This window comes from Peromyscus maniculatus, chromosome 4, assembly GCF_049852395.1.
Source record: "Peromyscus maniculatus bairdii isolate BWxNUB_F1_BW_parent chromosome 4, HU_Pman_BW_mat_3.1, whole genome shotgun sequence".
Taxonomy (NCBI): Eukaryota; Metazoa; Chordata; class Mammalia; order Rodentia; family Cricetidae; genus Peromyscus; species Peromyscus maniculatus.
Window position 1 is genome coordinate 14,521,188 of NC_134855.1, and position 140,106 is coordinate 14,661,293.

The following is a 140,106-nucleotide window of genomic DNA, read 5'->3' on the forward strand; positions in this document are numbered from 1 at the left end:
ATTATTATTCTATGCCCAGTCAGGTGAGCACCTTGTAACCTGTGCACTTCTGGCCTCACAGGAGCCCTCTAAGGCTCAGCTTACTCTACTAAGGAGCACACTTGGGCCCAGAGCTCTGAATAACTTGTCTGAGGTCACTGGTGGGAGTGCCCCTTCTGCTGGACTGAAGGCATGTGACTATTCTGCTGGATGTTCCTATCCCTTCCCTGACAAGCTGCCGCCCCTTAGGTGAAGTTCTACATGGTCTGGAGGACCCACAGGTGGCTGCTGCTGCTGGCCTCAGGGGTGTGGTGGATTGCAGAGAGGATTTGGTATCCTATGACCCTGCCAGGACCTCAGACATGTGACCTGGTCCCTCTGGCACAGTGGACTTCGCAGGACTGTCAAAGCATAATGCAAGGTCAAAGCCACCAGTGGCTAGCACAGTGGCCAAGCCTTGCAGGGTGCTCTGTGGATGCCATAAAAGGGACCAGTGCTAGCTGCTAACAAGGCTGTGCTCATCCCTGAGGGGCCCTGCCCTTTGGGGGAGGCAGAAGGGGATCTGGCCAGAACCTCTAATGTGCGATCAATGTGGGGACCCCAGTCCCTTGGTAGGAAGGCAGGGGAACACTTTCACGAGGGAGGTGAGCGAGGATGCAGGAAGGATGGGGGCCTGGGTGGCCTCTGAAGCTGTGCTAGAGCTTCACATGGATGGAGGCAAAGGGAATGGTAAGTTGGTAAGGGCCAGGAGCCCAAGGGCAGGGTCATGAGGGGCTCAGACCTCCCGCCTTGCAGTGTGTTTCCAGCTCGGCTGGAATGCTGCTGGCAATAGGAGCAGGCTTGGCCTGGGGGGACATGTGCATCCTGGGCCTTGCTCCCAGTTACCCTATGGCAGACACAGTACAGTTCTGTCCTGCCAGGTGCTGTCGCAGGCCTGGGGCAGGGTGGGCAGTCTATAGATTTTTATCCTGCCGTGGTCCAGTTTGGAGCTGCAGTTGAGGCCTCAGGAGTGAACCTGGTCTTCAAGAAAGCACATGGCGACAGCCTCCACTGAGCAGCTGTATGCCAAGGCTGAGGGAGACGAGGAAGGGTCGAGTGCCAAACCTACGGGGTGGCATGGGAGCCACAGAGGCCTTGGAGCTCCTGGCCTGCAGCGGGGTGGCACTGCTCCCACATGGTGGGTGGGAGTCAGCCTGCAGGATGCTGTTGCTGTGCTTGCACATTGGGTTTTATTTTTCTGCTCACCAGGCATTTGTTGTAATAACTTAGTTAGAAGCAACACTCATGTACTTGCTCTGGCTAATCTGTTGTGTTTATGGTGTGGTTTCTTCCAGACAAGTCAAACCCCGGTTGGTGGAGACAGCTCAGCTCCTAGTCAGTTTCCTGTGGGTGGGAAGCAGGGCTGCTGGCCCAGGGAGGAAGCACTGTCTCCCGGGCTCAGAACCACCTACAGGAGAACATAACAGGACTTCGTGGGCTGCCTGGTGCCAAAGGTAACCATTATTCAAGGGGGTTATGTGATAAAACTTTTCCTGGAGAGACACAACACATAATGTCTACTCACCCCAGATAGAGAGCCCACGACAGATCAAAGTAGGGATACCACCGAAGTCCAGCTTGAAGAACCCATGAGTTTTATTGAGGTGACTACAGGAGCAGAAATGACTCAAAGACAGCCCCGTCACCAAAGCCCACCCCAGCATGGGTGACAGCTCACAAAGCTGGGAACCTGGAGCACCCTGCACAGCCTGCCGGCAGCTCAACAGGTTGGAGAGTGTCCTTTCTAAGTGACTCTGATCTAAAACTCTCCCAGGCAGCTCAGCTGGTCTCTGCTTCTCCCAGGCAGATGTTCTGGTCTTAGAATTTTCTTTGCAGCCTGGCTTCTCTCCGGGTGACTCTTCAGCAGTCTTTTACTGTTTACTCTGGCAGGGAGGGGCCTAGTGAATCTGGTCAGTTTCAGGGACTTCCTGAAGTTATTTTGAGTTGTTTACCTCCCTGCTTAAAGAGCTTCCCTTCAGTTTGTAAGGTTTCAATCTTGGCAGAAACTGGTACATAACAAAGGTCAAGTCCCTAGAGATAGGTCAAGTCCCTAGAGATTGGACAGCCCTTGTGCTTGGGTGTTGACTCCCATCCCCCATCTTACAGGACCTTCTGGGGAGGCTCTTCTGAGCAGAGACGTCTATAGCAGAGCTGGCTCATCCCCCAGGGTAGTGTGGTCATTCCCTGTTAGGATCCCGCTTCCTCATGTCCTGGCTTGGGCTAGCATGCCCCAGTCTGGTATAATCCTAGCTGGCTCTCTCTTCAGAGGTATGTGTCACCTCTTGTAGCCTGTTTGAAAAATCTAGAAGGTCTACATGTCTTCCAGACATCTAAAAATACTTGATGCTGTCCTGCAGTCCGTTCATAGAGGCCATTGATCTCTTGCAAATGTCATCAAGGAACATAGGAATGGGGTCTGCTCCAGGTCTACCTATGGGAGCAGAGGAGTCCAGGCAGGGCTGACTCTAGGCCAGGGCAGTTAAGGTAGTTGCTACAGCCAAGAGGAACACACACATGACTGTAACAGTAGACCCGGGACCCCAGGTGGCAGGGCTCACCCTCCACATCCTCCTGCCTTGTCCCCACAGCAATTTCGCACCCCGTCATGGGTACACTGCCTACTTCACTAAAGGTTTCATCCCTGCAGACCTGCCCTAGGGACAGCCAGTTAGAAGGCCTCTTCTCCCTCAGCCTTGAGAAAGTGGTAGATGGAGAAGCTGGCACCAGGTCTGTCCAGGGCTCTGGGACTCAACTTTGGGTCTGTGCCAAAATGTCCTGGCTATGAGGGAGTGCCTAGGAGCTGGTGTGGTACAGGTAGCCTCCCTTCACAATCAGGCAGTCTGTCCTTGGAGTGCTGTCTTCAGGAATTTGTATCCCCTTCCCTACATCAGGCCCTTTAGTAACAGTCTCAGGGATGACATATAGCTCAGAGGTGGAGGCTCACCCAACATACACAAGCCCTGTGAACCATCTCCGGCATCGTTAAGGAAAAGAAGAGTCAAGTCTTGGATATTTTTCATGCTGCTGTAGTCTTCTGTTCTCTGGGGACTCTTGGGAAGAAAAGCCCCAAGTCTCCAGGGTTCCTAATCTTGTCCACACCTTCCCTTCCCAGCCAACAGGAAAGAGATGAGACAGCAGAGGGCCTCTGAGGCGCTCACAGTCCTCCGGGTGGGGCATGGTCCCTGGTATCCAAGGTTATCCTGCTTAGAGCTGGGATCTGAGTCCTTTGTCTTTTGAACTGTGCTGAGCACAGGACTTACCAACCACAGAACCCCTATCCTTCCCGCCATTTTGACTTCCAGAAGTCTCTGTTGAATGTGTGCTCCCTAGAATGTCAGGGACAGCTGGATGCTGCCTAGAGCAACATGTAGGGGCTGCCACCTCAGGCTGCCACTCAGTGACACGGGGTTATTATGCTGTCATGGGCCACCTGGAATTCTCTCCCACCCCATGAGAAGCAGCCCATCAGGAAGTCCCACAGCCATTGTCTACCCAGGGCTAATACTCGTGGTCCCGACCCATCTTCAATGACTGTCCTGAGGGGCAGAGGACCCATAGAGTACTCAGAGCAAGGCAGTAGCTAGTTCATGATGGGTGCTGGGTGGTAGACCTACAGGCTGCCATGTGACTGTAGTGTTAGACCCGGGCCCCCAGGTGGTGTGGCTCGCCATCCATACCCTCCTGCCTCGGCTGCAGTGCCAACCCCGGCCATGGGTGTGCTGCCCACCTCCCGAAGGGTAACCCTGCAGACCTGCCCCAGGGACAACCAGCAAGAAGGTCTCTACTCCCTCAAGTCCTCGGGGAGAATGGCCAATCAGAAGGCCAGCGCCGACCCCAGGTAGAGCGTGTGTGGGCGTGGACAAGACTGTCAGCACTGCTACTAGTCATGTGGTCACCTTCCCCCAGGGGTGTCTTCTTTGTGGGAGGAGGGAAGATGTAAAGGTCCAGTGTGTGGGTCTCTGGCCCAAACCTGCTTGTGCCTTTGGGTTTGGCCTGGATACTCCCAACTTCAGTTTTCTCATCCATAAATTGAACTTATCATGGGACCAACTTTAAAAGGCTGTGGTTAGTGTCTGAGGGAGAATGTCAGGGTGTGTCCACATGGTAGGGGCATTTTCTGGTCCCTCCTGTCTTTCTCAAACTGTGAGGTAGAAATAGAAAGGGGTGCTGGGGTTACAGGACTCCATCTGAGGTATTCCACTCTGACTGGCTGTTCTGTCGTCCTCTCCAAGGGAAGAAGTGTTCCATCCACATGAAGCCAAGGACAGCCTTCTGGCCACATTGAGGTGGCCTATGCTTTCTCAGCAGCTGGGTACTCTCTGGACAGTTCCCCATGTGACCTGGCCTGACTATTTCAAGGAGCCAGGCCCCTCCATGAAGGGCTGCAGCCTGCCCATGTGGTCTCCATGCTGGGACACCAGGGATGTGAACAGCTCAGTGTCATCCGGCCGACTGTCTGGTTCCTCAGGGGGGCATGAATCATGCGCACTTTTCCATGGGCCCTGGAAAGAAAGGCCACCCCTGGTGTTGGGGCCCCAGCGTCAGCCCAGGAAGAGTAACCCTCGTCTGGAGCAGTTGAGGGACAAGATCCGAGCCCAGGCACAGAGGCAGGCCAGCTGTGCCTCCCTGGGCACCTCAGTCCCATCTAGCGCCTCATGCATCTCCAAGACCTCCTCAACTATGCTACAGCGGAAGAACTCCAGGGGTACAGACGCTCCTCCGGTGCCTACTTGCCCAGGTCAGTGGCTGCTTAGCCCAGCTGGTGCGGACCCCAGGCTGTGGGGGAGAATGGAGGGCCGGTAGGAAGGTAATATTTCAGGCCAGGCTATGGTGGTGACTCCGGCACACGGGATAGACAACCGGGAGTTACATGTCATGTGTTCCTAAGGCCCCCAAAGAGATTTGAGGTCTGGGATGCCAGTGCAGCTTGGGGCGGGGCTTCTGAGCTCAAGTTAGCATGAGGAAAATTCTTCGTGGTGCCAGTAAGATGAGAGGAATGGAGCCTTGGAAGACAGAGACCCAGAGGGCCTGTGGGAGGTGTAGTGTCCGGGAATGGGGTCTTTGTTGTGTCCCTGAAGCTTTAGAGGGCTGTTTAAACAGGCCTGGGCAGCATCAGGTGCAAGCGGCAAAGCCAGTGTGAGGTTTCCAAGGCCCGCCTGCTACCTACAAGCAAGACAGGGTGTGTTTTCTGAAGCAGGAAAGGCAAGTGGCAGTTAAACACATACCTGAAGAGCTTCCTGTCGGAGATCCTGGGGGCTAGGCAGCTGCTTAGGTGTTTCTCTAAGGAGGGGAAGGGTCTGTTTTCTAAGGCAGTAGCTTGTTTTTAAAAACCATGGTAAAGCACAGAACATAAGCCAGCTTACTGTTTAAAAACTTCGTTGCATTTATTTATTTGTGTGTGTGTGTATGTGGGAGTGTTGCCACACTCCAGGTGTGGAGGTCAGAGGACAGCTTGCAGAGTCTCTCCTTCCACCATCCTTCCTGGGGATCGAACTTAAGACGTGAGCCTTGGCACCTTTACCTGCCGGGCCATCTCACCCATCCCATCTTTACCATTTAGAAAAACGTTCTGTTCATTTAGATGTTAGAAAAAAATCTGCTCCGTGTTATGCATCCTCGCTGTGCAGCTACCACCACCATCCTTCTCTAAAATGATCCATCCTTCATATTCGACCCCAGTGGCCCCATCCTCTCCCCAGACCCTGGCACCTGCCTTCTGCTTCCTGTCCCTGTGGGTTTGATGACTCTGGACACCTTGTAGAAATGGGATCCCACGGAACTTGTCCTTCTGTGACTTTCTTTCAAGGAGTACATTTTTTGGAAAGTACAGTTAAACACAGAGGAAGAAACAAAACTCGTCACCAGTTCCCCATGTGCCTTTGCCCCAAGCCTGCCCCGGCCGGCTCTCTGAGGTGTGTCCCTGTGGTAGATAGCACTGTGACAAGATATCTGAGAAAAAGAACCTACAAGAGGAGAGTTTTTCTTGGCCTGCGTTTCAGAGGGCTCTGTCCACGGCGTCCATTGTTTCTGGGCCTGCTGAGAGGCAGAGCATCGTGGTGCAAGGGCGTGGGGGGGCACAACCTGGACACAGGTGCAAGGGCGTGGGGGGGGCACAACCTGCACACAGGCGCAAGGGCGTGGTGGAGTGCAACCTGCACACAGGTGCAAGGGCGTGGTGGAGTGCAATCTGCACACAGGTGCAAGGGCGTGGGGGGGGGCACAACCTGCACACAGGTGCAAGGGCGTGGTGGAGTGCAATCTGCACACAGGTGCAAGGGCGTGGGGGGGGCACAACCTGCACACAGGTGCAAGGGCGTGGGGGGGGCACAACCTGCACACAGGTGCAAGGGGGGCACAACCTGCACACAGGTGCAAGGGCGTGGGGGGGCACAACCTGCACACAGGTGCAAGGGCGTGGGGGGGCACAACCTGCACACAGGTGCAAGGGCGTGGTGGAGTGCAATCTGCACACAGGTGCAAGGGCGTGGGGGGGGGCACAACCTGCACACAGGTGCAAGGGCGTGGTGGAGTGCAATCTGCACACAGGTGCAAGGGCGTGGGGGGGGGCACAACCTGCACACAGGTGCAAGGGCGTGGGGGGGGCACAACCTGCACACAGGTGCAAGGGGGGCACAACCTGCACACAGGTGCAAGGGCGTGGGGGGGCACAACCTGCACACAGGTGCAAGGGCGTGGGGGGGCACAACCTGCACACTGCACAGTGAACAAGAAGCAGAGAAAGGGATAAGGATCCAGGGATAAGATGTGCCCTGCAAAGACACACTTTGCCTTCCTACCAGGCTCCCCTAGCCTGTTTGGCTAGAAACCCATCAATGGATTAACTCATCCCTAGAATTAGCATCTGGTCACCTCAGGTAGTGTCACCATTTGGGACAAAGCCTTCAACACAGGAGCTTTTGAGATCTTTTAATATCAAAACCATACCATTCTGCCCTGGACTCTGAAGGCTTCTCTCAGAGCAAAAATACACTTAGCCCACCTCCAAGAAGCTCAAAAGTTCTAGAATTGCTAAAATATCCCATCAGACTTCCATAGCTTAATTTTTTTTTTTTTCAGAGCTGAGGACCGAACCCAGGGCCTTGCGCTTGCTAGGCAAGTGCTCTACCACTGAGCTAAATCCCCCACCCCCATAGCTTAAATTTTTAAGGTTTTTTTAAATGCATGTAGTGTTTTGCCTGTGTGTCTGACTGTGCACTACATGTGTGCCTGGTGTCCGTGGAGGCCAGGAGAGGGGTTTGGAGTGCATAAACAGTATGAGCTCATATAAACACACCAGTATGCGCTGCCTGGTGTGGGTGCTGGGCACCAAACCATGATCTTCTGCAAGAAGAGAGAGTGTGCTCAATTGCCGAGCCATCCGTCCAGCCCCTGGAGTGTGAGGTTTGTGTCCAGCATTTAGGGTGCATGGGAGCATGATGGGAGCTCCAGAGGGCTTGGGTAGCCCCACCTCTTAAGCCCCACTTGCTGCGGCCCCCACGTTCTCTCTCCTGGGCTGGCTGTGTTTGCTGCCCGCAGCCGCCTTCAGCGAGTCTCCTGCCCTGGAATCTCTGGCTTCCTGGGATCTTCTTTGCAGCTCAGACTTCACCTTCAGAGCTTCAGGCTCCATCCTTCCAAGGGCAGTAAATTTGCAGGGATCTTGACCTCGCCTCCCAAGACTTTGCTTTGAAATTTCAGCAGAAGCCTCCGTGAGCTCATTACCTCTGTGTTCTGCCTGCCTCAAAACCAGCATCACGTGGACAATGCTAAGGTCTGCCACCAGCTTGGCAGTAGTGGGCCCACTTAGACGTTGGCTTCCGTGGCCTTTGAGTGTCTAGGGGTTCCTCTGCAAGCGGGATGCCCCAGCAGCTCACTCCTGAAATTAATCTTCATCCAGATCATCCTCAGCTCCAACTTTACAGAAAGCTTTTCTTTTTAGGGCCAAACCTAAGGCTCTTCAAATCCTCTGCTTCTTGCTTCTGACCTTCACTGTAAACCTGGCTAAAAGCCACTAATACCTATGCTACAGCCTGAACACTGGGTTGCCTTGGAATTTCTTCTGTGAAATGAAATAGTGCACCATCTTTAAACTCGGCCTCATACACAGTCTCAGAGTGAAGACGAAACGCAGAGAAGTTCCCTGCTACTGCGCAATACATGAGGTCTCAAGTCTAACTCCTTGCAGAACCCAGACCCTCAAGAGGGCAGGCTCCACTGTCTGTATTGCTATCAGGACTCTGGTCTGAGCTTATGCCAAAGTCCCCCATTAACCTCGTGTGATGACTGATCTCACTTGTCAACTTGATGAGATGTAGAATCACCTGGGCAATAGGCTTATGGGAGATGAACTCAAATAATCCTGTGTGTGTGCATGATGTATGTGTGTGGTGGGCATGTGTGTCATGGCAAGTATGTGAAGGCCAGAGGGCAGCTTTGTGACATTGGCTCTCTCCTTCCATCTTTATGAGGGTTACATGATTAAACTCAGGTTACCAAACTTATATGGCCATGTGGTTTTACCCCCTAAATCATCTTGTTGGCCCCAGGATTATATTAATTGAGGTGCCCACTATGGGTGGGACTATTACCTGGGCTTGGATCCTAGACTGTATAAAAATGAAGAAATTTGCTGGGCCGTGGTGGTACATGCCTTTAGTCTCAGCACTTGGGAAGCAGAGCCAGGCAGATCTCTGTGAGCTCAAGGCCAGCCTGGTCTACAGAGCGAGATCCAGGACAGGCACCAAAACTACATGGAGAAATCCTGTCTCGAAAAACAAACAAACAAACAAAAAGAAGAGGAAGTTTGCCCGTGGGATGCCCGAGAAAGCTTCCAGGGCAAGATGTTTGTGCTGGCTTTGATGAGAATGATGTGTGACTTCTTAGCTAGTCACAATGGTAATGTGTCCAGATGACCTTGTGGGATGTGTTTTCTGGCCTGAGGTATGGAGCAAGAGGAACAGTTTGAAGGCTTTCAGGGGCTCTAAACTGGAACTCCCTTCTGGAAATGATTTCGCTCTGTTCTCTTCTTTCCATTCGTCTCCAGAGTCAGGCATTCTTCGTGCCACTGGACACAGAAGCAAAGACAGGGTACCTCTCAGCCTGAGACGGGAGCTCTCAAGGACTCCCCAGCACCATACTTCAGGTGAGTGGCTCTAGGTTGGACCCCGAGACTAATAAGGACACTTATGGTCAGAAAGGATCCTGGCTGGAAAGGGGTCATGCAGGGATTTGGAGACATCCTGCCATTCTCAGGAGCCTGGGTTCTCATTCTCTGCCTCTCAAGTGAAGGAGTCAAGGTAGGGATGTAAAGCGGGGACCTGTCCCCAGACCCATCCCACAGCCTTACAGGACAGCCCCATTCTTAACTACACCTCTAGATCCCTGCCAGCCCTGAGGCTTGTTATCCCATTTTGAGGATGGAAGGCAGTGTCAAGATGACCTTGCCTGGGGTGCTGAAAGATGGGGGGGCGGGGATCAGAAGACTTTGAGATCATGGCAGCTATGGTTGGTTTTGCTCACACTTATGATCAACAGTAAAGGAGCCTGGATGGAGAGGTGGGAGGAGCCTCAACCCTGTCTGAGGGTTGTTGGGCTCAGGGGCTGCTAGTTAGGCTGCATGTTAGACTCATGCTGTGTAGACACTTAGGAGGTTTCGCAGATGCAAGGGAGGGGTGGAGGGGAAGGGGCATAGGTGGTAGCCAGCTAGGGTAAAGGCTGGTCAGTACTCCAGATGGCACCCGTTGGACAGCAGACACAGCCACAGGCATAGTAGGGCTTGCCCCTCCTCATGGTTGTGAGTCAATGGCAGATGTAGGTGGGGGTCCCAAGCTGGTTGATGGACAGCTCAGACAGGACCTTCTTAAGCCTTGTGTTCTCCTCTGCCCTCCATGAAACCCTGTTCCATCAGCTTCCAGATCAGCCATCTTTTCTTTCTTTCTTTTTTGTTTGTTTTGTTTTGTTTTTTCGAGACAGGGTTTCTCTGTGTAGTTTTGGTGCCTGTCCTGGATCTCGCTCTGTAGACCAGGCTGGCCTTGAACTCACAGAGATCCACCTGCCTCTGCCTCCTGAGTGCTGGGATTAAAGGTGTGCGCCACCACCGCCTGGCGATAAGCCATCTATCTTTTCTTCCATACTACGAATGTGGCTACTGGGCTACTGGGCTACTGGGCTACAGGTCAAGTTCAGAATGCAGAAGTCACAGCCCTCCCAGGCCCCCTGGTCCCCAGTTGTTGACCGTCACATTTCCTTCCCTCTTCCTCTGGAAGCAGGATATGCAGGAAAGCCTTGTACCTGTTCTGCTTCCTGTCTCTGTAGAGCTGATGACGCTGGGCATGTCACATGACGGATCCCACAGGACAGGTCCGCACACACACACACACACACACACACACACACACACTCTACTTCCTTCTCCTGCTTCTCTTCTTCCTCTTTCTTCTCCTCTTAGTCCTCTTCCTCTTTCCTGTTTAGACAGGACCTCACTACATAGCTTGGGTTGGCCTTGAACTCATCCTCCTGCTTCAGCCTCCCAAATGAACGAGTTTACCCTAGTTGGCAACTGAACTTGCTGTGGGGCTTTGAAGGGTCTCTCTTCCATCAGAGTGATGCTACCACGTCTGTCAGTCAGTTCCAGCCTCGTCTTCCTTCCCTCGTAGGAGTCATGTCCAGGGCAAAGATGCTATACCTGGATTCCCTTGGGGCTTGGCTCATTCACTCATTTGTTCACTCAGCAAACCTGAACCCAGGCGTCAAGGCGAACATGTTGCCTACTTGCAGGTTGTCTGATTAAGGTTCCCCCTCCCTCTTTCCCCCTCTCCTCTCTCAGTTCCAAGGACAAACATCAAAAGGATCAGAAGTGGTTCTTACAAAAGAGAGATTCCAAAGTCATCTGTCCCCCGCAGACCTGCCAAAGGCAGAGGTGAGGCTTGCTCCTGGGGACCACCGAGTCTGTGATTCTAGCTGGTGAGGGTGACACAAGGCTCTTGATGCTGTGCTGGGGACATTGGCTGCCAGCTCGGCCACACGCAAGGAGGCGTGGGGGCCCTGGGATCCGAGGATTCCTTGCTGTGAAGAGGGAGTCCGCAACTCCCCAAGTGATGGGAGCTGTCCCTTAAGCTCCTGCAGACTGGGATGACAAGAAGCAGTTTGGCCACACTCCAAATGTTATCAGCCCGCTGTTCTTCAGAGCAGTAACATGTTGGAAAGACAGGGGAAGGTGGAAGCCCAGCCTCTCCTCTTGTCTGAGGTGTGTTGACGCTTTGCTGCCCTTCCAGGAAGAGGGCGTGCCTTCCCTGATTTGGGATCAAATCAGGGGAGCTAGTTAGTGACCCCGTGGGCAGCAGCTGGGACTGGTGGGTTTCTAACTAGGACCCCTCCTTTCCTGAGCTTGGGTCCTTATAGACACCCAGCCTCCCAGCCAGCTTGCTGCCTCTACGGCTTGTGGGGGTGAACAGAAGAGCCCCCTCCATCTAGCTGGATCCATGAACTCCAAAGAAAGGCCAGATGTGTTTTGAGATTGTTGGGAGTCAAGAAGGGTCTAGGAGGTGGGCTGAGAGCGAGGTAGGTTGGTTCCCATTTTGTAGATGTGGAAACTGAAGCCCAGGGAGGTTTGGCAGCCTGCTCAGGGCCACATAGGCCCTGACCCATCTAGTCCCAGGCCTCTGCTTCCTGCTGGAGAGCCAGGTGTATTTTGAGACCATGCCTGAGCCCTTGTTGAGGCCTTCTGCTACAGCAATACCATTAAGACTTCCCAAGTGGGGGGATCACTACCACTGAGGTTGAGGTCAGTTTGGCAGGACTAAGTATAAAGGCCACATAGGAGGGCCTGGGAGTACTTTTTGAGTTGCCTCTGCCCTGTCTCAGTTCCCCCATCCCCATGAGGTCGCCATTCTGGACCCACCAGCATGGGTAGTGTGTACTCTGTGTATACTCTCCATTTCTACTCAGTAACCCTGCTTCCTCTGCTCCCAAGCAAAGCTGTGTCTTCTAGAATGAGGAGTCTCTGCCTAGCCCACTGGGTGCTTAGCAGGGGGTGCACACAAGCCCTCCAGCCGGCCAGAGGTGACACAGGGTGAGAAGGGCGCCTTTGGAACCCAAGAGTAAGAGACACTGAAACTCCAAGAAGGTTCTGGAAGGTCCCCTGAAAATGCGCAACTGCAACCATCTTCTGCAGGATCATCTCCCTCGTCCCCGGCTTTTTGTTGTTTCGTTGTAATGGCTTGCTTGAAAAATGACCTGCCGTCTGGCTGACACAGGGTCAGAGGGCATGCCACTGGCTGCATTCATCATCGAAGTCGCCGTGTCACCCTGACGGTAGTGACCATTAGTTTCTGTCAGTGACGAAGCCACAGCTGGGCTAAGGAGAGATGAGTTTGGGTTCAGGGGTCAGAGCCACAGGACTTGGGAATTGGATGAATTAGAAATTTGCTGTAGTTAACAAAAAATTAAATCACAATAGTTATAAAATATTCATCCATCCGGGCCAAAGGAAAATGAAGCCCGATATTTAATTTCAGATTATATCACCTCGCTTTGCATTTTTTATCATAGATTAGGTCGGTCTAGAGCTTTGACAGGGCACTTGGGGACTCCATCCATTTCCACAGATTAAAAATCCTCCCGTAAAAAAATTAATTGTCATTAAACTGCTCAGCAGAAGAAAAAAATGTGCCCATCAGGACCCATTTATCGACCAGGGCTCCTCTGGTGGGCTAATGGGGAGGCCGGATGGCTGCAAGAGAAGCCAGAGGGGGCTGTCCTCCCTACGTGGGGCCTCTGGCCCAGTGCCTGGCGGAGGGAGAGAGAGAGCATATGACCAGGTGAGTGCAGCACGTAAGAGCAGGACTGAGATGCCTTCTTGGGGAGCTCAACCATCCCCCTCCCTACTGAAACCTGGATGTGGCCAGCCCCACCAGCAACCTCACCCTAAGACTGCAGAATTCTGCTCATGTCCCCGCCTGCCTGTGAAGGCAGTAGCCATCCTTGGCCCTGTTGTGAAGCACTGTTAGACACATTCACCTCTTACAGATGGAGAAGTGTAGGCACTAGCCCTCTAGCCATAGCTGATGAACAGCAGCTGGGATTAGCCCCAGATCTGGGCCTATGAGGCCCCACGGTTAACCCTCCTTGGCCTGGTGACCTGATCTGCAGCAGGAATGTCTTGAACTGTCTCTGTTCAGTTATGCAACCATCTATTAAAACAAAAGCACATTTGCATACTAATGGGATGCCTGTGATTATTTATTTGCCTATTTTGCATAAAGGATTAAATCTTTCCTGAATATTTGATACTGCAGGATGCAAAAGCATCCTCAAGGTTTTTCAGAGTTGATTGATTTTCTACATAAATATGTGCCAGGAGTGTATCTAGGGCTATTTTAGAAACTGCTGGAAATTCTGTCCTAATCCCTAGTCAAAGTCTGCTTAGCAGGTTTTTTGTTTAAGTTTATTTTACAATGAGTGTTTTACTTGCAAGAACGTATATACACCATGTACAAGCCAGAAGAGGGTGGCTGATCCCCTGGAACTGGAGTCCCAGGCAGCCGTGAGCCACTGTCTGTCCTTGACTCTAAAGCCAGAATCCTGGAGCTCTGCTGCTCGCTTAGACTGGAGCATGGTCCTCTTGTTCCACTACTTCTTCACCAGCTGTCTGTTTTCCATGGTTTCCTTCACTGTCTAAGCTTGACTGTCCTTGAACTTGATCTATTGACCAGCCTGGCCTCAAACAAAGAGATCCACCAGCTTTCTCTGCCTTCTGAGTGCTGGGATTAAAGGTGTGCACCACCACACCTGGCTCTAAGCTTTTCTTTAATTCCTTTTCACAAATTGGAATCTTGCCCTGAGGTCACCACTCCCTTTATTCCACATCTTAATCTGTTTGTCTCCTAGAAAACAGGATTTAGCTCTGTTCCACTTCCTGGTGCCCCTTTTCTCAATCTGTAGATTTTGTATTTTTCCTTGCCCAGCTTGCTCCTTTTCATTATAAATCTTTATTAGAGTTAACACTAATAACCATACAACAGAGTCTGTACTAGGCTGTTTTGAGATTCCCTTAGCCAATGCCATTAATCCAAAACTCTTCACTTTAGCCTCAGGCAGACTTTTCAGGCAAGGGCAAAAGTAATTATGTGCTCCGAGTGTGCTATATGGATGTGCTCTGCCATCCAGGCCCAGGCTAGCCTCGAACTCACAGAGATCCGCCTGCCTCTGCCTCCTCTGCCTCCCGTGTGCTGGGATTAAAAGTGTGCGCCACCACAGCTTACAGCAACTCTTATAAAGGAAAATATTTAATTGAGATGGCTTACAGTTTCAAAGGTTTAGTCCATTGTCATCATGGTGGGACGCGGTGGCATACAGCACATATGGAGCTGGGGAAGGAGCTCAGATTTCTATATCTTGATCTGCAGGCAACAGGAAGTGAACTGTCACACTGTGCATGGCTTGAGCATAGGAGACCTCAAAGCCCACCTGTTGTTGGTTGTTTTTACTCTTTGAGGGGCCTGCCACCCAGCTCCCAAATAAGTACACACGGAGCCTTATTCTTTCTTATGAGTGCCTGGCCTTAGCTTGGCTTGTTTCTAGCCAGCTTTTCTTAAATTATCCTGTCTTCTTTTGCTTCTAGGCTTTTCTCTATTTTTTTTTCCAGAGCTGAGGACCGAACCCAGGGCCTTGTGCTTGCTAGGCCAGCGCTCTACCACTGAGCTAAATCCCCAACCCTGCTTTTCTCTATTTCTGTTTATCTTTTCTTCCCTTCTTATTCCGTGTCTGGCTGTGTGGTTGGGTGGCTGACCTCATCTCTTCTCGCTCCTTCTCTTGCTCCTAGATTTCCCCTCCCATTTATTCTCTCTGCCTGCCAGCCCCACCTAGCCGTTCCTGCCAAGCTATTGGCCATTCATCTCTTTATTAGACCAATCAGGTGTTTTAGACAGGCAAAGTAACACAGCTTCACAGAGTGAAAAAATGCAACAGAAAAGAATGCAGCTCATCTTTGCAGCATAAACAAATGTAACACATCTTTATATTATTCCACAACACCCCCCCCCACAGTGACGCACTTCCTCCAACAAAGCCACACCTCTGCATAGTGCCCCTCCCTATGATCTTATAGGGGCCAGTTGCATCAAAACTGCCACAGATGCTGTGTGTTTAGAAACCTTTTACTCTTGCCATTTTTTCCTACCCCCACATTTTCAGTTTTGCAGAGCTGGCTGGGCCCACAGTGCTATGTCTGTGTCTGGGAGTATGCGGCCCCATATCGGATCAAGACCTATAGTTTAAGAAGCTGGGGCCTAGAGAAAGCATGGCCTGGAAGCCTTGTCCCCATGGAGGGTGTGGCTAGGTGCAGCCCATCCTCTGCCCAGGAAAGGTGGTTTCAGGCCTGGAGAATTGAGTGGCTCAAAACAGTTCATCTCAGCAGAGTGCTTTCGGTCTGAAGAGATCACTCAGTCTGTGTAATATAGGGCTTTGTTTTTCTTTGGACTGGATAGGTGAATATTTTACAACTATCATGATTTAACTACTTTTCTAGATGTTTTTAAATTTTAGAAATACTATTTTTAAATTTTATGTGTATGGGTATTCTGCTTACGTGTACGTCTGTGCACCACCTGCATGCCTGGTGCCTGAGAAGGCCAGAAGAGAGTGTCAGCTTCTTGAGAACTGCAGTTAGTGAGCTGCCATGTGAGTGCTGGGATCAAAGCCAGGACTCTGGAAGAGCGGCCAGAGCTCTTTCCTGCGGAGCCATCTCCCAGTCCCCAGTGACATAGTTTCTAAACTATGGACGACTGCTAATTTGAATCACAACTGTCAGGTCAGTGGAGGGAGGAGTGTGGAGAAGGCCTTAACTCAGGTAGACTGCCCTCAGGGGTCAGTGCTCTGGACAGTGCCCACAGTCCGAGCTGTGATGTGCTACCCTTAGGAAACAGGGCAAGTCCTGGCTGAGTCCACATGGAGATGTGATCCCAAGCCTCAGATAGTGTCACCTTGAGCAGGAACGTGAGCGCAGTAATTGGGAATACACCAGGTGTGGTCTGAATTTTTCAGAGCTGGCTGGACCCACAGTAGTATGTCTGTGTCTGTGAGCATGTGTGTGTGAGAGCCTGTGTGTAGATGTGTATTGCACATATGTGAGTGTACAAAGCATGCGTATGTGGTTGCTTGTATATTTGAGTGTGTGATCATGTATGTGAATGAGTGAGTGCACATTTGTGAGCCTATGAGCATGTGTGAATATGTAAGCAAGTATGCTAACGTGAATGAGCATATATGAATGCATGTGAGCCTGTGTATGAGCATGTGGGTACGTGAGTATGTGGATATATGTGAGCTGTGAACCTGTGTGAGTGTGTGTAAGCATGTGAACATGTAGATTGTGACTCTGTGTGTGAGCATTGTGGCAGCCTGTATAATAAAACTGTGACCTTACTGTGATGGGGCAGAGTGTGGATTGTTTGTCCCATAAGGTGGCCTTCTAGAAAGAATTGTGTAAACTATGATAAGTGAATGCTTCCTGTTTCTGTGGGGCCCTGTGACTGGGGTTGTGGTGATGGCCAGTCAGTGTTGGCATTGGCGGATACGATCTGAGATTATGAAGTAAAACCTTGAATAATCCTGTTTATCATAGGACAGTGTCTGGTAAGGGAAGCTCAGCTGTGCTGGTCATTTATTCCTGTACCATTAAGGAGGCCTAAAGCCATCTCTGATCCTGGTCCCACTGCTGTGACTCTGACCAGCTTCAGAGCGTATCAGTCTCTCAGCTAAGGTATGTGGTCACGGCATTGCTGCTGTTGTGGCCCTGGCATGAGCCGCTGGCTGAGTGGCCAGCTGCAGATGTCACCTGAGGCTGTGGCCTTGCATTTGTTCCTGGTTGACGAGGCTGTGTGCCTGGGCTGGTGTCGAGCAGCTCTCGGGTAGAGCTGTTAGCGGAGAGTTTTTATTACCTCCTCTATTGAGCAGGATCCTGGGGGTTCACCATCAGTCACTCTGAGAAGCACCGCACCCAGGCTGGCTCGTGACTAAACATCTGGCTTTGTTCCCACAGGGGTTTGGATGTGAGGGGTTTCCCTGTGAGCCCTTGCCGGGTATGCCAAATTGTGTGCAGAAGTGGTATGAATCCTTGCCAGGGGTCTGAGGGCCGCGGTCCGGCTGTGTGTTTTCTGTTTAAGATTCTGAGTTGACTGGTGTGTACGCCTGGAGGAAAGGACAAGCCCTGGTGAGGCGGCTGCTTGGCCCCCCTCCTGCCCTCTCCCGGCTCCAGAGCAAGGCCCCTGCCCCGGAATTAGGTACCTCATGCCTCAGCCTTAGCTTGGTGTGTTTTGCTGTGGCATTGTTGGGTGGGCACAGAGGAGATTCCTGTGCTGCCCGGGAGGGCGGTAGCCTTTTGACATTTCCCTCAAAGATGGAAATTTGGGGATAGTTACTTTTACAAGCCTGAAGGGAAAGGCTCTTCTCAGCTTTGGGAGCAGAGATACTCCTTGGGCTTTTGTGAAGAGAGCAGGTGAAGGGAATGGCCACTCCCGTGGCGGACCCCCGCCACCTCTCCATGTGTACCCCATCAACACACGTGGAGCAGGTTGTTCACTCAAAAGCAGCCCCTGCCCTTCTTTGTGTGCTGATCATGAGGGCTGAGGCTTGTGGGGCCAAGCCCGGGCCTCCTTGGTCACCCCGTGATGCCCCCTGAATGGAGGAGCAGGTCTGTTCTTTGCTCCAGCCCACAGACCCCAACACTCCTTCACTGCCCATCTTTGCAGGCTCTGGCAAGAAAGCAGGAGCTGTTGGGGACTCACCTGCCCACACCTGGTTGCCTAAGCCTACCCATGCCCACCGTGACCAGCAGGTTTCTGAGCACACGCCCAGCCTGGCTATCCATGATCAGTCCGCAACTATCCAAGGCGCCATGGAGATCCTCCAAGACCTGCGCCGGCAAATCCAGGCTGGTCTGGAGCTTGCCAGGCGGCCCAGGAAGCTCTTGTCATCAAAGCCACAGAACCCGGCAGGGAAGAGGCAGCAGGGGCCCCAGAGCGCCTGGGACATGCAGGGCTCCTTCTCAAAGAGTGCTTGGGCTGCGACAGAAGGGACATGCCCTTCCTTGGATAGGGCTAGAGACTTGTACAGCCAGCAACACAAGGAAGCAGTGGCTGAGCAGGAGTCTTGTCCACAGAGGGCCTGGACAGCACAGGGGCAAGACACCTCCTTCCAGGGGCCTGGAAGCACCCCAGAAAAGCCAAGTCCCTTCTCACAGCGGCCCTGGAGTGCCCTGGCTTGGCAGACCTGCCCACAGAGGGCCTGGGAAGCTCAGGGACAGGATACCTCCTTCCAGAGGTCCGGGAGCCCTATTAAAAAGCCAAGTCCCTTCTCCCAGCGGCCCTGGAGTGCTCTGGCTGGCCAGGCTTGTTCACAGAGGACTCACACAGCTTGCAAAGGCTGGGAGGTGCCTGGGTCCAGTCCGTGGAGCTCTGTGGCTAGGCCACACCCCGCGCTCCAGCAGCCCTGGAGTAGTTCTCCTGTGCAGAGATCCAGTCTCCACAGCGAGGACGAATGTGTTGTCCCTCCCCTCTCAGAAGTCAAGCTAGCTTGGCCAGAGACTGCCCAGGGCTTCCCTCAGAGCAAACCAGCAAAGGAGCAGGACATGCAGGAGAGCCCACCCTGCCCGAGGCCACAGCGGTCTCTGGGCCAGCCACACAGCTCTGAGTCCTTGCGGGACTTCATGCGTCAGAAGGCCCGGGCCCGTCGGCAGCAGGCCATGGAGCAGAAGGCCCTGGCTGCACAGGCGCTGGAGCTGCGGAACCAGAGGCTGCAGGAGGTGTATCGGAAGCAGAGAGAGGCCATCCTGGGCAAGGCCATCCCTGTGGTCTCCCGGAGGAGCCCCGGCATCGTCACCTTTGTTCCCAGCACCGTCCAGGCTGGGGTATGTGCTGGGTGGGTGACAAGGGGGTTAGCCAAGCCTTTGAGACTGGGGTTCTTTGCTACCCCTGCCTGCCTACTGCCCGTCAACAGGTGGGTGGGTGGGTGCCCCTGGGCCCAGGGGGGTGAGATGGCATTGGCTCTGGGCAGCTTGCCGGCATTTACCTGGGACAGAGACCATGCCAGGGAGAAGAGGTTAGGTATGGGACACCTTTGCTCCTGGCTGGGGTGCTGGCAATGTTGGGGAATATTTCTAGCTGACCTTGGTTCCTGTTTGGTTGTTTGGGGGAGTTCCTGCACACTGTCTCCATGGGTAGATGAGGCTGGAGGGACCTATTTGCCTCTTCACCCCTAATTCCTTGAAATGCTCCGAGAGCCTGGGCTGAAGTCCTGGGTAGGGGCTGGAGCCCAACTCTGAACTGAAATGAGGCTCTGGGTCTTAATGTGTGCTCTCTGCTTTAGGGCCTGGAAGCCCCCGGGAGTCTGGGGTCACCACTGAGGAAGTGGAGCAAGGTGACATCTGGCATGGTGCTTGGGGACCGAGAGGCTCCAGACAGGTGGGTGGGGAGGGCAGGGATGCTCTTCCCGGGCAAAAATACAGGGATCTCAGAGTGGAGCGGTGGGGGGTGGGCGGTGGGGGTGGAGAATGAACTCTGGGGGTGCTCTGGACATCGCTCATGACAGTGTGCCTCCTTGGGGACTTTCCTTCTGCTGGCCATGGCAGCCCCAGTGCTTTATGGAGCAGAGACACTAGTGTGTTTTGCTGAGGTGAGAAAGTCACTGTGAATATAAACGATGCATTTGTGTATATGTGTGTGCAGGCATGTAAATATGCACTTTGTGTGTATACAGTTTCACATGTTTATGTGTGTATGTGTGTGTGTGTAGGCCAGAGGTTGACCTCAGATATTGGTTCTCAGGAGATATCCACCTTGGGTATTTGAGACAGGGTCTCTCCCTGGTACCTGCGTCTTGCTGATTAGGGTAGGCTGGTTGGCCAGTGAGCTCCAGGAATTCTCCTGCCTCTGCCTTTCTAGCATTAGGATAATAATCAATGTACCACCACATCTGGATTAAAAAAAAATGTGGATTCTGAGAGATTAAATCCGTGCTTTTATATGGCAGACATATTACTGACTAAGCTCTCTCTCCAGAACCTTTTTTTTTTCCTTTTATTTTATTTTACAATACCATTCAGTTCTACATATCAGCCATAGGTTCCCCTGTTCTCCCCCCTCCCACTTCCTCCCCTTCCCTCCAGCCCACCCCCCAATCCCACTTCCTCTAGTGCAAAGCCTCCCCCCCCTCCCAGGACTGCGATCAACCTGGTAGACTCAGTCCAGGCAGGTCCAGTCCCCTCCTCCCAGACTGAGCCAAGCGTCCCTGCATAAGCCCCAGGTTTCAAACAGCCAACTCATGCAATGAGCACAGGACTTGGTCACACTGCCTAGCTGCCTCCCAAACAGATCAAGCCAATCAACTGTCTCACCTATTCAGAGGGCCTGATCCAGCTGGGGGCCCCTCAGCCTTTGGTTCATAGTTCATGTGTTTCCATTCGTTTGGCTATTTTTTTTTTCAATAATTGAGTAAATCCGAAATTTATTATAAGCCACAGTCGTCCTAGGGACCTCCATGCTATATATATAGCCTCCATGGTTCTATGGGTTGTGGTCTGATTGTTCTTTATTTTATATCTAGAATCCACTTATGAGTGAGTACATACCATGACTGTCTTTCTGGGTTTGGCAGAACAACCTTTTGTTTGTTTGTTTTCCTTTTGTTTTTCTTTTTCTTTCTTTCCTTCTTTTTTTTCCCCCCAAGACAGGGTTTCTCTGTGTAGTTTTGTGCCTTTCCTGGAACTCACTTTGTAGACCAGTTTGGCCTTGAACTCACAGAGACCCACCTGCCTCTGCCTCCCAGTGCTGGGATTAAAGGTGTGCACTACCACCACCGCCCGGCTTGTTTGTTTTTTCAAGACAGGGTTTCTCTGTATAACAGCTTTGATTGTCCTGACCAGACTGGCATTGAACTTACAGAGATCTGCCTCACTCTGCCTCCCAAGTGCTGGAACCTTTTTTTTTTTTTTTTTTCAATTTTTTTCATTTTATTTATTCAATTTTTTTTTTATGTGCATTGGTGTTTTGCCCACATGTATACATGTGTAAGGATGTCGGATCCTATAACTGGAGTTACAGACAGTTGTGAGCTGCCATGTGGGTGCTGGGAATTGAACCCAGGTCCTTTGGAAGAGTAGCCAGAGCTCTTAACCACTGAGCCATCTCTCCAGCCCACCTTTTTTTTTTTTTTTTTTTTGGTTTTTCGAGACAGGGTTTCTCTGTGTAGCTTTGCGCCTTTCCTGGAGCTCACTTGGTAGCCCAGGCTGGCCTCGAACTCACAGAGATCCGCCTGTCTCTGCCTCCCGAGTGCTGGGATTAAAGGCGTGCGCCACCACCGCCCGGCCCACCTTTTTTTAATGCTTATTTCTTCTTTCTTTCTTTCTTTCTTTCTTTCTTTCTTTCTTTCTTTCTTTCTTTCTTTCTTTCTTTCTTTCTTTCTTTCTTTCTTTCTTTCTCTCTCTCTTCCTTCCTTTCTTCCCCTCCCCCCAAGATATGGTTTCCCTGGCTGTCCTAAAACTCCCTCTGTAGACCAGGCTAGCCTCTAACTCACAGAGAACCATCTGCTTCTACCTCTGAGTGCTGGCCAGAAGAACCTATTTTTAACATATAAATGTATTTAGTTAACACTGTGTGTATGGAGGTGGGGAGCATGCCGTATAGCATGCCTGTGGAGGTCAGAGGTTAACTTGGTGGAGGTGGCTTTCTCCTGCCACCTTCACATGGGTTCTGAGGATTGAACTCAGGCTGCCAGGCTTATGTGGCAAGAGCCTTTACCCACTGAGGTACACTGCCTGCCCCCTCCCATCCTGTTTTAAATGCACAGGATGGGAGCATGGTGGTGTGCATGCCCCTCTGCCCCTGGCATCCCTATAGGGGATCCACGCTAAGCTGCCACAGCAGCCCCATTCCCCCATCCCACCCATTCTCTCCCCCCCACCCCCAACCCCCAACCCCCCACTCCCCCACCCCATCACCTCTCACCACACCCCTATTCTCCTCCCCTCACCCCATCCCTACTCCCCTTACCCTACCCATACTCTACTCTCCCCACCCCACCCTTGCTCCCCTCGCCCCGCCCATGCTCCCCTCCCCTCCCCCTCCTCCTCTCCCCTCCCCCTTCCCCCCACTCCCCTCACCCCAGCTCCCAGAAGGCAGCTTCTGACACTTCCTGTCAGTGGTGTCCTGAGATGGGGTCTCTCACTGAGTGTCCTTCCGTCCGCTCTCTGTTGGAAAGCTGGAGACAAGGCTTCTCCTTCTGTGACCTGCCAGTACACCAGGTCTCTCCACATTTCCTTTATCCATTGCCTGTGGACTCAGGTGGTTCTCACTTGCAACTACTCCAAACGACGACGCTACTGGGGTCATGGGTGTGCACGCACTCGTTTGAACGTCTGCCTTTATTTCTCCTGAGGATAGGCCTGGGCTTTGTGCCGTACAACAGTCCAGAACAGCACAACCCTAAATGCTGAAATCCCCAAAGGAAAACAAATGTCTAACATTGAAAAGTACAGCCATGAAAGATTTAAATTCTGGAGACACACAAAAAATTAAATTCTTTAAGAGACCTGTTGACATTTCAAAGGGAGATTCACTTGAGAGACAGAAGCATATAGCAGAACACTTCAGAGGCCACTATATACATAAAATAGAGAAGCAGAACATAGGTACCCATGTCAGCGTTACTGGGGGGCCCCCTGGTGACTGCATGGCAGTTCTGAGCAGACAGACCACGCTCACTCAGTGGGAGACGGCACCATCTCTGCAGCTGGGCACCCAGCTTTCTCACCTTAGTCGTGTGGGTAAGGGATAAGCTGTCCCCCAAGGAGAGACGCCACCCAAAGAGTGGGTTCCAACAACTTAATCTTTGACCAAAGTGGGCATCTAGAAAGGGCATGTCACAGGCCAAGGGGGCGTCACAGGCCAAGGGGGCGTCAGTGTTTCCTGGGTGCACATTTCGTGCACCCAAAGTCAGTGTGTGAGAGTGCTCTTTCCCAAGCCACGCTGGCCAAAGTGCCAAGAAATGATTAATTAGAACTCTCTAGAAGTCTTTATGGGATTTACACTTCCAGGACTGTGAGGATGTGAGTGAAAACAAAGAGCAAATGAAAGACACCACTGATAAGTGAAATGTTGGAAAAGAACCAAAAAAAAATAGACTAAAATAAAGTAAAATCCAAAGAGGTTGTGACTGAGGACTGAGGCATGGGTGGACTGTGGACCGTGTATACGGGCCATCTCCGGGAGGTGATCCCATCCTATCCTTGGACTGTGTTTGGAAGTCTTGAGTCATGGTGGGAAGCTGCTGTTTTTCAGTTAGGGCCTCATTTCTTGGAGACCATGTTCCCTTTCATTTCCTCTGAGGGTCTCCCCAGTACTGGTCTTTGGAGAACCCCTTACAGGCACAAACATGTCCCCAGGATTCTAGGCATTCTTCGGGGTGCAGGAACCAAGGCCATACAGAGAGATGGATCCTAGCCACAATGCCCAGCTTGTCACCCTCTCGTGCAGGCTTTCCCCCGGGAACTGAGGATTTCAGGACATGAGCTTTTGGGGTTTGGGTTTCGACATTCGGAATTTTAATATTTCAGGATCAGGACTTTAGACTTGGAGGAATTCACGCTTTCAAGATTTCAGCATTTGGGGTTGTGATTGACACCGAGTTCCTGGGAGAGGATTTCACTGAGTGTCTAGCTCCTAATCCATTACCTCCTGTCCCAAGTGCCCCACATGCACCCATCACAGCAGGCTGGGAACACAGGCCCGGAAACGGGAACCCAGGGGCCCACTCCAGGGCATCTGTGGGGTTTGTGCCCACTGTGTTTCTCGGTGGAGTTCTTTGAGGAACTTGTAAGCTGTTTGCCACAGAGGCTTCAGCACCTTCCACTCCACCAGCGATGTGTGGGAACTGATTCCTCCCTTCCTGCCTTCCTCCTTCCCTACCCCCTTCCCCCTCCCCCCCCTTCCACCCCCCACCAAAACAGGACAGCTCTTCCCCTCCTCCTCCTCTGGATCTTGCCAGCCACTGCCTGGCCTGGCTTCATTCTGGCCACCTACTAGGGTACTCACGGCCAGCACAGGAAGGTGAGGAGGAGGAGGAGGAGGAGGAGGAGGAGGAGGAGGAGGAGGAGGAGGAGGAGGAGGAGGAGACAAAAGTGATTGGCAGTTCCTTGTGCCAATGAGGAGGTTTCTTCTGGAAACGTCCTGCCCTAGGCCTCTAGGGACATTCGCGGGTATGTTTTTGGCGTTAGTGTTGGGAGGAACTTGGAGCCGACCTCCTTGGTGCCTGCCCCTACCCCTCTGTACTCACCTTTAGTCAGGTGGGATGGACACTCCTCGTCTTCTTTCTCCTCCTCTTGACTCCTCTCCGCCACACCCGCCTTTCTTCTGACTCTTTCCCTGGCTATATCCTGAGACAGCATGTCTGAAGGGCAGCCTAGATGCCTGTGTCTGTGAACTTCTAAAGTAGTCTCTAGCTCCAAACAGAGGACGACTCGGGTCCAACCAGGTACCACACCCATGGATAGTTCAGCAGCCTGCATGGCTCCTCCAGCTCCCCGCAGCGTTAGAGAGGATTCCCCCATCACTGCCTCCCTTTACTGCATCCTGGCCCTTTTTCATCCCCACTTTTAAAAACTATGCTAAAATATACATAGCATAACATTTACAACGATAACCATTTTTTAAATCCTCAATCCATCTGGATTTTGTTTTAAGTTTATGCTTAACTGATACATAAAAACATAAAAATTGTACATATGGATGAATGGGGTACATGTGGTATTTTGATACATGCACACATTGCGTGATATTTAAATTAGGTTAAATGCGTCCATCTCCAAACATTTATCATTTCTGTATGATGAAACATATTCAGCATCCTTTCTCATAAACGTTTGGTGTTTTACAGTGTGTTATTATTAAGGGCGGTTAGAATAACTTCAGCTGTAGCCCAGTTGATCGGCTTCTTTCCGCTGGTATCTCACAACCCTCCCCTCGTCTTCCGTGTTGGGAATTGAACCCAGAGCTTTACACCCGCTAGGCTAGCCGTCTGCACTGAGCCACACCCCTAGCTTTTGTTTATGTATTTATGCTTATGGCAGGATCTTACTATGCCCTGGCTGGCCTCAAACTCACAAAGATCCACCTGCCTCGGTCTCCTGTGTGCTAGAATTAAAGGTATTTACCCCCTCCCAGTCTTTAAAACAACAACAAACAAACCAAGTCTTTTATTTTGAGACAGGGTCTTAAGTTGCCTGGCAGGAATTGAACTTAGGATTTTCCTGCGTCAGCCTCCTAAGAAACTGTTGTTTGTTTGTTTGTTTTTCAGGCCTGTCCCTCCACCTAACTTCTTTTTTGTTTGTTTTGATTAACTTTTTTTCTTTTATTATTGTTATTTGTTTTTGGAGACAGGGTCTCATTGTGTAGATCTGGCTGGCCTAGAGCTCATACAGATACTCCTGCCTCTGCTTCCCAAATGCTGGGAGGGGCTAAGGGCATGTAACATCACACCAGCATTTGTTCTGCTTTTTAGGTGAGGGTCTCACTGTGCAGTTTTAAATTCACAGTCCTCCTACTTCAGCCCCTCGGAGTGCTGAGGTTGCAGACATACACCACCATGCCTGGCTTAATGTTTTTAGGTGCACAGCCAAAAAAATAAAATGCACATCAATTTGTATTCCTATGCAGTCATCACCACCATCCATCCTCAGAACATTCTCCTCTTCCCAAATGGATCCTCTGTCCCCATTAACACCAACCCTGAAGCCCCTGACAGTCCCTGGCATCCTCTGTCTCTCTGGAGCTGATGGCCTAGGTGAACTCAGAGATGTGGAATCCTGACAGACTTGTCCTTTTGTGACCAATGTTGCTCAGCTTGATGTCTCTGAGGCTCATCCCTGGTGTATCAGGGACCATTCTCTCTTCTTGCTTAAAGCGAAGAGCATCCCGTTGTGTGGATGGGCATCGTGTTGCCGATCCGTCATCTGTCATTGGACCTCGTTTGTTTGTTTGTTGGTTTGCCTTGTCTGTTGGGAGCATTGCCACTGTGAGCATGGTGTGCAGACATCTGTTCACACCCCTGCCTCTGATGCTTTTACCCAGAAGTAGACTCGATGGCGATTGTGTTAATTTGGTGTTTGCTATGTGAAGACTCACCAGACTATTTCCCAGGGACTCCGGCATCTGACATTCCTGCCAGCATGTGTCTCTATACCTCACCCACACTTGGTCCTCGTCCTGTTGAGCCATATGTGGTCTGATATGTGATGTCCTAGCCTTGACCTCTGGTCTGTGGTGAACCCTGACTCTGTCCCAGATGCCCTCATCGTTTCTCCTTGCTTCACACACACACACACACACACACACACACACACACACACACACTTTGCACACACTGTTCAACACCATGTTGCCCAGGCTGAGTGTCCAACCACTCTTCTCTCCCTGCAGCTTCTGTCTGTGTTTGAACAAACCATGGAACCGTGCTGACACCCAGGACATTGGACACCCCCCAGAAGGCGTGAGTGATGTCCCTCTGCTACCCTCAACTTCTTCCTCCCCTGACCCCATGAAGCTCCAGGACCCACCCAGGGGGTTCTGCATCTACCTGGATCCCCAGGACACTGAGCACCTGGGCCCATCGGGCCTCCTGCTCTTCCAGTACAAGCAGGCCCGGCTGCAGGCACTGGAGACCATGGCCGATGTCCTCAAGCAGCGTATTGACATCCTAACCACCAAGCTGCACAAGTCGACTTTCCCGGACACAGCTGGCGACCTGGCTCCGGACATGCTGCCCTTGGGCCCCAGCACAGCACCTGCCACCCCCACTCTGACCCCTCCCTCTTACCTCCGAAGCTTAGTGTCTGACGGGAGCAGAGGAACCCCCCAGGACTGGGTGGACATGCAGGCCAAGCCCCTTCTCCCCAGCACCTACTTCCAGGAGGGTGAGATGCTGCCATGGAGTCCCAGCTGGGAGCCGCAGAGCTTGAACCTGGGGGCCCATGTTGAGAACCAGCTCCAAGGTGGGACTGGGCAGTGGGTGTCATGCCTGCTGGGTGATCCTTGGTCTGGGAGCAGCAGGGCCCCACATTTCCTGTCTGGGGAGCAGGATGGGAGTTGCCCAGACAACGAGAATAGTAACAACACCTGAGGCTCCCTGAGTGATAGATAGCCATAGTTGTCTCGTCCCATGTTGGGGGAAGGGCGAGGTTCTTCCCAAAGCCTGCTGCCTATCTGCCCTACCTTCCCAAGGGGCAGGAAGGCCAGCAAGGCTTCCATGCTCTGCAGGTCCTGTGTGCAGCACCCCTGCCTCAGTGTCCCAGGTCATCCCTCACACTCAGCCTTGCCTGGCTAGCTCATCAAGTCACGGGGCCCTTTCCAAAGGTGTTATAGAGGAGAGACACCGGGAGCTGGAGAAGAGGCTGCAGAGGGAGATGGCTACCCTCCAGACCCTCGGCGCCTGCATGAGGAGGTGAGTCCAGTGGGCTGTGCTGTGTGGCTCTGCCTCTCACATCCCCTGCCGGGGTCCTCGTGTTAGCCCAGGGCCCACAGCCGGGAGTCTGGGTGCATCAGGCCGGGCGGAAAGTGACACAGGTTGTGTATCTGGGGACTTTGGCACAGGGTTCGTTGGCCTATCTGGGTTCACTGTCCCGGGAGTTCTCGGCACTTACCCTGTCCCTTCTTCTGGCCTTTGTCCCCAGCCCTCCCTGGCCCCCGTCTTTTCTCAGTGCAGTCCACACAGGAGCTTATGATGTCCCTTCTGTAGTGTTCATGACCCTCACACCCATCTCATCCTGTTTCCTCCGAGCTGTGTGTAGAAGGGCCCATTCTGCCCCCACCACGCTCCGCCCTTAGTAGCTTCCACTGAATCCAAGGCTGGGCATGGCCCAGGAGGCTTTTGTCCTGGGAACTCTGCAGCTGACCCTCAGCAGTTGCCCATCAGAAAGCTAATGGCTTCCTCTGTCTGCAGCTGGGGTTTCTGTCCTTTCCAGGACTTGGAAGCATGTTTAGCAACTCTCCTGAAAACTTCCTCTGCCTCCCAAAACGTCCCCCACCCCCACCCCCGGTCACCTGCCTACTGTTCTCTGGCCTGGGCCTTATCCAAGGCCTCCTCCAGTATTAGAAGCTCTGTGGTCCCCGGCAACCCCCATGCCTCCTCCTTCTCTGTGCCCTGTGCCACCCTCCAGACGGACCAACACACATCCTTCTCTGTCCTCACACTGCAGCACCCAGGCGGGGAACTCCAGCCTGTACAGCCTCTCTGTGGAGTTCTGGTCAGAAAAGAGGGTGGCACAGTCTGGAGGAGGCCGGGAGGCCCCTGCCACAGGGGCTCAGCTGGCCCCGTGTCTGTGCTTGACAGAGTTCACCAGAATGACCTCTGACCCCTGCTTGGTCCCCAGGCACAGAGGCGGTGTTATACTGCTAACCAGAGCCTGAGCTGCCTTCCACTTGGCAGCTGGTTAGTTATCTTAGAGGATAGCCCCCCTCACACACACAAGAAGAGGCGGTGCAGGGCCAGGGGTGAGGGCACGTGCCATACTCAGAGCAGGGAGAAGAGACTGTGAAGGAGGCCGTGGTAAAGATAGGTGTGGCGTGGAAGCCAAAGTGTGGCTGCGTCTCCACTTTCGCCCAGCCCTGGGGGAGGGTGTTTTTGACAAAGCTCATACTTCCTCTCCTCCCCAGGAGAGGTGGTCAAGTGCACTCGCTACAGCAAAAGGCCATGTGATCTCCCCAACCTCTACCCCTGCTCCTCCTGGAGCTGGGACACTTCCTCCAGATGCCTCACCTGACTCCTCACTAGGAAATGCACCTCTCCTCTAAGGCACCTCTAGATGGAGTTGGTGTTTCCCGGATGATAAGGCCTGTGTTGTCATTGGCCAGTAGGGGGCAGCATTGTGCTGAGATTTTCCTCAATGAGACCATTCCATGGACTGTTCCAGAATTTTTGGAGGTTTAATTTCAGTATCCCAGGTTCTTATAGGCAAGGGGACCCCCAGCGCCCCAGACCTAGGCGCATAAAGTCCTGGTGCTGACATTCCTGGCACAAAGCTACAGGGGTTGTGGCTTCTCCAGGGGTATCCAACTTGTTAGTCCCTGGGGTACTTTATCATCTATGTGGCTCACCCTAAGAACCCCCATTAGAGTTTTAAATGCTGGAATACATTGTTTTTGTGTTGGATGCGTTCATAGCTCTCCTGGGGCTCGTGTCATCTGTGGGCTGGAGGCTGGATACACCTAAGCCATCTTTTCACTGTGTTCCTGCCCCGGATGAGCACCCCCGTGTGGGTCACAGAGTTCTGCAGGACCAGTACAAACAAACCCAATAGCCAGGAAGACCGGAAGAGGCCGAAATCGTTCTCAGCTTCTGTTTCCCGGAAAGATGGGGGTTCTGGGGGAGCAGGGGGAGGCTTGCTGTTCTCACTAGGTAGCAGGCCCCAGCCAGGTGGCCCTGCCGTTTTACTTTTGAGGATCAAAGTCAGCTTTCTTGTTCCAGGCTTGTGGTTTTCCTTCTGTTCTGCTCAGGTGCACCATCTAGGGCCTGGGCCTCCTGTTGTGTGGGAGTCAACACTCAGGCTGAGTCTGGGCAGGACCCTCTCCTCAGCCCCACTGCACGTGGTGATGGGGTGCCCGACCCCTCACCATCTTCTCACAGTTAAGGGCACCAGGGGCTCTAACCAGCTGTCCATGGGACTTAGTCCCGCCCATCTCCACAGTTAACTCCACCCCATTGATCCTGCTTTCTGGAAACTTTCTGTGTCTGTGTTCCCACAGTGCCTTGCAGCCTTCACGTATGTCCATGTGTTCAGAAAGACCTTTACTCCAGGCAGGGGTTGGGTGTGGTCATACCATATCCTAGCCCTGCACAGCACCTGACCTGAAGGAGGCTGGGCCCCGGGGGCTGCTGGATGCAGGCATGGGTGACCTATTTGGTGGTTCAGGTGGAGTCCAGGTCACTCTGTGCCAGGGACAGATGGTGCCTTGGGGAGAAGGTAGAGTGAGCGGAGGCTGTGTTCGCCGCCCACACCAGCTAATTTCCATACTCATCCTCTGTGCTTCAGAGCCTTCTAATCCCTGCAGCTGCTGCATGTCCACCTGGACCAGGCAGCTTGCTGCCCACTCTGGCCGCTTTGACCTGGGTAAAGGCCATAGCCTTACCTGTCTGAGGGACGGCAGCTGCCTGGAGAGCATGCAGAGTAGAGGGTCTTTAGTCATGGCTATACCCCTCCCCTGAGGGCCCAGCTCTACCTCCCAGGCACAGCTAGAGTGTAGAGCCACAGTGCTAGCCATGAGGTGGGATTGTGAGGTGTCCCCTCATTCCACATAGCCTTGTGGGAAGTGTCCTTATCGGCCAACAGGGATGAACAGGGTGGCTACATTAGCACACTGGGCTGTGATCCCACCTGCAGAGCTGCTGGTGATGGAGCTAACATTGCACACTGGCTAGGCTGCTACACGCACACGCACGCACGTACGCACAAGCATACGCACATGCACACACACACACACACACACACACACACACACACACACACACTGTGACTATTCTTGGCTGATGGAGCCAGACCTTAAGCCCTCAGGTCTGTCTCTAGACACATTGGGTCTTAGGGCTGCTGGAGGCCACAGGAGCAGAGATTCCTGCCGAGTTAGGGTCCTTGTACTCCTCCTTTCGCCTCCCTGGTCCGGACTTCACTCATCACATGCTCATTGTCTTCTAGCTCACTTGGGCTGCCAGCTGCACCAGACCCCGCCTGTGGCTCCCTTTGGCAGGAGGAGATACCGGAAGCCAAAAAGGCAGGCTTGGTGACGCCCTGGACCAGCCAGAGCTGCGGTAAGGGCGAGCCTGCAGATAGGCCCTGGGCTGGCTGGTCGGGTGGCCAGGGGGGCCTCCTGTGGGCCTCTTCCACTGCCTAGCTTACAGGGTAGAGACCTTTTTCTATGTGACGGCTGCCACATGTCAGTATTAAAGTGTTTTGAGGTTCTCCAGCCCCCACCGCCTACTCTGCTCCTGTTGCGCCTGTCAGGATGTGTGCCATCACTGGTCTCTGGAATAGCCACACCCCTGCAACCCAGGAGTGTCACCCTTCTTTCCTTCCTTCTGTCTGCCAGCCCAGGTTCTACCTTGTCTTTGGTACTGAAGTGTCCTTGTTCCTAGGTTTCAGCTAAGGGAACTTAGGGCTGAAGAGCTGGCACCTGGAAGGGGTGTGAGGCATTCTCTTGCTGACCACAGAAGCCACAGACTCCCTGGGGGAGCCTGCCTGCCCTCAGGGTGCATCTTTCTGGTGGTCTGTAGGCTGCAGTGGGAGTGTTCCTGCCCAGCATGGCAAGGACATGGGTGCCAGGTTTGAACAAACCTGGAACTCTGTTCACTGTTTCATTACTATTTGCTTATTTCCCTCGGAAAACAGGTTTTGAGTAAGGTCGTAAGATACCCTGTAAGCCCAGCACTTAGGAGGCCAAGGGAAGAGGGTCACAAATTTAAGGCTAGCCTGGGTAATACAGAGTTCCAGGCCAGCCTGGGATACATAGTGAGACCCAACAAACAACAACAAAGCACACACACACACACACACACACACACACACACACACACACACACACACACGGGAAACAGTGCTGGGGATATAGATCAAGCATAAAGTGCTTGCCTAGCATGTATGAGGCCGTGGGTTCAATCCCCAATACTGTGCAATGAAACCAAACCAAACAGCAGCAACAAAAATGCTCATGCCTAGCTTTTAGAAACATTAAGAGTAAATGTGACCCTTAGCTCTGCCCAGATCCCTCAACCAGACAGAGTAGCCCTAGGGGATTGCAGGATAGGCATTATGGCCTGAGAAAGGTCCAGTTTTCCCTCCAGGGTAGATCCAGCAGAGTGGGTAGGGAATGTCCCAGATTGGGCTCCGAGCCATGGACATACCTGATAGATGTGAGTCAGCACTGAGAACTCTGTGTGTGTGTGTGTGTGTGTGTGTGTGTGTGTGTGTGTGTGTGTGTGTTGAGGGGCAGCTATCGGCTCTACACCATGAGAGAACCAGCAGGTGGAGGCTCCTGGTCTCTGGCTCTAGGAGATTTTCTCCCCTAGAATAGGATATCTGGGGGCTTCAGTCAAGAACTGCCAACTCTCCTAGGCTCCCGGACTACCAAAAAAACCTCAGTGGTCCATGGGCTTATTACTAGTGTCACACTGACTGAGTGTGACATCATGCCTGACACTGATCAAAGCTCAAGCCTCTGTCCCAGGAAAATCTGCATTTTGGGGGCACCAGGAGATGGCAGGTGAGAATTCTGGGCCAAGAGGGGCAGGAAGTACATTTGTGGAGATCCTCGGCCCACAAAGGCCCTGGTTGATATTTTTAGTTACTTGCCTTGTTGCTGTGACAAAAATCCCTGACTAGAATTAAGCCCAAAGAAGGAGAGGTTATCAAAGGTAGAGACTGTCATAGTGGAAAGCCAGGCGGCAGGAGCTGGAGGCAGCTGGTCACACAGCATCCGCAGTCTGGAAGCAGAGATAATGGATGCTGGTGCTCAGTCCAGAACCTGAGCCCGTGGGATGTTATGACTCACAGTCAAGGTGGGTCTTCTCACCTCAGTTTACCTGCTCTGGACCAACCCCACAGAGTTGCTGAGAGGCTTGTCCCTGCCAAGTTGACAATATTAACATCACATGGGTCTCCAGCCTGTTTCTGAGGGCTACTCTAACAGCCTGAGCTTATGATGAGCAGGGATGTGTGGGCTCACAGTTCAGAAAGTGGGAAGTCAAGAGCACTGACTGGGGCTCCTGCTACCCCACCACACAGCAGAAGGCCACAGAGCTAGACCCTCCCTTTTGTGCTCATTTCTTTCTTTTGAAACAGGGTAGCCTTATTTAACCCACTGTGTATCCAAGGATGGCCTTTATTTAACCCACTATGTAGCCAAGGATGGCCTTTATTTAACCCACTATGTAGCCAGGGATGACCTTGAACTTCTGATTCACCTGCCTCTATTTCCCAAGAGATGGGACTACAGGTATGTGCCACCAGACCCTGTTTATGGGGTACTGGAGATGGAATTGAAGGCAAACACCTAATGCACTACACTCACAAACCAGCCCTCTCCTTTATAATAAGTCCATTCCTGGCTTTAGTGGTAAGGCTCTCCCACTTTAGCGATAAGGCTTCACTGTTTAGAAGCCTTACCTCCTAACCCTGTTACCATGGCTACTAAATGTCTACATAAATTCGAGAAGGAGCATTTAACTAGAGGAAAGCCCTATCTCTCCACAGAAAGTGTACTCCAGACAGTCAGCGAGATTCCCAGAATGCCCTGGGCTCTGCCCACCTGCTGGGTTTATATGCTCTCCTCCTCCAGACTGACTAGGCAGGGTCTGCTGTTGTGTGGGAGTCGAGAGCAATTCCTGGTCACGACAAGATGGCCATCTCCTCCAAGGGTCTGGCCCTCTCCTTACAAGGGGGGTACCCTGTCTGATCCCTCAGCCTCATTTGCCATTCCCTGAGCAGAATGTTGGTAGGTCTCAGGAACAGCAACAAGAGGAAGGCCCTCAATCCCAGCCATTAGTATATACAAGCAGCGCTGTCCAGTGGAACTTTCTGGACCTCAGCACCTAGACACCCCTGCTTGGTGGAATGTTTGCTGATGAGGGATATTGTGGTAGCTGTCAAGACCTGGAACTGTGATGTAACATTGTTGAGAGAGAGAGAGAGAGAGAGAGAGAGAGAGAGAGAGAGAGAGAGAGAGAGAAGAGGAGAGAACAAATCAGAAGACAACCTCGGATAATATTCCTCAGACAGCCACACCTTGTTTTTTGAGACAGAGTCTCTCACTGGTTGGAACTTGCCACACAGGCTAGACTGGCTGTCTGGTGAGCCCAGGTTTTGCTATTCTTCATCTCTGAAACATTGGGATTACATGTGTGTGCCACCATGCCCAGGCTTTTTTTTTTTTTCTTCCTTTTTCTAATACAAGGTTTTGAGGTCAGACTTGGGCCCCAACACTTCTCCTCTAAATGTACAAAGATAAACACCAGCTGTGCCCTTTGCTGCTTTTCTGGAAGCAGAGCTCTCCTCTCAGGCTCACAGGTCTCCCCCGGGGCAGAGGAGCCACAGTCTAGGCACTCTTGTGGTTCTCATCCTTGCTACCATCAGCCGCTGTGGCTGCCAGGCCCTCATGAGGCAATCTCACTGGGTCCCACAGTCCTGGCTTTAGGTGGTGCTGAATTCTGGGGGCTCCTAATTGTCTTTTGAGGGGAGTTAGGGATTAAGGCAGGGTCATTCTCTGCATGTGGTGATCTCAGCTGGGGGCCGACCTAGTGTTTTTCTGGATCACAGTTCAGTGCTCAGGGACATGTATCCTGTGACCTGTTGGGGTACTGACATGGCTGAGGAGACCAGGAGCTTCCCAGTCAGATGCATGCATGAGAGGGTGACAGAGTCCAGGCACCTTAGTCTCCTCAAGGGCCTGGACATAGTAGTGGAGCCTCTTCTGCAAATGAACGGGAGCTCTGTCAACCCAAGAGTTGTGCCCAATTATATGGGGGTCCCACAAGAGTACTCGAGTGCTCAGTGTATGCCCTGTGGATGCACCCTGCTACTCCCTGGTCTTTTTCTGTCAATGCCCAGGGACTGTGTGGCTATTGTTCACAGATTTTCACCTGCTCCTACTCCAAGAGGCTGAGCTTCTCTGCCCGTGATGACATGCAGTCCGCCAAGGAGGATGGTTCTCCTTGGGCAGAGGACTGGGATTCTGTCCATAGCCCTCCCTGTATCATGACCGGCCAGTGACTGAGCGCTGTCAAGGGCTAGAAGGAAGGTCCTCTCATCCAGGCCAGAGGGTTCAAGCCAACCACTCTCTGAGTCCTCCCTTAAAGCAAACTCTTAGCAGAAATGAGGCCGATGATAAGGCAGAGGATGGGTCAGGAGAGAGACACAGCTAATCCCTAAACTCACCTCTTCCCCAGAGCTCCCCCTGGTGGAAGCTCCACAGGGCAGGGAACGCCAACAGTGTGCAGAGCCTTGGCCCTGGAGGGGCCATCAGAAAGAAAAGAAGGCCCTTCTGCTACTCTCAGGGACTTTGTAACTTAAGGGGGAGCACTCCAGAGTTCAAAAGAGCACCCTAGACTCACCTGTCTGTAGCCCATACCCACCTCAGCAACCATAGCTTTCAGGCCCTGTAAAGCTATTGTGGGAGCCTCGCAGGGAATCTGTTTCCCCCAGAGGCTCTGGTTGGCCAGTGGGGGATCATTTAGAAAGTGCAGGACGGAGCTGAGACTGGAACCTGGGTCTCTCGGGTGGCTCCTGTCACCCATGCTAACTCGATTCTTGCTTCTGGAACGAATGGTGACCAGAGTGAGGAGGCACACAGAGTTTGAGGGAGGGAATACAGCCACATGGCAGCCATGCTCTCACGAAGGGCTGCAGGGAAGGAGCCTGCTTGAAGTGCTGGACACTAGCATGGTCCTTGCGTCGTGGGCCTTCCCTCTCGGCCTCTGGCCTCAGTTTCCTTGCAGGCCAAGAAGCTGTGAGTGCTGAGGCTCAACCAGGAGAGAGGCTCAGAGCATACCTGCCACTCAGGTGCCCTCCTCCGTGGTCTGCAGGTCAGCAGGAGCCCAAGGGGCCACATTCTGAAGGCCTGCATGGAGGGCACCTGACCAATTTCCAGCTGAAATCTTTGAGCTTTCTGGAGTCACTGAAGGTATGTCCTGCTCCATGATGCTAGGCCGGTGACAGCTGTACCCCCTTTAGGCTTCTTCTGTTTGGAGGTTAGCTGTGAGCAGCCTCTGCCCCAAGGCTGAGTAGAAGGTTCCAAAACACCCCTCTCCCTCAACCTGGATAGGGAAGCCCCAGATAGAAAGAGTAGTCGGTTGCTAAGAGGGTCAGGCCCTGCCCAGGCATGGGATTTACCAGGGTGATCCTTATAGTCTGTTGTTAGCTAGACACAGGTGACCCCTGGGGTGTGGCTTCTCATGACAGCTGGACCAGCAGAAGCAGGACCAGGCACTGGCCCTTCTGCGGCAGCGGGCAGAGCAGGAGGTATGGGAGACGCAGATGGCACTGGATGAACTTCTCTTCAAACACCAGCTGAAGGTCAGTGGGCTGCCCTTTCTGGGCTGCCCTTTAACTGGTGTGCTACCCCTGCCCAGTGTCCCTTCCATCCCACCCAGCCTGAGGTCCTTCTAAAGTGAGCGCTGCCCCGTGGATCCAGAGAGGCATCACCAGTCTAGAAGGGAGCACAGAGCTACATGAGCTGGGGGCCATGGACTTACTTGAAGAGAGATTGGATGCTTTGGCCACTTATGTGCTGGGTACATCCACACTGGGGTGCCCATGGCTGGTTCCAGAGCTGGGTCATGGAGAGGGGTCTTTTCCTTCCACTCACCCCAGTCTGTTAGGCACTGAGCAGTGTGGTCTCTGTTGGAGCCCAGAGCTTATGACCTGTGGTGTGTGTGATATACCAACCCCAGCATTATGTCTCTCTTGCCTGATTCTGGGATCCAGCCTGGCCTGGCTGGCTGTGAAACCTCCTCTCTCTCTGCAACATCAACTCTTGCCTCACAGCAGCGGATGGAGAAACCCTCAGCCCAGGAAAGGCCAGCAAAGGCCACAAAGCTGGAACAGCAGCAGATGTGTGGTGGCCTAGAGCCAAGCACACTCTCTCTCAACACAGTGACAACCAGATCCAGGTGAGGCCAAGGCGGGGACCAGATGCCACCTCACAGGGTAGAATTCAGGTTTCAGGCAATGACAGTAGCCTCTGGTGATTTTGTGACCCTTCAGATCACCACCCTCCCCACACGGAGACGACACCGGGTCCTCGAAGCATCCTGAGGAAGCAAGGGCAGTTTCTGCAGGTGAGCGTCCTGTGTGACGTGCTGGCAGCTAACGGGCAGAACAGTGGTAAGGACGGCATTGTAAAACCTCCCAGGTAATTTTAGCCTCAAGGAGCTAGTCACACCAGCCTACAGCTTCACCCCCAGCCTGACACAGCCACTTCCCTGGAAAGCTTGGCCCCTCTGTCCATTTCTGGTGGCCACAAAGCACATCTGTAGGCTTTTGTTGATCTCATGCTCAGGCTTTTGCTGGGATACGCCACATGTTCTGTTGGGTGAAACATCCTGCGATGCCAGTTAGAGCAGTTGGTGACAGATCGCTCACATCTACTGCATGCTTGTGGGCTGTTCCCTCATATCTACTGTTGGTGGGGTGGGGTGGGGGGCACACTACTTAAGTGTCAGATTGTGGCCTTGTCTAGTTCTCTGGGCAGTTCTATTAGTGCCATAGCACATGATCAACCTTCAGGATTCTGATGAGCTCTTGATGAACAGGGCACTTCAGTGTGCTTTGTCCTAAACTCCACTTCGTATGCAAGTTTTGGTTTTGGGGGGTTTTGAGGTGAGGGTTCTATGCTAGCATCTCACCTGGGGTCTCCTTGGCTGGCCTGGAACTCATCGGTAGATGAAGACTACCTTAACTTTCTGACCCTCCCCGCCTCTGCCTCCCAGGTGCTGGGGTTATAAATGTGCATCATTATGCCTGGTTATGCTGTGGCTTCATTCACACTAGGCATGCACATTACCACCTGAACCACAGCGCCTGCCCTCCAAAACATGCACTGACATCTGTAGACCATACCAGCTTTCCTGTGACTAGGGAAAAGGGCATCTCCCTCCCATACTCTTACTTTCTATTTGTGTCTTTGTATTTGAAGTGTGTTTCTTTTTTAATCCAGCCTCTGCCTTCTAATAGAGATGCTTATCCTATTTGCAGGGAGTGGGATTATCCTCAGAATTAGGTTTAAGTTGTTCACTTTGATATCCATTTTTCTTGTTCCTTCTATCTTTTATTTTCTTTTCCCTCCCACTTTATCCGTCTCCTTTTGTGTTAAATTTTGGTTTGATTTGTTGATACAGGGTTTCACTTGGTAACCAAGACTGGCCTGGAGCTATGTAGCCCAAGATGACCTCTAACTCATAACAGCCATTCTAATTCAGGCTCCCAGATGCTGAGGTTATATGTGTACACCCGTTTTATTTTATTTTATTTTTGTTTTGTTTTTTAAGGTTAGTGTGTGTGTGTGTGTGTGTGTGTGTGTGTGTGTGTGTGTGTGTGTGTGTGTGTGTTGCAGAGCCAGGGTCAAACCCCAGGCTTCCTGCATCCTTGACTGGCACTGAGCTATAGCCCCATTCTTAGGAAGCACAGTCCCACACCCCTAGTGTCGTCTTGCTTACTTTGCTCCGTGTGCACAGAACCCACCCCCAGGTCCCTTTGTTGCTTTGTGAGTTCTGTGTGTTCGCTCTGTCTGCTTTTCTGTTTTTCATGCAATTTTGTAATGAGAGTCTCTGGTTTCCTTCATGTTCATGTGCTGGGGGTTTGTTAAGATTTGGTGATCTGTGGGTTTATCACTTCAGATTTGGAAAACTTTCAGGTCTTCTTTTTGCAAATACCTTTTCTTCTTCCTCTCTTTTTCTGCAGGAATTTCGATTACCTGCATGGTAGGACACTTGATGCTGTGCATTCTTTCCTCAGCAAAGTGTAATCTGCCACTAATCAATGTGGTTTTTCATTTGAGTGTTTTAAAGGTTCACTTTGAAAATTCTATTCAGATCTTTTCTTCCGTCCTCCATAATTGTAATTACCCCTTATTTATTTGTTATTTTATGTGTATGGGTGTTTTGCTTACATATATGTTGTGTACCACTTACGTACATTACCTGGTATCTACAGAGGCCAAAAGAAGGCATCAGATCTCCTGGAACTGGACTTACAGACTGTTATGAGCTGCCATGTAGGTTCTGGGAATCTAACCCAAGTCTTCTAGAAGAGCAGCCAGTGCTCTTAACCACTGAGCCATCCCTCCAGTAAAGAGAACTTACCCTTTTAAACATATGAATACAATTCTGAAAACTTATTTTATATTTAAATTATTTTATATGTGTTTACTTAGGGGGGGCTGTATAACAGGGCCTGCATGTGGGAGGCAGATGACAACAGGAATTGGGTCCCCCTTTCCACCACATGGGTCCTGGGGATTGAACTCAGATCCTCAGCTGGGTGCTAACTTCTTTGATGACTTTAGTTGATGACTCCCTGCTGCTCTGCTTCCTGCTGGCTGTTGTGGATTCATTTCACCTTGGTGTAAGATACTCTTGTTTCTACACATGATGGTTAAAAAAGTAGTATTTTATTAATTCTTTGAAAATTTCAAGCTGTATTTTTGATCATATTCAAACCTGCTAAATCACTGAGATCCACCCCCCACCCTAACCACCCAGCTCACTCTCACATTCTCCATCCCCCCACAACACACACACACACACACACACACACACACACACACACACACACACACACACGAGTCTACTTTGTGCCCTCCCGGGTGTGGAGCCTTCCCTGGAGCTTGTGAACCTACCATGGTCACACCTTTAAAGAAAACCAATTCTTCCTTTCCCAGCAGCTGTCAAATGCCCACGGCAGCTCCGCTAGTGATTAGACTCCCTGCCCACCTCCCCCACCTTCACGCTAGAATTCTGTCTGGCTTGGGCTTGCACAGATCTTGTGCATGCCGCATCAACTGCGTGGGTTCATTTGTGCAACTGCCTTGCTGTATCCAGGAAACGCTGACCCCTTGTAGTGATCTACCCCTGGCTCTCAGAATCATTCTGCTCCTCTTTCACAATATCTCTGAGCCTGGAGGGGAGGATGTGATATTGCCATTCCACTTAGAGCTAAGCACTCTATAGTCTCTATATACACATTCTTTTTTAATGGTTTTTTTCAAGACAAGGTTTCTCTGTGTAGTTTTGGTGCCTGTCCTGGATCTCGCTCTGTAGACCAGGCTGGCCTTGAACTCACAGAGATCCGCCTGGCTCTGCCTCCCGAGTGCTGGGATTCAAGGTGTGCACCACCGCCGCCAGCTAGATACACATTCTTAAGCTTTGACCTCAGATGTAGTTACTGGACTTAATCTGATCCTTTTGGGTCTTGTTTCTGTAACTGGCCAGTTGGATCCAGATCACTACTAAGACTGGGGCTGATGAAACCTCCCAAACCAGGCAGGATGGTGTGTCCGTGTGCTGCCCAGTGATCCATGGGTCACAAGGTACAAAGCCCTCAGCCTCCTTCTGGATGCTTTTTAACCTGTACTGATCCAGTCTCTTCTCACTTGACAACCAGAGATGTTGAGTATTAGAAGCATAGAATCATGGGGTTCTCCTCTTTGTGGTTTCCTCTCTAATATACCATTCCATCAACCCTAGCTGTCTGTCTCCCCAGACTCAGTTCTGTCTCCTCTCCTGGGGATCTGCCTACCTCGGTTTGTTCTCTCTCTGCTGGAGCCTACCTCTCTTGGGAGCTTGTCGTTGGTCTTACCTCCTTTGTTTCTGTCGGTGAGCACTGTGCAGGGCTGTTGGTATCAAGTGTCTCAAAAATGCTCTTTCCTGTGTGTGAGAATGTATGTAAATATGTCTGTATAAAACACGCATTTTCAGATGTGATGGTGAGTCTAGTTCCTTCTGTCCTTTCTTGGTACGATGTCAAAAATATCCTTTAATTATTTTTAAGTAAAAAGCCTTTGGGGGCCAGACGTGGTGGTGTATGCCTTTAATCCCAGCACTCTGGAGGCAGATCTTTTTGAGTTCAAGGCCAGCCTTGAACAAATCGAGTTCCAGGACAGCCAGGGCTGTTATACAGAGAAATCCTGTCTTGGGGAGAAAAAAAAAAACCTCCTCTATGAAACCCACCACATCAGAGTGGTGGACAGGGGTCAGCAGCAAGGGAGCTGGGCTGGCAGGGAGTCTGGGCTCTGCTGTGTCCCTGTCCTGGCGTGGTGCCAGGCTTGGGACATCCTTCCCCCTCGGGCCTCAGTGTCTCCTTCTTCGAGAGCAAGGGCTGTTGTTCTGAGTACCTTGTGTTTGGCCTGGTTCTGTGTGCAGCTGTGGGTCCCATTTCAGAGCCTCTGTTTAGGGACCAAGAGTTCCAGCATTGCCTTGAGATCTGGTGTGAAGCTGTACGTCAGAGGTCAAGTGTGAACCTTTCACACCTCAGACATACTTCATTTGTGAGGCCCTCCTGCAGGAAAGGCCCTAAGCACATGTCACTGGTTCCCTCAGGACTCAACCTCGGCCTGCTTTCTCTCTCGGAGTTGGAGCCCGCGCAGCAGGACCCAGCCCCCTCCCAGCGGGCTCTAGCCAAGCTCTGCCTTTCAGATAGACCCACCTACAAGGTATAAAGAGTGGGGCACAGTTTTAAGGCTACATGATACTGGTGGTGGGTAGTGGGTCCCCACTGGCCCTGGTCTTGGGAGGGTCACCCTGTCATCCCATTGTCCATCTTTGCAGCTGCTCCTCCCACCCTGGTTGATAGCTGAGGGCCAGCATGACAACAGGGTGCTTTGGGCGGGGCTGTGCACAGCCCAGCCTGCCTTGCCAAAACTCTGCAGAGGATTAACAAGTGTCCTGCCTAGCTTGGGGTGGGTGTGAGTCCAGGATGATGAGGACCCTGCCTCCCCTCTGGGAGCCTACAGCCAGGAAGGGGTGCTTTGTCAAGAAGGGCACACCAGGAGGGAGATAAACTGGTGGGCGTTTAGGGAGGACGTCTCGGAGTCTGTGGCATCTTCCCGAGAGCTGGGACTGCGCCCAGCCCCTGAGAGGATCCAGTCGTGACAAGGCAAGGTTGCTCTTCCTCTCTGCAGTGGAGCACCGGGAGACCAGAGCCAGGGACAGAAAAGTCCAGAACCTTCCACCGCTTCACTATTGCAATGCTGGAGCAGAGTCTGAGAGATGAAGAGCTGCGTGCGCAGCACCAGGCTGCGGTGCTGCGACTGCGCGAGCTGGTGCTGGAGGAAAAAGCCCGTGCGGAGCTGACCTGCCTGGAGCATCAGATAGGGTGAGCTCGTGTTTGTGGCTGGCCCTGCTCCACCCCCGTCGGCGTACCCCCACCCCACCCACCCACCCCCCACACCTGGACACAGATGGAGAGAGATGGCTGCAGTGACCTGGGCAGCGATAGGTAAGATAGTCGAGGTCCCAAACAAAACTAAAGCAGGAAAACAGCCATTGACCCTGTCTCTGGGATGTCTGCAGTGCTTCCCGTGTGTCCCATAAGCTGGGGGCTTATGCTTCACATGCTGCTGCATGCAGGGAAGCCTCACATCACCACATAACCACCAACAGGTGGGCAGTGCAGATCATCAGCATTCTCTCGGCCTGTCCCCAATTACAGGCCTTTAGTGTGTGTCCAACGTTTTGCTATGACGAACACTGAGAAGTTGTTTCCTTAGAGTGATTTCTTAGACATAGGACTTCCATATAAGTGAGACCCATCCAGAAAACTCTAGGCCTTGCTGCGGCTGGCCTCCAAGGGTTCCTCTATTCACAGCCCGATACCACCCTGGCCATGACATGCTGGGGGTGGATTAGTCCTTGGTGCCAGTGGAGAACCCCTTGCCTGGATGTGGTCTGCAGGTGGGAGACTCTGTCCTCTCAGGCCTTCATGCCCTAGGCCATGAGACAATCATAAACATGGTGGGAGAGAAGAGTGACAGCCCAGGCTGAGGCCCCTGGGGCCCCCAGACTCTGCTCTGTGAGGGGATGTCTAGGTGTACCCAGCTGCGGGAGCCGTCCCTTTGTGGATCTCCCCCTCTCTCTGAACAGACTCTCAAGACTGCCGGTGGCTTTTCCCCTTCCCTAGGTGTCTGGGGATTGTAGGGCGTGAGGCATCACAGACCACTCTGCGGGAAAAGCAGCGACAAGCTCTCAGCAGGCTTGAGAAGGAGCGGGTAGGCATGGGCAAGGGGTGGTCACCCTGCAGCCCTCCCACTGCGGGGACCAGAATGCCCCTAATGCCCCAGAACATCCTTGAGCTCTCGCCACCCTCCAGTGATGCTCAGAACCGTGTGGTACCTGGAAGAGCCTGTGGTCCAAGGACTAGAAATCTAGGACGGCACATGGCCCTACATCCCTGGTTCTAAACCAGGCTTAGCCTGCTGCTAACTGTGGCCTGCAACAAGTAGCCTAGCCTCTGGGGGCTCAAGTCCCCGCTGAACAGCAGTGTGTGTTTCCTAGGTCTGGGGAGGCTTTTATAATAAAGGGGTGTTACAGAGGCAGGGCAGTGGAAGTCATTTGGTGCGTAAGTACCCCAACTTCCCTCCTGCCTCCAGCTGGTGCCTCCTGACCAAACTCAGAGCAGAGCGGTAGCTAAGAGGCTGAGCAGGGTGGGTCAGGCAAGAGGCCTGAGGAGGGGAGAGGAGGGAGGGAAGAGGAGGGAGGGGAGGGGAGGGCCAGGCAGCATGAGAGGCAGAGGCCCCTGGATGTCCCCTCCCTGCTCCGGTGTCCTAACTGGAATTTTCTCCTTTGGAACGTCAGAGGGAAATCCAGTACCTGAAGAAGGTGTACTTGTCCCTGCACCACGGCAGGAAGCAGCTCCTGCAGCATCAGCAGTCCATCCTCGATGTGCAGAGGTCCGTGGCCCACTTGCGGCAGGAGCTCCAGGCTCGAACCAAGCTGCTGCAGGTGGGCATGCCCAGCATCTTCATCCCGCCCCTTTGTGTCACACCTGCCACTCTTGGTGGAAAGGGCCTGGGACTGGGTAGACTGTGCTGGGGGAGAAGATGACCGGCCGGGGCCCCTGCAGAGGCACTCTGGGGGAAGAGCTAGACTTCCAAGCTATGGCAGTTATTACAGACCCAGGGTGGAAGAAAGGCCCTGTGGGAGGTGGAGAATCTAGCAGGAGGGAGAGAGGGATGGATGGAGGGAGGGAGAGAGGGATGGATGGATGGATGGATGGATGGATGGATGGAGAGTCTAGCTGGAGGAGGCCCAGGATACCACTCAGATGGGCCAGCAGTTGAGTAGCAGTGGGGACCTCTGTGTCCCTAACAGGCCTGGGGTGCACCGGAGAGGCCAGCCACTCAGACAGAACACCTGATAGCTGTCTGTGGAGCTGAGAGGGCGGATGGGTGAGGGCAAGGGAACCCTAGGCACTCGGCGCTCCCCATAACTCTGTAAGCAGAAGGACAGTGGCTCACCTTGAGGGTAGAGACAAAGATGGGTGAACTTCTCTCTGAAGCACCTGCCATAGGCCAACCTTCAGGAGAGGGGACTCTGGACTGCCTGACGCTAGAGTTCTCCATGCCTCTGGGCAACTTAGGGCAGAAGTTTGTCAGTAGGGGTATAGGCCTGATAAGGGACAGGACAGCTTGTTCCAGCTGGTGTCCACTCCTGTGGGAATGTGCCATCTGCAGTGCTGAGGGCGTCCTACGGTGGCCACTGCCATGTGCACCCGCCTCCTGCTTTTCCGAAAAGGGACTGACTGGCTGAATGTGGTCACACCAGGCTTGCCCTGTGGTATTTCTCCTAGAGTTCCAGCCCCAGCATCAAGGTCGCCTGGGAGGGGGTCTGCGACACAAGTCAGAAGACAGAGGGACATAGACCTGGAAGCCCCCAAAGCCACCACCCCGAGGAAATCTCTGAGAGCTCAGAAGTGGCAAAGTGAGTGGGTCAGGGTTGGAGTGAGGGGAGCTGGCCCTGGCACCTGCCACAATAAGCCTTGCGTGTATTTGCTTTCTGCTGTATGGTCCCATTCCACTCAGCTGCTCCAGGAGGATGGGAGGGTAGAAGGGCATGGGAGGACCAGATGTGCCTGAGCTCCAGGGGGATGGGAGGGTAGAAGGGCATGGGAGGACCAGACGTACCTGAGCTCCAGGGAAGAGCAAACAGCAGCCACAGGTACTGGCTCTGTGGTTGACAGGGACATGGGCACATGGAACTTCCTAAAGCACTTCTGTGAGGTGTGGAGTAACAGAGCACACAAACAGCCTGGCTTAGGGCAGCAGAAGGTGTGTATGTGACCACTCCAGCCTCTAGGACTATAGGGGTTGTTCTATGGCCAGCAGCAGCTGGACTCTGAGGCCTGGCCACCAAGGCCATTTGCAGCAAAAGGGGGTGAGGTCCCTGCCTGCGCTTGGAGGGGCATGAAGAGTGTCCCTTGACCACAGGCTGGTGGAAGGAACAGCAGGGCTTCTCCCATTAAGACCTTCCTGGCTTCCCCAGGCTGGAAACTGTAGCAGGCTTTCTTGAACCACCAGCCCACAAATCATGACACGGAGACTTATTATCAATGAGTGCTTGGCCTTATCTTATGCTTCTCCCACTAACTCTTAGAACATTATTTAACCTGTTTCCCTTCATCTACGTTTTTGCCTCAGGGCTTTTACCTTTCTTTCATTCATTCTGTACGTCCCACTTTTGCTGTTTTTTCTGTGGCTGGCTGGCAGCTGCCTGGCTGCCTGGCCGGCCCCAGGTGTCTCCCTTTTTTTCTCTCATTCTCTTCCCTCTCTGTTCTCTCTGCCCTCCAGCCCTGCCTATCCCTCTGCTGCCTAGCTATTGGCCGTTCAGCTTTTTATAGACCAATCAGGTGCTGTAGGCAGGCAAAGCAACACATCTTGACATGGTTAAACAAATGTAGCATAAACCAATGTAACACACCTTACATAGTTAAAATGACATTCCACAGAAGTAAACACTGTTCCACCCTGCCAAGCAGCACTGTAGGGGTGGGGTGATCTGGAGGGGGTTCTCATCTTGGCAGTCCCCTCTTCCTCAGGTACCCACCGCCAGCCCTGGGGAGGCTATCACCACCCAGGCCCTAGCCATTAGTTCCAGGGCTTCCCCCGCTCCGCCTTGAGGGTGGGGGTGGGGATTGAATAAGCTCACCTGTATGAATCAAGTGCTTCAGGCTGGCCTGCAAGAGGGGAGGTTTTCTAGAGCTTTCTCTGGTACCTCTCACCAGCCTTGGCAAGAACAGTCCCTCTGTGCCCTCCTCTCTGCTCCTGTCAGCAGGATGCAGGCCGGGCCGGGATAGCATGCCTATTCCTGGCCATGAACTTGGTCTACAGCACTTGATGTTGGTGAAAGTGCTGGGACTCAGAAGCCACCCTCAGGCAGAACCCTTCCTTTTGAACCTCTAGAGTTTCCCCAGGGTACCAAGAGCCAGGCCGGCTGGTTCACATGGGGGGCCCAGGCAACAAGGAGAAGGATCAGAGGCTCCTAGGCTCCATAGCCTCTCCTCCATTGGAGGCACAGGCCCTGCTTGGGAAGCTGCCGAGTGAACAGGGACCAGGACCCTGTCTTCTGCTTGGCCGCTGGCCAGAGCTGGCCCTGGATGTGGCTCAAGGTGGTTCTAGAGACAAGGGCTTGCTGAGTGTTTCGGTCAGGGATGGGCACCCTGGGTGGAACAGTGGGATGTGTACTCACATCTGTTCTACTGTGTGTTGCCCTGCAGCCTCCCTGAGCAGAAGGAAGGGACACCTCCCCAGACGACTCCAGTTGCAGATGAGCACCTGCAGCCTCGGAGGCTGCTGCAGCCTCGGAGGCTGAAGTGGGCAGATGTGACTCCTGGGACTGGAAGCCCACCTGTGGAGAGTGGGCATGACAACCAAGGTAGTTCAGGGCAGTGGCAGTGCCCAGCCCAGAACAGACAGTCGCTCAATCGGTCGGCCCCAGCCTTCTGTGGTGGCAGCATTAAGCTTGGGCTGAGACAGTCCGGCATACCAGGCCACCAGGCCAGTGTGTGACCTGGATTACCCAGGCCTCCGTGGGCACATCTGAGTTGCAGCAGAGTGCCCATTGGGCTGGCCCACAGGGGGGGCCTGCCCCTCGAAATACTCGGAGACACAGAACATGGGGTGCCACAGGGAGCTGCCCCGACAGCCTCTCCTGCTGTAGAGGGCTCCTGGCAGGTGCAGCTGCTCAGAGCTGATGTGGCCTGCCAGTCAGTGCAAGCCTGGGGCTGCCCATAGGCAGGTCAGAACACAAACCTGTCAAAGCAGCAAGACCTGGCCATGTCCCCCTGCTGCCAGGCAGGGATCAGGACTGAGCATGCCCTTCCCTGGCATAAAGGAGTTCGTTCTCCTGGTTCAGGGCAGAACCTCCAGGCAGAAACCTTAGCAGAAAGCAGTCTAACATGATTCCTGGCTGTCCCCATCTCACCATGGCCCAGCAGGTTTGCTCTCTGTCCCACTAGGAAGAATCCAGGAAAATGGGGGGGGGGCTGCCTCCAGCACACTCTGCCCCCATCAGCCCATGAGCTGCTGGTGTGACCGCTCGGCCTGTGCCTCATTCTGCCTCCATCCCTGTTGAAGGAAGGGATGTCCCCTCTCCCTGACCTTAGTCTTGCTCTATGATGAGATCAATGTCATTTTCGTTTCTGGAGGCTGCCACAATAGAATTCTGCAAAGTAGATGCTCAAACAAATGTATGCCCCACCCCCATTCTGGAGACCAGAAGTGGGAAATCTGTGTTCTCTTCAAAGGCTCCAGGGCAAGGCTCCTCTAGCTTCTTTTGGCTCCAGATGTCCCTAAATCTAAGGCTGTCTCCAGTCTCTGCCTCTCGGTGCCTGCCTCTTTTCTCCTGTGTCCACTTCCTCTCCCATCTCTTTTAGAGTTAGGACCTGCCCAACTCTAAGATGAGCTTGTCTGGAGATTCATAATTATATCTGCAATGGCCCTCTTACAAATACGGTCTTATTCCCAGGTTTGCAGGTTATGCATTGAGCATACTATCTTTAGACCCCAGAGTACCTAGGCACACAGTGTGGGGGACACAGGGTGGAGTTGGCCCCCTCGGACACTTGCATCTATGGTCAGCGATGCTGAAGAGGTTTGGGCATGGGGGCAGAGGACCCTTCAGCATTATGACCAGAACATGAGGCAGGTGTGGAGGGGAGAGTGTTAGAGCCGCAGTGGGGGCCCTAGGCTATGTGGAACTCTGGTCCTTAGAGATGGGGGAAGCAGTAGAAATCCTCACCTAACCTCCAAAGCAGCAAGCTGTGTGATGCGTCTTACGTCTGGGGTTCTACAGAGGCTGGACAGTGTGAGTGACCCCAGGAATTGTGTCTTTCAGGACCTGGAAAACAGCCTCACGTCTCTCCCCCTGGTCTGCTGCACTTGAGTTCTCTGGACCCTGAACATCAGAAACACCCAGTCTTTCCTGTATGCAGCCCTAAGGGAGCCCCTCTCCCCAGCCCTGCTGGCTTGGAAAACCTCCCCTACCATTCTGCCAGCCTGCCGCTTGATCTTGGTTGGGACTCCTGGGTGCCCATGTGCTAGCACCCTTGGTACTGGTGGCTCCTGGCCATCTTAGTCCTTGGAGTTCTGTCCCCAGGTGGCTCCCAGACTCTCTGATATATCTTTCCTTCTGTCTTGTTGATGCAGATCTTCAAGAAAGATGGCAGCCTAGCCTCTCAGCTGAAGCCACAGGAGGCCAAGGAACCGCCTCCTCCAGGTAATGCCCCGGAAACAGTCTGTGGGCCATCCCTGTGTGGATCTTTCCAGGAGCTTTCCCCACATCCGGTGGACCCTGTCCAAGGCTGGTATCCAGCGGTCAAGCAAGGACAGGGAGGTCCCCAGAGAAAAGTCGAAGAGGACGGATGCACGTGACCCCCTGCTGTGACCACGGACCCTTCATGGTAGAAGACTGGCCGACTCCATTGCCTGTGGGAGATGATTCGGCTGCTTCCTCTGGGGGCATTAAAGACAATACTTGGTCTGGTTGTTTTAGCTGTAGCTTTGTTTATCTAGACATTTCCAAGAGCTTAGAAACCAGCACAGTCAGAAGCATCTTATTAACAGACACCACAGATTTACATAAATCAAATTCCCAACTTTCTGAACGATGCACTTGGCCCTGAGGCCTCCCTGAGGGCAGAACTGATCTTGGGGGTGGGGTAGGAGAGTCCAGTTCTCTCTCTGGGGGTTGCCCTGGGGCTGACATTGAGGGATTGGCCTGGCTGGCCTGGCTGGCTCACAGTGAGTAGATGCCACCTCTGAGTTCCCCACTCCTGGGTCACAGCCCTGGGTTCCGAAGCTCCATCCCTCCACCCCCTACTCAGCCTCTACCCTCAGAAGCAAGAGGGATGCCAAATCTTGTCAGACTGTGCGGGATCAAGGCACTCTTCTCATTTGGGGCCAGAGAGAGTGCATTCCAAGTCAGTTAGGCTAAGAAGCAGCAAGGCCTTCCCAGTGCATTAAGATTATCCAGGAGAGTTAGGACAGGTGGGGTTCCCGGGGTCAAAGGTGATGGTGGGCAGGGGGCATGCAGAGCCCATTTCCATGGCTTTCCCGTCTGCTGGAGTCACGCCTCTGTTGGCTCTTGTTAGGGCTCTATGGACATTGTTAGGCCTGATGCCCCTCACCGTTCATGTTGCTCTCTTCTGCCCTGTGACCGTGTGTGTGTGTGTGTGTGTGTGTGTGTGTGTGTGTGTGTGTGTGTGTACTAGCTGTCATGTGTGGACTTCAGTGTGTACTGAAGTCAGCCAGTGCTTAGACCACACTCAGGGACCCTGTTGTCACTTGAGGTGAGTATGCTCGTTACCCACCCTGCAGGCGAAGAGCCTGGGGCCTGAGAACTAAAGTACCTAGACCGTGATGGTGGAGCTTGTTAGTGATGGTCCAGGATGCACCTGTCTGATCCAGGGCTAGCCACTCCCTAGTCAGAAGATGGTTCCTGCAAGGTTCTTGGGAACACCCTGGCGTGACCATTAGAGAAGTCCAGGGTCCTTCCTGCAATGACCCTGCCACCTCGGCCTTCATCCCAGGCTCTGGATGAGAGCTTAGGGCACCATAGCTCTGGTCCCATAGGCCAGTGGGCCTCAGGAGCCCAACAGTCTACCAGGGTCCAGGCAGGACTCAGATCTAGGTATACTCTGGCTCTGCTGGGCACTGCTTTGGGCCACTTGTCTGGCCTTTTAGCTTGCCATGAAAGACCATGCCATGTCCAAGGCCTACCCTTACCTGAGTGCCCACGCCCCTCACAGTACTAGAGGGCCTCAGCATAGTGCTGAGACAAGGAAGGGAACAGCTCTGGCAAGGGTTCCCCGCCACTTGTGGGAGGTCCCCAAAGGAGGGAAGGAGGGCTGTAAGGTTTTGTTTTCTGAGACAAGGCTGTAAACCAGGTTGGCCTGGGACTCCTAGAGATCAGCCTGCCTTTGCCTCCCAAGTGCTTGTGTTCAAGTGTGTGCCACCCACCTGACAATAGGGATGCAAATTTAAAATGGTTTTTCCATGTGCTTTCCCCCCAGGACTTCACATCACTCATTATCCAACAGGATGATTTGGGAAACACAATCACATCTTTTAGGTGCTCACACACACACATCAAATGCCACAGTCAAGTCTTGCATCCGTTTTGAATTTTCAGATATTTTTCCTGGGAGCCACTGCTTTGCCTTTCTGCATCTATGCATGCCAGCGTTCACAGTCTGCTTGTCCCACAGGCGACCTACAGACCAAGCCCGGTGCAGCTTGGGCAGTGGAGAGACAGCCTGCAGACAGCCATGCTTGGAGCTTGCATGGCGAGTGTGGGCAGTCCCTAAGTGGAGATGGTCCTGGTCCTGAGGAAGCCAGAGTGAGTCAGGGTGTGGCCATGTGCCGTCTGCAGGCTATGGCTTGCTATGTGGCCTCAAGGGGCTGCCTTGTACATCACAGGAGGCTGTCCCAGGATGAGGGCTCAGGGCGCGTTCCAGGCAGTTCATACGGTTCTGCAAGTTGCGGGTTCTATGGCTCTCACCTCACACTCAACGCTTGGGCAGAAAGAAAGTCTTCCCAGGGAGAAAGGAGATGTGATGATTGGGATCTTTGGGGCCCTCTTCAAGGGTCCCTTTAGTCTCAGGAAGCACAGCCTTTGATCCCCAGTGGAGGAGGTGGGAGAGGGCCTAATGGATATCTTACTTTTCTAATGTGTTTCCTGCAGGTGGCTGAAAACAGAACAAATCAAGGGCTAGGTGTTTCCAGAAGCCCCAAGGGCGGACACCAGGGAGAGACACATTGGCAGCCAGAGCAGCAAAGGTGTGGAGCATGGGTAGGGTAAGGCACTGAGGCATGGAGACAGGTCTTAGCATCTGGGACCTCTCAATGCCTAGACTCCTCCCCACCCCTCCTGGACTGTGCCCAGCTGCATACCACTGGCTCTGATTCCTTCTTGGTATCAAAGTTGTTGCCCAATGAAGGGCCAAGTTGGAGCTGGGGGACACAGGTGTCTGGAAGTGTCCCCACCTGCCACCTGATCAAGGTGACTTGTGGTCAGATGTCGCCCCCATCCCCCACCCCCCATCCCAGGTAACCCTGTGTGGCAATGGTGGTTTCAATGGTGGGTGATTGGCAGGGCTGTTCATAAGAGTGTGTCATGGGGGTCAATGACTGTGAGCCCTGGGGCAAGGGCAACTGGAAGCAAGACTCCTTCCCCAGCTCACCATGTGCTTGCAGGAGAGAAGCCTGTCAACAGGAGAACCCGGACATCCCCTCCACCCACCTGGACACTGACCAGAAGGCTGTTTCCCCAGGTGAGGTTCCCATCCCTTTAGGACCCCTACCGCCACCCCAGGGCTATTCAAAGACCATTAAGTCTTCACTTAGAGGCTATCCAAAACCAGGTCTTAGATCAAAGTGAGGCTTTTGTGAAGGCGTATTGCCCTGTCCTCCATACTGCCTGGCTGGGATGGGGGAACCCTGCTGACCCTTTCCCCTAGGGCTGCAGGCTGAGTCTAAAACTTCAAAACAAGCCAAACAGAGCCAACCACCACCTCTAACAACAGCTGAGGTGGTATAGGCTGAGTCCAGACACTCAGGGACAGCCACGTGTGACCCACAAGTAGGGAAGGGACTGGAACAGTTACCTAGGGGTTGTAACTGGTACCAGTGCCCTTTTTAGTGTCTTCTGTTAGAACATCTTTTCAGTTTGGGACTGCTTCTGGTATAGTCTACCATGTAGCGTGTGGCGACTGTGAGACACTCCCTAATTCAATCCATCTCAGCAGCTCCTGTGGCCAGTGAGGAGGAGGCACAGCCGGCCTGGCACCCCGACAGCCCTCCGTCCCAGCCTGCTGCCATCTTGGATGTGTGTTCTGAGTCTGTTTCTAGTAGCTTCTCAGGGTCTTCAGAAGCCCCTGCCGTATCCCTCACCCCTTCAGCAGGCTCATCAAGCAGCCTTTCCTGTTCATCTCTCCAGGAGTTTCAGAAGGCCACAGCCACCCTAGTCCAACTTTCTAACAGTTCCACATCCCTGTCTAACTTGGAGGCTGAAGATACTCTGCCTGCAGATCCCCGTTGGTCTAGGGAGCTTTCTGCTCATGATTCCTGGGAGAAACCTGGCCTGCCTCCATTCTGGGACCTCCACCAGGGACTTCCGCCGCTGGAGGGGCCTCCTGAGGATGTAGGTCAAGTGACCCTGCAGAGACTGGAAGGCAGTGAGGCCAGACTCCTGAGTGGCTTCTCTGAGGAGGCAGCTGTGGCGGGAGGCTCAGAGCCAGGGTACAACTTCACTCAGGCAGGCTGGCCATTGTCGTTCCCACATGCCCCTTCCCCAAGATTGGGGTCCGAGTTGTCCGAGTCCTCCAGCCAAATCTGGGATGAGAACCTTGAGGAGCCCAGCCCTTGTGCTGAGCCACCCTCAGGATGCTCCTTGCCTGCAAATGATTCTTTGGACCTGGAAGGCAGTGGAGGACTCCATGCCACTCTTCCCTCCCCGGGGCCTGGGGAAGAACAAGAAGCTTCCAGAACCAGTAGGAGCCTGACTGGTGCATCAAATACAGGGGAAACCAGGCAGATGTCCCCGGTGGCCACTTTCACAGTGTTCCCACCCCAGATCCCTTCTATCAGTGACTCGACTCTGCCACTGTCCTTTCCTCTGGACACTTCCACCTCTGGAAGGGCAGGTCTCAGCAAAGCAAAGATGCCTACTGAGGCCTCAGCTGGCTACCAGGGGGAACCCCATGATGCTGATACTAATCCATCCATACAGAGGAAGTCCCTACAGGCCTTGCCTGATCCTAAGGCTGCCATGACCCTGAAGGCTCCTTCTGAGGACAGCGCTCCCCTTGTCACAGAGGTAGCCAGTCCGTCATATGTAGATGGAGTCCTGACTGAAATACTGTCTCCTGTGGATGAGGAACTATCTTATGGCAGTGGGGACCTTCCATCCTCCATCCACAGGGACACTCGCCTCCCTCCACCACCTCCTTCTCCCCAAGCAAAGAGTGACATCAATGAGCCCAACCCCAGCTCAGAAGACTTCCCTTCCCCACCTGAGGAGGCCATGTTTCCAGGTGACTCACTGGACACCCTAGGGGAGGATACATCCATTACTGTTGAAGACATGTCCTCCTTATCTGAGGAGGCTCTGGAGGAAGCCCTTTCCCTGGGGCCCCAGAAGTCAGGGCACTGCCTAGGAGCATCTGGGCAAGATGGAAGCCTGAATGACTCAAGTTCAACATCTCCCTTGAGTAATTGGGTAGTCAGTGCCCCTGAGACATCCCCAAGACTGCCAGCTCAGCCCCTGAGTCCATCCCCAGTGGCTTGTGTGACCAGAAAGAATCTTGAGGAGGCCTCAGGCAGTCAAGGTGGACCTTGGGAAGCAGCACCGTGCTTCAAGAGTGCAGAGCACCAGCTAGTTACAGAACACCTTTTAGACAGAAGAGCAGCCATATCCTCACCCTCCTGGTCTGCACCCTCTGAAAGCCCATCCCCGGGCCCAGTGCCCTCAGTGGCCAGTGGCCAGGCTGAATCCTCCAAGCACACTAGTAAGAAGGAGAGGGAAGGCCAGAGCTGCTGGACAGAGGGCCAGCCCAAGCTCCAGGATTTGTTGGACAGACAGGAGCTCTGTAGGAGAGACTCGGCTTTTGACCCTGCCTCTGGTACCTGTGTGGATCTTCCAGGGACAGGAGATGCTGGGCCAGTGGATGTGGTGTCCACCCAACTCAGCAGGAGGATCTTGTGTGACTCTCTGGCTGCACTGTCAGGGTTGGCCCCTGGAGACAACCCCTAGGGGTGTGCTCCGAAATGATAGGAACGCATAGACATCTGACATGTGACTCTGTGTGTGTGTTATCTGTGTGTCTGTCTGTTTGTGCCTGTGTGTGTGTGTGTGTCTGTCTGTCTGTATACACAAGAACCTGATTTGAGGGACCTGGTCTTCCCATTGTCATACAGAATGTTCACACTGCACCAGGCTGGCAGGATAGTTATCTGAAACAATCAATAGTCATGAGATTCTCTCATGCCCAGAGTATCCCAGCTTCTATCAGGCTCTCAAAGGGTCCAAACCTCAGTGATTGAGGCATGCACAGCCAAGGCTATGTAGGATGGTGTCCAGTGGCTGCCCAAGGAAAGCGCAGGAGGTCAGAGGCTCCAGCTAGAACGAGGTAGTGTGGGAGTCAGTGATGCCAAGGGGGAAAAGTAGTGTTGGAGGCCACCAAGCGGAGAAGTGATCAGAGTACATGGAGGATCTGTCCTGGGCTTTGTCTCAGCCTGTAAATACCCAATGTTCACCTACCTTTAACGTGTGTGTGCGCGCGCATGTGTGCAAGTGCACTTGGATTCCCAGAAGAGGGTGTCACAGCTGGAGTTAAGGTGGTTGAGAGCCATCTGATATGGGTGCTGGGAATTGAACTTAGGTCCTCTGGAAGAGCAGGAAACACTCTTTTTTTAAAAAATATTTATTATGTATCGAGTGTTCTGCCTGCATGTATCCCTGCAGACCAGAAGAGGGCACCAGATCTCATTACAGATGATTGTGAGCCACCATGTGGTTGCTGGGAATTGAACTCAGGACCTTTGGAAGAGTTGCCAGTGCTCTTAACTGCTGAGCCATCTCTCCAGCCCCAGGAAACAGTCTTAATCACTAAGCCATCTCTCCAGGTCTTGACTTTAAAAAACATTGTGTGTGTGTGCATGTGTGCATGCCATGGTCCCTGTGTGGAGGCTAGACAACTTTTGGGAATTGGTTCCTTCTGCAGTGGTTTCTAGGGATCAAACTCAGCTCGCCAGGCTCGCATGGCGAGTGCTTTTACAGGCTGAGGTATCTGTCTCATTTGTTTGTTTTTGAACGTGGGTTAATGGGAACTGAATGTAGGTCCTCATACTTTCAGGGCAAATGCTTAATCAGCTGAGATATCTCTTCAGTCCCATCTGGATCTTGCTGTTTCCAACAGATTGCTTGTGGCTGAGGGACATTTGTTCATCTTGTGGAGATGGGGAGCAGATAACTGGTCACCCTTGACAAGCAAGGCTTAGGGCTTGTCCCCAGGGGTTTAGGGTCTCTCCTGGTCTTGTGATATTTTTTGCTTTCATAGGGCTTACTGGGACACTAAGTTTCTCAGAAACACAGTGACTAGGATCCAAAAAGACATCTTGTCCCTTGTAGGCTGGGCTGACTAGAGAAAGGCCTAGACGGCCTCCTTTATTCCCTGGGGGCCTTTCAGGACAGAATGAACAGAGTGGTTCTTGAAATGTGGGCAGGTGACACAGTTGGCTTTTGTATAAGGAAGCAGTGGCCATTCTCCCCCAGAATGCCTTCTTCCCTCAGGACTCGCATCCAAGGACTTGTTGATCCAACCACACAGGATTTGCTGCGTGGAAGGAAGCCAACGGCTTAATCATAAGAATGAGACCAGCTTGCAGAGCCAAGGGCCTCAGCCAGCTGGGGGCTGGGCTCACGGGAGCCCAGGGAGTGGAGAGGCCCTGGGGTGGGCTCCTATAGTCAGTCCCCCAGGAGAACAGAACATTGGGGGCTCGTATAAGGGTGAGGACAGGCCACTAAACAGTGACTTCTGCCAGGTGCCACCTTCACCTCCCTCAGGGGACTCTGGTGTATTCCTGAGGGAGAACAGGCTGCCTGCCACTCACTCCTGGCAGCCGGGTGTTACCCCACAACTGTATCCCGACCAATTGTAGTCTCGGGTGCTGGTGGACAGCCGCAGACAACAGAAACCTCTGCTTTTTTAGCTGCACGGAGGCTTTTCTGGGGCCCAGAGCATTAGGGGGATGGGCTGTCCCCTGACTAGATGCCCATGCAGGTGGGGGTGTCCTGATGCATCTTATTTGTGCAGCTTTCTGTCTCCTTGTCTTTAGTGCCCTGGGGTAGCAGCACTGTGTGTATGTGTTTGTGTATGCCTGGGTTTTGCTCTGTACCCAGGTTAGCTTTGAACTCATGTAAATCTCTCTGCCTCAGCCTCCCTCCCGAGTACTAGGATTGTAGACATGAGCTGCCACACACCTCAAAGGAAGTGGCTTTTACACAAACCTGGAAGTCTTTCGGAAGAAGCAGCTTTTGAATCTGTTTTCTGAATCAGGCTTGGGCAGGATCCCATGGGATGGAGCTCACATACATGCTTAGAACCCCCAGAGGTTGCTTGCCTTAAATCAGCATGTACAGTGTGTGCATGTTTGTATATACATGGGTGTGCGTATCTAATCATCTATCATCCATCCTTTTGTTTTTATTTCTTGTTTATTGATGTATATTCACTGTTCTCTTGCTGGGTCTCATAGAGACATTGTCTCCCAAGTGCATCATGTACTCTGACTGTATTCATCCTCTGCCCTGTCCTTTCTCCCTTCCTCCCCACCTCCCCTTCTTTCCCTCAGTCTTGCTTACATCTTATTTTAATCCTTAAACACTATGCTTAAGAATAATCTGTGCCGATGAAACTGTTTTATCTCCATGAAAAGTCTGGGTCACTGCGTTCGTGTTTAGCTCAGTATCATGGGAAATTATGCACATAAAAGAAGTTGAAAGCCGGGCGGTGGTGGCGTACGCCTTTAATCCCAGCACTCGGAAGGCAGAGCCAGGCGGATCTCTGTGAGTTCGAGGCCAGCCTGGACTACCAAGTGAGTTCCAGGAAAAGGCGCAAAGCTACACGGAGAAACCCTGTCTCGAAAAACCAAAAAAAAAAAAAAAAGAAGTTGAACACTTCATGTGGTAGCTAGGTAATATGTGTGTTTTTGTTTTATATATCAGTTTTTAAAAATTAAAAAAATACTTGAGTAAAGTCTAAAATATGAAGAAATTATCTTCAGAAAATGGTTTTTGTTTTCATTTTTATACTTCTGTATATACTAAGGTATCCCCCCTGCCAACCAGGATTGAGGCTTGGGCCAAGGCTTGGCACAAAACTAGGAAAACTTGCTAACACTGAACCATCCCCAGCCCCTTTTCACTTATTTGTTTTAACATTCATTTACTTGTATGTGTGTGGGTGCCGCAGTGTCTGCGTATGGCCATAGAAGAACTGCCAGTCAGTTCTCTCCTTCTACCACGTGGGGGTGGTGGATCAAACTCAGGTCATCAGGTTTAGCAGCAAGCACCAATACATCCCTTTTACTTCTTCTCAGCACCTGGAGAGAGAAACCAAGACCTGGAGGGACAGGTTCTTACTGAGCTCCCAGGCTGGCCTTGAATTCACTCTAGCCCAAGCGACCTCGAACTTGCAATCCTCCTTTCTCAGCCTCCTGAGTAGCGCAGGTCTGCATTACCGTGCTCAGCCATCTTACATTTTTAACACTTTTTTTCCAGTGTTGGGAATGGAATATAGGGCCTAGTATAGAGCTAGTGAAGTGCAATCCTATGAGTCCTGTGCCCCGCCCACCACCACCCCTGCCCATCTGATCTCCTTTTAAAACTTTATTCACAAAGGATTATTTTTATTTTATGTGTGTGACTATCTTGTCTGCATGAATGTATGTGTACCATGGGTGTGCCTTGGTACCTGCAGAGGTCAGAAGAGGGTTTGCATCCCTGGAACTGGAGTCACAAACAGCTGTGAGCCACCACGTGGGTGCTGGGAATCAAATCCTGGTCCTCAAAAGCAACAGGTACTCTTAACTGCTGAGCCATCTCTCCAGACTCTTCTAATTAAATGGCTTTAAAAAAAATTTTTTTTTTTGTTTTTGTGGGTTTTTTTTTTCTTAAGACAGGGTTTCTCTGTGTAACAACCCTAACTGTCCTGCAACTCATTCTATAGACAAGGCTGGCCTTGAACTCACAGAGATCTGCCTTTGTCTCATCCTATAAATGTCCAGTGTTCACCTATGTCTGGCAGTCATGGGTGAGAGTCTCTCATGCCCATTACAGGATGGCTGTGTCTGTATTCCCTGGGCAGAGTGTCCACTTTCTATCAGGCTCTTGAAGTGCTGGGATTAAAGGTATGCACCACAACCGATAAACTTCTAATCAAATTTTATTGATTATAATCCACATATCATAGTTTTCTTTTAAAAATGTACATACTAGGCCGGGCGGTGGTGGCGCACGCCTTTAATCCCAGCACTCGGGAGGCAGAGGCAGGTGGATCTCTGTGAGTTCGAGGCCAGCCTGGGCTACCAAGTGAGTTCCAGGAAAGGCGCAAAGCTACACAGAGAAACCCTGTCTCAAAAAACCAAAAAAAAAAAAAAAAAAAAAAAAAAAATGTACATACTAGTGACTTTTAATACACTCACAAAATTGTGCAACTAGTTATTTCTTGAATGAGAAGGCCCCTTGTGGGTGCGGATTATTGATAGATGAGCATCCTGCTAGGCTTAGGGACATGTGAGTCCAGGGCTGATCCATTCAGGGCTTCTCCCACCCATGCTCAGACGCCCAACTGTAAGGCATTATCTCCTCTGACTAGCTTATGGCCTCTGGGGAACCCACATTCAACAGGCAGGTGGAACGGGAAAGCCCCCTTGGGGGCAAGCCATCAGATCCGTCCTGCCTCTGCTGCAGGCTTTGGTGGTGGTTTCCAGGCCACTTACAATTCCTTTGGGCCCCTGCTATGAAGTAGGATCCCTTTCCCAACAGCCCCTTGCAGACCCACAGTTCACTTGGCCTCAGGGGCATCCCAGCCTCTTAGTCCAGTGAGCTCTCAGCAAGCCAACTTTCGTGCAGTAGGCCCAGCGAACGCTTGGCTCCAGGGATCTGCCAGCTAAGCTCCTGCACCAGGTTTCCCAGCTGGTGCCAGAGCGCAGAAGAGGTTTGGTCCAGTCAGGGAATATGCACTCTTTGGTGTATATAATTTTAAGACACATTTCTGACCTACAGCTTTCCTATTGACTGCCCTGTGGTTTTTTGGAATGAATTAGTCTGTAATCCTTTACTTGTTTTTTTTTTCTATTTATTGCTAACCTCTTTGGATTTATGAGGCTGAGTGAGGAGAATTATGTATTTTACACACGTTTGGCATGGCAATAAATCTCCCCCATCAAAACCTTGTAAACTTGCCTCAAATTCCACAGCAGCCCCTTGCCCCTGCCCAGTCTTAGTTTCATGGGGGTTGGTGCTGAAAGCTAGGCATATTAGGGCTATACACACAATACAGCTAGGATCTCCCCAGAGCCACCTCCCCTGGGTACAGAGCAGGTGCAGCATGCTTTAGCCTTGGCACAGTGTCCTTGAAGGGAAGCTGGTGATGGGAAACTAATGAGAATCAGACCAGGCTTTCTGAAGACTGCTGTAGCTGCAGGAGCCAAGCCATGAAATTACTCTTGTGGGCGGAGAGAAAGTATATCCACAGAAAGTGCTAGACACGCTTTATCTAGCTAGCATGTGTGCGAGCAGAGCGCTTTGGCATTCAGACGTATTGACCCTGGTGAGGCTTCAGCCCAAGGTCCCTCCCTCCAAGGTCTCAGGCTGTACCCGCCCTGGTTCTGATCCTCTGTAACCACTTGGGCCAATAAATCTTGACATGAGCCTCAGGAGAAGCCATTATTTTTCATAGAAAATAGGTATTTCTCTGTTAACCTGTGCCTTTGATTTTCCTGTCATCTGTCTCTGTCAGAGCCCTGCTAAGCAGTCCCCTTGGACCATGCTTTCAACTTTCCACATGCCAAACTGTCACCCAACGTCCCCAAGCCCCTAGGGCTTCATGCCCAGCTCCACCATGACAGCCACTCTCATAAAAACAAGTGGATGAGAGCCAAAGACTCCCTGGATCACAGAGCATTCTCACTGCGCCTCTCGTCTGAGCCCTGGAGTCTAGTTGCCGTGGGCTGGGAGTAGAGTGGATTTGTCATCACTGAGACACAGTTGCAGCAATAGACACAGCCCATGTGGTTCCCAGCAACCCGAGGAGTCTCCTTTTCCTTCAACGATTTCCATCCAGATCACAGCAGAACCTTGACTTTGCCATCGATAACAATTTCAGGATTAGCCTGACCGTAGTGGAGTTCTTTAGGAAGAAAGTAACAAAAACTTCATCGGAGTGATTTAATAGAGAAATGCTCAGAGAAAGAATAGGGCACACCTAAGCCTGGGTGTCGGCTTCTCAAAGGAGAGTCATATCTAAGTGGTTTAGCAATAGCTGTGTATAGGATTTTGGAAGCTGTCAGAGTTTCTTGCTCAACAGGTTCCTAAGGGATTCTCCCTTTCTCTCTTTCCCCCTTTCAATAAGTGAGATTATAGGATGGTTCTGATGGCACTTTGGATGGGATTACAATCTGTTAAAAACAAAACAAAACAAAAACCTTGGGCCACAAGGGGTTTAAGACACATCTTTTCTTGTCAATGGGGTTCCTTGTGAGATTCCTAGAAACTTGCAGGTTTAGGTTGAGAACACTTAAACATGGCTTGCTGCTACTTTAACATCCTTGTTTGGAAAATGTTGTGTCTGTGTCAGCAAATGTTAATTGCATTGGAATTCTTTTTTTAAAAAAGATTTTATTTATTTATTATGTATACAGAAGAGAGCGCCAGATCTCATTACAGATGGTTGTGAGCCACCATGTGGTTGCTGGGAATTGAACTCAGGACCTCTGGAAGAGCAGTCAGTGCTCTTAACCTCTGAGCCATCTCTCCAGCCTGCATTGGAATTCTTGATTGTCAGCTGGAGAGAGGCTTCAGCCAGACTCCAGAATCCCTTCCTCATATCCCCATGGGTTTCCCCATCCCACCCTGCCTGCCTCAGACCTTCTTGCCTTCTGGGTAGAGTTGGGACCTGAAGCCCAGGCTCTCCTGCCTCAGGCAGGCCTTGTCCAGATCGTTCCTACACACCAGCTCAGGCACAAGCAGACGGTCCCCTCCTGCCTGCTTCCATATCAGTCTCTGTGGTTCCTGGTCCTGCTTACCCACCCTTTGGGGGCCATTAAACACCAAACAGCGTCTCTGCGTCGTCTCCCGACCAGTGTCTCTCTCCCTTTGCCTCACGCAATCCCCACAGCCCTCCACCCCATGCTTGCAGAACCCAGTCAGAAGCCAGCCATGGTGTCTGTAAAATGGGACACATGTACGCACGAACACACACCAGCCTTTTCCTGACCCTGTGGCTCACCTGCACGGAGGTTTTGCCCTCAGCTGTGTCCTTGCAGGCTACAGAATGACACAGTTAGTCTCTGATGATGATAACGGCCAACCTGTGCCTTGCAGGCTACAGAATGACACAGTTAGTCTCTGATGATGATAACGGCCAACCTGTGGTCTGTGGGTACCCGAGTTCTAAGCCCTGCTCCATCTCTCATGGGGATATGCAGGGATTCCATCCTCAGGCCCTCAAATCCACAGTCACAGGCATCCATCATCCCTCGTCATTAGGACACTTCTCCTTACTTCTGCTCTGGCCCTAGTATGCTCTGCTCCAACCAAAACCAGCTCCTCACTCCCTAGGCCTCCCAAGGGCTCAGCAGCCTTCATTTTACCTCAGGAACTTTGTACATGTTCCTCTCGCCCCTCTCCTCAACACAGTAACTTTCCAAGAGATGCCTCCATGCCGCTATATGCACAACAGCCCCCCCACACACACACACACTTGCTCTCTTGATCTACACAACCCTGGGCACCAGGGCTTGGCTTGGCTTGTATGTCTTCTCTAGTGTTTGGCAGAGCAGAAATGTTAGCATAGGAAAGCAGACTAAGTGATTGGAGAAGCCAGGTGTGATGGTACACATCTGTAATCCCAGAGCTAGGGAGGGAGGACAGAGAGTTCAAGATCAGACTCAGCTATATAGTGAGTTCCATACCAGCCTCCTTAGAACCCTATCTAAAAAAAAGGTCTACTTCTCCCTTCTACAATCTCAGCAGGACGTCGTCTGACTTTGCCCTTTGGCGCTATCCTATCCTCTGGGTTATAAAATGGTCAAGGTGATCATCATGGACATTTGATGTTGACAGATAAAATCACAGGTTGCTTGTAAAATCCAGGATGCATGTTACATATGAATTTCAGGTACATACAGAATAGTGTCTGAGTCTATTTATGCCCAATTAAATATGCATTTCAGGCTGAAACTCAACTTCTCATTCAACTTGGCATGAGCTATTTCGCCCTGCTAAATCTGGCTGCCTAGGCCCAGGCCTCTCAGTTAGTTGAAAAGTACCTGTAGTCAGGAGCAAACTAAGATTGGGTCAGGGCCAACAGAGACCCAGAGCAGGGGCGGGGCCAAGAGCAAGGGGGCGGGGCAGATCTAGGGAGTGAGGCGGGGCCTGCATTCTGGGGCGGGGCCAGTGTACGGGGGCGGGGCAAAAAGAACGAGCAAGGCCGGACCAGGAATGACCAGAGCTCGGGGTGGGACCACCCCCACGGGGGCGGGGCGAGGAGAACGAGGGGTGGTGCTTGAGAGGACTAGCTAATTTGGGGGCGGGGCCAGTGCACAGGGCGGGACCGGCGCGCGCAAGCACGTGATGGCGGTTGCCAGGGTGAAAGGTCGGCGCGCCGGCGGCACTCCCAACATGGCGGCGGCCGGGGCTGGGGCGCGCGGTCCCGGAGCTGAAGCGCGGCGGCCGCCCTCCCTTCGGGCCGCGCGGCTGCTCCTGCTGCTGGCGGCGGCGGCGGCGGTGGGGCCCCGGGAGGGCGGCGCGGCGCGGCTGTACCGCGTGGGCGAGGACGCCGTGTGGTTGCTGGACAGCGGCAGCGTGCGCTCGGCCACGGGCAACAGCTCGGCCGCGTGGCTGGTGCAGTTCCATTCGTCGTGGTGCGGCCACTGCATCGGCTATGCACCCACCTGGCGAGCGCTGGCGGCGGACGTGCGAGGTGAGGGTCCCGCGCGCCGGCCGACGCTCCTCCCGCGCAGCAGCTGGGAGGGTCGAAGCCACAGCAGGGGCTTGGCTGAGGTCGCCGGCTCTCGGAACGCCGACTTCATCCTGTCCCCAGCCTCTTACCCTGACCACTCCCTGGCCAGCCTTGACCTTCCCCATCCCCAGCAATTGCATTTCGGAGCGAGCCTAGCGTCTCCACTCTGGAAGATCCCCATTCCTGTCCAACCCCAGCCTGGTTTGCTAGGTCGCCGGCCGTCCATATGGTGGGCTTCGGGCCGAGAAACTTAGAAAGCCAGACACTCTGGGGACCGCTGTGCAGAAGCAGAAAGTTTACCAAGCGTCGTCTTGATGGGCTTCTCGTTCACTAACCATAGCTTTTGAGAAATCGTTGCTTGCTTAGTGCTAAGTTGCTCCTCACCTTTGCAGACCTCAGACCTCTTCCAGCAGCTCCTGTAAATGGGATTTAAGTGGCTGTGCAGTAGCTTTCCCTGGCTTCACCAGCTTCCCACTGTTGAACTAACCTCTAATTACAGATCTCACAGTGCAAAACAACAAATTGTTACTCTTCTCCTTGCAACTTTGGTTTTAGGTCTGGTGTTGAGCACTGCTGTGTTTTTCTTAAACAGATTTGCAAAGAAGCAGTTTTTCAAGTACACAATTGCAAATGACTATTTTAAAATGTTTGCCTTCTCTTTCCTCATTGTTGGGACACCCCCCCCCCTTTTTTTTTCTTTTTTGGAAAGAGTTTCATTAGAGTAGCCCAGGCTGGCCTTGAATCCACTGACCTCTGCTTCTTGAGTGCTAGGCTTTTATGTAGAATCTAATGGCATTGTTCTCTTGGGTCTTAAGTTTTCTTTTTTCCTTCTTCCTAAGATTTATTTTATTTTGAATTATGTGGGTGTGAGTGTGTACAGGTGTGTGCAGTTTTCCATGGAGGCCAGAGGTGTTGGATCCTCTGAAACTGGAGCTGTGTAGGATGTAGGTGCTGGGAATCGAATCCCGCTCCCTGCAAGAGCAGTATGTGCTTTTAACCTCTGAGCCATCTCAAATTTTCTTAAGTCCCTGGCAAGCTCTAGCCAAAACTGAGACCAACGATTGAAAAGACAGGGTTTATATAGTGGTTTTGTTTTTATTTTGTTTTGTTTTTGTTTTTAAAGCCACTCAGTAGTAGAGAGGACTCTTCAGTTCTTGATACTTGTCAGTGGACATGCAGGTGACCCTGGCAAGACTTGCTGGCAGCTTCTTTGTTTAAATTGGTTCTGGCTTTCAATCTAATAACTGACTTTTAAATATCATTAACCATATCAGATGTCACAAGCCGGTTCTTCTGTAGCCAAACCAACAGTAGAGAGGGCTGAAATTGTCCCTGGAACTTGAAAGGAAGGACAATTCTGAAAGTGCCACAGTAAAAATCCACAACTAATGCTAGGGTTGACTTAATGAAATGAAGTTGCCTAAAGAGTGGCTGGTTGCCAAGACGATGGGCCTGAGACTGACTCTGGTGTGTTGACAGTGTGAGAGCTGACTGGCAGGATCAGGTGAGGACCTGAGGAGGGAGCAGGGATGCTGAGGACAAGGCTGCCTGAGTCAGGGCCCTCTGAGTCCCAGTGTGAAGCAAGTCACCTGGGGATTTCGGAGACACCCATGTCCCAGCCTAGGCTGCTGGGTGGGTCCCAACATCCTGTCAGCACAAGCTCCAAAGATGTCTGATCAGCTATTGTAAGGGATCCTGCCTAACTGCTAGATACCTGCAGAAGGGATGGCATCCTTGTGATGTCTGCCATGTCCATCTTCCTTAGGAGGGGTTTGCTCTCACCCCTGTCCTGGGATATTGAGCTCAGTACCTCTTCAGTGTCTTGTCTTGTGGAATTCTGTGCAGAGTAAGGGAAGCACTAGACCCTCTGCCCTGGCCTGCATTTGACTGTGCTCCCTGCCTGGGTCATCCAGCAGGAGAGAGGGTGCTTAGCCACACAGGGGTAATCAGTCCCCTGTGAGCTGGGCATGCAGGCCTTGCATTGGGTTCTTACCAAGAGTCTCTTCCTGCCCCCCTGAAATAGCACCCATTGGTTTCCCCAAACCCCGCCCCAGTCTCTGATTGGATTGGCTTTGTTGCCATGGGTGGGCATTGGAACTAGAAGGTAGCCCATGTCTGCCTTCCTGTCCTTCAACTTGTCTGATTGGAGTGAGCTACTGGAAGGTCTATAGAGGGAGGGCTTCCCCAGCCTTGTATGTGGTGATATATTATGTACCCCAATAAAGTTTTCCTGAGGATCAGAGAACAGAGCCAGCCACTAGATTAGACATAGAGGCCAGACAATGGTGGCACACATCCTTAACCCTATCACTTGGAAGGCAGAAATCCATGTGGATCTCTGTGAGTTCAAGGCCACACTAGAAACACAGCCAGGCAGTGGTGGCACACACCTTTAATCCCAGTCCTGGGAAGCACACACACCTTTAATCCCAGTCCTGGGAAGCACACACACCTTTAACCCCAGGAAGTGACAGCAGGGCAGAGAAAGGTATATAAGGGGTGAGGAAACAGGAACTAAGGCAGTTCAGCTGAGACCCTTTCGGGTGAGGACTCAAAGGCTTTCAGTTCAGGAAACGGGATTGAGGAGTTGGTGAGGTGAGGTTGGCTGTGGCTTGTTCTGTTTCTCTGATCTTTCAGCTTTCACCCTGATATCTGTCTCTGGGTTTTCTATTGAAAAAATAAGACCTCTGAGATTCGAACAACACTTGTGTCTTTGGTTCTGGACGCCCTCACTTCCTCAAAAACTTACAATGGTGTTTCTTTGACTCTTTGCTGACTCTTAGGGGGAAATAGTGTTTTTCCTTATGAGAGATGGGTTAACAAAAGGTCTACTGTGCTGGGCAGTGGTGGTGCACACCTTTAATCTCAGATAGACAGATCTCTGCCTGGTCTACAGAGTGAGTTCCAAAACAGGCTCCAACGCTACAGAAAACCTCTGTCTCGAAAAACCAAACAAAAACAAAACAAAAAGGTCTACTGTTCTGCTCTGTTGAATCCTTTATCCCAAGCTGTCATGTTTAGCTCAGTCTGGGTTGGCAGTTGACACCTGTGCTTACTTTGCTGGCCACTGAAGAGTAGATTGCACTGGCAATCACCTAGAGGCCTAGGAGAACAGGAATGTGCCCTGAAGGCAGAGCCTGTGTCCCTCCGAGCTCACTGTGATCTCTGGCTCTTCTCTCCCCTTCAAGTACACCTTGGAGAGGAGGGCAGGTCTGTTGTCGGCCCTAAAATTCTTGGTGAAGGACTTGAAGGGGAATAGGAGAACTGCCAGGCCATCCCCACAGCGTCTAGAATGAGTGTAGAACTGTCTGGCAAGGAGGCAGTTAGTCTCTGTTGCAGCTGAGGGTACCCAGGTGGCAGGCCAGGACCTAAGTCCAGGCACAGGTGATTCTAGAGCCCCATTGGCACACTGCCTGTGTCCCTCTAGAGGACACTGGGAATTGAGAGTAGGAGAGTAGGACAGATAGATAGGTTCAGAGTGTACCATCCACAGGCGGAAGACCGAGCGCTCTGTTAATGTTGCCAGCAGTAGCTAAGCCTTTATGCCTCCCCTAGGCTCTCATTCCCATGGTGTCTGGTGTCTTCTGCTTGCTTAGGACACAGGCTCTTGAAGATGACGGCCTAATATTTATAGGGTGCCCGATATCCATTTACTGAAAACAGAGAGGGACACTGGGGACAGTAATTGCTGAGGGGTTTGGCAGGCCCAGAGTCCTGGAAGCTGCAGAGGGCAGCCACTCTTCAGTGTATGTCACAGCCATCTGGTCACTTTACCATTAGCCAGTGCCAGCTGCCAACTGGCCAGAGTGTGCTTCTCCAAGGTAGCTGCAGTTAGCATGTTAGGGACCCCAGCTGCTTGTGTATTTTCAAATAGCCAAGTGGGTTGTTTTACTTAACAAGGCTGGCCACCCACCCAGAGGACTGTCACCACTGCATTCCAGGTACCAGGGAGTGGAAGGGACCCAGTCATCACAGCAATTCCTTTCTTGTGTCTCCAGCATGTGCTTTACCATCTAACCAACAGGGCTTGTTAACCTCACCCCAGTATACCCTTGAATGCTTAGGGGCGTATTGTTTTTCACCTTACCAAGACTAAATAAACCAAGTGCTAAGAATGAAGAACCTTGAGGCCCCAGCCACTCTCAGTGAGGCTGGGGAAGAGTGCTTGGTTCCCACACTGGTCCTGGGTGACGGGTGGGTATCAAGTGCTGGGTTGCACTCGTGGAAAATGGATTTCCTTTCTACCCAGACCCATGTGTCCTGCACTTGGAGCTTGGAGTTAGAGCTCCCCCCAAGACCTTTGCTTTACCAAGAGAAGGAATGCACTCAGAGAGAAGGTTCTGGGTGTCTGGAATGTGAGCTTGGAGACATGGTTGCCCAGGATTTTGTGAGGGTGAAGAAGCCCTAAGAGAGCTAGAACAGTCCTGAGGCTAATTTACTTGTAATCATTTTCTAGAACCAATGATGCTTGGTTGCAAAATCAGGATTTCCTCTGCTTCTCCATTGAGACATGGCAAGTGATGAAAAGTTGAATCTGTTCATTCAGCAGTCGAATCACTTGACAAATAAATTTGAAATAACTTGGTCTACTATGTATTGTAATTATTTTACAGATATTTCTAAGCCTGTAGTATTAAAATGGCTAAGCTGAGTACAAGCCAGAAGTCACTTGTAGTTAGTCACCCTCCTCTCTCACAACCTCTGCCCTCCAGCGGGGGCCCTGTTACCCCTCGCTGGAGGGGACAGCCTGGCTGGTGCAAACAAGCAGTTTGCATTTGGTTTCTTTTAGTGTGGTGTCCTGGATAGGCAAGGCCGGCACTGCTGAATGAGGCACACCCCAGAGCCGGCCTTCAGGGTTCCGAATCCCATTTCTGGTAAGGTGGGTGCTGTGTCTCTGTTTGCTGTGAATGCTGTCCATCTGCCAGCCTCAGGCTTCGGGCCTCACAGTTCCTGACTGTCATTGCCGGCTGCTGCAGCTTTCTCAGGGTGCATAGGCCCAGCTGCTTTTTACCCCGTGAGATGCCAGCACACACGCCCCTTTCCCTGCATGTCCTCTGTTAAGGGGCACTTTATCCAAGTGTGGCTCTGCAGGTGCCTTATGGGCTCACAGGGATCTGAAGTAGCAGCAGGGCAGGTGTGAGGCTAAAGCTGGACTTTCTCTCAGTGTTGGCAGCTGGCAGTGTGGGCTCTGAGCTGATTCTCACATCCCTTCACCCCAGTTCTGCTGGAGGGAGCAGTGGGCAAAGCAGGCAGGTCCTTGTTCCTTAGGGGGATGTGTAGTACGTGAGAAAGAAAGTAACGGCAGGACTAACCTGCCCCTGCTAAAGGAGCTGGCGGTTGGGGAAGCCTGCTGTCCTCCTCTGAGGAGCTGTCCCCGTGACTGGCCACAGCAAGGGCAGAGAGCCCGGGCAGGCAGGACCCCGGGTCCAGAGGATGTCAAAGGAGTTCAAGCATGGTGACCCGGCAGACAGTGAGCATCCTGCTCCTAGAGGACAAGACACCAAAAACAAACCATGGTTTTACATGGCAGAGCAGACTTCTGAGAAGTGTCTGGGTAAAAGTCAGGAAAAACTGGGACACTAGGAAAGGCAAAGTAACTCTTCCTACCCTTACTGGATAGAGATCAGTAGGGTCATTGCCCCCCAAAGCCAAGGGTCTGATGATGGTGAGGAAGCAGAAGAAAGTCATACCTTCTAAGGTGAGCTCGGGGCTTTGCAGGCCATTTCAGGCCTGTGAGGTTCCCAGTGGACAGAACAGAGGCAAGACATACTCGCGAGGGTCCTTGGCACTTTTCCTTTGGTCTCGGGGAAGGGGGATGGTTGTCAAGGTCTTGCTATGTAGCCCAGTCTCAAAGTTGCAATCCTCTTGCCTTTGCTTTTTGATGCTGGGATTTCAGGTGTGGTGTGCACCACCTTACCCAACCAACTGTATGGATAGATTTGGGCCAACGCTTACCCTAAGGCAAGGGTAAGGAATGGTTCTTAGGAGGAGACTTCATGACCCATTGCATTTGAGCCCAGGGTATGGTCATGTTCCCAGCCTGGCCAGCTTCTGCCTTTCATCCTCAGCCACTGTGGGCCTCGGGTCCTTTCCATCTCATACTAGGACTTCATTTCACAGGAACTAGTAATCCAGGGGTGTCTGGGTGGCTGCTGTTCATTGCTCACTAGCCCTGGCTACAGCTGTGTGAACTTCACATCTTCCTCGGTCAGTAAGATCTGATGGTGTGGGCCAGCACTAAGACAGCTTCGTCCTGGCCCCTCACAGTCCCTGGCACTCTTGTGTGCTACCCTCACCAGGGCCTTCAGTGTTCTGCTGAAGAACATTGTTAACTTGGTGACATGGGTTCCCTCAGTGAGAATCTGCTTTTTCTTTTTTTCTTTTTGTTTTGGTTTTTGAAACAGAGAAATCTGTTTAGCCCTGGCTATTCTGGAACTCACTGTGTAGATCAGGTTGGCCTCAAACTTGGAGATTGACCTGCCTCTGCCTCCCAGGTGCTGGGATTACAAGTATGCACCTCCGCACCTGGCTTGAGAATCTGCTTTAATTCTTTGGAAATTATGCTGTGGTGCTACAGGGTGGACTCATGGTAAGGATTTCCATCACTGGCAATGACCTTGTTATCGAATATATCTGAAGGAGGTAAGCTCCAGGTTCACTGCTCCTTCTCGGGGCTGCATTGATGGCTCGTTCTACCCTGCTGAGGCTTCAGACTGCTGAAACAGTGTGGGCAACCCAGGGCTTTCTCCTTTTCAAGCCAACGGTTGCCCCATATGGGGTCAGAGGGCAGGGCAGCTGACCCCATATGCTTGAAATGACTGTTGTGAGTCTGAAGGAGAGAGAGCCAGTGGTCTCTCCATTGCACCTATATGAGACACTTGGAGCTGAGGGGGAAGACAGGACATTTCAGGAGAGATGCTAGGACAGCCAGCTGCAGTCACCACAGAGACAGCGTTCAGGGCGGGCCAGGCCAGAGAGGCCAGAAGTGGACGTGGTGGTGAGTCGGTCCCATTGCCCTGACTACATGGAAAGGAGGACTTGCTCCCAGCCCTTGTCTGTATGCACATGCACAGTGTCTGGTACAGTTTGTGTTCATGAGGCCTGCTCTTCTGAATCTCTCGAGGTCAGAGGGCATTGTTGATTTTTTAAAATGTCATTAGTAAGTGTTCTACAAATGCTCATGTGGTAAGAAGACCTTTCTCTGTGGCCCTGGAGAGGTCTCAGCCTTGCTTCCCCTGGCCTAACCATGTTGTCACCCTGGGACAGTCTGCAGTCTCACTGGCTGATGACTCCTCACTGTCCTCACCTTCATGCACCTGAGTGTCGTGGATGTTGTAAGTGGTGTCCCCTCAGGGACCTGGAGGAGACGGGAAAGAACCCAGCCAAGGGAACAAAATGGGGTCCAGGCCCAAGACAAGAGATCTGCAGGAGTGCTGTGTGACTGTGAGGACCTGGAAAGATTGTGATTTGAAGCCATGCAGTTCTGTTGAGGCCCTTTGTGAGCTCCTGCTGCTGTTTGCATGGGTTTGCAGCTGAGCTAAGGAAGAGTCGTCTTCTCTCTTGATAGTGTGGCTCACTGCACCTTGCTACTTCCCAGAGCCCAGGTGGTAAATTAGCCCTCAGAAACATCAGCTCCCCGACATGTCCTACTTCCTTGTCTCTGTCCTGGTATCATTGTCAGGAGAGTTGGTTCTGGGGTTCCCTCTTCCTCCCTCATCATGTGGGTACTTAGAGTTCAGTGTCCTCATGTACAAAGTAAGAGCTGTGACATTCACAGGACACTGGAGTGGGACAGTGTGGGTCAAAGACCCTTTGCAGTGTCTGTGCTGATTACATTGCAGGGCCAGGAGGTTGCTCACATATTTGGGGACAGTGCCTACTGTGGGCTCGGTGAACTCTGGATCAGTGTCGAGGCCTTGCTCTGGTGGAGATCCAGGGTGCCGTTGTCAGCGAGCACTGCTCTGCATTCCTAGTGGACTAGGCTGATGTAGCACAAATCCTGATTGGTCTTATAATAAAAACCCAGAGTCAGAAATACAAACAGAAACAAAATATCACCACATTCTCTTAGTGCCTTCAGTCTTCTAAATGCCAAGTCATTTCAGGAGGGCTCATGTGTTTAGTCCCTAGTGCTGGGCTATATTTGGGGATATTAAAAGAGCTATGGTCTTAGCACTCAGGAGACTGAGGCAGGAGCATTTCAAGTTCAAGACCAGCCTGGGCTACCTAGCCAGAGCCTATCTCAGACAAAAACAAACAGACAAACTACAGGCTGGCTCGGGTTGTCTTGGTGAGCACTGTCTCCTGCAGCACTGGGAACCCTCCTTTCCCGTGCCTTGTGTTGGAGAGAGTGGCCTTCTGGTTTGCATTCCGGAATGCAGAATCTGAGAAACACAAAGCTAGTGCCCAGTGCCAGCAAGCAGCTGCCACAGTGCCAGGATCAGCCCAGGGATGTATTCTGCCACTGAGCACCAGCCCCTACCTACACTCAGTTCTCCTGATGTGCATTCTTAAGAAAATTCTGAAAAACAAAAACAGGACCAGACCCCACCGTGAAAACTTTGGTGCATCCTTCCCAATTCTAGGCGGGTTTGGTATTTCAGGTAGCTGGGAGGCTGGTTCCTACATTGTGCTCTTGGAGATTTTCACTGTTACACTCTTGTCAGGCAGAAGGTGCTTTTCTAGAACATGGAAGAAAAGTGTGGGTGGAAACACCCAGTGAGCAGAGAGAATTGGTTGGGTCTGTGAGTCAAATCAGGGTGGCAGGAATGAGCTGCTGTGCCAGATGCAGGGCGGGCATCTGCCCTTGAAGCACCTTGAGCCTCAGAGTGCCTTCTGTGCCATCTGCCCCTAATTGGATGGGAGTATTAACTGTTCTTCCTCAGTCCTGTGCCATTTGAGACTCCAGGAAGCTGTGGCTGTGATTCAGAAATACTGGAGTTTTCTCCTATGCTTTTCAAGTGGCCTTGGGACTGAGCTGGCTTTTTGCAGCCAACAGTATTTGGTTACTATCTGTGAATGACCTATTCTTGTTTCTTACTCTTAATAAAAGAGAGAAAGGGTGTGTATTATAAGTCAGGGTGGTTCACAAGGAAGACAGTCACTGAACTCTGGCACATGGTGTTGTGTCTTCTGACACTGCCCCTTCAGTCCGTGCTGATCCCCACAGGTAGCCTCTGAGGTTTTTGAGCATTACTTGTCCTCAGAGGAATGGTTTCATGTGACTTTTAGCTAGGTTGCTGGTGAAAACAGAGTAACACTAGCAATACAGAGCATGCTGATGACCAGTGACCCACTGCATGAGCTCCTGCCCAAATCAAGTGACTACCAGACAGAGCATGTACAAGCTCACCCAGGTGGTTCTCTCATGCCCGTTCCCCCTTCCTACACTGTGTACCTGTGAGCTGTGCTTCTGACCATGCACAGGCCACCAGGCAAGCCCAGCACTTCTTGGGCCTGGACCTAGACAGGACCCCTGCAGGACCAGATGCCTGGAACTATGTGTAATGGTGTGATTTTAATACCCTGGAGAAAGGGTGCACTCTTAGAAGGACCCCTGCAGTTACCTAAGGTGTACCTGATGCTAGTGATGAGAAGGCAAGGCAGAGAAGAGCCAGGCATTTACCTCTGCATTACTAGGAGGCGACTTCCCTTGCAAAGTGTCCCTCCCCTGGGGGAGAGGTGAGAAGAGAGGCTGCAGCCCTGAGCCAGTGTGTATTTATTATAATAATGAGGGAGGTGCTGAGTCTCCCCCTCATACTCCTGCAGAAGCACACTTCACTTTTTTTTTCTTTTGGAGACAGGGTTTCTCTGTAGCCCTGGCTGTCCTGGAACTTGCTCTGTAGACCAGGCTGACCTCAAACTCAGAGATCCACCTGCCTCTGCCTCTGGAGTGCTGGGATTAAAGCTACACCTCACTTACACTTCGCTTCTTAAGACTAATCCCAGCAAAAGAACCTGATAAAAATCTCTACCTATGCCCCTCTTACAGGAGCTCTAGGGAGAGTCAGATGTGGGCAGGATGGGAGGAGATGCTTCAACTAGGTGCCTGATGGCATTAGGAGCATAACTCATTTGCTGTGGCCATGGCAGTGTGTTGGACTGAAAAAGACAGGAAGATTTATGACCAATGTTGTGGATCTGAGGTTGCTTCCTGAGTTCTAGAACTGAGTAAGGATTTGAATAAAACATTCACAAGAGCTGGTAATGACTGACACCAAGACAAGGCACGTGTAGGGGGTTATTATACTTTTTCTGGTGCATAATTCTGTGTGTGTACACACACACACTTGTTGAAAATTCTCAATTAAAACCTTGAAACTAAGAAAGGAGATCTAAAACTGCCCCTCTTCTGCAGCAGTGGCATGTGCATCCCTGGGCGACAGGGGTCCGGTGGGGAGGCGGGTACTCTCTGTGCAGACCACTGGCCTGACTTAAAAAAATGGTTGCACGTTTCTGGGCCCACCAGGTCTATCTGGTCACTGTGTGTGCTCTACTTGGTATCTCTTGTAGTGTTCCATTACTGTCCTGCAGACAATGCTTTGGTTCCTGCACTTCCACCCATCCTTTTAATAGGAAAAGCTGCACAGCAAGCTGCTGTGTGATATGAAAATTCATCAAAACTCTGTTTCCTCAGTGACCAGCGGTGGAAGCACCTCCAGCCTTGGTTGAAATGTTGCTCTGCTCTCCCAGCTCAGCACAGAGCTCATGAACAGCACAAGGGGAGGCGCACAGGCAGTTTCACTGGGGCAGCTGGTGCTCACGCAGATGCTGGCGCCCGTGAAATGGCTTGGCGCTGGCACCTCTGCTCACGATCCCGTTCTTGCCTCGCAGACTGGGCTGCCGCCATCCGTGTCGCTGCTCTGGACTGTGCAGAAGAAAAGAACCAGGACGTGTGCCGCACATACGACATCCACTTCTACCCTACCTTCAGGGTGAGCCCCCGGCAACCTTGGCCTCTGCTCCAGTCCTGCCTTTTCACGAGGGGATTTTAGGCAGAATTCTGGTACCAGTAACTCCTAGGTTATCATTTCTGGCTTGAAGTCGGTAAACTGGGAATTTGCAGACCCAGCATGTTGCCCCTTTGTCCCTCATCTTGAGTCACAGAAGGCTCCAATGAAGAGCCAGCTGCTGTATGAACCCCCCCCCCCCCCCCCCCGCTCACAGAAGCCTGTTGGGTGCCTATCTTTGTGGGGAACCATGCTGTTTGGTCTCCTGTTACTGGCAGAAGGCACCAGCCATGACGAAAGTGTTTCCCAGCACCTTGCTGCCTGGGCTTCATTTGGTCCTTCCAACAAACTTGGACATGTTTCTTCCACTAGAGGGCGGAGATGCTACCTGTGACCCTGCCGGAGGTCCCCATGCTTGCACTCATGGGCTCTCCAAAACCACGCCCCCCTTCCTTCTCCTCCTCTTCTTTCTTCTTTCTCTTCCTCTTTTTTTTTTTTTTTGGAGACAGGGTTTCTCTGTGTAGCCCTGGCTGTCCTGAAACTCATTTTGTAGACTAGGCTGGCCTTGAACTCAGGGACCTGCCTGTCTCTACCTCTCAAGTGCTAGGATTAAAGGTGTGAGCCACCACTGCCCAACTCAGAGATAATTTCTGAAGAGCCTGTGACCCCAGCTCTGCACTTCTGTCCTGCTAGTACTGTGCACCGTGAGAGGCAGGATCCAGCACAGTGGTGTCCCATGTTCCCCCACCCATTCATTGCCTGGACTCTGCCACCCTGTGGCCACCTGGCCTCCCAGTGTGAAGCTCAGTATGGCACCTTATAGGCCCTTGTTGCTTGTTCTCTTGCTTTCTACACTGGGCTGATAATGTCACAGGTATCCCTGTTTTGCTTGGCTTTTCACTTCATACCCTCTATTAAACAGTGCTGGGCCTTCTTTCTTGGACTTCATATGACTGCTAAGATTTGCACTGGGCACTGCTGTGACTCCTTGGTTTGGCTGTGCAGTAATGTCTCATTGAATGTGATGCCCCTCTCTGCTGAGTGTTGGGATATCTCCTAGCTTTTATTACATGGACCAGTGCTGCTGTGAGCACCCCCACCACACACACACACACACACACACACACACACACACACACACACACACGTTTCCCTGACTGGGTCTGGGAAGAAGGCCAGGGGACCCAGTGGGGCCAGCCCCTCCCACAACTTAATACATCTACCCATGGAGCAGGGCAAAGTGCCTGTGCTCCTGTCTTCCTGGTGACAGTCACATCTGTGTTTTTATTCTTGTGGGACTGTTAGATGTCTGTCCACTTCCCTCCTGCCTGCTTCTGCTTCCCCCACCTTGTCACAGGGAGTCAGTCCTCCGTGTGTCTCAGCACTGGTCTCCTTTTGTTGGGAACACTACCTAGCCTCAGCTGTCATTGATGTGCTTCTGATGGGGCAGCTCTGGTCAGAAGCGCTCATCTTCTCAGAGGCTCTGGATAGCCCCTCTTCCCTGGAACCTGTGCCCTCAAATTGCTCTTCAAGGGACACCACCCTTGTAAGGACCCCGCCCTTGTGAGTTATCTTGCTTCAGATCCTGTTGGACTAGAAGTGACATAATAAAACCCAGTTGGTACTTAGCACAGTGGTCCACACAGCTGCAGGAACACTGGTGTCCATGGAGGCAGGGACCACGTCTTGTCCAGTCAGTGTAACTTTGGGAGGGACTTGATCAGAGCTGGGTAAGACAGCAGTCATCTTGTTTAAGTATTAAACATAGGCACAACTCCCCCAAGCTGTTTCTTATTTTTTGTGTGTTTTTCCTTTAGTATTTTAGAGCATTTACAAAGGAGTTTACAACTGGAGAAAATTTTAAAGGTAAGGATACGCAGCATTCTGTTCTAATCCCGTAGACTGACTCACTGAACCTGGTAAACTGGATATGGTCCCAGCAGATGGAGCCCATATGCCTCCTCCCTTCAGCCAGCATATTTGTACCAGTTCTGCCTGACTTTCTATTAAAAATTCAAACTTTAGCTGGGCGGTAATGGTGCACGCCTTTAATCCCAGCACTAGGGAAGCAGAGGCAGGTGATCTCTGTGAGTTCGAGGCCAGCCTAGTCTACAGAGCGAGTTCCAGGACAAGCAACAAAGCTACACAGAGAAAACCTATAAAAAATAAAACAAAAACTTTAATAGTTTGCGTGGGAATGAGTTTTTTGGGGTTTTTTTTGGGGGGAGGGGGGTTCAAGACAGTTTTTTTGTGTAGTTTTGGTGCCTGTCCTGGATCTCGCTCTGTAGACCAGGCTGGCCTTGAACTCAGAGATCCACCTGGCTCTGCCTCCTGAGTGCTGGGATTAAAGGCGTGTGCCACCACCACCTGGCAGGAATGAGATTTTAAAATTTTTTTTAAATTATGTATGTGTGTTTGTGTGTTCATCTGTCTGTCCTTGGAGGCCAGGAGTGTCAGACCCCCTGGAACTGGAGTTACAGGAGGTTGTGAACCATCTGACAGGTTTTAGGAGATGAATTGAGTCCTGAAGAGCAGTGCATGCTCTTACCCACTGAGCCATCTCTCCAGCCACGGAAGACTCTTTATTTTGTGCTTTGCCCTTCTTGGGAAATGGGGTAGTAATTTTTATTATAATTTTTGCTAAGTTTGTCTTTGGCTGTTTCATACATGTCCATCCTCCATCCTGGTCATTCTCACTCTGCACCTTCCATCTCTACCCCATTACCTTCAGGTCCCTTTCTCACCTTCATGCCGTAGCAAACTTAATTTTTTCATTTATTTTACCAACCACAGTTTCCCTTCCCTCCTCTCTTCCCGTTCCCTCTCCCAACCTCCCGCCTATCCCCCACATACACTCTTCCTTTCAGAAAGGGGCAGGCTTCCCATGAGAGTCAACAAAGCATGTCATGTCACACTGAGGCAGGACCAAGCTCCTCCCCCTGCAACAAGGCTGGGCGAGGCATCCCTGCATGGAGAGTAGGTTCCAAAAAGCCAGCTCAAGCGCCAGGGACAGGCCCTGATTCCACTGCTAGGGGCCCCACAAACAGACCAAGCTACACAACTGTCACACCCATGCAGAGGGCCTAGGTGGGTCCCTTGCAGGATCCCTAGCTGTCACTCCAGAGTCCTTGAGCTCCCATTAGCTCAGGTCAGCTGTCTGATCTTGACCCCTCCTTGCTCATACATTCCCTCTTCCCTTTTATCAACTGGACTCCAGGAGCTCTGCCCGGGGTTTGGCTGTGGATCCATCTGCATCTGCGTCCGTCAGTCACTGGATGAAGGCTCTATGATGACAATTAGGGTGCTCACCAATCTGGTTATAGGAGAAGGCCAGTTCAGGCTCCCTCTCCACTGTTGCTAGGAGTCTTAGCTAGGGTTGTCCTTGTGGATTCCTAGGAGTTTTCCTGGCACCAGGTTTCTCCCTAACCCCGAAATGGTCCCCTCTATCAAAATATCTCCCTCTCATTACTCTCCTCCTCTATCCCATCCCCAACTCAACCAACTTGAACCCTCATGTTTCCATCTCCCCCACCCCCTCCACCTACCCACTCCCGTCCCCAGTTTATCCAGGAGATCCCATCTATTTCCCCTTCCCAGGGAAATCATGTGTCCCTGTTAGGGTCCTCTTTGTTACCTAGCTTCTCTTTTATGGAAAAAGTATCTAGTGGGCTGTATATATGGCAAGTATAGGGCTCAGCTCGTACCTTTCTGTGTGTGAGCAATGCCCTAGTGAAGACCAGGTGACTGCTTCACAGCCTTATTCCCCCTGGGAGGCACCTGCCGTTCCTGGCATCAGGAGTAGTTTGCCCATGTTAGCAGTATGTATGAGTTGGTTGGTGCCCCTGGCCACTTCTCACCACCGTGTGTGTGAGATTTGTCACTTTGCCATGTGTCTTACAGCCTATCACTTGCTCTGGGCTGTGTGGTCTCCCATTGTATGCATCTGCTGCTGGCCACACTACAGCCTGTCAGTGAGCCGCTCTGCACCTAGGGCTGTGTCAATGGTGCTGCCGCCTTCACTGTCCTTGGGCTCTGGGCTTGGAATGGCTACTTAGGTACATAGACCTGCAGCCACAGCTGTGACCCAGATTTGCTTTTGTAGGACCTGACAGGGAGCTGCGGACAGTCAGGCAGACAATGATCGACTTCCTGCAGAATCACACAGAGAGCACTCGACCTCCTGCGTGCCCGCCCCTGGACCCTATTCAGTGAGTAGTTCCATTGAAAGGTGACCTGTGGGGCCTGGACCATCATGGTGGCAGATCTCCACAAATAGGAAGCCCTGGTTCATCCTTCTCCCCAAGTTGCATGGTGCAGATTGGGCATGGTTTTTAAAATCTCAGTATGTCAAAGTGACTGGGGTGCTGGCGTGCTGTGACAGCTTACTGTCATGGAGAGCACTGAAGGTTTTGCTTTTTCTTGACAGGCCCAGTGATATCCTTTCCCTCATGGACAGCCACAGTGGCCAATACCACGCTGTTATGTTTGAAAGCAATGGTTCTTACATTGGACGAGAGGTACTGTGTCTCATGGGCTCTGGGGCTGCAGCTAGTGTGGCTGGGGTGGCTGTGGTTAGTGCATTGACAGCAACAACCAGTGAGCCTTGAGCCGTCATTAGTTACAGAGATCCTAAGTCACCGGCCTGTATATAGCACGGAATGCTGGAGGGACAGGGCTTGCCTCTGAGAGTCCAGCCATAGCTGTGTCTTCCATCAGTGCCACTGTTGTAGATCTCCTGTGTCCTATTGCCACATCTGGGGGTCTGTAGGACCTTGCTGCTTTTGTGAGATGTTAGTGTCATGTGGGTGCTTCAGAAGCCATCAGCTTTGGCTAAGTATCAAACCAAGGGACTAGAGACCTAGTTGCTCATGCCAGGGTCCTTTGAAGACAAGAAGGAGGCCTCCTGGCCCACGTGGGAGTTCAGCATTGATCCGTGGGCTCTTCTTTCATGCCACTTGAGTGCAGTTCTCCGGGTTATCTGGGTATCTCAGGAAAGAGGAGATAGCACTGCCCTCAGTAGGCCCTGGCCGGTGTGAGGCAGGCTACAGACAACAGTGTGGCAACCACATGTGCCTGGCTGCGCTCTAGGACCTTCCTGCTCTCCTTCCATGTTTGGTGATGCTCCTTATCCTTCGCTTCATTGTTGGCAGGATTCTCAGCCAAAGGACTGAGAAGCAGCAGAGCCCAGAACTCATTCATGCCCAGTTCCTTTCCCCACTGAGGAAGCCACTACATGCCAGACCTTCCATGCTGTGCCCCTGTGCCCTTCATATACACATGTACACTTACAAGCCAAAACAGGACTGTGTCCCTCAAAGATGGCTGAGGCCCGTCTTCTTGCCAGTCACCCTGTCCCCACAGTGCCAGCACATCAATACCTTTGCAATCAGTAAGGCCTGGCCCTCTGGGTAGGAGCTGTAACCCAGGGTGCCCTAAGAGTCAGGATCAAGAAGAACCACGGTGGCCAGGTCTGGTGCCATGCACCTTTAATCCCAGCACTCAAGTGGCAGGTCTCTGTGCATTTAAGATCAGCCTCGACTACATATGAGTTCCAGGCCAGTGAAGGCTGCAAAATATCTCAAAAACAACAATAAGAACAACAAACAAACAAAAAAGGACCACTACCACCACCACCACCAACATCAACAACAACATGATCCACCTCACATGTAATCTGTTCCTCATCCCTGGAAGTAACTGGCTTTGTTGACATCTAAGAGCAGCAGAGAACAACAGACTCCACTTGCCATGTGGTGAGCACAGGAGGGTTTTAGATACTGAGATACCATAACCATGGTCTCTCTGTCACTAAAACCACTGCAGCTCCTTCAGCCTAAGCAAGCCCAACCGGTATAAGTCGCCTGCAGGAACCACCCCAAACCTCCTGGCTTAGACCTGGAATGATGTTGAGTTGCCGGTCAACCTGGCAATGTGGGCACACAATAGCCAGTGTGCTGGGAAAACAGGGCTGTAGCTGATGAGTGGTGACGGTGCTTACTCAATTCATGTAGATTCTGCAGCAGACAAACTGGTTCAGAAAGGTAAAGTTTGGTAACAGATGTTACTTTGGGGGTTACTTTATGGCTCAGCCCTTAAAGTGCTTGCTTACCTTGAAAGCTTTAGGACAGACTTGAGTTCCATCCCCAGCAGCACACTTGTACTCCCAGTGCTGAGGAGCCAGAGTAGACACATCTCTGGAGTTTGCTGGCCAGCCAGCCTGCCAACATGGCAAGCCCCAGGCTAATGAGAGACTGTCTCAAAAACAAAGTGGATGGTACCTGAGTAATGACACCTTAGGTTGTCCTCTGACCTCTGCATGCATCTACATACACACATGCACTAGCACACATACATGAATGTGTGCACACACACATACACACAAACAACAACTGTTACTTTTGGTTATTCTGGAAAGTTGCTACATGAGAGTGGGCATGTGACTTGGTGAGCTGCTTAAAATGCAGTAAAAGTTAAAGTGCGAGACTGCTTTTGAGTGCAGAGGGATGGGTGCAGACTGACTGTGGTGCTGTACCTCGGCTTCTGTAATTGGTATAGCACTGCATGTCCCACCACCCAGCTGTTGGGAAGTGGAGCAAGGTTTTCCATGTGCCGTATGGGTGGACAGCAATATTCTCTGAACAGTTCGGCACTTGTTGGGTGAAGCGTGGCCTGTGAAGTGGTGGGTCTACTTACTCTGGGATGTTTTCCAAGAAAAGCATGAAGGTAACATGATTTCTTGTTCTGCAGGTAATCTTAGATTTGATTCCATATGACAACATCGTGGTGAGCCGAGCACTGGATAGGGACAAAGCATTTCTGGGGACACTTGGCATTTCTTCAGTTCCTTCCTGTTACTTGATTTACCCAAATGGGTCTCATGGACTGGTTAATGTGTAAGTGCTATTTTGTATCATGAGTAGATAATAAGGTCTGTGGAGACTCGTGCATCATTAGCATACTGGATAAAGACTCAGAGTCCATGTGACAGACTCGTTGGCCAAGATGCAAGGAAGCCATATGTCTGGCCACCTTCCCCGGCCTGTTGTGACCATGTTCCAGGCTCCAGGATCTGGGGTGGCCATTGCCTTTGGTTGTTTCCGTGGGTTTCTGTACAGACCTCAAGTGAAACGGGTGTGCCTCTTGTGCTTTTGGTTGTGTCTGTTGTGGCCAGCAAGCCCTGTCTAGAGTGAGAGGTGGGGTTGGGCACCAGATCAATACAGTGACTTTGAATAAAGCTTCCAAAAGCAAAATAGACGTGAACGTTACAAAGGTTCTACGGCTGCAGGAGGGCCTGCCCGAGTCTCAGTTACACCTCCTAACTCTTTAGCTGTACAGAGGGCGGGTCGTATGGAGGCTGCCCTGACAGTTACCCCGGTAACTGCAGTTGAGTTCTAAGACTGATGTATGTACTCGGAGCACCAAGACTGTCACCTGTGCAGTCTCTAACACAAAGCCTTGGTGATACTTGACAACACCGCTGCTGGCTCCTGAGTGGCTGGCAGAGAGCTTGGGAGTGGCCAACCCCAGGCCTGGCCTCCAGAAACGGTTCAGCTGGCAGAGCAAGCATGTCCTGAAGACCCTCTGGCACAGTGGAGCCATAGCCAGGATGAACCGGTTTGGGCCGATGCTCAAACAACTTGACAAGCATCCTACAGTCCCAGCAAGTGTAGATGAGCCGTGATGCTCACTGCGGCTGTCGGTGGTTCTCTGGACTTGGTGTTCTGTCTTCCCATCTCAGATGGTGAAGAGTGTGTGAGAGCTGAACAGCTCTCCTCCAAGCTGTGGCCTGGAGAGGCTGCATGACCTTGGAGGGCAGCCGTAAAAGCATCCTCTCGTTCCTTTCACAGAGCAAAGCCTCTGCGATCGTTTTTCTCCTCTTATTTAAAATCCTTGCCGGATGTGAGGAAAAAGTCACTTTCCTTGCCTGAAAAGCCCAACAAAGAGGAAAATGCAGAGGTTATGGTTTGGAAAGAATTTGACAGGCAAGTATGAATGGGACTCGGGGCAGCTAGAGGCTATCCCCCTGGGCCAGCTCCCTCTGTCTGCCTCCCACCTGGGGGTGGTGACAGAAACTAGAGGGGCCTTGCACAGGAAAGCAGGAAGTATCCATCCTAACTCTTCACTGTTCCTCTCAGGGCCAAGCTGTACACCGCAGACCTGGAGTCGGGACTTCACTACCTGCTGAGGGTAGAGCTGGCTGCCCACAGGTCCCTGGCTGGAGCTCAGCTAAAGACATTCAAGGACTTCATGACTGTCATCGCCAAGGTGTGGCTGGTTCTGCTCAGACTGCTATCCTAGGCCCCATCTAGTATGGGCTTGGGGCGTCTGTCTGCTGATGTGGGTGGTTGGCTAGCCTAGACCCCCTGCATTGACGGGTGTGTGCCTGTGAGGGAGGGTCAGAAGAGGCTGGGAACAGGAGCAGAGCTCCAGCTTCCCCACTGCCGTGGGGCAGTCAGCAGGCTGAGGGGTGGTAGATGAGGCCTGAGGAATGAATGGGTTGTATAGATAGCAAAGGTGGGCACCTGCTCCTAGGCAGCTTCACAACGGGGTTCTAGGAGAGTTGTGTGTCCAGGGGAGGGGAAAGTCATGACACAACACAACCCAGGTCCTGCCATCCAGAGTCAGGTTGAAGAAGGCCAGCCAGCATAGTCATGGTCTCCCAGAAGCCATGTGAGGAAATCAGTTGGATGCGTAGGTGCTGAGCAGGACTCAGGGGCAAACGAAGGGATATCTAACAAAGCTAATGCAGGAAGGTCACTAGGTGTGGCAGATGTGTGCTCCATGGCCATTCTGGCCCTGGTAGGAGGGCTCTCAAGGGGTTAGAAGAGAGGCCCTGAGCTGGCAGCTTCAAATGGCTGGCTCCTGAAGAGCAGGACTCATGCTGGGCAGGGCGGGAAGGGGCAGGCAGAAGTCCAGTAGACAGGACAGCATGCTTGACATTCTCGGACCTTCTAGATGGCCTGGGACCACCTCCTCCTCGGTGATTTGTAGTACAGGCTAACGCTGTGGTAGCTGGCATGAGAGGGAGAAGTGTCAGGCGTAGTTCCCTGCCAAGTATTCCTCTCCGGTGCCAGAGTCAGGGAGGGGGATTGCCCGGCCCTTTGGGAATGAGCCGGAGCCCTCCTGTTGGTTGCAACAGCCCAGTCTGGTCTGGCTGTGGTCCTGCTGCTTTCTGGCCTTTCAGATACCCCCACCACCACTATTGGCTCAAGTGAAGTGTTAGACCCACCTTACCTTATACCGTGTACAGATACAGAAGCAAGGTATTTTCAGGCCTCTTTCACTAAATGGAAAGTCCCTTGATAGGACTGCTTTTCTCTAGCTAGTTAGATTGTAAACATTTACATTTATAGTGTAACCAGATAAACGAAGAAAATAGGATTTATGTTTCAAGGAATAATGGGTCAGATATTTCAGTGAATACTGCTAGGTAAGGTTTTTTTTTTTTTCTGAGACAGGGTTTCTCTGTGTAGCTTTGCGTCTTTCCTGGAACTCATTTGGTAGTCCAGGCTGGCCTTGAACTCACAGAGATTCGCCTGCCTCTGCTCCCCAAGTGCTGGGATTAAAGGCGTGCGCCACTGCCGCCCGGCTTAGTAAGTTTTTAGTCCACTGTGCTACTCAGGGTTGAGATGGCACTGGATGGCTTTGTTCTTTAAAAGTATGTCCAGCCAGGTTTGGTGGCACACACCTTTAGTCCCAGCACTTGGCTCGCCGAGGGCAGGCCCAGCACTCGGTTGGCAGAGGCAGGCAGATCTATGGCAGTTTAAGAACAGCCTAGTCTACTTATTGAATTCCAGGTCAGCCAGGGCTCATAGAGAGACTCTGTCTCCAAAACAAAAAGTGTTCAGCTAAACTAACTATATGTCTCACTAGACCTACTACCCTGGAATGACCTCCAGCCAGCAGACTCACCCAGGCATATAGTTGTTGGCTTACAGGAATTAACTGTGTCTCAATGGGTATGCCTCTCTGCTTATTGCCCTCCTGACCTCTTTCAAGTAGCTCTGGTGTTTGAGGATGTGCCTTATGAGTAGCAGCTCCTTAAATCATGACAAAAAGTTACTATTGTAAAATTTACTTAAACATCTAAGAACAAATTTAATGCTGATTAACTGATCATGGTACTTTGTAAGCAATGCATAAGAATATAACCAAAGCAGCCTTTCTTTTTGCATGTGTAATAACACAACAGTATACTATCCAAGGAGAACAAAACCACCAGGGTTCTCCAGGCTCCTGTATTGTGAGTCAGCCACTAGGCTACATGTCATCACTGCCTGTGAAAGGTCCCTGTTCCCGCACAGCTGTAGGGCAGTTGGTTAGAGACAGTAGGAGAGGCTGTCGGAGGTGAAGAATTGCAGAGAGACAGGAGAAGTGTGCAGGCAGTGCCTTCTGGAGGGCCACCGAGCTCTTGATAACTTAGTAATATACCGTACCCAGTTGTCTCCCTGTCCGACATTGTGAAATAGCCATCTGCTGTTCTCCTAGTTCTTGAAGAACCCCCTGTTCTAGGCTGGTCCTAAGGTTGAATCTGTTTCCTGAAAGGTCTGTCTGAGGTGGGGCATGTGTGGTGTGGGACTTTGACCCTGCCTGTGGACTTTGCCATAAGGTCACAGCTCTCCATACTGCTTTCAGACCTTGGGAGGTAGTGGCACTTTTTCTCAACATCTTATAGGATGGGTCCTTCCTCTCTTAGCTGTTCCCCGGCCGGCCACCAGTCAAGAAGCTTTTGGAGACAGTACAGGAGTGGCTGGCCAACCTCCCCCTGGACAAGATTCCGTACAATGCCATCCTAGACCTAGTCAACAACAAAATGCGGGTGAGTCCCAGCCCTGGCCATGTCTAGTGTGAATCCCGCCGCTTTCCTTCACCTAGCACGTCTCCTGCTGCTCTGGCCCAGGACAAGAGTCCACAGAAAGGAAGTAAATCCGCTCACCTGTGGTGTCTCCCTGGCCTTGTTGTCAGTACTTGGTGCGCACAGCACAGGCCCCGTCTCTCTGCTTGGAGACGCCCCCCTGCCTGTGTAGACAAGCCCTGTCCCTGTGTGGAGAAGCCTCGTGTCCCTAGGTAGAGACACCATGTGATTTTTGCTGTTCCCATTTCTGTGGTGACTGTGTGCCCACGTCTTACCTCAGTCATGTTGGCAGGTTACACTGAAGACTTCAGCTCTAGGACAGCTCTCCAAGAACACGCTGTGAGGGCTGCCCTCCAACAGCAAAACAGCACAGCACCGGGGCTTCGGGGTTTACACTGTTGTTTGATTCTTTTGTTTGTTTGTTGAGATCACATCTCTCATGTAGTCCAGGCTGGCCTCAAACTTGAGATTCTCCAGTCTTAGCCTTCTAAGTGCTTGGATTATAGGCGTGCAGTGAGAAGCTTTGATAAATACATACCCTTGTATGATCATCTCCCCAAGCAAGGCCCACGGCATCCTTCAGCTAGTGTTAATTTTAACACTTGTATTTTCTGTGGATGTTTTCCCCTCAGATTTCTGGACTCTTTCTTACCAGCCACATAGAATGGGTGGGATGTCAAGGAAGCCGATTGGAGTTGAGGGGCTACCCATGCTCCCTGTGGAAACTGTTTCACACTTTGACGGTTCAGGCCTCCACCCATCCAGAAGCACTGGTTGGCACAGGTAACAATCTGCCTAACCGAGCTGGCGTGAGTGGCCTTCTGCATTCACTGTCTAGTTCCAGTGCGTGGTGTGTGCTGCCATAGCTACCTGCAAGAGTTTGCTTTGCTGTCCATGAGCGGCCAGTCTTCTGGGTGTCGGGGAGGGGACGTGCTAAGTCTGAAGGTGAGCGTCTCTGAATGCAGACAGCACGAACAGCCTGCCTCTGTGTGGAAGGCATCAGGGAGAGAGAGCTCACACCCTTGCCCCAGAGAAGACAGACCCGCCAGGACCTGTAACGTAAACTCACCTTGGTTTACTCAGGGAAATAGGCAGGTGAACCCTGTTTAGTGGGGTATATTGTTTGTCCTTTGTTCTAGAACAATTTAGCCTCAAATTTAGCAGCTGAAAATATTCTACTTTCGGGCTGGAGAGATGGCTCGGTGGTTAAGAGGACCTGGGTTCAATTTCCAGCACCCACATGGCAGCTCACAACTGTCTGTAACTCCAGTTCCATGGGATCCAACACCCTCACACAGAGTATATACAGGCAAAACACCAGTGCATGTTAAATAAATAAATCTTAAAAAACAAACAAACAAAATCCTACTTTCATAGTCTTACAGTTTCTGTGGGTCAGGAATCTGAGTGTGACTTAACCTGGGTCCTCAGCTTCAGGATAATGAGAGCCATTTCAACTTGGGATAGACCTACTTTCAAGGTTTCTCAGTGCCTGCTAGCTGCTCCTCTGAGGCCCTCAAGTCCCTGCTGGGTCCTGACTAGAGGCTCCTCATCCATTTCTCTGAGGTCCACTGGCATCTTGGCAGCTGGCTTAGGAGAAGGGAGGGAGCCAGCAGCAGAGGAACACTCTTCGCTCTGGTGCCTTGGTCTCACTGGCCCGCCCTGCTCTCAAGGGAACAAGAACCTGTGACCAGGGACAGTCCCAAAGGCTGCTTGTCACATGGACTTGAAAACTACACAACCTGAGGATAGGGACAAAATTACAAAATGAGAAGTACATCTGCTCTCTTCACAAGGCACTAGCCTCTGTTGAATTTTCCCTCCACTCTGCGTGTGGCCATGTGGTACTTCCAATCCATCAGGCCCTGGAGCTGTGGAACGATGTTTGTCTTTCAGCTCTTGTGCTTTAGTCTGTGTGGCCGCACACGTCCACTCATGTTGACACCAAGATTCAGTGGAGTTCGTGCCATCCACTGTGCCTTCCAGGAGCATCATAAAATTCTTTTTTATTTTCAAGACAGGGTTTCTCTGTGTAGCTTTTGGAGCCTTTCCTAGAACTCACTCTGTAGACCAGGCTGGCCTCGAACTCACAGAGATCCACCTGGCTCTGCCCCCTGAGTGCTGGGATTAAAGGCATGCGCCACCACCTCCCGGCTATAAAATTCTTCTAACTATGTGGTGTTGTCAAACACACACCATTTTACTTGCTCATGTCTGGATAGGTCAGCAGTTGGGTCTGGCTGGACTGCATGATTCTTCTGTTCCTAGGCATGGGCTTGTTTGTGTGGGTGTCTGGTAGTAACTGGCCATCCAGGGTTGGGGGCTGGGATTAATTCACTCCTGTCGGCCAGCCTCAGCTTCCTACCAGGTGGTGCCAAGATCAGGAAGGATCCTGAAGGCCTTATCAGGTTGTCATTCAGCCATATCCTGTTTGTACAGACTGAACTCAGAGCTAGGGAAGTGGACCCAACTCATCACAGAAGCACCTAAATCACTTTGCAAAAGGGTATATCCAGGATGGGCGAGGGTTGGTTTGTCTTAGCGTCACATTCCCATAGAAATCACAAGAGGAGCACACCAGTGAGAAACCCCAGAAACAGTCCAGACACTGAGGTCAGGCCCATGACACTATGTAATTTAATTTAAAACAGGCTGACTCCAGAGACCTCTTGTCTCTGTGGAGAAAGTTCTGTGGAAAAAGGAAGTGATTGCTGGCCTGCCACGCTCCTGCTCTGGTAACCCCTCAGAGCACTGCTGATGTGTGCTCAAGGAGGAATGCTTAACGACACTTGAGACAGCCAGAGATGCAGGTCCTGAGATGTCTGCATGACAGACTCCATTCAGACAGGCAGCTGCAACACTCTCCTCCTCACAGCCTGATGCAGCTCTGAGGAGAGCAGTCTCCTGCCAATGGAATTGGGTCAGTCGAGGAGCAGGATTAAGTCTTTGAGGTTTTCTTTTCTCGCTGCTGATTTAAACCCGTCTACTAAAGTGCTGACTGCAGGGTCTAACCCTCCCCCAGGTAGTGGTTTATGGTTCTTGTCCACTTTAAAGATTAGGGCTGGAGCGAGCAGTGGTTTGGTGGGCAAGAAGAGGGATTACAGTGATGTGAGGCAGATGTTTGGAGAGCTGATGGGGAGAGGAAGCCAGGCAGGCTGGTCACAAGAGCAGCAATGGTATCTCACACCAGGCATTGCCCAGCTACCCACGGGCATATTCAAAGCCAGCAGGAACAGTAGTATCCTGATTTCTACCTCCCAGATATAAAAGTCCTAGTGTAACTCCCCGTGTCCAAGAGCGTCTTGTTGACAGACCCTGGGTCAGGGCCTATTGAGAAGCAGACATCCATGCAGGCTGCTGTGGATGGAAAGACCACCCCCCACCCTCCTCCCCCCAGTGAGAAATGCATTTTCTGTCCAGTCACTTTGTGCCTGTCTGTGGTGCTGGTCCCTTACTTGCAACTCATCTGCACTGGGATGTCGAAAGAGTGCAGCCCTGTGCAGTTGGCTTGCTTGGCTCAGGCTGCTTGCTTCTGCTTTTGGGATGGATTGCTTTCTGGAAATGCTGTGTACCCTTCATGTCTGCTGCTTCTATCCTATAAGCCCCTATTTTGCTGTGAACTGTGGCCTTAGATGCTGGATTGTTGTATTTTAAAACCACCACCAGCCAGGTGGTAGTGGCACACACCTCTAATCCCAGCACTTGGGAGAGAGACTCAGGCAGATCTCTGAGTTTGAGGCCAGCCTGGTCTACAAAATAAGTTCCAGGACAGCCAGGACTACTTAGAGAAATCCTGTCTTGAAAAAACAAAACAAAACAAACAAAACATCCACCAGTTAGATGTGGTGGTTTTATAATCCTGTAATTCCAATATCCAGGAGACTGAAGCAGGAGGATGGCCTTGAATTTAAGACCAGCCTGAGCTCTTTTGCAAGTTCTAGGCCAGCCAGGGTGGCATAGCAAGATCTTGCTTCCAAAAAATCAAAACAAACAAAAGAATAAAACTGTCACCATTTGGAGAGCTCAGTCCTGTCGAGAGAGTGCAGCCTTTGCCACTGCCTCTCTGTCCATCCTCCCAGAGGGAGCCCCAGCAGCTGGCCACCTGGTAACTGTTGCTGCCCATCTGCTCAGGGAAGATTGTACATAGGCATATTTGCTCTTGGGTCTGGTTCTGTGGAATCTGTACCCGGGTGGCCCTGGGCTCAGAGTGACAGCCTCATCTCCACAATCAACACTTTTGGGGGTTACAAAACAGGAAAGTGCACACAACTGGATGATCCTAAGAAAAACACAGTCTTGGGGTTAGGTTGCTCTTTAGGTCCTGCGGTCAAGGACAGAAAACCAGGAGCATGGTCAAGGAATGTTAGGACATCCTTTTAAGGCTTCTGGGGATGGAGGCATCTGAGTTACTGGGGCTTGTTCCTCTTGGTTCTAGCACTCAACCTTCAGAATGCCCATGCTAATGGGGTGTGCCCAGTGTGATTGCCACTGTCCTCATGCAGGGGAGCAGACGTCACCACTTCCAGTTGTGCTATGGTATCTGGGGGACCCATGCCATGGTTCTTTGTGGGGACGCTTGGAGCCACTACATGCTCTTGGTCTGGAGTGTGGTGATCCGTAGGCTTGCAGCACTGATGGTCTTCTTCCTTCTGCAGGTTTTGAAGATGACCCGCAGGCTGTGTTACAGACCATAAGGAGATACATTCACACATTCTTTGGGTGCAAAGAATGTGGTGAACATTTTGAGGAAATGGCTAAGGAGTCCATGAATTCTGTGAAGACCCCAGACCAAGCTGTTCTCTGGCTTTGGAGGAAGCACAACATGGTGAACAGCCGCCTGGCAGGTGAGAGGTTTGCATCTTCTTTGCTCTTCTGACACTGTTGAGCACATACTTAGCCTGGATTTGGAGGGTCCAGCCCACTTCAAGGCTGCCAGGGAGCCCTGGTCAGGGTGTTTAGGACAGGAATGTTGGTTCCTTCTTGCCACTGCTTGTTCTGGGTGTCTCAGGCCACTGTGTCCCATTGACCTTGGGGCTCCCGGCCCTTGTAGACACTGATGGGGCTCTTTCTTTTCCCTCTGGTACCCCTCTCCAACTTTACCACCAATAATTTTGAACTCTGGGAAAAAAGAAACTATAGAAATTTTGCTAAACACTTTTAGTGTCTTTAAAATCTCTTCACAGGGGCTGGAGATTTAGTTCAATTTGTAAAATTCTTGCCATGCAAGCATGAAGATCTTAGTTGGTCTCTTAAAAATCTGGGCCAGGCAGTGGTGGCACATGCCTTTAATCCTAGGACTTGGGAGGCAGAGGCGGGAGGATCTGTGAGTTTGAGGCCAGCCTGTTCTACAAAGGGAGTCCCAGGACAGCCAGGGCTTCACAGAAAAACCCTGTCTCAAAAAAAAAAAAAAAAAAAAAAAAAAAATTTCTGTGTGCAGCAACACATACCCATAATTCTGGTGCTGGGGAGGTGGAGGCAATCCCTGGATCTTGTTGGCCAATCTGGCCCAATCAAATCTGCAAACTCCAGGTTCAATGAAAGACTCTCTTAGAACATAAGAGCCTCGGGGCTGGAGAGATGGCTCAGTGGTTAAGAGCACTGACTGCTTTTTCAGAGGACCCAGGTTCAATTCCCACCACTCACATGGCAGCTAGTAACTGTAACTTCAAGATCTGACACCCTCACACGGACATACATGCAGGCAAAACACCAATGCACATAAAATAAAATTTAAAAGAAAAAAAAAAAAAGAATGTAAGAGCCACAGAGAGTAATTGAGGAAGATCCTCAGTGTCCACCTCTGGCCTCTACCAGAATGTGTACACACTACACATGCATGCATGCACACACACACACACACACACACACACACACACACACCTCAGATTGTTAAACAAACCTTGCAAAGTGATTTTGTTCTAAGAAAACTAAATAGAGGGCACATGTAGTCTGTCAGAGTTAAGTAATTCCCGCTATTCCAAAATCAATGGCAGATTAAAATTAGGCTTAAGAGTAATTCTGCTGAGAAATGAATTTAATAGAGATGAACGGAAAATGTCGCTAAACTCTTGGTTTTTGTTTAATCCGCTGTATTAGAAAACATATTACAACTAAAGCACTAAAGAAAATTGGTTTTTCTTGGCACCAGAAGCAGACGGTGCCTTTCGTGGGGCGGATTTGCTTTGTCTCAAGGCGCTGCTCAGTGGCCCTTGTATAGGGATTTCTCCCTAATGCCCCCTGTCTCCCTCCTGCCTCTCCACCTCCCCACACCCCAGGCGCCTGGCTTTGAAGCAGCCAGAACAAGGCACCAGCCGGGCTGCCCCATCCAGGGGACGCTGCCATTTCGTCCCCATCCATAAGTGCCCACATCATTAGGCCACAGTGGGAAGGGGCTGTGTAGCCTGGTGTGATGGTGCTCATAAGATTCCTCACCTTCTCCCCAGTTCCACCACCAGCCTAGGGATTGGGCTCCAGGACAACCAGGGCTGTTATACAGAGAAACCCTGTCTTGAAAAACAAAGGGGGTGGGGAGGAGGATGCAGAAGTGAGAACTTCATGGACCCATGAAAGAGGAAGGGTCTAGGTGGGTCACAAGAGTGTGACCTTGAGTGGCAAGTAGAGCCCAGAATGCAGGGTCCCTCCTTTGCATGCAGATGTGGGGGCTTGCCAAAGAGGAGAGGGCATGCCCTGGGCACACAGGAGTGGGGGGGAGGGGAGCAAAGCAGGGGCACAGCCAGTGTGGATGGGGTGAGGTCTAGCATGCCATGGCTGAAAGGTTTCTCGGTGGTTCTCTCCTTGCCTCCCTCCTAGGCCATCTGAGCGAGGATCCCAAGTTTCCAAAGCTTCCATGGCCCACTCCAGAACTCTGCCCAGCCTGCCATGAGGAAATTAAAGGCCTGGACAGCTGGAATGAGGACCAGGTGCTTGTGTTCCTGAAGCGGCACTACAGCAGAGACAACCTGGTGGATACGTACTCTGTGGACCACGGCAGTCTTGATGGCTGGGGAGCCCGGGGCAGGGAACAGGAAGAGGGGGAAGGTCTTAACCCCTCAGGGAAGTCCTGGGGACAGCAGGATGCTGAGAGTCTTCGTCCACCCCACATGCTGGGCCCCAGAACTGACCTTTCTAAGAACCTGCACCACAGACTGGACCTAAGACTCCAGAGCCCCCGGGGGCAGCAGGCACTGGAAGAGGCCAAGGCAGCTGTGCCCTTCCTGGGGGTTGGCTTCTCCAGTCTGGACATGAGCCTCTGCGTGGTGCTCTACGTGGCCTCCTCCTTGTTCCTGATGATCATGTACTTCTTCTTCCGAGTGAGGTCCAAGCGATGGAAAGTCCGGGTCTACCACCCAGCTGTGTAGAGCACCGGGACAGCCATGGCAACACAGAGGAAGCCTTTGAAATCACCCGCACACCTGCAGCTCCAATGCTGGGATCAGGGATTTGGAAATGTGCCCAGCATGGTGTTTGGAGGAGCATGTTTTGTTTTATTTTGTTTTGTTTTTACTGGAACATTTTGCATTGCTGGTACCTTGTCCTCACCTTCCCAGCCTCCATGTTGGACTTGTGTGTATTTGCCCTGTAGGCCGGAAGGAGGCAGGTCCATGTTGCTGCTCCCTCACGAGGCCTCACATCTACATTTGCCCTCCCTTTAACCCCTAACCCCTGCTCCCTGGGGGCAGTGTCCAGTGATGAGCAGCCAAAGCACAGAGGCCTCTCCAGACATCACTCACCCTGCCACAGATGTGTACTGTGTAGCTGTTCATACATGAGCCTCGGGCGCTTTCATGGGAGCTCGGTGCTCTGAGGCTGAGCAGGGAGGTCTGGTCACCCGTGGGGTTCAGCGCCTAGAGGCCACTGAGTTGTGTTGTAGCTTCTCTGTGTCTTAAGAAATAACCCAAGGTGGGCTTTAGTGGCTCAGAAGAGGAAGGGTGGTGACCGTAGATAAGAGGGCTACCCTGATCAGGCTGTAGTCCAGCCTGGGCGCTGTGGTGGGGTTCCACCCTACAGCACAGTGGTGGGCACTGCTCTGTTGGCAGAGCGCAGTCTCTGGGGACCTCTAGAGCCCCTGTCCTGTCTCAGGTGCATGGCAGAAGGCACTGGTGGGGCACAGGATGCTGGGCATGTGCAATGGCCCCTGCACACTAGGCTTCCCAGCCTTCGGGGGGTGACTTTAAAAACAAACAAACAAAAATTTAACAGTTTAAATACATTATTTGTAATATCCCAAAACACTGAATGGTAAACTTGTGCCTGAAGACTTTTTTTTAAAAAAAAAATGGACTAAGTCTACATTTATGGAAACATTCCTACTGAGACCTGTCATGGCTCAGGAGCTTCTTTTTATTTGGATAAAGCAAGCGTGTGTGTGTGTGTGTGTGTGTGTGTGTGTGTGTGTGTGTGTGTGTGTGATAAATGTGTGTACCTCTGTGTACTCACATGGGTATGACTTGGTTAAATATACATTCACTTTGCATAATCTATATTTTATATTTGCGTCCTTCCCAATGACAGCTGATCACATGAGTATCATTTAAGACCCTGTATTACCAATGTTCCTGCTGCCACTTAAAAAAATGGACATCAGTCTCCTCGGGCTGTTGTTAACCCTCCTTCCATCACATGGGAGGATCAGTTCTGAGAGCCAGGCTTTCCTGCTGGGGCCGGCATAGCCTGGGCCCTGCCACTTGAATCTCTTGCTTCACTCGCCTGTGGCAGGAGGTTTCTTCTTAGAAACCTGGAATCCTGTGCTTTTTAAAAACAAACAAGAAAAGAGCTTGTCCTTATTGCTGGCTGTGTGTCTAGGTTATTGAGACACCATTGGCCTGTCAGCTTGAAAATGAGGCCTATTTAAGCACAGCTCCAAAGAGAAATGCTTTGAGCCCACAGTAGAACTGCCTCTGGGAGCGTTGCTGAAGGGGACTTATGTAACTGTGACCCCGGGGCTGCCGCAGTACCCCACAAGGCCTGACATGCTGAAGTCTGCAGAAGCCCACAGAGGGAAGAGCCTGCTTTCAGCTGGCTCTTGTGGAGTCCCAGGTCATCCCTTCTGGGGGACAAGCTTGCCACATACATCCCTGTTTGGACTGTCCATTCTGCAGTGAGAAGGCTTGCATTCTCCCTCCAGGGCCCCGCTCAGCCCTGAGACCTACCTTTAGGCCAAGTGTAAGGTCTGTTCTTCTAAAGTCTGAAGTATTATGAGGTATATTGCAATTAATGGGTATAATAATTCAGTAATTTAAGTGTTTATTTATTTTTAATGCAAAGATTTTGATTAAAAAGCCAATTGGCATGAAAATGTCAATGAAATTTCTTACCTGTAAAGAAAGGGTACATTTTGTATTTCAGTAAATTCTACTGTGCACATTTTAAGAATAAAGAAATTTGACATTTAGTAAAGTTGTTATCAGTGTTTTTGTTTGTTTGTTTGTTTGTTTGTTGGAATATGAGAAGCTATAGTTAGGCTGGATTCAGGAAATGCTCTAAGTCCTTTGCTCTCTTCTAGTTTGCAGACCCAACTCTGAAGTTCTAGAATTTCTTGTTTAAACTAGAGACTTTGGGGAATATAGCCCAAAGGTCAAGCAGAAAGTGAAGAATGAAAATGGATGGTGGCCCAGAGCTGCAGGACCCTGCACCTTTGTTGGCAAAGTGCCAAGACAGTGCAAGTGTACCCCACACCGATTCTGTTCTTTCAGTGGCTTGTGTGTGTTTTTTTTTTTGTTGTTGTTGTTGTTGTTTTTTTGTTTTTTTGTTTTTCAAGACAGGGTCTCTCTGTGTAGCTTTGCGCCTTTCCTGGGACTCACTTGGTAGTCCAGCCTGGCTTCGAACTCACAGAGATCCGCCTGCCTCTGCCTCCCGAGTGCTGGGATTAAAGGCGTGCGCCGCCGCCGCCGCCGCCGCCGCCGCCGCCGCCGCCGCCGCCGCCGCCGCCGCCGCCGCCGCCGCCGCCGCCGCCGCCGCCACCACCACCCGGCCAGTGGCTTGTTTTTTATCTTGGTGTGATTGGACACTAGACAGCCTGGGAATTGAACCCAGGTCCTCTGGAACATCAGTTAGTGCTCTTAACCACTGAGCCACCTCTCTCTCCCTCCCATTCCTCTCTCTTCCCCCTCCTCCCTCTCTCTCCCCCCTCCCTCCTCTCTCCATCCCTCCCTCCCCCTCACTAATTCTGAACCCATTGAGGTGTTCCTGGCTGCCAGAGCCTGGGGAGACCAACAAGCCCAGAAGCTGCTGAGACTCTCACCGAGTTTCCCATCTGCTCTCTGTCCCTGCTCTGTCATCTCGGGGCAGTGTGTGTAGAGCGGATCGCCTTGCAGGAACCTGGGAGCTTCTGTGAGGAGCCTTGGAGTAGCGGGTGGATTTGCACACTTGACCCTCTTCCATAGGTGGGGATTGGAGAGGAGCGTCGGAAACCTGCCTGCAGAGTGCTGGATACAGGTGGTCGAATATGGGGAGTTCTAGAGGCCACTGGCTTGTGCCTGCAACGGAGGCTTGGACCTAGAGTCTGCTCCACCAGGGGAGGGCAGAGTCCCAGGCTAACAGCCCTGAGGCTCCCAAACCCGCATACTGTGAACATGGTGCCTCCAGCCAAGGCCCAGAGCCCAGAACAGAGCAAATGGGAGCCGCTATGCTACTATGTGGCAGGTTAAGGAAGGTCCTGGAAAAGGACTACCACGTTTCTTAGACTGGTCAAACCCAGCCCTGGAGTGACGCCAGCCTGACTCCGCCTGCCCAGGCCTAGAAGGGGCCAAGGGCGGGGACAGAGGAGGGGCGGGGCAGGCTGGAGAAGGGCCCCAGCACGCTAGTGCCGCCTTCAGCACCGCGGACAGCGCTGGTCCAGTGAGTGGGCCAAGGCCTGGAAGAAATCCAGCACTCCAGGGAACACCCTGCACCAACCCCTGGATTAGTGACTGCCATGCTGCTAGAAGCGGACCACGATTGCGACCGAGAGCAGCCTGGTGCCCCCGGAGCTGCTGCCCTCTGTACCTTCAGCAGGGCTCAAGGTAAGAGCCATTGCAACCCAGAGGCCTCCACACCGGGCGGGAAGGAGAAGGACAGAATTCCGAGTGGCTAGGAAGGAGTAGCACAGGAGTAGCTGCAGAGAAAAAAAGTACAAAAACTATGAGGTGATCGCCGGCAGGGGCTACAGGGAGGCCACAGGGTCAAGAGTGAACAAGAAAATCTGAGGCTGGCCTGAGACGACGGTGTCAAGAAGGGGGCAGAGTTAGGAGCATAAAGAAACCTAGCGATCGAATGTCCCTCAGCATCCAGAACGGCTCTGGCTTAGAGCAGGGGTCCCCAGGCCAAGTCTCCCGCCTGAACTCTGATCCCCAAGGGCTATTTCATTGCTATGGACGTTGGAAAATAATGGAGGCATTGTTGGAGGCAAGCCAGATGCCCAGCAGTGTGGGGCCGCCCCTTCCCTAGTCTAGCCCCACAAGGCCCCCGCCCCACCGCCTCTGTAGCAGCTGACACTCAATGGCTCACATCCCAGCTCGCCCAGCACCCATTTCACTCCAAGCTGGTGTTCTCTGACCTCCTTGGAATAACAAGTGCAGAGCAACATGAAGGGATGAATGCAGGCATGGGGCTCTTGCCCAGGGAGGCAGCAGGTGTGCTGCAGGGAGCAGGTGGGAAATCCTGTGCTCCTTCACGCATCCTTCCCACCCTGGGCTCTGAGAGTTCCCGGTCCAAGGGACAGAGGCGGAGCAGGGCAAGCAGGGGAACCAGGAGGGCGGCAGCAACCTGCTGATTCCTCAAACACTTTCTGGGTGTCCCTGACAGTTGTCAGGACCCTACACCCTGCTGGGTTCTACTTCCTGCGGGTGACAGCACGGGCCTGTCTCCTGACTGGGTCCTGTGAGCCCTCAGTGAGGGTACATGCAAGGAGAGGATGGGTTCTGGTGGGCTCACCTGTTCGGATGGGGGCCAGATGTGGATATCCACGTGCAGGGATTGTTCTAAGAAGGGAGGATAGATCCCAGGGCTTCCACACCCGCTCTTTTCCGACCTAGAGACTTGGCTCTGTGTTCCCACAGAGGACACCAGGCCTGGGGTCCTAAGTATCGGAACCTTCTCCCTGCACTAGCTCCAGGCGGCAGTTCCAGAGGTGGGGTCCGGAAGTGTCAGAGTTGGAGAGGGGGCGTCAAGTCGGGCTCCTTGCAGCTCTGCTGTGGCTTCTTTCCCTCAGTATGCTGAGGCCACATTCCCTCGGTGGTTATCAGGTTGCCCTTCTGCTGACCAGGTGTGGTCCCAATGCTTTCCAGCTCAGGCTCAGAGGCTAAACATGAGCTATAGGAGAATGCGGTTCCCTCCCTGACACTTCCCTCAGGACCTCAGCCCTCCGAGAGCCTTAGTGAACTTGCTTCGGGGCAGGGACAGGCATCTGTGGGAAGCCTTGACTGGGTAACAGCTCTGTCTCCATCCTCGGGAAGTGCAAGCCCAACGGCTTCTGGGCACCCAGCCGCCAGTGGCCTCGGAGCGACTCCGAGACCCCGGCCCAGCCCCGCCCCGCGGCCCCGCCCCCCGCCGCTCCGCCCTCCGCGGGCCCGTGGCTTGGCGCCCCGAGGCCTCCCGTGGGCACAGCGCCCAGCAGCGACACGAGTCGCTCCGACGCCAGCTCGGGAGTCTCTGCAGCGGTGGCCTCACCGGACCCAAGAGAAGTTCAGGGTCGGAGGGCGGCAGTACCCGGCCACAGGCCCCATGGAGGCTCGAGGGGAGCTGGACCCGGCTCGGGAAACGGCGAGCGGTGACCTGCTGCTGGCGTTGCTGGCTCGGAGGGCCGACCTGCGCCGAGGTGGGTGCCCGACGGAGCGGCTGCACCGGACAGGCTCAGATGTCCTCGGTTTTTTTTGGTGTTTTTTTGTTATGTTTTGTTTTTTTTTCTGGCCTGTGCGCAGAGGCCGGAATAACCCAGGGTATTTGGGCAAGGGTATCTCTGAGGGGCTCTGGCACGGCTAGGCAAAGGCACCTCAACCTCCAAAGTGTGTGGGGCCCCTGGTGCCGCGTTGTCCTGGCACTTGGTCCTCGGGCTAAGGAGCCCTTGGGGATTCAGAAACAGTTTAGGGAACCCTTTGCAGCTTTGATCTGGCTGAGGCCCTTGAGCTGGAGGGAGCAGAGGAAGCTGTTTCAAGAGACCCAGGAATCAGGGAGCAAGAGTGTCTCCTAGGGAACTTCCTTCACCCAGTCCCTCCCCACTTCTCAGAGGGATCAGGGCCAGGTCATGCTGAACCGCACACCTCCCCTGATTTGGGCCTTGGTGGCTGCACCCGCAGCTTACTACTAGGCTGGTGGCCGAGACCCGTTTTCAGGGGAAAGTGGGACTTGTCTGGGCCCCCAGTTTCTTGGTGGTATCAGTTTCTTGGCAGGGCTTTGGTTCTGGGGAATAGGAGCGTTCTCCGGGTTTCCAAGCTGATGGGATACAGAATGGGGAGAGAGACAGGCTGGCAGAAGGTTGGAGCAGGCGGGAAAAGGATTCTATCCAGTCTGGGGGGTCGGATATGACCTACTTGCTTATTTATTTATTTTCCCATGGTTTATGGGAGGGGTTGACCGACCGTAGGGGCTGGGAGGAAGAGGTGGGAGGGGAGGATGAGAAAGGGGGAGGGGAGGAAGGCTTGGTAAGCCAGGCTCCAGAGCTCCGGGAGGCTTGCTAGAGCGCTCGTGGCTCCCGAGGCGTCACAGGGCCCTCCAACTCTGTGTAGGAAATTGTGCGGAGGCTGGAGTGACCATGCAGCGTAAGCAAGCGGAGGTCCAGGGTGGCTTCATTGGGAGGCTTGGCGGTGGGCGATGGCTTTTGTTGGATGCGGGCCTCCTGCGGGCTTCTTGGCCGAGGCGCTGTCCGTGCCTGGGTGCTGAATCTGCAATGTCTGCTCTGTCCCGCCACCCCACTCTTTTCTGGGGATCCTTGCTGACCTATGATGGCTCCTGTGATTTGATACAACTACAGATGATTTCCATGCCCATACTTGGAGATGCGGTTTTGCTCAATGCGGGACAGCATCCATCACAGGCTTGTGGCCAGTGCTGGAGGGTGGTAGGACAGATTTTGTTTTTTTTCTAATTCCATCTGGAGGCCAATCTGAAGTTAGCTGTCTATAGCCAAAGAGGTAAGGACACTGGTATGGGTGTGATATCATGAGTGGGTCTTAGGTCTTGCACATGGTTCTCCCTTCTTCTAGAAACTGTTCCTAAATTATCAGGGACTCTTCATCCCATGAACACGAAGAGCCCCTCCATGCTTCCCGGGCTCTTCAAAGGCACCTTTGGATTTCCCCAACCCGATTTCTGAGGCCTGTAGTCTGGTGAGGGTCGGGGGATCAGAAGTGATTGATGAGAACTTAGGTGTTTGAGGAATTGATGGTATAGAGGGGTGAAACCACCTACTGTGTACCCCAACTCATACCTGAGCAGGAGAGCAGCAGATATACTCATAAAAACATAGCCAGTCACTCCTAAATACCTGCAGCCACTCAAAGTGAGGCCAGTATTCGTTTATACCTTAAATGCTGCAGGCAGGAGCCAGGGCTGGACAGCCTCACTTGCTGGGACTCTGTGGACTAAGGCCAAGATGTTTCATCAAAATCACAAAGGCAATAAAGTCCCATGTGTGGCCTTTTGCCCTTGCTAGTAAGGACATGTGTCCTATTTTTTGACCCAGCTTTCCAGATCACCCAAGGGGCAGGATTTTCATTTGAGATGGACATGACCTGTCTGGTACTGGGGACACCTTGTAGAATGGTTATTCCACCTTAGGGGACAGCCTGGTCACCTTTCCTGTTGCAGACACATTTCTAGGCCTATTTCAGTTTCCTTTGCAAGGAGGCCCAGGGGTGCTGCAGGACACAGTATCCATCCATTGCCCTCACTGGGGAGCCCGGCAGCCCTGAGAGCAGGCAGGGGAAGGTGTGCAGAGAAGCAGATCCTTGCACAGCCCTGAGGTCTGCAGGCCTGCCAGCTGGCCCCAGCCAATGAAAGGGCCAGCACCCATCTTTGTGGTCCCATGACCTGGGTTATTTTTGTATCCACAGAGATCCCAATGTGTGCCGGCTGTGATCAGCATATCTTGGACCGCTTCATCCTTAAGGCTCTGGACCGACATTGGCACAGCAAGTGTCTCAAATGCAGTGACTGCCACATACCTCTGGCTGAGCGCTGCTTCAGTCGCGGGGAGAGCGTCTACTGCAAAGATGACTTCTTCAAGTAAGCTGGCTGCAGAATTGCTCTGGAGCATGGGAAAGAGTGAAGGGGGGGGGGTGGCTGGCAGAAATGAGGCTGAGAGTGAGCTTCGTGATAACTAGGTCCCTGGCCAGGTAAGGCACTCTGAGGTCTGGCCAAGCTCAGGATGGGGCTCCTCATGACATTTAAAAAAATAATTTTCATTTTATGTGCATATGTAAGTGGCCACATGTTTGTATTATGTACCACGTGCATGCCTGGTGCCCTCAGAAGATTGAAGAGGGCATTGGATCCCCTGCAACTGGAATTACAGATGGTTGTGATGTGGGTACTGCCATGTGGGTGATGGGAACCGGACTCAGAGCCTCTGGAAGAGCAGCCAGTGCTCTTGGCCGCCCAGCCCAGCGATCCTCCAGCTCCAGCATTACTTTTTAGGGTATTTTGTTTTGGAAATCATGAAAGCAGTTGTTTGTTAGCTTTAAAAAAAAAATTAACCTGAATACAATTGTAGAATTGTATGAGACTTACTCCCTTTTAAAATGTGGTTTTGTTCCTTAAATATCTGGGGTGTGGGCATCTGGGAGCCGAGGGAACTGACCCAGGTAAGGAAGTGCCCCTCCAGACCCACCTTCCCTAGCAGCAAAGAGCAGGCTCGGCTACCCAGGGTATTGTGGCTCTGCCTAGGCTTGTGGAGCGGGGCTGAGTCTTTCCGACCGCGCCCCAGGCGCTGGGAGCTCGCTGCTTTGCGACCCGCTCTGGGCGAAGGAGCTCCTGAGCCGCACCCTGTGCATCCCGCAGGCGCTTCGGGACCAAGTGCGCCGCATGCCAGCTGGGCATCCCGCCCACGCAGGTGGTTCGCCGCGCCCAGGACTTCGTATACCACCTGCATTGCTTTGCCTGCGTGGTTTGCAAGCGGCAGCTGGCCACGGGGGACGAGTTCTACCTCATGGAAGACAGCCGGCTGGTGTGCAAGGCGGACTACGAAACAGCCAAGCAGCGAGGTCAGTGGGCGGGGATGGCCCTCACTGCCGATGAGGGAAACGCTCAGTCCTGAAGGCGGGGGACGGGAATTGGTTTGGTGCTGGGAGGTGGGGCGACCTGAAGCCCCAGGCACTCAGCTGGCTGCTCCGGGAGCCCGAGTAGCAGTCGCGTCGGCGGCGGCGGGAACAGGAGGTTGCCCGCTTTGGGAGAATTAGCAGCCTTGACCATGAAGAATTAGCAGCTTTGACCCCGAAGATCTGACTCACACAAACTATTAGAATAAGGGGGTCGAGAAGCGTGTCTGACTGCGTTGTGCGCCTCGGCGGGTTCTTAAGACAGAACCCATCTGCCGGTGCTCCGCGTTCGATGAAGTGCGCGGGGCCACCGGCAGCCTTTGCCGGGGAGCCAGGGCACCACGGGCATCCGGAGAGCGATGCGGGGGCTCTTGGGGTGAGACGCGGGGAGAGGGCTGGCCGGCCTCACCGTTTGTCCCGCGCAGAGGCCGAGGCCACAGCCAAGCGACCGCGCACGACCATCACCGCCAAGCAGCTGGAGACACTGAAGAGTGCCTACAACACTTCGCCCAAGCCGGCGCGCCACGTGCGGGAGCAGCTCTCCTCCGAGACCGGCCTGGACATGCGCGTGGTGCAGGTCAGCGCTCGGCCGCGTCCCCCGGGCCCGCGGGCGACAAGGGCCACGCGCTCCAAGGGAAGCCGGGCGGCCACTCACCATCCCTACCCCCCAGGTGTGGTTCCAGAACCGCCGAGCCAAGGAAAAGCGACTGAAGAAAGACGCCGGCCGGCAGCGCTGGGGACAGTATTTCCGCAATATGAAGCGCTCCCGCGGCAGCTCCAAGTCCGACAAGGACAGCATCCAGGAGGGACAGGACAGCGACGCCGAGGTCTCCTTCACTGGTAAGCCCGCCGCCGCATCAACTGTCTGTGGGCTGGGACTGTCACCCCACACCCCCGGCTGCCTTCCTGGGGAGGATCTAAGTTGGCCCTCAGGTCCCCCATCCTCTGCTGTTCTAGAGGCAACCGACTGCAACTTTGGAAGGCAGAGAAGTTCTCCAACCTCCCCTGGGGAACTCAACCTCTTATTTTCTACACCAACAACACTCTTCACGTCCCTTAATACCCACTTCTGTTTGGGGCTGTATTGTGACCTCGGGTTACTAACACAGCCTCTGGAGCCCTAAATTTCCTCATCTACCAAATGAGGCCTTCCCGGGGTTGCCCGATCCTGGGCTCTGGCTGGGGGAGCAAGCCTCCGATCTGAGATCAAAGCCTTCCTTGGAAGGTGCAGCTGAATGGGCCCCGGTAGGGGGTGGAGGAGGGCCGAAGGCAGGCAGTCTTAGTTCCGAGAGAGCTGGAGAGACTTGCCGATCCCTTCGTTCTTGTGCTTAGGACAGTCTCCCTTACTCAGTCAGCGGCGGGGAGGAACCTCAGATGGAGGGATGGGCTTCTCATCCCAGCTCTCTTTTCCGTTGCAGATGAGCCGTCCATGACTGACATGGGACCTGCCAACGGCCTGTACAGCAGCCTGGGAGAGCCCACCCCTGCCTTGGGCCGGCCTGTAGGAGGAGGCCTGGGCAGCTTCGCACTGGAGCACGGAGGCTTGGCTGGTCCGGAACAGTACCGGGAGCTGCGCCCCGGAAGCCCTTACGGCATTCCTCCATCTCCAGCAGCCCCTCAGAGCCTTCCCGGGCCCCAGCCTCTCCTCTCCAGCCTGGTATACCCAGACTCCAACTTGGGCCTTGTCCCCTCGGGGCCCCCAGGTGGGCCCCCACCCATGAGGGTGCTGGCTGGAAATGGACCCAGCTCTGATCTGTCCACTGAGAGCAGTGGTGGTTACCCCGACTTCCCTGCCAGCCCCGCCTCCTGGCTGGATGAGGTGGACCACGCTCAGTTCTGACGGAGGCCCCCAGTTCCCCGGGCTCTAACTCGGGGGTCTTGGTGCTGCCTCTGGGTGGGCAGCTAGCCCCACCCCCACGTTGTCCATTCCAAGGACCTCTGAGGGACGGACAGGGTCTCCACTGCCAGGATCCCTGGCTCCTCCCTGGGCCTGAGGGGGCTCCCTAGCCCTTCCCTGAACACAAGGATGGCCTGCCTGCCTGGTGGCTGTCCACAGGCCAGTGACTCTTGACCATGTTTTATAAGTATTTCTCTCCTGTTGTCGACCGGTTAATGGAGCCCTTGCTGCTGTTTCAGACAGGGCGGGAGGCCCAGGCTCTGGCCCTCAAGTCCTGGCATAAAACAACAGTAACAACTTGCTTCATTGCTTCTGATAGGACTTGGTTGGGGACCATGCCTGTGTCCTCCCCGGCCAACTGACGTCAAAACCTGGGAGCAAACCTCTCCTCCCTGCGGCCAGTTCTCCCTCCCTGGAGTCTCCAGATCTTTCTCTTCTGGAATGTGTTGAGGAAGTGGAGCTTTCTGGAGTCCCTTCTCCAAGGCGTAGTCTTTAAATATGAGAGCAGCTCCACAGCCTCTCTCAGGAGCAGAGCTGTGCGCCAAGGACAGACACCATTGCCAAACAGACTGTGATCCTGTGCAGGGGGCAGGGGGCAGAATCTGCCAGCCCAGACTGAGAGGTCTCTCCCACTGGAGGAGGCTGGGCTGGGGGTCCTCCCAAGGGAGTCTGCCTCAGACACAAAGCTTGGCCATGTGTGAAGTCAAAACCGTTCCTGAAAACCAGGATCTTGGCCACCTGTTGGTTCTGTAAACGTCCCGTGACTTTTATTTATTCTCTGGTGATCCGCTCTTTCCAAGACTTCAATAAATTTGTCAGTTTCAGTGCTCGAAGGCCTGTGTTTCTAGCGAGCCTGGAGGGTACAGCTGGAGTATTGCTGCAGAGGGTGTCCTCTGAAAGCTGAAGTACGCGGCGGTGCCGGAGGGGTGGTAGGACTCGCTGGGACTGGCCCTGGGTATGAATTTGGCCTCTTCTCCTGGGGTTTTGTCCAAGCCCCTGAGCCCCTGGGGTTTTGTCCAAGCCCCTGAGCCCCGGAAATAGGCATGGGACTGACTGTCCGTTCATGGTGGGATTGGTGCGGGGCACTAGGGTCTCTACTATCCCAGGCCAGCCTGGGATGTCCAAGGAGCCACCCAACACAGCAGGAGTGCCCTGGGGAGTCCCCAGAACGACTCAAGTTCTCTACAGTTTGGATTCTGGTCCTAACTGCCCAGAACTTAACTTGCTGTGTAACATAGAGCCTTTGGCTTGACTTCTGGGAACCCTAAGCAGGAATGACAGAGCTCTTTAGGGGGATACTTCAAGCAAGGGTCAAGGCGGGTGTGCCAGCCTGCCAGGTTCCGTCCCGCAGAGACCAGCGGCGGGAACACACACGTTCCAGCTGAGGTAGAATGGGAGTCTGCACAGACAGGCTCCTCGATTCTCAAAGAAGGAGGAAGCAAGGTTGGTTGCTGTTATGTGGGCTGAGCAAGTGGCTTTCGCTGGTGCAGAAAACGGTTGGCGTGGCCAAGGGGAGCTGCTTGAAACCGGAGACCTGAGCTGCTCCCTAGCGAGGCTCTCCCACTCCTGATCTCCTGGAGCCTTGGGTCTCTTGAAGGGGTGTCAGCTGAAGGATCAGTTGTCATTACTGGGTGTTTTCAGGCACCCTGTGAGTGTCTCCAGCAGCCACACTGGAAAGCAAGGGAGGGAGAGACAGGCAGGGAGTGAACTGACAGAATTGGGCCAAAGGGGGATGAAAGAAATCTTAAAGGGCTAGCCTTCGGCATTCACGGACTGTAGTGAGCCAGGACTGGGAAGTCTCATTACTAGGTTCCTGAACTCTTCATTCCATAAACCTGTCTCCAGACACCTCCTCCCACTGATCTACACGGGCCCACGGGGAAGACTGAGGCCCAGAGTTCCGGGAAGGGTTTATCCTGGTGGGGCACCTGCTGTAGTGAAGGTAAGGGATCCCTGCCCAGCTCCACTGCTCAGCCCTGCAACTCCAGCCTGAACTGCCTGGGACTTGGGAGGGGATGTGTCACCAGGCCATCCAGTTGAACATTCAAGAAATAATGTTTCGATCACACCCCAGCCCCAGCCCTGAGGCAGGGTTTCTCTGCGTATCCCTGGCTGTCCTGAACTCTCTCTATAGATTAGGCAGGTCTCAAACTCAGATCCTCCTGCCTCTGCCTCCCTAATATGATGGGATTAAGGGTGTGTACCACCACACCAGGCTTGAAAGAAGGGCTTCTAAGGAAGTATAAGTGTGTGTGGCGGGGGTGGGGGTGGGGGTGGGGGGGTGGGGGGAGGGGACGACGACGACGATGACACACTCCTGGGATCCTACAGAGCATGGCAGTTGGTGCCGGCCTGAGAAGGGTGTTGTGCAAAGGGCAGAGAAGTGAGGTGGGTGGGGGAGATGAGTTTGAATTCTCTTTAGGATGATGGCCACTGAGACAGCAGCTCACAGCCCAGATCTGAATCAGGATTTGGGGAAAGGGTAGATAAATGTGGCAGTTCTCAAGTCAGACCCTCAAGCCCCGCCCACCTGGCCAGCCTACAGCCCCACCCCCAGGGCCACTTGGGACCTTTTAGGCGTTGACAGGTTAATGAAGTGCTAAGCGTCCCCTGGGGGGCTCTTCTCTCATCTGCTGAGCCCGCCGGCTCTCTCCAGCTGGCCTTGTCGATAACTTTAGCACCAATGGAGCAGGAAAGGGGGTGGTGCTGGAGGCAAACGACCGAGCTATGGCCCACCTATGCAGGTCCTGAATGGGCTCATTTGTGTAATCTTGCTTGCCTCAGTTTCCCTACCTGAGCAACCCTATCAGAACTGCTGTCTAATTATCCTCCCCATCCCCCAAAGGCCTGGAAGCTAGTTAGTGGGCGCACAGCAGCCAGGATCTGAAATGCTTGCCCCCCGACACACACCACACCCCATCCTCCTCAAACTGCAGCAATTTGAATGCAGACTCAGACCTCGCAACTAAGCCCCGACTCACCCTGTCAGCCCAACAGGTGTCCAGACGTGAGGTAGAGAGAGAACTTGGGCTACCAGCTGTCTTCAGGTCCCGGCAGGAAGAGGTGAAGCCCTGCCCCATGATTCCAGGTGGCAAAGATCTGCAGGGGCTTACTGTGGGTAGTGTAGTATGTGAGGTATCCATCTGAAATTCAGGATCCCTGCGCCTCATCTCCCCAGGGCCTTGTCATCTAGGAGCCTCTGACTTCAGGAGGTTTAGAGTACCCTGCAGGAGGAAATGCTACAGTCAGGGACTAGACTGAGGGACCAAGAAGGGAGTGTGCAGGGTTCCCGCATCTCTGCCTGTGTTTTGAATGTATCTCTTGATTGATCACAGAGACACCCCTGCCCAGGGATGGGATGGCGTGGGTCAGCCCCATGCCCATCTGCTCATCAGCCAGCAGGGGAGTCCCATGGGCTTTGGGTAGGAACCTCAAAGGAATGGCGGGGAGGGATGACCTGAGATCACCCACTTGGGCTTGTTAACTTTTGATCTAGCAATTATATTGTATCTTTACATGGGAGAACCCAAATGATTAAAAGGAAAAAAAAAGCAGCAATTTTACCTGCTGGTTTTGGGCTCTGCTTGCAATCCTAGCCCTTGGGAGGCTGAAGCATGATGATCAGGAGTTCAAACCCAGCTCTGTTTGAGGATAGCCCGAGCTACATGAAGCCCTGCCTAGAAGGGGTGGGGGCAGTCAATTTCAACAGACACATAAAACATACTTCTCTCTCTCTCTCTCTCTCTCTCTCTCTCTCTCTCTCTCTCTCTCTCTCTCTCTCTCTCTCTCTCTCTCTCTTATATTGTAAAATTCATACTGGCTTCCATGACTTAGGACCCCTTCAATCTAGGGCACCTAGGGACACACTCCTCTCCATTCTCCCTCCCCGCCATCTGCCACTGGATCAGCCCCCAGGCTGCTCAAGAGGGGTGTAGCGGGGAGCGTCCAGCTCTGGGGCTGGCCCTGCGGAGTAACCACCGCGATAAATCAGATGGGTTTCAAAGGTTCCAGTGTGGAGTGCTGAGTCCCAGGGGCTGTAATGATCAATTCTTTAAGCCCATAATTGTTCAAATTACTCTGAGCAACATAAAACATTAATTTTAGGAAATTTAATAGAAAAAAGCTCTTTAAATCCACAGCGAGATAAATGACACCCAGTATGGCCACCTTCTTCCATACCTTGGTGACATTGAATGATCTGAAAGCTATTTACATTTTCATTCTCCGTGGAAAATGTTGACAAGCTTTTGGCCACTGGTGAGGTCCGCTTCAGTGTGAGAGGACCCCTCCCCCCTAATTAATAGGGGAGCAGTGACTTCATAAGCAGAGTTTTCATCCATCTGCCTGGGCGACCTCAGGTGATGGCTCCCACCCTCCTGAAGCCGATGCAACTGTGGCTCATTTTTTATCATAAAAATATTCCATCCTGACCTGTGAGCCCTCTCTTGGCATTTCAAAAGTAGGTGCAACACTGGGAAGCAGCTGCCGTAATCTGGGCATATGGGTAGAGAAAAGTGCAAGTTCTGCAGCCCGCCAGGGCAGTGGAAGTGGAGCTGCCCTGATGGATTCCACAGACGACACTCAGCCAGAGTCCTCAAGTGCAAACCTCCCCCGCCCCACTGTCATGGGGGTGGGGGAGGGCATCTCTGCAAGGCTGCAAGAGCCAGGCAAATTCAGACTTGGAGTGGGACAAGAAGGGTGGGGGTGGGGTGCTGGATGCGGGGGTAGATTGCCCCGGTTCCCTGCATGTCCAAGAGTCTGTTACTGATGACCTAGTAGAGCTGGACATAAGGCTGCAGGGAGTGGCCTTGGGACAGGTTTTCCCCTGTGGAGAGGGGGTGCAGATGTGTGATCAGGGAAAGTCCTGGAACAAGGGAGTGAGTAGTTCATGGAGGACTCTGGGTCTCCGCTCACTTTTGGTCATCTGTGAGACCCAGCAGTCTGGGCCACCTGGTAGCCCATGTACAGCCTCAGTCATCCGGAAAATGAGAACTAGACCACAGCAGGAGGATGCCATACCTGAGGAAGTTGTAGCTCCGTGGTGTCTGGCAGCACTCTAAAGATTTATTTGTTTACGTATTTTATGTATGTGAGTGCTCTGTCTTCATGCACACCAGAAGAGGGCATTTGATCCCTTACAGATGGTTGTGAGCCACCATGTGGTTGCTGGGAATTGAACTCAGGACCCCTGAAAGAGCAGCTAGTGCTCTTAAGCACTGAGCCATCTCTCCAGCCCCCCACCTCACCCCAGCACAGCCCTCTTTCTAAACTCAGTACCCTGGGTACAATCCCCAACACCGCAAAAGCAAACAACAAAATCACCACAAATGTGGGGAAATCGAGTCCCTGTACGTGACTGCTATGCAGTAAAAAAGGTGCTGCCACTGGGGAAATGGTACAGAAGTTCCTTCAGAACAAGTCATTTTCATCTCATCCAGCTCAGGTTCTCACCGGAAGAACTGAACCGAGGACCCAGGCCAATACCCGCTCACAGATGCAGTACCCCCGTTCATTGTGGACACACAGAAGCAGCCCAGACATCCATCAGTCAATAAATGTTGACTCAAACCCTGGTCCTCATTACCGAGGGGATGTTTCAGCCGCACAGAGGGAGTGGGTCACCTTGAAGTCCACTTAGGACTCGGAAAAGGCACCTGACTCCAATCACATGAGCGCATGAAGTGTCCAAAAGATATAACGCGATGTCCAAAGAGGACTCCCAGGGTTGTAGAACTTGGAATAGGGAAAAAAGGCTGTGGGACCTGGGTTCTGTTCTGGGTGATGGAGTTTCATGGAACCCAATGTGTGTGTGTGTGTGGGGGGGTGCTTAGCATTCACTTTATAGCATCTAATTCTGTTATGTGGCTTTCCTCTTTAAAATGGAAGGCTCCTCTCCTTGCCATGGGAGCCTGGCTCCCAACAGATGGGCAAACTGGGTGGACTGTGACCTGTAGAGTCCATTTTAGCCTCTCCCGAAGGTGGACCTGGGCCCTATGCCAGTAGACAGGGAGCTTGTTCTTTCAATTTAAGGGACCCTTCCCACAGCCTGCTTGGCATCATCCTGGCCCTGGGTTCTAAGCCATTAGTATAAGGGATATATACTCTACTCACAAAGGAAGACCGGAGTCCCCACAGATTTGCCTTGACCTTCGAGCACCCTTCCTGGTGAGGAGGGACATCAGACCCACTAGCTTCCAAGGGCCTAGTGATCATTTATAAAGTGGCTCTTTCCTGTCCCCTGGTATTATCCCCTGCCTGGCCTATCCTGGGTCACCAGCCTTGTCTGATCTCTCAAAGGTCAGAGGTCTGACACAGGGACACATGCCCTTTCACCTGCTCCCTCCCTGTTGTCTCTCTGCTTAGAGAACAGAAAGGGGCATCCATCCTCTGGAGGAGTGGGCGTGGCAGCCACCTGCTCCGAGGGGGTGCGTTTCCTGGACCCTCGCCATGGAATATTCATCGAAGCCACTGAAAGCCATGGGGCCATTCTCCTTGGAAGGGAGCCAGCTGCTCTTGCTGAACCTGGGCACCCAGAGCTGAGGCTGTGGTCAGTGGGTTTCTAACCACCTTGTCTCAGGATAACACCTGTAGCCAGGCATGTCCCAAACTGCCTCGGGGATTTGGGGCTGTGGGACTCCTACACTTTCCAGAAGATTCCTGTTTGAGCTAGTCCTCCAAGGAAGTTCATACCCAAGATCCATGCCCCCCCCCCCCCGCGAGTCTGGTGAGAACAGGGTGAGCCCCCACCTAGCTTCTCTGGGGAGTCCTGACTGCCTCTCCCACCCCTCACTGCTTTGTTCAGACCTCTAGCTAATCCTGGGAATGACAAGGTTTAAAATTTAATTAGCAGGTTTCTCTTATGCAAACTCTCCTCATTAAACTAAGTGTCCCATTAGTTAAAACGGAGGATGGCGGGGGTGGGGGTGGAACTAAGGCCAGCAGGCTTGTCTGAGGTGTATAACTGGCAGGGAGCTTTATGAGCAGGCGGACCCCTTTCTCACCCATCCCAGGCCTTGTCTACCTCTGGATTTGGTCAGAACAGAACTGATGTCCTTCAGGGGACATTAGTAGGACTTTCAGAAAGGAGTTAGGCCACCTCTTGGACAGGCTGTCAAGTGGTATGATGTTGGTGTCTAGGACCTTCTACCCCTGCCCCAGATGACGCCATGGCTGGCAGAGTCATGGAGTCTAGACACCACAAGGCATTTAGAAGGGGGGTGGGGTAGGTAGTGTTCACCCCTCACCACCCACACCTGCTGGGGACTCAGGACACTGAGCATGGTGTCCACTGTGCCTGGGCCTCTCACTCAGCTCCCTCCCCTACAGTTCCAAATCCCAGGGGTGGAAAGAAGGGGGTGGGGCTCAGTGTTTGTGGGTCCCTGGAGCTGGCACTCTCTCAGGAGAATTTGGAAAATAGAAGGTCTTGCTCCACCCATATGCCTAGTTCTTGTGCTCAGAACTTCTCTCTCTCTCTCTCTCTCTCTCTCTCTCTCTCTCTCTCTCTCTCTCTCTGTCTCTCTCTCTCTCTGTCTCTCTCTCTCTGTGTGTGTGTGTGTGTGTGTGTGTGTGTGTGTGTGTGTGTGTGTGTGTGTGTGTATTCAAAACTTCTGCTAGGAGCTGGCTATGGTGGTGCATGCCTTTAATCCTAGTGGTCAGGAGGCAGACTTCACCCTTGGAGGTTAGCAGCGAGAAGCTCTGCGTTCTGTATCTTAGGGAACCGCACAGCTCTGTACTGGCTCTTTGACAGTATCGCTGTGTGATTTAGCTCTTGGGGTTGGAGAGATGGCAAAACAGCAGCTGAGTGCTTTCTGTTCTTGTAGAGGACCCAGCTCTGGTTCCCAGCATCCACACGGCAGTTCACGACCTTTTGCAGCTCTAGTTCCAGGGGACCCAAATCACTCCTCTGTCCTCCGCAAACAGTAGACATGCACACACACGCGCATGCAGGCAAAACACTCATACACATTAAAAAAAAAAAAAAAAGACTTAAGTAAGTGTGAAGTACAATTACACTCCAAAAATGTTAATTAAAAATTAGGAATTACATTCAGGGATATTTATAAGTTTAAGGTTGAAAGAATCTGCATTTTATTTGTTTTGTTTGTTTGTTTGTGAGACCGGGTTTCTCTGTGTAGCTTTGGAACCTGTCCTGGAACTCACTTTGTAGACCAGGCAAGCCTCAAACTCACACAGATCCCCCTGCCTCTGCCTCCTGAGTGCTGGGATTAAAGGCGTGCGCCCCTACCACCCGGCTCAGCAAGTGTTCTTAACCACTGAGCCACCTCTTCATCCCTTGCATGTTTTCTTTTATGGTTTTCTCTGGGTTAAAGGAGCTTGCCCATCAACAGTGGGTTATCCTGGGGCTCCACTAAAGTGTTTAATGAAATGATGGGGCAGATTCAGCAACAATTCAAGCTGCACTGAAGCACCCTGCTGGCCAGCTGCAGTGTTCCTTAGAGGCACAAGGACTCTGTGTGTGGTTTATACAGTGGTTCAGGACAGTGAGCTTTTTTCTTTGTCAAGTAGAAATAATAGCCAGACATGGAGGCTACGTCTATAGTCCCAGCATTCAGGAGGCAGAAACAGGAACATCAGGAATTTAGGGCCATCCTTGGCTATATAGCAAGTTTGAAGCCAGCCTGTGGCAACATGAAACCCTGTCTCAAACAAGAAAACAAACAAATGTTAAGTGTTTAAGGAAATTTAGCTGCATCACAAAAGTTCTTTACCATTGCTCTTCAAATCCAAAACTTTAAGGGAGAATTTGTTTGTTTGTGACAAGGTCTCCTGTGTAGCTCAGGGTAGCCTGTGTCCCAGGTCCTGCCTTAGCCTTCATCTTACAAGTCTGGGATACTACACTGAGGTTAAAGGGTTGTTGTTTTCAGTGGGGGGGGGGTGTGCGTGCGTGCGTGCATGTGTGTGTGTGTGTGTGTGTGTGTGTGTGTGTGTGTTATATAATTTGTTTTTATTTCATGTGCATTCGTGTTTTGTGTGCCTGTATGCCTGTGTGAGGTGTTTAATCCTCTGAACTGGAGTTTCAGTCAGTTATGAGCTGCCATATGACTGCTGAGAATTGAACCCAGGTCCTCTGGAAGAGCAGTCAGTACTCTTAACCACTCACTGCGCCATCTCTCCAGACTTTGTTATTGTTTTTATATTTTTCCATTTTTAAATTAACTTTTTAGCATACAAAGTCTTGAATTTCCTATTACAGTTTCAACTGAGTTCTGAAAACACTAAACTAAGGGCTGGAGAGATGTGGTTAAGAGTGCATGGTGCTCTTACAGAGTACTAGAGTCTAGTTCCCAGCATGCATTTCTAGTGCCCTAGGTTGGAGGGGTCCTAAGTCACAGGCGCCCAAGTATGAAATTTTCATATAAGAGAGAAAAGCACTTTTTAATATGTCTGTTGGTTGAAATTAAATGTTCCAACCCCATTTTAGGCATGGCCTCATGTAGCTCAGGCTATCCTCAGACAGCTGGGTTTGAACTCCTGATCTTCATGTCTCAGCCTCCCAAGTGCTAGGACTACAAGCAGAGCCACCAAGCCCACTGGTAAAATGGCTGCCTTTTTAATCATTTGGGCTCTTTGTTTAAAGATATAATACAGTTGCAAAATTCAAAAGTTGACAAGCCCAAGTGGATGGTCTCAGGCTATCCCCATCACTCAAGGCAGCACAGCCACCAGGAATGGAGGCAGAGGTGGGGCGAGACAGCACCCAGGGCTTCCCAGAGTATAGCAGCATCTGGGCTGATTCTCCCTCTGAGCCAAGGAGGGAACAGGCTTGCCACACCTGAGCCTGGGCTGGAATCCACCTGAGCTGTTCAAGTGGCCAAGTTGGTGGTCCTTTCTTACTGTAGCCCTCACATTTCCAGGATAATGGAATTACCCAGACCGACTTCCTACTGGAGCTGACTGGGCTCCTGAGACAGTGGTGTGGGGACACACAGGTCCTTACTAGGTACTGAGAACATGGCAGGACAAGTTCTCAGGGAGCCAGCACAGGCGCAGAGCAAGCCTCCAAGTCCCTCTGCTCCTAAGACCCAGATGCCTGCCCCTGTCTACTGCAGTTGTACTGCCCCAGAGCCTAGGCATGGTATGTTGCTGCACCCCATTCCCAGCAGACCCCCCAACCACCTATCGCCTCTTCAGAACCTGACTGGGGTGGGATCTAAGCCCCTTGGCCCCGGTGACCCTGCTCTGTCCTCCCAAATCCGACAATATTACAAAGGATTTGTGTCCTTGATGAATAATGCAGAGTTAAATTACATCCGCTCTGGCTTAAATTTTCATATTCCTATCTCTCATCTCCATAAAGAATTTCCACTTGCAGCTTCATGGGGTTGCCTCTGCCAGCTGCGCGACGCTCCTAATGAAATTATTCCTTCCGCGGGCGAGGTGGGCTTCGGGGCGGCCCGCCCACTGGGGGAAAAGGTAAAAAGCCAGAGTTCAAATTATTTATCTCCCTAATAACTTAACCGAACACATGCATTATGTGTCAGAGGCCGGCGGCTGTCAGGGGGCCTCAAGCAGCCCTGGCAGCGGTCTGTGAGGAGACAGGAGCGAAAGTCACCACCAGGGCACAGCAACCCTGACACATGCTGGGAGAATGGGGGACCCTGAGCGCTTAACTCCACAGCATTGGATAGGGATAGCGGCTTCCTGTGGGTGGCTGCAGCTGCAGCCCATTGTCGAGTGTGGGGTCTCCCCAGAGGCTGCCAGGAGTTATTGTGGGTTAGTGCCCACAGACTTCCCACCCAGGCCTACACAGAGTAAGTGTTCAGAAAATATGGAATGAGTAAAGGGGCCCAGCCCAGCAGCAGCGAGGAGGAAAGCCTGGAGCCTGCCCCCAGGGACCTGAGGTCCAGCCAGCCAGGAGGAGGTGGGATCCAAAACAGCTGGGACAGTTGCCCAGGGAACATCAGAGGAAGAGTGGGAAGACACCCGAGGCAGGGAGTCTGGGCAAGAGGAGGCAGAGGCCTTGGAAGGAAGCAGCCAGGAAGACGCAGGGCGGTTTAAGGGTCCTGATGCACACAACAGATGCAGACCACCTTTGGGGTGAGAGGCAGTCGACCCCAGCTCACCTCTCCCAGGTTCTTTCAGCCTTTGCAGGCCTCAGTGGCCATTTCTTTGGGCTCCCACACTTCCCAGCTGGGCAAGGTGAACAAGAAGAAACTCCAGGTTGAGCCCAGCTCCTCAGTTGGCCGTATCCTGCATCTTGGCCCATGGCCCCAGACTCTAGGCCCTCAGGAGACACCAACGGCCCCTTGTCTTGTACTTATAGCCACTTAATCTGTTTGAGCGGATGGCCCCCAATATATCTCCAAATATTGATCAGCGTTGGGCTGATAGAAGTTCAAGCTCGCAAGGTCTCGCTCTTTGACCCCCAAATAGGGTATGAATCTCAATCGAATAGACTGATATTCACACTTGGCTTCTGCGCACCGGCCGGAGGCTGCGGGAAAAATCAATGAAGAGTGCTGAAGACTCACGATTTATAGAACACCTGCCATTTTAATATTAGAATAAATGTTATATTGCACAGGGGGAGGGGTCACAGGAAAATATTTCTTAGAGAGCTGTTTCTGTTGGAGAATGATGTGCGTGGGATTTTATGAAGTTAAATTTATAGACCTCATTTAGGCTTATAATTTAAAACTCCTGATGAGAAAGACATTAAGTAGAGTGCTTGGGTGGGGGGCAGGGGCTGGACAAGTGGGTGGGCCCAGAGCTAGAGAGAGCGCTAGCTGGGGCATGGGGCCAGGAGGCCATTTCTGCCAAGACCTGCGCAGCTAGACATGGGGTCACTGCAGGCTCAGAGAGCTGGGCTGGGCTAGGGCCAGCAGGTCATTCGCTAGAGCAGCCCGGGTATCCCTTCCTAGGGTCTCAAGACTCCAACCCCAGAATGCCCGACACAGCAGACCCTGGAGCGTGAGCCCACTTGCAGAGAGCCTTACACACACAAGGCTGATATATTTGTAAGGGTGCACACATATCCACTCAAGGTGGTGTTGCTCATCCCATGTGTGTGTGCACATAGCCACAGAATGTCCAGTTGCATGCATGCATACAGATATATGCATGCACACAATGCTCTAAATGTACACATGCACAGACATGTGCACACACTGAGTGTTCACCCAAGCACATGCTCACACACACAGGAGCACACAAAAAGACATTCATATACTCAGTTATGCATGCATGCACTCATGCGTGCATGCGTGCGCACATACACACACACACAAGCACATGATCCCATTTTCTGCCTGAAGATCCTCTGGGCCTGAACATTCACCTGCTGCTCCTCAGGGGCTTCACGTCACCCTTGTCACAAGGATACCTCAATGCTCTTTTTCAGACAAACTTTTAGGAAAGGGCCCTGGGCTCTGGAGCCAGGTGCTATTCTGAAAGACATTGAAGGAGTGCATTGTCAGGGATGCTGCCTCAGAAGGGAGCAGACTTCTGCCAAGACAGCAGCATGGAGACCAGACCGTCATCCCACAGTAGCCTGACACACCACAGAAGGGACCCACAGTGGGGTGAGTGGGGAAGAACTGCACCTGGGAGGTCGGTCCAGGGTCCCAGAGGGTCTCCTCAGGACTCTTGTACTTTCAATAGCCTATTTCTCAGTTGGTTAGCCAGCACCTTATTTGTGGCTTTGAGGCTGTTTTCCCACACATAACTAAAGAGGGTTAGTTATCTATCCTGTGTCTGTTGGTCTGAGAGTCTAGGACTCCAGGCCCTGTGTCTGATTCTGAAATCTCCTGAGGGAGACTCTATATCCTGCTCCTTTGAAGTCCCTGCAGGACACATGCTAGAGAGCCTGTGTCAAGCTCTACAACAGATTCTCCAAAGGAGCGGACAAGAGCTGAACCCGGGCAGGACCTAAAGGATTAGGGGAGCCACAGGCAGGGGAGCCACAGACAGGGGAGCCACAGACAGGGGAGCCACAGACAGGGGAACCACAGGCAGGGGAGCCACAGGCAGGGGAGCTACAGGCAGGGGAGCCACAGGCAGGGGAGCCACAGACAGGGGAGCCACAGACTGGGGAGCCACAGGCAGGGGAGCCACAGGCAGGGGGGAGCCACAGACAGGGGAGCCACAGGCAGGGGAGCCACAGACAGGGAAGCCACAGGCAGGGGAGCCACAGGCAGTGGTAGAAGTGGCCAGAAGTACCCCTCCTGATCTAGGACTCCTTGGGAAAACTGCTAGAGGTGGGTCCTGACCTCTGACTCCCCAGTGTAAGATAGGGATAGCCGCTGTCTGCCCTGCAAGCCATCCCTAGGCTTCATCCAGACCCACTCTGGCTACTTCCCATCATATAACCCTTGGCCACCCATTTCACAATCAACATCTCCACCGAACGGATCGACCTGCACACTCCAGGTCTGGACCAGGGGGCACATCCTGTACCCCAGGACAGTCCATTCTCTCCCTCTTCATTACTCAGAAGCCATTTCAAACTTCTGGGCCCAGCTCCTGTCTTCTGCCCCAAACCACTCTGTTAGTGTCACACTTAGCACTAAAAGGGGAGTGCAAATGCTCAGACCTCAAAGGAAAAATACAGGCAATATGGAAGATCCAGCCAGGCGGTGCAAGCCTGGGTTGGAGGCAGTAGCCTCAACTTGAACTATCCTCAGCTCAGCTCCAACGTGAGAAAAGGCCACTCACTGCCTGCCTAGCTTGTCCCTGGTCATACAAGTACTGGCCACTTCCGCAGGAAGCCACTTCAATGCCCAGCAGGGGAAGTCTGCATCCACAATTGGGAAGTGGATCCCTCACCACCCAGCATTCTTTCTTCATGGGTGGCGGGGACCTTGCATTAATGAGAACAGCACCAATTGGCTCAGCCTGCCTCAGTGATTAGGGATGGCTCCACCCGGCACCCAGGAGAGCAGGGCAAGGAACAGAACCCGGGTGCTTGTGGGAAGAGTGTCCCAAACAACAAATGGGCCCCAGGACTGGGAGGGACAAAATATGGGTGGAGCGCCCCACACAGGACCGGGTGGCTGTCTGGATACAGCCCACATCCTCCCAACAACACTGAAACCCACAGCGCTGTTTTTATCTTCCTTCCTCCAAATGCCACCTGCTGCAGGTTCCTGCCTCTGGGAACGTCCTTCCTGGCACTGGTGATCAGCTGCTGTCTTAGCTGCAGCCCCAGGCTTCTGAGCCCCGGAGGTGTGGGAACAGGGCCTCCCCACCCCCACGCAGCCCTGGGCTCTCTAAGCTGCACTTTAATCACAAGTGCTTGGGCAGTGGCCGGGGAGCCACTGGCCGAGTCTCTCCTGTAATGAGATGGGGGCTCCGTCTCGCACTTCCTTCCATAAACCCTGCCCACTGCCCACAGCACCGCAGGGGGTGGAGCAGGCATATTTTACATTTTCAACTTTATTAAGGGAGTGGGTCGAGCTGGGGAGACTGCCTCCTCTCCGTGGTCCATTCTGCCCCCGGAGGCGATAAATCTCCAAGCCTGTGATTTGTGGCTCTGAGCTCCCAATAAATTAAATCTTTCTCGATGAAAAGGTTGGAGCTCCGGGCTCAACACAGGTCACGGTATCCGTCCGAAGCCAGTGGGCTGGGAAGCAGGCACAGTGCCCAATCTGCACTGTCAATCCCCGCCGTCCGTCGGTGCTCTTCTGGAAGTGAATAGCTCACTCTGGGTCCTGAGGAAAGCGGGGTGGAGAATTATTCACTTCCTGTACAGAGCTGCGTCCTCTACACCAATGGACCCCCAGACAAGTCTGTGGTCCCCCTTTAGACCTTCACTACCAGAGGGCATTTTGGCTTAGTACAAATATTCCAAATTCCATTCCAGAGATGAAGTAAGCTTGCCCAGCACAGAAGGTAAATACAGTTCAGACAGGAGTGGGGAGATGGATGCTGCATCAGGCAGTTCCACACTCCATAGCTTCCCAGGGTACTGTAACAGTCTCTGTTCTCCATCTGTGAAAGGAAGAAGTAGCCACCCAGGGAGCTGGCACCATGCCTCAAGTGCAGTCATCACTTGGGGACATGCTCTAAGGCTCGGACCCAGAGGACGGAGCTGGCAGGGAATAGAGAAGGCGTGAACTCCAGCCTCCGGGTCTTGAACTCCAGCCTCCGGGTCTTGCTGCCAGCTCACCTCTGGCTCACTAGTGGGTGTCAGTGCCCAGGACAGATTGGTGCTAAGCAATAGGGCCCCAACAGCTTCCTCTCAGACCAGGAGAAGCCCACACCCATCAGAGCTGAGCTCCCTGCCTTTCCTGGGAGGTGCCAGGAGGGCTGGCGGCTGATAGAGATTTCACAGCTCTTGGCTGTGTTTAAACTTCAAATCGGTGTCAGCGACCAAGAAGCCTGCATTTTGGAACAAAAAGATTTATGCCCCTAGTTAACACCTGACCCCCAAGGAAAGTGCCCAAATCACTCTATACAGAATAACCTTGCTGAGTCTGAGGAAGCTGGGGTCCTGTCCAGGAGCCAAAGTCAACACTGCTGGGCCCTGGTGCTCCAGTTTCAGGTGGTGGGATTGACTGGGGTCTGGGAGCTCACATTCTTGATGGGCAGGGGCTTAGGCACTGGCACCGGACACAAAAGCCTTAACCCCAGCTTCCTGGACTCAGGTTGCAAAACCATTACGTTGATTAATCAAATCGCTTGCAAAGCTCTGGGCCTCTTTGGCTGATTGCGTTGGGCAGCCCCTCCTGCAGCCCCCCTTAGAAGTCTTGACTATTTATTCTCTTTTGGGTGGAGGAGTGAGGGGCTGGGCCAGGTCACCCTGCCTTGGGGAGGGTGGGTGTGGGAAGGAGGAAGAGACTGATGGATACTTAATTGCCTTACAAGATATTGGCATTGATTCTCAAGTAGACAAAACAGACACACCTTGTCTCTCAGTCTAGGCTCACCTCAGGGAGGGAGCAAACAGGAAGGAGCCCGGGTCAGGAGGCTTTGTTCTGGAACTCCAAGGAGCCAGGGTTGCACTTCCCACCCACTTGCTGCCTGAGCCAGCCCACCTGGACACATACAGAGGGGAGACTCGGGGAGGACTCTCCCCAGCTTCCACAAACACAGGCTTGGCCTGCTGTCTTTCCCATCTGAGATAGAATCAGGCCAGGCCTGCTGGGGTCACAGCTGGCAGCAAGTCTCCAGCACACCCTAATGTCTCTGCTGCACGTTTCCCCCTCCCAGAGCGTCAACCTCTCTTCCTTACGCACTCCCGCCCAAGCCCTCCCAGCAAACCAGCTCTTTTCTGAGGCCACCCATCTCCATACCTGCTCGGTCCCCAGTGGCTCACACAAGTGGGCTACAGGTCTGTGTGTGGTACCCAGGCCTCTTAAATCAGGACAGGAAAGCTGGGTGAGGGACAGAGTGGAGTTGGCATGGGTCAGGTGGCAGAGCCAGGCTAGGGGAGGGGATCAAGAAACAGACACTGGGTTCCAGGGTCACACACCAGGTCTGTACAGAAGTATCCTGAGACTGACGCCACAATTACCCCCAGTGTGGTTCAACACAAAGAGAAAGATTAGCCCCGGAGGTCAGAAGCCCAGGTGTGGTGGGACCATGTTCTCTCAGAGGCTCTGCCTCTCCCAGTTCCCTATGGCTCCGCTATCCCTTGGCTTGTGGCCACATCACCCCAACCCCCACCTCCGTCATGACATGACGGTCTCCCTGTGAGTTTCTAAGTTTCTAAACTCTTCCTTCCTCTGCCTGCCCCTAAGCCAGCTGTCACTAGATGAAGTTCATCCTGACCCTGAATCTCATCTGCAGAGACCCTTTTCTAAAGAGGGGCTGGGGTGGGACTTGGACATACCTTGGGGCACAATTTAGCACACAGCTTGGGGAGCCTCAGTTCTGCTGTGGGACGAGCTGGGGCACACCCCACCGTCTACATAAATGGACATGTCTGTCTTCCTTTAGAGCAAAAGCAAGGCACTGCAGAACCAGCCAGGAAGCCCTACCCAAGGGACCTGGGAGACCCTGCCCACTTTCTGGCCTAAGATTTGGAACTTGGGTCTCTTCCCACTACAGCTAGGCAAGGCCAGGACAAGGAGGCCATGGGCTGTGGGTAGCTGCATGTGTCTGCTCTCCTGAACAGTCTTGGTCTCGAAGAGCCTTGCTCCAGATGCCTTGATGGCCCTGAACGCCTCTTCAAGTGGCTGTTCTTTCTCATCCAGGCTCTGCCATTGGCGCATCAAAAACCAGCAGATCGGGGCTGGGCCTGTGGCTCAACTGGTAGAGTGTGCCTAATAAGCAGAACGCCCTTGGTCTGATCACCAGCACTGTACAATCTGGGTGTGGTTGGCACTGCCTATGATTCCAGCACTCAGGAGATAGCAGAAAGGTTAGAAGTTCAAGGTCATCTTTGCCTTCATAGAGTTCAAGGCCAGCCTGGACTACAGGAGACTCTGTTTTAGAAGGGGTGTGGAGGTAGATCACAGAATGGCTACTCTTTTGTTTGTTTTTTTGTTTTTTGAGACAGGGTTTCTCTATGTAGCCTTAGCTGTCCTGGAACTCACGCTGTAGACCAGGCTAGTCTCGAACTCATGGAGATCCACCTGCCTCTGCTTCCCAGGTGCTGGGATTTAAGGCATGTGCCACCACTGCCCTGCAGAATGGCTATGTACTCTTAAGTATGCTGACTGCCTCTTGGAGTCATTAGCAGGGTACCAGGTAATAACTATATCCTGTCAGGTATGTGGACTGAGGCCTGCTCTGGCCAGAGCAGCCACCAACACAGCCCCACCAGGGGCTTCCGGAGGGTTCTTGCACGCCAGGACTTGTGCTCCCTTTACTCTGCACACTATGCAAGGTCAGAGACCATCTGGTCAGTCAAGAAAGACTGAGAGAAAACCTCGGGATCCCTCTCCAGCAGTGCTGGAGTGAGGCCTCACCTTACACTCACATGGAGTGGAGTTCAACCACAGATCTGGAGCCATGGACGCAGGGGCCTGACACCTCCCCAGAGACCCCACTAGGTCTGAGGCTGGGGAAACAAGTTCCAGGGTGCAGGAAATGGATTCCACAGGCTCCTGCACACCATCTGCAGAGGCAGGGGATCTTCCTGTACTTGCCTCTTGGTGCCTTCTCCTTTCCGGGGGAGGGGGACCGGTGCAGGTGGTGGGTGGGGCTCTCAGAAGAGTGGGCCATGCTGATCCAGGACTGGCATGGGAGAGGAGGCTGCCAAGGGGTTTCTGGTGGCATTGGGTTGCACAGCAGAGAAACCAGACCCGAAAGAGCAGCATCTGAGAAGGGCAGAGCCTTTGTTTGCTCCGGGGGTGAACTGCAGCCACCGGCCTCACTCTGCCTTCCTGCTGACTTAATCTGGGCTTTTGTCTGGGAAGCCCCCTAGTAGGAATGACCTGGGCTTTGGTTACAGTTCCTGAGCCTCAGCCCTGCTAATGAGCTCGGGGACAGGTGGTGAGGGTAAGCGGGAGGCTGTTTCTGTACAACCCTGGGAACTTTCACACGAGCCCCGCCCCCAACTCTGAGAGGCTTCCCGGGGGCCGCCACCGCGGCCACTCTCTCTACACCCGTGGAGACTGGGGAGGTGCGAGCTCACCGGTGGGTCCCTAAGCTGCAAGCTGGCGGCCCAGCAGAGAAGAGCCACAAGACATGCAGAGAAGTGCTTTACAGACACCAGATGCGGTCCTTCATGATGAAGTCCACCCCCCCACCCCCACCCCCGCTTCTCGCGCGCGCGCGCGCTCTCTCTCTCCTTTCTTTTCAGAAAGGGTCTCATGTAGCCCAGACTGGCCTTGAACTCCTGATGCTCCTGCCTCTACCCACCAAGTGCTGGGATTACAGACATGCACTGTCATGCTTGATTTCTTCCAAGAGTCAGGCATTTGCTATATTGCCCGAGCTGGCTTCAAACTCTTGGGCTCAAGTATCCTCCTGCCTTAGCCTCCTGAGAAGCTGGAACGATAGTCCATGTTCCAAGCTAGGCTTTAGGGGCATTTAAATGAAAACATTCACGGTCTAGTGGGACTACCCTGGCGCAGGGCAGGGGAGGGGCATTTCAGCCAGAAAGCACAGGTCCTGAAGCTGGCAGGAAACAGCGGTGATGGGGAAGGAAGAAGATGGATGGCGACGCAGAGCCTCGAAGCTGAGAGAAAAGGAGGGATGGAGAATGAAGGTTCTAGGTAGAGGGTAACCCAGTTTGGTCGGTCACATCCTTTATCGGGGACTATGGGGGTCCAGCCCCTCGATAGTCCCCTCCCAGGGTCCGGGAAGAATCTACAATAATTAATCTTTGATGAAAAGAAATGAATCTATGTACACGAAACTCCTTAGTCCATACACTTTATTATTCTGTGTCAGTTACAAGCTTATACTCTGCTCTCATATTTAGCTCATTTCTTGCCTGATTTCTCTCTACACTTGTCTGCGGTCCCGCGTAGGTTCTATCTTAATTCCTTCATCTAGTTCAGCCCCTTCTAGGTTCTCATCCATCTTGTTCCTTCCCTTATCATCTCCTCTCCCGTCTCCTTCTCTCTCCTCATCTTGTTCTTCCTCATCTTGTTCTTCCCCATTTTGCTCTTCCTCATCTTCCATCTCGTTCCTCTAGTCCTCTCTTCTAGTCCTACAACCTAGTTCTTCCCCATCTCAGTTTGTTCCTCTCAAGTTCTTACCCATCTAGTTCTTCCATTCTCTTTTCTCTTCCTCGTCCTCCAGTGCCCTGGAAGTTCTGGTATATATACCCTTACAAGCAGTATTCCCTTAGCAGTGCAAAGCCAGGCTTCCAGGGTCAAATGGAGGGGTGATAAGAATCACATAGGGAGGCAATAACCATTAACTATCATTTGCAACCCCAAAGGGAAGTGACCAATGGGGAAATGAATTAACTAAAGGCTAAATTCAGGTAATACCTAAGAAGAGGGCTCTTATGTGCTCAACTATAGTCTTAAATGTGATTAGTAGAAAATACTAAGAATCTATAAGTTGCTAGATCAATGGGAGAAAATAAAACTGTCTTCTTTTTTCCTGTGGCTCATATCTGTCTAAGCTATCTGCCATTTTTCTGCAGGGTGGGGGAAAGTGTGTTCAGTCGCTAGGCAACCTGTGCACAGCTAGATGCCTCTGATGATAGTTAAAAGGAGATCTGGAACTAGAGGTAAGGTTTGGGAAAGGAGGAAGTAAAGTTTAATTGGCACATCCGCCAGGCCTTCTCAAACAGGTAGCCTGGATGCTTAAGTCTGTTCTTAGAGAGTACAGAGGTATCTCTGATAAGGTACTTTCCTCCATCTGGGGATGGACCTGGCCGGATGCCACCAATGATGATAACTACAGGGAGGCTTGAACTGGGGTTCTGGCTGAGCATAGCTGTCAGCCCAGAAGGTTATCTAAGTATTCCTAGAAGTGGTTAGGTAAGGAGTCTTTAAAGTTAGTAAGGCTGTAAGAAAGGAGGGTCCGAGCTAAACTGTGTAAAGCTATTACTTAAGGTCCACCTGACCTGGAGGGTGTCTCCTTGTGGAATTTACCTTAAATCAGGAGACTAGCATGTGGACTGTTATTACTGCTAGTCCTTGAAAGTGGCTAGGGGAGATATCTGATTCCAGAGAAAGCCTTTCCTGAGGCTGTTCTCCAAATACCTGGAATGTGTATGTCCAGGGAGTGATCATTCCACACTGTTAGCCCTTCTTAGGGAAAAGTCAATTGGGAAAACTATGGAGGCACACATGATTTTCAGAACAGAAAACAGCTGATATATAACAAGCCAAATAACAACAAAAACTCCTTGGAATTTGGCTTCCTCTGGAGGAATTCCCTGATCCCTTTGCCATAACCAGCTGAGTTCTTATGATATATTCCTGCGGCCTGCAGCAATCTTCAGGTACCCTGGAGAGAAGGGAGTGTGAGGACCATTGGTGGGGTGGCAGAGGTGGCAGGGCCTGCCCACAGAGCAGACGGGGTCAGCACCAGGGGCTGCCTCAGCTGAGCAGAGGGCAGGCAGCAGCAGCCTTTGCAGCCAGACCTGCTCTGTGGAACACAGGCCCCAGCGGGCACTCGTCCAAGGAGGAAACCGAGGGTCAGAGAGCATCCTGGTGACAGAGCTGGGGGTCCACCTCAGCTCTTGACTGCAACAGCATCCAGGACCCACTTCCCTAGGGGTCCCAGATCTGGCTAGTGACACTGCCAGGCTTCCAGAAGGGTGATCCAGTGGGAGTTCCCTGCCATTGCTAGACAGCCTCTGCTGCCCTCTGGCTGTCACCCTGGTCAGGGACATCAACTGGGACATTCCCCTTCCTGCCCAACCTGGGATTCTGCAAACAGGTTCACAAAATTGTCAATTAAGTGGAAATCAATTCCAGGCCATTTATCATAGGCTGCCGGGGCTAAGCACAGGATGCCATCGATCGGGAGGGGGGGTCCCTAGGGAGTGATTGAGGCCAAGTGCAGCCCCACATCTGCTGCACCAGGGCAGACACTGCGATCCATCACCTGCAGAGGTTACTGTGCTCCCCAGGATCCAGGCCTCCCAGCAGGGAGGGCAGTGTACAGACATAGGCCCATGAGGCTCTCAATACCCTGGCCATGATGCTAAACCCATAGGCCCCTTCCTGCCCTCCAAGGCCTCAGAACCTGCATGGGACACTTTGGAGCCTCCCTCACCAGGGACCATGTGATGTCATAGCTGCAGCTGTGGCTGAACGGCAAGGGCAAGCAGCTGAGGGACAGCAGAGGCCCCTATTCCGCTTCACCCCCAGGGGGTGCTCCCTATCTCCCCACCACTATTGGCTCCAGCCCTGGGCTCAGATACGTTCCCTTAGGCACATCCCCCTCTCCACCCAATGGCCTTCTGCAGGGGCAGCAGAATGGGGAGGCTCATCAGGACTCAAAGGCTCCCCACAAGATTCCCCCAGGACTCTGCACACACCCTAGGAAATCTGCATGGCCCAGAAATGTCTGGGTTTTCATAATTCCTCCATATTCCGGTACGCGGCTGCCACTACCCACTAAAGGAAATAAAATGCTGCTCCTCCCTCACCCCACACCTGAGGCCCAGGGAGAAGCTGCCCACAGTGACACAGGAAAGTTGACAATGGCGGTGCTATGGGGCTGGAGGGTGGAGCAGCGGTCAAGAGCACTGGCCAAGTTTAGAGGGCCCAAGACCAGTTCCCAGCACCCACATGGCCGCTTACAACTCTGTCGATCCAAACCCAGGGGATCTGACATCCTAGGGCCTCGGCAGGCACTAGGCATGCACGTGGTATTAATGCCTACATGCAGGATAAGCACCCATACACATAAAACAGATCTTCAAAAAGTACCCTAGTGCAATTCATATGCTTATTATATATGTATGTATATGCATACATATGTACTGAAGACAAGAAGAAATAAGAAAGAGACTAACATGTAAGTTGTTGAAATGGAACTTTTCTGTGTCACCTTGAGAACCTGGAGGCAAAGGCTGAGGAACCAGTTTTATGACATTTCTAAAGCAAGTCCAAGAGTCTCCAGGAACCTCCAGCAGAAAATATACAGATAAAGCAGCACTGAATCACTCTGAAGTCAAGGACCTCAAAACCAGGGATAGAGAAGAAGCCAGGCCCAGCTCAGAGGCAGGGCAGCGGAAGGCTTAGCAGTGAGTGCTTGTCCCCTGGCAGGGACCTGGCTCTGTCCCTTGCACTGCAAAAATAATTGACTGCTAAAAAGTAATAGGAGATGGGCACTGGTGGCGCATGCCTTTAATCCCAGCATGAGGGAGGCAGAGGCAAGAGGATCTCTGTGAGTTCGAGGCCAGCCTGCTCTACAGAGTGAGTTCCAGGACAATCAGAGCTATACAGAGAAACTCTGTCTTTTTTTTTTTTTTTTTTTTTTTTAAGTAATAGTTAGCCGGGCGGTGGTGGCGCATGCCTTTAATCCCAGCACTCGGGAGGCAGAGCCAGGCGGATCTCTGTGAGTTCGAGGCCAGCCTGGACTACCAAGTGAGTCCCAGGAAAGGCGCAAAGCTACACAGAGAAACCCTGTCTCGAAAAACCAAAAAAAAAAAAAAAAAAAAGTAATAGTCATAAGCTGGGTGTGGTGGTGCACTCCTTTAATCCCAGCCCTCAGGCTCAAGGCAGGTCAATCTTTACAAATTCCTGGCCACCTTGGTCTACACAGTGAGTTTCAGTAATGGGAGAATTCCATGGAGTCTATTCGATGGGCAAAGGAATTTATTATTTTACTCACAACAAGAATAAAGGAGTTGGTTGCGGAACCCTGGAGGGGTGGGGCACAGTCCAACAAGGGTCTCAGAAGAGCTCTGCCTTGATCCGCAGCACCAGCACCTAAGACCATGAGGTAGTGAAGAGAGAGAGGAAGGTACATACGTACATACAGTGCATCCCAGGTCTTAAGGGTCCCCATATGGGCCACATCCAAGGGAGCAGGTACCTAGCAGCTCACTAGGGGTGGTGCTTCAGGGTATGGCACAGGCAACCACCCCTACATTTCAGGCCAGCCAAGTGAGGCTGTATAGTAAGAGCTTATCTTAAAAAAAATTATCATGATGTTTTTGGAGGTTTATAATGCACAGTGGCTGGAGAAGTACAGAAATGGGAATGAGTAGCCTACATCACTCTAAGGTAGGCTATGTTATGTCTCAGGCACTGATCCCTAATGCAACCATTGAAAACACAACAGAGTCACCACATAAACCAGCAGAGAAATGAACTCATACTTGACTAGGGCTAAGGACACGGCTCGGCTGATAAAGTGCGTGTTTTGCAAGCATGATGACATGAGTTCAGTCCCCCACAACCATATAGAAATGCCAGATGTGGCGGGACATCAGGAGAGGTGGAGACAGGTGGGTCTTGGAGTCTTGCTGGTCAGCCAGTCATGAGCAATTGATGAGATCCAGGTCCAGTGAGACCCTGTCTCAAAGGAAGCAGATAGCTTTCCTGAAATCTACAACATCTAAGGTTTCTATAGATATATCACATATGTTCCTGTACACATATGTGCATATATCCATGAACATGCACACATACAACAAAATACTTGATTATTCCAAAAGCCAGAAATGGGAACTAGGAACAGAGGCAAAGAGCAGAGAGAGAAATAGAAGATGGATGCCCCTGGTCTTGATCACCCTATTATATGTAAAGTCTGGACATCCAGTTCAAAGGTCATGGCCATGGTATGTGGTCACAGCACAGCACGAAGAGCATTCTGAGGCCTCCTCTGCTGGTTATATTTTTGTCAGTTTGACACAAGGTAGAGTCATCTAGGAAGAGGGAACCTCAATTGAGAATTCCATCAAATTTGCCTGTGGGCAAGTCTGTGGGCATATTCTTAATTAATGATTGTTGTAGGGCCCATACCACTGTGGATAGTATCATCCCTGGGCAGGTGGTCCTGGGTTGTATAAAAAAAGCAAGCTGGGCAAGCTATGGAGAGCAAGCCAATTAGAAGCATTCCTCCACGGCCTCTGCTTTGGCTCCTACCTCGAGCTCCTGGCCTGGCTTCCTTTCATGATGGACTGCAGCCTGTAGTATGGAATAAATCTCTGTTCCTCAAGTGGCCTTTGTCATGGTGTTTATCACAGCAGTAGAAAGCAAACCAGGACACTGCTGCAGTGTGGATGGGAGCTTAAGAATGCTGTGCTCTGTGACATAAGTCATTCATGAAGGAAGGTGCCTAGGATCACTCACAAGGGGGACCTGGGATGAAATGAGAGCCAGGCTGTAAAGGGTTGGTTTGGTGGTTTGAGGTCACAGAGTACAGTATGGGCTGGTGAGCGAGTTGTGGGAAACCAGTCACGCTGCACAGCGCTGGGAAAACTTGAAAGAAAACTGAGCCCTACACTTAGAAAGACTGAAGTGGCAAACATATGGTGTATGCATTGTGTGTGGACATGCATGTGTGTTCATGTATGTGGAGGCCAGAGGACAACCTCATTATCATCCTTGGGAAGGCCATCCCCACCCCACTTTGAGACAAGGTTTCTCATTGGCCTGATGCTCACCAGCGGCTGACCAGTGAGCCTCAGGGATCCATGTGTCTGTGGTGGTTTGAATAAGCATGGCCCCCACAGGCTCATATATCTGAATGCTTAGTCATCAGGGAGAGGCACTACTTGAGAGGGATTAGGAATGTGGCCTTGAGGGAGGAAGTGTGTCACTGGAGGTGGCTTTGAGGTTTCAAAAGCCCAAGCCAGGCCCCATGTCCTTCTCTTCCTGCTGCCTGCAGATCCAGATGTGGGACTCTCAGCTACTTTTCTCCAGCACCACGTCTGCCTGCATGCCACCATGCTTCCCACCATGATGATAATGGACTGACCTCTGAAACTGCAGGCCAACCCCAATTAAATGCTCTCTTTTCTAAGAGTTGCTGTGGTCATGGTGTCTCTTCACAGTAATAGAACACTGGCTCAGACACCGACCAAACCGTTCCTCCCAGCCCATTATGTTATATATGTTTTAATTGCAATTTAAAAAAAGAACAATATGGCAGAACTCATGAAGCCATACAGTTTAAAGGGTGGCATTTTGGCAGGGCGGAGAATGTGGTGGGTCATCCCAGCTACTTGGACGCTGGAGGCAGAAGCACAGCTTGAGTCCATGGGTTTGACATCAGCCTACAAGACTAGCTCCACCTCTCAAAAACACTATGTATATGTATTAGTATATTAGTAAATGAATAAACTGGATTGTGTGGCATGAGAATTAAATTTAAATAGAGTTGACGTTTTTTAAGGCGATACTTATCAAAATCTATTTTTTAAATCCTGAAGTCTGGCTGGGGGCCGCGGTGCGGAGTGTAGAGCATCTACTTAGCATGCACAAGGCTTAGCACCACTAAGAAACAAAAAAGGCAGGGTATGGAGCAGGCACTGATGATTGTGCTGATTCTGACCTTGACCCTGGAGACTGAGCAATAAAACTCAGCCAGCTCCTACTGGAGCCACTGTAGGAGGACAAGGAACACTGGCAGAAGGAGGAGGACAAGAGAGGGAGGGGGGAGAAGGGGAGGAAGAAGACAGGAGGAAGACTGTTTCCAGAAAAGCCCTGGCTCTGAGTGGACGCGAGGATCCTGGAGAACGCACAGTACTAGATAAAGACAGCCGGGCTGAGGGCGGTAAAAAACAGCTTCCCCAAGATCCTGAAGGACGCGGGAGCAGTTAAGAACAATCTACCACAGCAAAGCCTCTGAGGGCTTCTCCTTTGGTTTGGTTTGGTTTTTTCCCTGCTGGGGACTCTTCACTGGGGCTTTTACTACAGACATGTAAAACATGTTTCTGAAAAGACAATGAAATAACCCAGGGAAATTGCTGTTGCATTGGGCTCAAAACGGAGAAAACTAAGCATGAGGCATGGTGTGACCATTCCACAGCACACACATATAACCCATGTGCACATATCACATACATAGATAACCCATGTGCATACACCACACACATAGATAACCCATGTGCACACACACACACACAAATAGGCCACATCACACACATAGTCTCCACACAGGTATGGTGTGAGCATCCCACAGAACATGCATATAATCCACGTGCATAACACACACACACACACACACACACACACACACACACACACACCACATACACCACACACACATACCTACCTGCACACCTACCATCCTCCATCTACCTTTGCAGATGAGGGGCTGAGACCCAAGGGATGTGATGATCTGCTCAGAGCTGACTCATGACCAATAGGATGTTTCTTTTCCCTGCAGGCTCCCTCTTGATGACTTCTCCTGGGGTTGCCCCCACCCTAGAGCTGTGTGGCAGCTTGCTCCCTCCACAACTGAGATTCTTTAGTGACCATGCTACTCCTGAACACCAAAGACCCTGCCCTGGGCCCCGGGCCACTAGGTGGGTGGAAAGGGCCATACCCTCATGTAAGGACACATGAACAAACAAACCTCTACTCCAGACCTGCTGTCCCAGGAACAAATTAGTACCTCACTGGAATCCTCATAAATCTTCCAAAGGAAAACCAAGGCAGAGGAAGAAGGGGGCGGGGAGAGAGCGGGGGTCCCTTGCTAATTCTTCCAAACTGCTGTTTATTGAAATGAGGCTCCGGGGATAAACAGGAACCAGATCAATAGCAGCCTGTCTAATACAATCAGACTGGGCCTTCCCAGCGACACTGAGCCTCCCCTTCCCTGGGCAGCGCCGGAGGCACAGGCAGCTGTCCTCTGAGCATGCAGGCCTGCCCCCTCCTTGTCTGTCCACAGGCATTCCCCTTTCAGGCAGATTCAGACAGGTAAACACTGTGTCGCAGGCCCAGGGCCCAGCTGGTAGGGAGCGGGATGACTCTTGCCAGCTCTGATGCCCCAGCCTCACCCTGCAGCTCCTGATCAGTCTCCACAGTGCCACACTGCATAATGCTCCCTGTTCAGTACCACTTGCCCAGGCTGCACATACTTTTTCCTGGCCTATTCCCTGCCCAGCACAACCCCTGGACCCACAAGGAATCAGCCACTCCTGACTCAGACACCCTTCATGCAGCCCCAGGCTCCTCATTCTTCCTGTGTAGCCTTGAACTTATTATGTAGCCCAGGCAACCCTTGAACTCACTATCGTCCTGCTGCTGCGTCCCTAGGCATGAGATTATAGACTGGAGCCACCATGTACCACTCTTCCGTAATTTATGTGAACCGGTCTTCCAGAGTGAGGCTGTTGGCCTGAACATGTAGTATCAAGTCGGCAGATTGTCCCAAGCTCCGTGCCTTGTGGTTCTAACTAGTTGGTCAGCCGAGCCCTACAGCACCATACGTAAAGTCCTCCCTGTGGCCGGTGGGTTAAGGCCTCGGTCTGGGGATGGGGCAGCAGGGATGAGCAAACACATACCACATCTTTGAAATGGATTTGACATTTGAGGTATCCCTACCCACAGGTGGTCCTGGTCTTTATGCACCTCCCAGAGAATGATGCAGAAGGCCCTGGACAGCTGTTTCCTTCCACATCTGGAGAACAAAGAGGGACTTCACGGTGCAGGAGTCCCTCAAAGATTCCTAGGAGACTTGAGCCCTGTCACACCCCTCCCTTCCTCAATGGTGGTCCTATTTCTCAGCCACCTCCATCACCTTCTGTTGCATAAAAAATATCTCTAGCCAATGGTCCCAGAAGGCCCTGCATCAGCTTTTGCCAGAGCGCTCTCCTAGTTCCCCATATTGCTGCAGGACATTATGGGGAGTCAGAGAGCTCATTGGCCAGGTGATCTACAGCCCGGTGTGGCTACTGAATTCATCGGTTGTTTGGAAAATAGGCTTGTGCAATGGACACATGCTACAGACTTCACCAAGGCCCATGGGCCAGCCTTGTTCATCATCTAGAAGGCAGGAGGAATAGATCTCAGTGAGATGGCCACATCCTCATCACCCATGCTTGAAAGCATCCTTGATGAAGACATCAGAGGAGGTGGATTTCACCGTGACAAGCCAGCCTGGGCCATTCACAGTTATTTTCAGTGGAAGGCCAGCAAATCATTAACCCTTGGGAGAGAGTAAGAGGAAGGTCAGGATCCTCTGCCCAGGTCCATGGTGGGGGTGAGGTCTCCAAACATTAGGCTGTTCTGGGAAAGGATCTGAGACAACTTCAAGTCAGCCAATCAATCCATGCTGAGCTTTGCCTCTAAACACACTTGTGCCCTGAGAAATTTGGAAGGTTCAGTCACCTTGTTTCAGGGGGCTTTTTTCCAGAATATACTTTGGTATTCAGCTCACACAGGGCTGCTGATGAGGAATGACCAGAGGTAGCCTAAGGAAGCCGATTGCTGGCACCTCAGAATGGACAGGGCAGGATATGGCTCTGCTTCCTGATAGCAAAAGGGAAAAGGGAAATGTGTTGAGCCCTACTGGATTCTGCTTCCCCACATGCTTCCCCTCGCCAGTGGGTTCAGCCTCCTCTTGGGACTGACCAATAGCAGGGCTTTTTATGTCACATCTACACTGGGGTGTGGGAGCCTTGTGGGCAGCCATCAGGGTAGGAACCAGCAGGAGGCCTTTTCATCCTTTGGAGCCATCCTGTCTATGACAAATCTGGCAGAGATCTGTCCCCTTAATACCACAACGCCAGTGGACAGAGGCCGTGACTCTCAGGACACAGGTCTGAGCACCTGTCCAACCACCTCCAAGTTCCTCCTGCCAGCAGCTGGGTTCCTACAGCCTGCCAGGCTACACCCACAGAAGGCTTGCCACGGAGACAAGAGCCACCACAGGGACCCCAAGGCTCTGGGTTCACGGCTCTGACCCCATGGCCTGAGGATCACCTGGGAGGGTCATGAATCTGTTATTGAAGTGTGCCTGGCTTCTGCTCAGCGTGCAGCTGCCCAGAGAGGGGGCAGGCAGCAAGACTAGAGGTGTCCTTGGCTTGACCTGGATGTCAATCTTCATGAAAAGGTAGCTTGATGGTTGAAAAGAAGTCTCTGTACCAATGGCATGTGCCCCTGGAAGGCAAGTCCCTGCCTCGGTGGACCTGAGAAGAGAGATCTAGGTTCTTCCAAGCTCCCCATCTGGTACTTGGAGCCTGTAGCTGAGTGGCTATGGCTCCACAACTCTGTCTGTCATAGTGTCCCTGCTGGTTCAAGTCCCAGGCTATAGCCACACTTTCCTTCTGTCTGTTTCTGAACAACCTCCCCTCTGGCCTCAGTTTCCCCACTTTGCAGGACTCCCTGTGTTTCCATTGTGTCGATGTCATTATCAGGAACCATGTTATCCTGTGGAACCCAGGAGTAAAAAGACTTTTCTAAACGGGATCAAGGTATTTTACTCGGACACCTTTGTCCTGGACCATTCAGGTGTCCTGGACCACCCAGGGACTTGGGAAATACTGAAGTAGGTTGGAGGGGCCTCGGGAGGCAGCGAGTCAGACTCACCACTGGGCAGGGGTTTGTGGGCAAAGATGCCCCAGCGAGGGCCACGCTGGGGGCCGCTCTCCTCCACACACCAAGCGGGGGCCCTGGCTCTCACACGGGGAGGGAGAGGAGTGAAAAGAGCTGCTGAGGCTAAGAGGAAATCAAAAGCAAATTATTTTCGGGATTATAGCTCCGGAGCCCCAGCGAGGTATTACCCATTTTTCATAGCAGACAAAAACATTTTCTAAGGGATCAATTTTGCCTGTAGAAGTCGCCTTCTTTCAACCCACAATCCATCATATTTCCCCATTTGCAATTTCTTGGTGTCTGAGTGTTTTAAGTTTCCTATGAATTATTTTATAAAGCTTTCTTTCCTCCTGCTGAAATGAGGTGGTCCAGCCCAGCCAGGAGGACCGGACACCATCAGGCCATGCCTGTGGGGAGGTTGGGGGGGAGACTCTGGTGCCCAGTGGGGGCAGGGCTGCACTACAGGCAAGGGGCAGGAAGGAGAGCTCCCACACCCCTCAGCCATAATCAGGGTCCATGGGGAACCCAGACCGGAGGTGTCCACCGTAGACAAAGGTGGGGAGGATGGGCTGGGTCACCTGCTCCTGGGGCCGGGATGCTGGACGAAGGGAAAAGTTCCAGAAGAGATTTATTCTGCTGCATTGCTGAGGGTGGATCATCCCTCAGGAGGCCGCGTGTGTAAAAGCCCCGGCCTGTTGATTGGTCTGTCAGCGTGATTTGTGGCTCCCCCTGAGGTAATGGGGAGCAGTGGGGCTGGCGAGAGGCAGCCGGACAGATTGCTGAACAGAGTGGCCACCCTGAGATTTATTGACCTTGATCCACAATGTCCCTTCAGTGCTTTTAATCTGCCTTTTCTGCTGTCACTGGCGCTGGTGACGCCCCCACCAGGGGCCCTGGGGCTTGGAAGGACAGGGACATGGGTGACATATCCTGAGGGCTGTACCATCTGTCCCTGGGGTTCTCTTCTCAGAAGAGCAAAGGGGGCCTATCCTTTGTGGGCCTGGGTGGTTGCTTTTTAAAAACAGCTCGAGGGCTGGGGGATGGCTCAGTGGATAAAGTGCATGCTGGGCAAGCCTGAGGACCCGAGTTCGATCCCCATGGCCTGTGTAAAAGCTGGGAAGGTATGGTGGCTGCTTGTAATCCCAGTGCTTGGGAGGCAGAGATGTGGAGCAAACTGCAGACATAGACTAGTGGGAATTAGTGAAGTCCGGGCTCAACTAGAGACCCCGTCTCAATAAATAAAAAAAGGGTGATCAAGGAAGATGCCAGCTTCAGGACACCCCCCTCCCATGTTCACCTGTACAGGTGAACAGGTCAGGGCTGAGGTTCAGCTCAGGGGTAGAACACTGGCATGGTGTAGACCAGACCCTGAACTTGATCTCCATCCCAGGATCAAGGAGGTTGAGGCTGGAGGATCACAGGTTCCAAGCCAGCCTGGGAAACCCTGTTCCAAAGACAAAAAAAAAAAAAAAAAAAAAAAAAAAAATTCCGTTGCCTTAGAAACCATGGCTCTGCCCCTTAGCGGTCACCTCACCTTTGTCTGCATCCTTGGTCACACCCTGTCTGACCCGAGGGTCTTTCATATAAACAAAAGCATGCGCTATATACTTTTTGTGTTTGTCCCGCTCATTTCACTGTACATATTCCCAGGATCACCCTGACTCGCTGTGTATCATGTGGTTGGAACATTTTTCTTTTCCTAGTTGTTTGAGACAGAATGACTTTGAACTGATGACCTTCCTGCTTCACCTTCCAGTACTAAGGTTACAGGCATGTCCCACCAAGCCCAGTCCAGATGGTACTTTCTTAACCCATTTATCTGTCAATGGGCACCTGGGCTCTATCCAACTTTTGATTGGACACAATACTGCTGGGGCCCTGTTATAGTTTGAATGTGGGATGTTCCACATAGCCTCCTGTGTATAATACTTGGTCCCCAAGCAGTGGCAATGTTTTGAGGGATTCTAGAACCCTTGAAGGATGGGGCCTCCATGCTACATACAGGGCATAGGGTTGTCTTTGGGGCTAGAGTTGTAGACAGCTTCTGACCTCAGCCTCTGTTTCCCGAGCCACTGACCTGTGTGCTGGCTAGTTTCCTGTCACCTTGACAGAAGCTAGAGTCACCTGGGAAGAAGGAACCTCAGCTAAGGAAATGCCCCCACCAGATTGGCTTGCGAGCAAGCTGTGGGGCACTTCCTGATGGATGCTTGGTGTGGGCAGGGTGCTAGCTCATGTGGACAGTGCCACCCCTGAGCTGGTGGTCTTAGGGGTGTTCAAGAAAGCAAGCTGAGCAGGCCAGCAAGCAGTGTTCCCCAATGGCTTCTGCTTCAGTCCCTGCCTCCAGGTTCCTACCCTGCTCAAGTTCTTACCCTGCCTTCCCTCCGTGATGGACCATTTCCTTAAGCATACATAAATCAAGCCTTTTCCTCCCCAAGTTGGTTTTGATCCTAGTATTTTATTACAGCAATAGAAATTCTAAGACACGGTGTGGACCAGCTGCTCCTCGGGCTCCTGCCTCCACCACAGGCCCAGCTGCTGCAGCCACCCTGTCCCCACCCACCATGCTGGAACAGAACCTCCTTCCTCCTAGGATTTGTTTCTGTCAAGGATCTCATCACAGCAACAAGTCCCTAGCATGGGCCCTGGGTCTGCCTCTCCAGGAAGACCTGTCCTCGTGACTCAGGGGCTGGTCACTGTCAGGAGCCCTTCTGGGGCACAGTTCTGTGTTTGATGGAACAGTCTGAGCATCTGTCAGCTTGTTAGTCCCCTCTCCCGTTTTCTCTGTTTCCCTGATGGTGACGTCAGCTGCGGTCCTTGTCCCACACCCCTAAGGAGCCGAAAGCCACAGAGGAACACAGCTTGCCCTTCCGTGGGCCCCAGAGGCTGAGGCCACCCAGGCTCCAGGCCACCACCCTGCCTCCTCCCCTGTAGCTTCGGTTCCCTAGCTGGCCTTGCTAACTGTGGCTTCACAATCAAGGCAGAATCAGCCTCATGTTCACAAGCTCTCCCACGCCCCATTAGCCGCTCTGCAGTGGCAGGCCTGGTGTCTGCCTAGAGGATCTTTCTAGGAATCCCTGGAGCCATGCAGAGCAGTGCCAGTGCCCAGAGCATTGGAGCAAAACCTCCCGGAGGTGCCACACACGCCTTACCAGCCATCTGGCCAGGGCATCTCCCTGCTCAAGGAGCGATGATGAATACCAGGCAGACACCCAACCCAAACTCGACCAGACTCACCATCCCTCCCTCTCTGTGAGTGCCCTGGCCCCAGGGAGGCTCTATCCTCTCTCTGGACCTCCAGCTGCCCCCAGACAAGGTGTTACCTGCAAGAGCCCAAAGGGCACCTGTGTCTTCCTGGTCCGGGGGTGGGGTGGGTGACCACCTACTTCTTTCTTGTTCATGGGATCTTGTGTTTTGTGGAGACATCCTGGAACTAACCTTTTCACACCCCACTCCCTATGCCACCCCCACAAGAGCTTCTGGCACCCGCACTTTACAGTGAGCCAACTTTGACTCAGGAAGATTAAACCAGCTGTCCAGGGTCCTGAAGCTCTTAAGTGACAACACTGTGGTCCTCTCAACAGTATAGCTGGGCAGTGAATTGGTCACCTGCTGAGTGGCCCATCTCAGAGTGGGTGCCGAAGGCCACTCGGAAGTGCTCAGTGGTTAAGAGCGCTTGCTGCTCTTGCAGAAGACCTGGGTTTGATTCCTAGCGCCCACACGGCAGGGATTCCCCCTCAGCTCACCTCGGGGTGGTCAGAGCATTGGTCGGCACTCATGGCTTCTTCCCAGTTCCATTCTTCCTCCCAACCTCTTCAGCCCCCCTCAGCCTTCCTCCCACCACCCTGCTCTGCTCATCCACCCCTTCATGACCACACTGAGCCCTAAACCCAGCGCTCATCCCTAAGTGGAGCCCAGGTCCTAGAGGAGGAAGGGGCTGTGCAGGCTTCTGCTGATGGAAGACAGGTATCTTCCTCCTCTAGGTTCAAGGTTTTCTAGGGTGGTCAGGGCGAGGTGCCACTGAGTCCCTTCCCTCAGAGCCTTGATGATTAGACTCCTGTGTCCATCACCCCCATTCTGAGACATCTGTGTGGGGGGGTACTGTGCACAGCCCCCTGAAGACCCTCACCCAAAACTTTATAGTATAGAAGATGGGGGTGGAGGGCATGGCCAGGATGAAGCAGTGGCCACTGTTTTCCCTTCCCAATACCCAAAGGAGGGAGAAGTGCCTTGTGTTCCAGGACTGTTTGAAAGAGCCTTACATCCCAGCATTCCAGAAACATGGGGATGATCTACCCCCTACCTTCCTGTGAATTAATTTCCCTTTCTGCACACTGCCAATGTTTAAAAATCAGTAAGAACTCTAGCTAAGTCAGTGGCTGGGCAGACACTGTAGGACGTGACAGCAAATGGCACTGCCTCTCCCAAGACACTTTGCAGGGACTCCCCCGCCCGCCCGCCCGCCCGCGGCTGTGGGGACGCCAGCACAGCAATCTGAGCTGCCTTTGCACCTGGAAATTAAACTCCCTCAGCTGAAAGGAGCCTGGCTTCAATCACCGGAGCCCAGGCTCCCATCCCCCCAGCAGCAGCGTCTTTTAAGTATGCAAATGGCGACACCTTGCTAAACGGTCAGCGGGATTGATCCTGCTGTTTTCATCCAGGAAATAAAATTAAAACGGAATTGGGTGGTTATTGGGCTGCCCGGAGCACTCCCCAAGGGCCTGTGCCCTTCAGCTGCTTGGGCATTCTCAGGACAGCTGCAGCTCTGGCCCCTGACCCCCTTCCCTCTGGGACACGTTCTGACCTTGAGAGTTTCTGGAAGACACAGGTGAGGCCGTTGCTGACCGAGGGAAGGAAGATGGGAAGAGAAGGCACCTGTTTCTAGTCTCAGCTCGTTCTTTGTGGCTTTGGGGAGTGGTGTGGTTCCACCTCTGTCATTCAGCGAGAGAGCCAGGGCTCCCCAGATCTGCCACTTGTGGTCCCCTTAAATCAGACTGGCACAGAGTGATAGATGTCTGGACCCAGGGTCCCGGGCAGAGGCAGATCAGGCAGGGCATTGCTGAGGGCCTAACTTCCCCACATCCCTTTACACAAGCCTCCGAACCCCAGATGCTCTGGACTCTGTGCCCTGCCCTGCACTGAATGACTGGCTCCCAAACACACAGAAAGGACCGAGGCTCCCAGGGTCCCCTGACCACTGGTGTCATGAGACTGGGCTTCTGGGAAAGAGCCTGCAGAAGATGGAAGGAGTCTTCCTGACCTTTGGCGTAGCCTGGGATGGTGGGAAGATGGGGAGAGCTGCCAAGCTTGTGGCCTGAGGCTCACCCGGTCCTGCTTCCAGGCTTCGGAGATGGGATAGACACCTGCTGCCCCTGAAGGGCATTAGGACAGTGGCAGAGCCTGGAGGATGCTGCTCTCTGGGTACAATTTTGACATGTGCCTGGGACACGGATGGCCAGAAGCAAACTTATTGTCATCCTGCGTTAGTGTACTGCCCATCCCCCATTCCGGGCTACGGGCCCTGCCCTGTGACAGGTGTTTGAGGCTGGAGGTGAGACTGTGGGCCTAGTAGGCAGGAAGGCTGGACATACGGCGAGCAAACCCATGGTCCAGGACCCTATGCACAGACCAAGCCCTTGCCAACTCCCCCACCCAGCGCTCGACTCCGCCATTTTCATCTCCCAGGCTTTATGTTCCTTAGGAATCGACTCAAAGGCCACTGGACAAACACAAGCCTGTTGGGCTGTGCTACTTCACATTCAGAGTTTCTCCATCCATTGTGTGTGCTCATCTTCTCAGGAAACTGAAGTTATCACCCACAGAGGAACAGTCAACTCCACAGAGGGACAGCCTGCTCCACAGAGAGATAGCCTGCTCCACAGAGGGACAGCCTGCTCCACAGAGGGACAGCCTGCTCCACAGAGGGATAGCCTGCTCCACAGAGGGACAGCCTGCTCCACAGAGGGATAGCCTGCTCCACAGAGAGAAGCGAGATAGCCTGCTCCACAGAGGGATAGCCTGCTCCACAGAGGGATAGCCTGCTCCACAGAGAGATAGCCTGCTCCACAGAGAGACAGCCTGATCCACAGAGGGACAGCCTGCTCCACAGAGGGACAGCCTGCTCCACAGAGGGACAGCCTGTTCCACAGAGGGACAGCCTGCTCCATAGAGAGATAGCCTGCTCCACAGAGGGACAGCCTGCTCCACAGAGGGATAGCCTGCTCCACAGAGGGACAGCCTGCTCCACAGAGGGATAGCCTGCTCCACAGAGGGATAGCCTGCTCCACAGAGGGACAGCCTGCTCCACAGAGGGATAGCCTGCTCCACAGAGGGATAGCCTGCTCCACAGAGGGATAGCCTGCTCCACAGAGGGATAGCCTGCTCCACAGAGAGATAGCCTGCTCCACAGAGAGATAGCCTGCTCCACAGAGGGATAGCCTGCTCCACAGAGGGATAGCCTGCTCCATGGGACAGCTTCACTGGAGAACAGTTGGCTTACCCCGGATGGTAGGCATCCGGAGGCCAAGCCTTCATTCACTAAAGCAGACCGTGTAACGGCCTTTGCACTTCCTGAGGGAATTCTGTCCCACATCCCTGTGGGAATCTTTTGCACCCTCCACAGCCTCTCAGCTGGCTCCAGCACGGTATGTACTTGAATGAGATATGCCAAGTCCCCTTGGTAAGGCTGGGTGTCCCAGTGCCCCCTCGCTGTCATATAGGTGACCTGGTGCTTTTTGCTTGTGTGGTCCTGTTTCTCCGGTGCCAGGGTGGATAACGGGAAGCTCCTGCCCTCATCTTTGATTTAAAATGAGAATGTTAATTGTGATGTGTGATTCTCTTGTAATTAAACTGGTTCATTCCCAACAATTGAGACTACGCTGCATAATGTATTTAATTAGCCAGATCTCCGGCACAGGTTGGCAGGACAGCCCTGGAAAGTTCTAGATGTAATACACTTAATTATGAAATAAATCACTGTTTAGATTGATGCACATCTAGGCCTGTCCTGCCCCAAGGACCAGAAGCCTGTAGGGTGGGGTCTGGCATCCCCAGCCTGAGCCGGGACGATGGGTCCTCCGCCCAGTCCTCCGATAGGTAGAGGGAGCACAGACTGCTAGACTAGAGGGAAGAAGCCAAGACCCAGCCTGGAACTCGGGCTGCCTTGTGCGCTGGTGGGCACCTGAGCCATGTCGTGTGGTTTGGGAGGTATACAGAGCACTGCACACCTGAAAGGCAGTCTCACGAGGGTCAGTTCTGGGGAGCTTTGGAATCCCCCGGCCCAGGGTACTCACTCACTACTGCCTCCCAAGGTCCCTGAAGGCCGCTCTGCCTCTTTCTCTCAGCCCTTACCATTTTGGTCTGTCCAGTGAAGGCCACCCATCTCCAGTGACAGCCTAACTTTAGCATTCCAGGCATAATTTCATGTACCACTTGGACTGGCGGAGGGATTGGCAAGTCTTGGTATTAATTATAAAGAAAGGTGTTGCCAGTGACCCAGCCAGTGGGGACAGGCCTGCCACCTGGGCCTGT

The 140,106-nt window shown here is 52.4% G+C and overlaps 3 protein-coding genes across 15 annotated transcripts; all 3 read left to right on the forward strand.

The window, feature by feature from the left end:
* Positions 1–1,319: 1,319 nt before the first annotated feature.
* On the forward strand, positions 1,320–53,877 carry Ccdc187 (coiled-coil domain containing 187). 12 transcript variants are annotated; one of them, XM_076569193.1, is made up of 27 exons: positions 1,320–1,472; positions 4,251–4,756; positions 9,059–9,157; positions 10,841–10,933; positions 17,178–17,294; positions 17,763–18,919; positions 19,378–19,472; positions 26,481–26,550; positions 26,692–27,052; positions 27,318–27,501; positions 30,746–30,858; positions 35,623–35,720; positions 35,999–36,112; positions 36,584–36,708; positions 36,803–36,876; positions 41,134–41,246; positions 41,715–41,908; positions 42,713–42,800; positions 43,387–43,533; positions 44,381–44,511; positions 46,304–46,461; positions 47,923–48,011; positions 48,234–48,303; positions 50,294–50,424; positions 50,770–50,864; positions 51,282–51,358; positions 51,830–53,877. In XM_076569193.1, the coding sequence occupies exons 2-27, from the start codon at positions 4,312–4,314 to the stop codon at positions 53,836–53,838; spliced, it is 6,447 nt and encodes a 2,148-aa protein (XP_076425308.1). In that variant the 5' UTR covers positions 1,320–1,472; positions 4,251–4,311; the 3' UTR covers positions 53,839–53,877. The 12 variants fall into 12 exon arrangements, with proteins under 12 accessions (XP_076425308.1, XP_042131043.1, XP_042131044.1 ...); XM_076569187.1 differs by lacking the exon at positions 1,320–1,472 and adding an exon at positions 3,584–3,856; XM_076569188.1 differs by lacking the exon at positions 1,320–1,472 and adding an exon at positions 3,584–3,856 and having other exon boundaries at positions 51,833–53,877.
* Positions 53,878–62,475: 8,598 nt separating this feature from the next.
* Qsox2 (quiescin sulfhydryl oxidase 2) lies at positions 62,476–94,030 on the forward strand. The gene is made up of 12 exons (XM_006980986.4): positions 62,476–62,791; positions 73,664–73,764; positions 75,597–75,645; positions 77,882–77,987; positions 78,206–78,296; positions 80,527–80,672; positions 81,627–81,761; positions 81,915–82,044; positions 84,476–84,598; positions 85,267–85,417; positions 89,290–89,478; positions 91,445–94,030. The coding sequence occupies exons 1-12, from the start codon at positions 62,491–62,493 to the stop codon at positions 91,990–91,992; spliced, it is 2,070 nt and encodes a 689-aa protein (XP_006981048.4). The 5' UTR covers positions 62,476–62,490; the 3' UTR covers positions 91,993–94,030.
* Positions 94,031–95,275: 1,245 nt separating this feature from the next.
* Positions 95,276–103,593, forward strand: Lhx3 (LIM homeobox 3). 2 transcript variants are annotated; one of them, XM_006980988.3, is made up of 6 exons: positions 95,276–95,634; positions 99,661–99,832; positions 100,607–100,809; positions 101,289–101,440; positions 101,535–101,703; positions 102,282–103,593. In XM_006980988.3, the coding sequence occupies exons 1-6, from the start codon at positions 95,547–95,549 to the stop codon at positions 102,701–102,703; spliced, it is 1,206 nt and encodes a 401-aa protein (XP_006981050.1). In that variant the 5' UTR covers positions 95,276–95,546; the 3' UTR covers positions 102,704–103,593. The 2 variants fall into 2 exon arrangements, with proteins under 2 accessions (XP_006981050.1, XP_006981049.1); XM_006980987.4 differs by lacking the exon at positions 95,276–95,634 and adding an exon at positions 97,233–97,427.
* The last annotated feature ends 36,513 nt before the right edge of the window (positions 103,594–140,106 follow it).

What these genes read in the sequence shown, in the direction of transcription:
- Lhx3 (XM_006980987.4), top strand. Translation starts at nt 97,334, where the DNA reads ATGGAGGCTCGAGGGGAGCTGGACCCGGCTCGGGAAACGGCGAGCGGT. An exon ending in TGCAAAGATGACTTCTTCAA is followed by an intron (nt 99,833 to 100,606) that starts GTAAGCTGGCTG and finishes TGCATCCCGCAG; the next exon opens with GCGCTTCGGGACCAAGTGCG. An exon ending in TGGACATGCGCGTGGTGCAG is followed by an intron (nt 101,441 to 101,534) that starts GTCAGCGCTCGG and finishes CCTACCCCCCAG; the next exon opens with GTGTGGTTCCAGAACCGCCG.
- Ccdc187 (XM_076569187.1), top strand. Translation starts at nt 3,729, where the DNA reads ATGGGTGTGCTGCCCACCTCCCGAAGGGTAACCCTGCAGACCTGCCCC. An exon ending in GACCGAGAGGCTCCAGACAG is followed by an intron (nt 19,473 to 26,480) that starts GTGGGTGGGGAG and finishes CTCTCCCTGCAG; the next exon opens with CTTCTGTCTGTGTTTGAACA. An exon ending in CAGATAGACCCACCTACAAG is followed by an intron (nt 41,247 to 41,714) that starts GTATAAAGAGTG and finishes TCCTCTCTGCAG; the next exon opens with TGGAGCACCGGGAGACCAGA.
- Qsox2 (XM_006980986.4), top strand. Translation starts at nt 62,491, where the DNA reads ATGGCGGCGGCCGGGGCTGGGGCGCGCGGTCCCGGAGCTGAAGCGCGG. An exon ending in GTTCTTACATTGGACGAGAG is followed by an intron (nt 78,297 to 80,526) that starts GTACTGTGTCTC and finishes CTTGTTCTGCAG; the next exon opens with GTAATCTTAGATTTGATTCC. An exon ending in GTTTGGAAAGAATTTGACAG is followed by an intron (nt 81,762 to 81,914) that starts GCAAGTATGAAT and finishes TGTTCCTCTCAG; the next exon opens with GGCCAAGCTGTACACCGCAG.